Raw genomic sequence first — 144,179 nt, 5'->3', positions numbered from 1 at the left:
ATTGCCTAATGCATGTGACAGGGAAAGGGAAGCAAAAGCACAACCAGAGATGGTTTGATAGGGGATGCTCCCTGGCTCAGAGAAAGCTTAGAGCTGCCCTTAAACAGAACATACTACAAGCAAGAAGTAAGGCGCCATAAGTTAGCTCTTCAAACTGAAACGTGGAAAGATCTACGTGAGGCTGCAGAAAAACGTGATCTCACAAGGTTCTGGCAAATAATTAATAAACGTTGTTTTCAAGATGGGAATAGCCCCAGCATTGCAACAAATGTACTCCCAGCACAATGGGTGGAACATTTTAGTGCCCTATACAACAAAGGGACCATGCTGGAAGATGAGCAAGATGAACATAGGGATATCGTAGCTGAGAGGATCGAATTTACCCTAAAAGAGATCGAGGGGGGCATAAAGGGCCTTACACGAAATAAAGCCCATGGTCCCCATGGGATCCCACCAGACCTTTTCCTAAGCAACATAGAACTATGGGGCCCGGTAGTTACAAGAGTTATTAATGAGGCCAAAGTATCGGGTCTACCCCACTCATGGTCAACAGCGACCATAGTACCAATTTTTAAGAAGGGTAGCAGAGATAGCCCTAAATGCTATAGACCCATTTCTCTAATTTATGTAACAGCTAAAGTAATGGGTAGGGCTATCCTGAACCGCTTAATGGAATGGGAAGAAGAAAACAGTATCCTTACAGAAGTCCAGTATGGCTTCCGGGCCGGTAGGTCCACGACAGACCAGTGTCTGAACTTATATTTACTGGTCACGAAATATACAGTTGCTAGACAGGAGAAAGTTTACTTAGCCTTTATGGATCTGGCAGCAGCTTACAATTGCGTAAATCGATCAAAGTTGTGGGGAATACTATCTGTTCTGGGGGTTGATGCTGGCCTTATTTCTATTCTGAGGAACCTTCACCAGAATACATTCCCATCAGTGAGGTATAATCTGGAGGGTGACCAGACAGACCCTTTTAAATGTACTACCGGGGTGAGGCAAGGGTGCATACTTGCACCCTTCTTATTTTCCATTTACATTAATGGGCTAGAACGTTTTTTATTAAATCTGAAAGCAGACACGCCCAGAATAGGAAGCAGATCCGTTCCAGTTCTGCTTTATGCGGACGACGCGGTCCTGCTGGCCCGAACGCCAGTAGGACTGCAACATCTGATTGACGGATTTGTGGAGTTCATGTCTAGCCTTGACCTATCTGCCAATCTGACAAAATCATATACAATGGAGCTAGGCCCAAAACATATAGGCAAACATTTTAATTATAAAATTGGTGCCACAAGTCTGGTAAAAGTGCAGACTTTTTTATATTTGGGCATTTTATTTGATAGAAATCTGAATTTTAAACCGCTGATCGATGAACATGGCAGTAAGCTGGCAGCGAGCTCAGGAACGGTTATGAATTTTGGTCGTGGACTGGGCCGCTGGGCTCCCGAACAAATGCTGACCATGTACAATTCGATCACTGTTGCAAATGTTGTGTATGGGGCAGAGTTATGGGGATTGGGTAATGCAACCAGCCTACAGACCAAGGAAAACAAATATTTAAGGATGTAGCTCAAAGTACCCCAATCAGTACCATCATATATAGTACATGAGGAACTTGGTTGTAAGCACCTGGAGGACAGGGTGAGGAACAGACCCCTCATGGCCTGGCTAAAATTATGGGTCAATCAGGATGCCAATCTGTCGCGGTTGATTATTACAGATTGCTTGGGGAGTGAGAAAGGTATGTCTATTCCCTGGTTAAAATATGTGAAAAGGGTTTTGGAAAGCATTGGATTCGGTATTTTTTTTTCAAACCCACAGTGCATTACGAAACAAGACCAAGCAAGGGTAATTGAGAAGCTCTCCAAACTTACCACTCGGTCGCGAGAAATGAGGGAAAGTAGCAAGCATACTGTACAGGCCTATATGACAGTGAAACCCTCTAGGGGGTTGGAGCCCTATCTCTCCCTTGTATACAACCCCCATGACAGGTTTTTATAAACGCGTTTTAGACTCAACTTGCTCCATCATCTTTTATCTGAACCTGCGGGATTCACTAATGCGGTTGAGTCAAAGGGTCCCTGTGGCTGCGATCATCGATCTTCACAGGACACTCTTCATTTTGTATTATTATGCCCATTTTATAAAGCACCTAGACGCTGTTTTTTAAAACATATTTAAAAAAAAGCTAATTTAAGATCAGCAAGAGATGTCCTTGTTTTTTTTAAAGGAGTCAAAAGATCCCCTGACATTATTCTGTGTGATTAACTTCTTGAGGGTTGCAGAAAGATTAAGGTCCACTAAATGAATTTGACTTTTGATATTGCTAGTGGAGGAAATGCGGATGTGGCCGAATACTGTATATTTGATTCGTTTATTCCTGCTTCTTTCTTAATGAAATGTTTTTATAGTGTGAATTATGTACTTTTATGGTGCTGTTCAAATACCGAATAAAGAATTTGGATTTCTGATTTCTACTGAAATCAACCCTGGGGAGAAGACAAGTCTGCAAAGTTATATGTAACAGATACCACCCCTCTCCTCCATCACCCGCATCTCCTGGAAGGTGTTTTGTCACATAAGATCTGGGGATCGTGAAGACCTATCAGACACGGTTGTGTGGCCAATTGAAAATTGCAAACACGTGGCAGTGTGGTCTTTTGAATACTTCCATATGAGCAGCCGTCTTTGGTGTTGGGATGGTTCCTCTGTTTCTTTTGCATCCTTGGCCTGTTTGCTGTCCGGGTACCCTATTTTGTATGTTCTTTTCTTGTATCGACCAGCCCAGTAGGTCAGCCAATGTGCGTGAGGTGACAGGAGATAGTTCAGTGGGTTGAACTCAATGTTTGTATTGTTTTTTAGGGTAATAAAATGAGTGTAATTATTCTGAGTAATAATACCAAAGCCTATTTTTTGCACAGCAAGAGACAAGTATTCCACGCTGTTATTAAATTGCTGTTATTGTTCTAAAATGGTCTGCATGGAAAGAAACCATGTGCAGGGGGCCTTGTACCGAGAGGTAAGAATAGGTAGTCCTAAAACCTGCCAACTTGAACAAAAATCTCACTGTATGAGACCGGACGGGGCCTTGGAGGGGGCAGGGCCTTGTGCCAAGAAGTACCTCAGAGGCACTTCTCCCCCCCCCCACTCTGCCACCAAAGCTTGAAGAGGTTGGTGCCTATGGCCCAGGATGTTCTCACACCCCTTAATGGAGGCCTCAAAAAAAGAGATGGAAATCCACTATATACAGTGGTTTCAGCTCTTTTTCAATGCCAGGGTGCGATATCGGCTCCTCGCCGGGTAACTGTGTGATAAGAGCTAATATCAAGGGCAGGGTCGGCTCTACGGCGGTGCGACGGGTGCAACCATACTGGGTGCTGACTTTGGGTAGGGGCGCCTAACAATATGGTTTTAAAAGCACCTGCTGCAGCGTTCTTTGCCTCCAGCAATTTTCAGCCAACAATAAAAATGTCAGAATAACTGGTGATTAACTGTTATGAAAGAACTGCATGAAAACTGCAAGGTATTGGCTGAAGCTTTACGCTTTTTCTCAAGCCTTTCATTATCCTAATGTTACAAAATGTGTTTATTTGGGTAGAAATCAATTCTTATTATTAAAGTGAACCCCCAACCAAGGTGTTCCATTTTCAATTCTGAGTTTGTGCTTCTCCAGACCAAATACTAAAACTATACTGTCGACTACAACACCTTGTAGTCCTCTGTCCTATGTAACGTTTTCTATAAACTGATTTACACATGTATGATTGATTGTCTCTGGGTAATGTGTGTGATGTAAAGTGCTCTGATAATCTACACTGGTATGTGTGGCACTATAAAACTAATAAATGCATCTGAGAGAGAGTAGTTTTGGAGACTTGAGGGGCACTGTTAAAGGGTGGTGTTGAGGGAATCCGTGGCAGAGGTGGTCATGGGGGGGGGGGCATCAACAAACATTGTCGCACCTGGCGCCAACAGCTCTAAAGCCGGCTCTGGAGGTGAGGGTGGTGTTAAAATCTAGTTTGCGACATCAACATTATCGGCGCCATCTTGTCCCTTTTCAGGCTCATATGTGTGCGTAAGTAGCAGCCATTTTGAAGGCCATGGCTTCTCTGCCCACTGCCGATAGCCAGCGCGTCTCTCTCTCTCCCTCTAACCTCGCAAGCATCCCCCCGCACGCTGACAGCCACCGCTCTCACATGCTTGGGCCTTAAACCTCCCCTTCGGCGCAACCCTGCCTCGGAGCCACATCCCGTTCCCAGCTAAACATCTCCCTCCATCCCTTTCATGATCTTGTATCCTTTGATAAACTCCACTTTCCTCTGTGCCCGATTGTCCTGCTCGTTCCCAGGCTGCCACCTGGCCCTGCGGATGCAGTTTATTGCCCCCATACAGTAGGAAGCTTCTCTCATCAAAGGATACACAACCGATCAAAGCCCCCACCCCATGAGATCCGATCAGCCGCACACATTCCGGGAGTCGACGGAATGTCCAGCTGCGCGACAGTCATCAACTGTTGAGACCGGGGTGGGGACCTTTACTGTAAATGTGTGTGGGAATGGGCATGAAGCGGGGATTTCGAGGATGTCTTTCCGGACATCAAAGTATTTGCAAGAATGTGCCACATGTAATAAACTGCAACGAAGACCATAAACCTGTGTATAAGAGGCTAGGCCTCAGAGATGCGGTTAGAGCACCTCGAGAAGATACCTTGTAATCTGATTTGATGTGTTCTGCTCCGTTGGAATAAACTCCTGTTTCCTGCCTTCCAGTCTCCAGCGCCTGCCTCTTTGTTTGATAGATTCGAATGGTATGAGAGGCGGTTAACGCCGGGCAATACTTAAAGGTTCTTGGTCGACATCGGCTTTACCTTTTTCTACAATTGGCATCCCAAACGTGGGGCCCATCAGCGACACGTGGATCCAGTGGGAGAGGTCCTGACGACAGAGTGAACGACTGCAACGATCGGGAGAGCTCCTGCCCGATAGACCCTCGTCTGGCAGCCGATCATCCGAACTTCACCGGTTCCGAGCAGACCTCTCTCGAGTGATCTACGGTCCTGACTGGGAACCATCAGGAGTGCCGCGACAGTCACGGAGAATAGAGGACGATCGGGCGCTGGATGTGGAAGACGAGAAACTGTCCATGCGGTCCGGGTAAGGTCGTGTAACACGACAAATTGCGAAACGATTGTTTGATTGTTTGGAAAATACTAGTATTACTCTTCGATTGTTTGTTCTTTTGAGATATTCTTTGCCTACAAACGGGGAAGAATAGAAATATTCTCTCTTCCTTTGCAGACAGTGAAGGGTAGGTAACGCGGACTTTTGTCCCCCGTTGTAATCTGTCGTACCTATTTTTCTCCCTACTGATTGATTGATTGTCCGAACATTGATTGTTCGAAGTTGGTTCTTTTGAGATATTCTCTGTTTGCAAATAACGTAGAATAGAAATATTCTGTCTAGTCTTTGCAAATAGTGAAGGATAGGTAGTGCGGACCTTTTTCCCCCGTTGTAATCTGTCATGCCTATCTTCTCCCCACTGATTGGTAGTTGGTTCAGCCCGGACCGCTTATTAGAGATGAACCATCCAGCTCCACTGGAAGGCACCCCTAATAAGGACATGTTCATGAAGCATGGATTTATCGCTATAGCCTATAGCAAGCTATGGCACAAGTATACAAGAAAGGATCAGGGAAGTCAGTGGCCACTGATAGGATCCTTCGATGAAGATAAAATAAACGCGCTGGAAACAGCTCTTCGTAACAATAAGACAACGCCCACTATGCTTGATAGTCTCGGCATGTGGCGCAAAGAAACAGAACAACGTAAAAAGAGAAACAAAGTCAGATTAGAGAAAGAACTGCGAAAAACAGCTCACCTAGCTGCCAGAAAATTAGAGGAAGAGATAAAGGAGAGAGAGGAAACCAAACAGAAGCAAGAGTCCGAAACATCGAGTCAGTGTCCTGTCAGAACACCCTCTATACTTTACCCCGAGCTACTCATGAAACAGCAAGCAAACGATGATCTTTTGCTAGGTCCTCCGATCATCTACATGCCCCCTCCATATGCCCCTTCCCGACCCCTAGTACAACACCCGCCACACCCAAGCGCAGATGAGAATAGTACCAGAGCCTCGGTCCTCATGGCCTCCGCGCCAGCCGAACCCCTTGTACTCGATACAGCAGAAGCAGCAGTATTAGACGACCCTGAGACCCGAAGGAAAGATTCCACTAGAATAAACAGGTTGAGCAAGGATGAGCGAGCAGGGATCGACAAGATAGTAAAGACACTAGTGGAACGGAAGGAGAGTGAGGAGTACGTAATGGATATGTACAACTCATATGCTGAGAGCCACAGACGGCACTTTGTTGTGCGATTTTGTTACCATACCCTAAATGCTTATGAAGACCGATACCGAAACAAAGGTCCCGAGAGCCTAACGACTCTATATAGGAAGGTGGACATCGGGGATGAGGGCGAGTGTGACGTGACGGACCTCCTCACGCGTACGCTTGAAGTTTTCCGCCACCTCACTGAACATGGGTTGGAAGCTAAATCTACGACTCCTGTAACGACCGAACCTTGAATAGAACAAGCTAGCGCCATGATGCCTATAAGGGAGGCCGCTCCCTACTGGGTTCCCCCACGAGGCCTGGGAACGCACGATGATGTTAACCATCAAGATGCGAAAGGGAGGGTAGTTTATAACTGGGTCTACCAACCATGGGATCGGCAAATATTTTGACGTTCCGAAAATCTCTGCCCGATTTACGAAAAAACCCCACCGCCTTTTATACTGAATTAGGTACAGCCTTAGGTTCAACGATTATGACCCTAGCTGACATTGATTTGTTTTTCGGGTTATGTCTGCCAGCTGATGTGTGGAAGCAAATCCGGAAAGTCGACCACCTTGAGCTGTTCGGACATACCTGGTCACAACTCGATGGCGTGGACAGACAACGAGAGCCTGGACAGAAACCTTTGAAGCCCATTTTAGAACTCCCAGACAAAATCGTGCAGAAACTGAAAACCCTGATCCTAGAAAAGAAGGTGGACTGGTCGATAGTAACGGCCTGCCACCAGAAACCCCAGGAAGACGTATCAGAATACTTCTCCCGGTTCGAAACTGTGTTTTCCGATTACAGCGGTCAGGACATGACCACTGCAACCGGACATCATCTGTTTGTCCAGAACTATGTTAAAGGTCTGTCACAGGAGGTCTCTCAGAAACTGCAGGCTAGCGAAAGTAGTTGGGCAGCCTCCAAACCTGCGGCTATCCTTCAGATGGCCCAGTATTACGAGCATCAGAAGAATGAAATGATAGGGCGACCGAGAAAAAGAAAAAGGACTTGAAGGAGAGGGTGATGATTGCACAGTTGCAAGGGGTGACTATAGGACGAGAGTCGAATGCTCCTAGAAATCCACCCCCTAAAGACCGTACACCCACAACCTATGTTGGACGAAAAGATATTGATGAGAACCAGTGTGCATTTTGCAAAGGATTCGGCCATTGGAAATCTCGGTGTCCGGTCCTATCAGAAATGAATAAGAATAGGGATACAAGAGATATAGCGGGTGGGCCAAGAAATAGAGGACAGGGACGAGGGTCCACAAACGACACCAGCAATGACAGGCCAGGCAGACCAAACACATTTGACCGTCCCCGACAGAACCAGTACCAGAAGTCTAACTACGACTACGCCCATGACTTCGCATAGGACTGCCAAGGGCAAGGGAGGGATCCAGTCGAGCTCTATGTTGACCAGCAAGGTCCTTATGTCACCGCTAAGGTCCTGGGTACGAAGTCTCCATTTTTGGTAGACACTGGCGCAACACGTAGTGCGTTATCTAAACGACTGATTCCAAGGGCACCCTTGTCTGGCTCACTTGTAACATCGATAGGTTTCGATGGAACGCCCTCCACCAATCCCTTGTCCACACCGAACCCCGTTTTTGCTCTCATCCAACACCCCTGATGCCATTATGGGACTTGACTTACTGAAGCATTTCCGAGCTACTATTAGGTGTTCGCAAGATGGAGTTCGAGTCTTTCTGTACGATAACCCGACCCTGCTCAGACTTTGTCCCTCCCGACGCATGTTCTCCATCTCTGACGCTGACCCGTCCCTACTCCACACTCTGCCTCCATATCTGTGGGCTAAGACTGGGTCAGACGTAGGACACATGATGATCGATCCAGTGCACATAACTGTTCGACAGGACGCAATACTACCAAAACTTCCACAATATCGGATATCGCCCGAGGGCGAGAAGGCATTGGTAAAGATTATCCAGTCCCTGATAGATGCAGGAGTGGTAGAGGAAGTAGTTAGTAATGTTTGCAACAGCCCTATCCTACCCATTATAAAGAAGCAAGGTGAAGGAGATGAGAAAGCGTACCGCTTCATCATCGACCTACGAGAGGTTAACAAAGTAGTTGTACCTCAGTACCCCGTAGTCTCAGATATCACCACTATTCTGACTCTGATTCCTTCCACTGCTACCACCTTCACTGTCATTGACCTCAAGAACGCTTTCTTCTCTATCCCCATCCACCCAGACAGCCGATACCTCTTCGGCTTCACCCTAAAAGCCCGCTCGTATAGATTCTGTCTAGCACCCCAAGGCTATACTGAAAGTCCCAGCATCTACAGCCAGGCCCTCAAGAGACAACTGGACGCAGTCCAGTTACCAGATGGAGTGGTGTTGATACAGTACGTTGATGATATCCTTTTGGCGGCCGACACCACTCCACTTGCAGTCACAGCCACCATCCAACTCCTGCACTTCCTTGAGGAGAATGGCCACAATGTCTCCAAGAAGAAGTTGCAATTCTGCCAACCCCAGGTCACCTACCTAGGTCACCTCTTGTCCAAAGACGGGAGAAAGCTTACCCCGACCGGATTCAGACCATTCTAGAGACCCCTGTCCCTAAAACTCAGAAACAAGTCCGCTTCCTGCTAGGCCTCACCTCTTTCTGCCGACAGTGGTTGCCAAATTTCAGCCTCATTGTGAAACCACTGCTTTCCCTGCTGGCTAAAGATGTCCCCTTCCCACTCCCTTGGACCCCTGAGTGTCAATCCTCCTTCATAGAACTACGAGACGCCCTTTGCTCAGCCCCTGTCCTAGGAACCCCTGATTACACGAAAACCTTCTCCCTCTACACCCACGAAAGGGAGGGATGCGCTTTGTCTGTCTTGACCCAGTCCATTGGCCCTAAACAACGCCCCTGTGCCTACTTCTCTGCCACTCTTGACCCCGTAGCCAGAGCTTTGCCTGCCTGCCTTCGAGCTGTAGCTGCCGCTGCTATCTCTATCCTACAGAGTGAGGGGATCGTACTCTCGAACTCCCTCACGGTGTTAGTACCCCATGCGGTTGACACCCTCCTGAACCAGACTAAGATGCAACATCTGACTAGTGCACGACTGACTGGGTACGAGCTGACTCTACTTTCCCCCCACATCACCCTGAAAAGATGCACCACACTGAATCCGGCAACTTTGTTGCCCCTACCTGAGAACGACCCCAATGTGTCCCCTGTACACGACTGTGTGACCCTCACGGATGAACAGACTAGGAGTAGGGTTGACCTCAGAGACACCGCCTTCCCAGACCCTGACGGGGAGCTATGGGTGGATGGCTCTTGCATCAAACTCCCCGACGGCACCACCTCTGCTGCCTATGCAGTTACCACAGCCCGAACTGTAGTAGAGACAGCCCCCCTCACACAACGATCTGCACAGGCAGCAGAACTGATTGCTCTCACACGAGCATGTATCCTAGCAGCAGGAACCACAGCAAACATTTACACCGACAGCCAGTATGCCTTCGGGGTGGTTCATCATTTTGGGCTCCTATGGAAGGAGAGGGGATTCCTGACCTCGCACGGCACACCCATCTTACATGGAGATCTGGTCTCTGCTCTGACTGAAGCGGTCCTCCTTCCTAAGCAACTTGCAGTAATCAAATGCCAGGCACACAAAAAGGTGACAGACATCATTTGGCAGGGAAATGCACTGGCCGACATCACTGCCCGAACCACAGCTGAAAATAGGACAACGACGCTCATGTATGTGACCCGGTCACAAGCAGGAAAATGGACAGACGCTAGGGAGACTATTAGAGACATCCAAATGGCCAGCTCATCACACGAATTGACTGAATGGGCACGGGTGGGACTGAAAGACGATGAAGGCTGCTGGCGGACAAAAGACACGAACAAATGGTTGCTACCCAATTCATACCTGATCCCCATACTGACCATGGCACACTCTCCTGCGCACATAGGATCTGCCCCTATGACCGAACTTGTCTCCAAAGTTTGGCACAACGACAAGATCGCAGACTCTGCTAAACGTCTGGTCCAACAATGTCTGATATGCCTGCAGCACAACCCTGGGAAAGGAACTGTAGTACCCCGGGGAGGGTTTGGGTTTCCAAATCATCCATTTGAAGTCCTGCAGATGGACTACATCTAACTAGAAAGATGCCAAGGTCTGAAGTATGTGCTTGTTGTCGTGTGCGCATTTAGCAAGTGGGTGGAAGCCTATCCAACTCGCGACAACACTGCCATTGCAACTGCAAAGGTACTACTGAAAGAATTCTTCCCTCGCTACGGCCTTTGACAAATTTTGTGGAGCGACAATGGCCCCCACTTCGTAGCCGAAGTTATCCAACTCATCATGAAGGGGTTGGGTGTAAAACAAACATTTCATGCAGTCTTCCACCCCCAATCTGCTGGACTAGTTGAGCGACACAATGCCACACTGAAGCTCAAACTAGCTAAGATAGTGGCTACCACAGGACTGAAATGGCCAGATGCTCTCCCACTGGCATTGCTATCAATGCGTTCCACCCCCACCAAACACCATTTGACCCCTTACGAAGTTATTTTCGGCCGACTCATGAGTATTAGGTCTGCACCAAAACCGACATCCATTCACGACGTCCCGGACGTCCTAATGTCTGACTATTTGTACAATCTGACTAAGACACTGTCTGTTATCCTTCAACAGGTGTTGCATGCCATTCCTGATGCTTCCAGGGGCCCCGGACACGACATCCAACCCGGTGATTTCATCTTGGTCTGGAATTTCCAGCGTGCAAAGAGTCTGGAACCTCGGTGGACGGGCCCCTGGCAAGTTTTGATCACCACCCGTACAGCTCTTCGAGTGGAAGGCAAGCGGAACTGGGTACATGCACACCACTGTAAAAAGATCTCCTCAACTCTGACGACAACCGAAGACGTGGCCACCCAAGAAGAGCTGCTGAACAAAGATTGACCACCCCTGAGCTGTTACCCTGATGAAGAAACACTTGAACTGACAGAATTTCCCGATCCCACTGTGCCATCCAGAGAAGGGTATAACCTGCGACGAAAGGAGGGAGCTTCGACTAAGCAGACCACTGACTAAGTTACAATTCTCAGAGCGGTGGCCTAACACTACTAAGGCTACCAGGAGATAAGCCAAACGAAGTTTGTGGTTCTGCCCGCTACCGAGCCCCTTGAAGATGATGGAAGCGCCCGACATGAAGATGATGGAAGCCCCCGGCACGAAGATGGTGAAAGCAACCGAACATCCGAAGATTCACTACAGAAACCCAAAGACTGACAAAATCCACAGCTCAAAGACTATTGCTCTCTTTATCGCTCTTCTCTTTTGCCTCCTCCTCATGACCACCCTCTGGATCGTGGAAGAGAGCACACCAGCTCATAAGACATTTCTGACCACTGCACAGCCTACCACAATGAAAGAACATTACCTGGTCTCTCTTTCACCTCAACTCCGAGAAAGACGTAAGGAGTTTTGGAACAACTCCTTCGTGCAATTGCTGCACCAGCACAGTCTTGCCACCAATGCCACCAACTGCTGGATATGTGGGTTGTTACCCCACGCCACTGGACATTCCATCCCCTTCATCCCTTCACCTTTCTCCGTTCACGGCTCCTGCCTTGCTTGGCTGATCCTCTTGCAAGAAAGCTACAAGGATAATGCCACTTCCAGCAGAACAATGACACATTTCTTTCATGGGGTCGGGCAGAACAAAACAGGGAGAACTGCTGCACACTTTTGCCCTCTGACATCAAACGACTCTGTTCATATGGACATCCCTGTCAAAGAACGGATTGAAATGCAGGTGTTCAACAACCCAACCAGACCCACCTTCTCCTACCTCCCGAAACGAACAGCTGCCACCCTGACTGTGGCCCTATCTGTCGTCAATGTCTGAGGCCTTATGTGCTTCGAAGGGCTGGGGACACCGCTGGTAGGCCACAGCACTTGCCGCATCACCAGAACTTTGGACTCAACAGATCCACCCTCTTTTGTCACTTCTCCTAATATGTACTTTGTTTGTGGTACAAAAGCTTACACCTGGCTCCCCAAAGGCTGGGGGGTACCTGCTACATTGCCTTCATCCTTCCTCCGACCTATGTGGCTCCAGCAAACCATCACGACAAAGGCGAGCAAAAGACATTGAGCAAGCCGACTCCACCGGTGCACAGTTCCTGGACGCAATGAAGGAACTTGTTCCACTCTGGGGTCCGATGGCGAACAGCCGTGCCATCCGACATTTGACCCAGGCAGTTGAAACGACAATGAACATTACAGCTGGCATCCTCACGAACAATACAGCCGAGCTTCAGGCGGTTCGCATGTGGCTCTTCAGAACCGCCTTGTTCTAGATGTGGTTCTAGCGTGCCGCATTATTGGGTCCAGCTGTTGCACCTACGTACCAGACAATTCACCCTCAGTGTACAAAGCCATTGAACACCTCCACAGACTTTCCTCAGAAGTTCATCAGGAACAAGAAGAATGGTCCATTGGGGGTTGGTTCTGGAGTACCCTGAAGAACTGGGGGTGGAGGTTATTTATGATTATACTGGTACCAATTGTCATAATATGTGGATTCTGCCTGGGTATTCAATGCTTTCCGCCCCTGTGTTCACTATGTGCAAACCGTATCTGCCCTAAGACTCTGGACTTCGAAAAAGAACGCATGAAAGCATTGTACGATGTCGAGGTTAGGAATATAATGGGGATAGACGTGGACTGACAAGCTGGCTAGATATGTTGAAAAGGGAGGACTGTTAAAATCTAGTTTGCGACATCAACATTATCGGCGCCATCTTGTCCCTTTTCAGGCTCATATGTGCGCGTAAGTAGCAGAAGGTCATGGTCATGGCTTCTCTGCCCACTGACGATAGCCAGTGCGTCTCTCTCTCTCCCTCTAACCTCGCAAGCATCCCCCCGCACGCTGACAGCCCCCGCTCTCACATGCTTGGGCCATAAACCTCCCCTTCAGCGCAACCCTGCCTCGGAGCCACATCCCGTTCCCAGCTAAACACTCCCCTCCATCCCTTTCATTATCTTGTATCCTTTGATAAACCCCACTTTCCTCTGTGCCCGATTGTCCTGCTCCTTCCCAGGCCGCCACCTGGCCCTGCGGATGCAGTTTATTGCCCCCATACAGTAGGAAGCTTCTCTCATCAAAGGATCCTCAACCGATCAAAGCCCCCACCCCATGGGATCCGATCAGCCGCACACATTCCGGGAATCGACGGAATGTCCAGCTGCGCGACAGTCATTACCTGTTGAGACCGGGGTGGGGACTTCTACTGTGAATATGTGTGGGAATGGGCATGAAGCGGGGATTCCGAGGATGTCTTTCCGTACATCAAAGTATTTGCAAGAATGTGCCACATGTAATAAACTGCAACAAAGACCATAAACCTGTGTATAAGAGGCCAGGCCTCAGAGATGTGGTTAGAGCACCTCGAGAAGATACCTTGTAATCTGATTTGATGTGTTCTGCTCCGTCGGAATAAACTCCTGTTTCCTGCCTTCCAGTCTCCAGCGCCTGCCTCTTTGCTTGATAGATTCGAATGGTATGAGAGGCGGTTAACGCCGGGCAATACTTAAAGGTTCTTGGTCGACATCGGCTCTACCTTTTTTCTACAGTGGTAAATAGAAAGGTAATGAATGGATAGAAGGGGACAAGCAAAGAAAGACACATAGTGATAGATTTGCAAGTAATTGGAAGGGAGGAATGCAGGTTGAGGAGAGGGCGGAGAGACACAGAAAGGGATGGAAGCGAAGGGGGAGAAAGAAATAAAGAGAAAGAAACACACAAGGAAAAAAAAAAATTAAACAAAATGTGATAAACAAAAGAAGGATGATCAGTAAGCTGAGAAAGAAAAGAAGCCTATAAAAGAAGGCGTGTATCAGAAACTCTACGGGGTGAGGAATGTGGCCAAACTCTTAAGGGTGCGAAGGCGATAAAGAGGCCAGCCAAGCTTGGGAGAGAGTCCAGGTAAGACGCTACAGGTTTCATGCGGGCGTATGGACATATATGGCTGGTTATTCATTGCTATCCATTTATTTATATGTTGTAGAATTAGGCAACAATGTAAGTCTGCGATAAATGAGCAGGCAAAGCCCTCTGCAGTGAACTCTATAAACCTCAACCGCACTCGTCTTCCGTAGCATTTTTACATTTCTGTGAGGTGGGAACCTCGTGAATCTCGGAAAAGACTCGCTGCTTCTTGGGTGACTTGAACACAGCCTTCTTCATGAGACCCTCAATGGGCACTGAGGTGGTAAATGTTTGCAGCTTTTTGACGAGGAATATTTTCTTGCCCACAAGTTTTGATGCAAATCGTATAGAACATATCCAGCCTTGTGTATCTCTGTATTGCTCAGAAAAGAAACTGTCACATATCAATACATTTGAGGTTGTTCTTTTCCATGCACTGTATAGTGAGTGACAAAGCCACCCTGAATGATGCACACAACATTGCACCTTTGTAAAGCTGTGAAAGTGTGTGAGGGCTTTGACTGCGACTATTACAAACTGCATTTTTAATTTTGGCACCATTTTCATGGCACGCATTGCTCTTTTTTTTCCTGAAAACTCTGTGGTTTTAGATGTGAAATATATAACTTAGTGCAATAAATAATGGTTTCAACAAATTAGCATTGAAGGGGAATCTTTCTCTCATATAAAATCGGGTATAGGCTGGATATATGATGCTGTATGTAGTACTACCTGGAACTCCTTCAACCCCTATTTTTTTGCTAGATTGACAGTCACATTAAATCAGCTAGAGACATTGCCCATGAAAATATACAATTCCACAGCCATGGCTTTTACCTCATTAATATGGATTTGCTGCACTTGCCACATAATCCGTATATGCATAATTTTAAAGATTTTAACAAAAAATGTTTCTAGATCAGATGGATAAACAGTCATGAAATTGACACACATGGGCCTAGCACTTTGTAAAATGTAACAAATCATTGTTCAGCTGCTGACTTGTAATGGCGTTTAACGAGGTGAGAATGTTGCTCGGATTCTGTGTCATGCCCCTGCGTGACAGGGCTGTTATGGATGTCCCGTCCACTGTTCCCCTAACAATGAGACACCTGATTACTGCTCCAACCCCTGTCTGCTGAGTCAGGAGGGTTTATGAGTCACTGTGAAAAAACAACTCTTTAGCAGAACACGTGAGCGCGGCAGGGGCAGTACACTGTGTTCACATTTGAAAACACATGAAATACGCTCAATAAAAGAGAGCGATACGCGGCCACAGGGAGACGGGGGAAAGAACCATAAATGCCTGAAAAGTAAATCAGCTCAGAGATATAAAAGGGCATATCCCTTAGTAGGATAACATTCAGTCAACTTATGTCAGGGCTATTGATTCCTCAGGAGCAGTACCCTCAATAGGCCCACCTTCTGGCAGCACCAATTCTGTGTTCGTTAGTAACAAGAAAATCGGAGAGGCCAGAGAGGGAGAAGGGTTTGGGGAGGGTACTTCAGGGAGGGAGACCTGTGGAGAAATATGGTTAAGTCACACAGTATAAGCAATCAATGAGATCTAGTATGTAAATCATTCAAATACTTTGTGAATGTATCCAATATGTTTGCACACATTGTTACACTTCTTCAACTGGAAATTTATTATGGGAAAGTTCTAATCTCTTCTTACCATGTCTCACTCAGTAATGTGTTTCACCCTTACACACTGTGCAGCTAAGGTGCCCTTTACAATACCAATGCATAGCAAAGTGTTAATAGTCAAATGGTTTTCTTGATTAAGACAATCACTATAATTACATTCAATACTTTGCTCTGCCAGTTTGTTTCTGTAAGATTGCTTATACTAGACATGATTAACACTCTGGTTATCACTAATCAGTGCTAAAGTGCTTGCGCTCTTTCCTTTAAACATGGTAAAATTGGCTTACACCGCATTGGAAAATTTAATTTACTTGTAAGTCCCTAGAACCGTGGTTCTACATGTACCCAGAGACTGCAAATTAAATGCTGCTACTGGGCCTGCAACATTTATTGTGCCACACACTTAAGTAGCCTATTTAAACATGTGTAAAGGCCAAGGCCTGCCGTTGCAGTCCACTTGTGCAGTTGTAAAACTGCCATTTTGACCTGGCAAAGGAACCTTTTGCCAGACCTAAAAATGTTCCCTTTTACTATATATGTCACCAGGATGTCACCACTAGCACAAGCCCTTTCCATAAGGCAGGGTGCAGTATGCAGAGTGCATTGTATTTAAATGGTTTGGCATATGCTTTTAAGTTTTATATGTCCCAGAATAGGCGAGGCTCAATTGCTACCCTTGTTCTTTGTGTGATTCTTGAATATTTCACAATCCCATGAGTTTACTTTAGTAATGTACAGGCAACATTGATGGCAGCACCCACACACTGAAAAGTGTTCCAGTGCCACTGGCCTGGGTGCCTTTGTGTGAATGTTTCATTCTTTCTGGCCAGGGTGCCATGTGTGACATTTCCATGCTTAATAGCCTGGGTGCTTATGTGTGACGTTTCCATGCTTTCTGGCCTGGTGTGACCAGGCCTGGGTGTGACATTTCCATAGTTTCTGGCCTCCGTGCCCTAGGTGTTAGTTATCAGATGCTTATGTGTGACATTTTCACTGTTTCTGTCCTCAGTGCCTAGGTGCTTATGCGTGACATTTCCACAGTTTCTGGCCTCAGTGGCATGTTTGCTCATGTGTATTTTTGGTGCTCTCTGAAAGATTGTCTATGGGTACATTTGACTGGGTGGGTAATCTGGTGTTCTTTAAGGTCATCATCTACTGTTTACTGGGCTTTGAAAGTTGATACAATTGAATATGTAATTAAAAATGTGCTGTAAAATTCACCATGTTGGTCTGTCTTTTTCCAAAATTTTCTTGGGGGGGAAACCCCCCCCCAACCACCTTAGTAGTGGTCGGGCTCTTGAGCTGCGCTCACTCGCTACGCTCCAGACAGGGGCTAGTCTGCTAAAATGTGCCAGGGCTGCTTTCAGCTCCCAGTCTGGCCCTGTACTCTCTCTCTCGGCACAGATAGAGACAGCCGTTGTTCGCTACTAGATCGGCACGCTTTTGAAAAGAGCTTCCTACTTCCAAAAAGGTATGTTTAATAATTAATAGTGAGTTGGCAACCAGTGACCCTGCAGATATTATACGTGTATTCAGGACACGTGCATTATCACCAGATTTGCATATCATCTTAAGCAACAGCATTGAGTTGTTTTGAAAACTTTTTCAGAGTGCACGTATTTTACTGAAATAGTTGTATGCATTTCAGTTGTCAGGACCTCCATCTGACCAACAAACATAAATGAGCAGCTCCGCTTGAACAGGATGTTTTGTTTGTGCTGAACATGTTCCTTTATTTTAAGGATTCGAGCAATTGCGCTCCGGGGTCTCTTTTGCTAGAGGTGCAAAAATTGCTCCGATGGAACCTACATTAATCAATCACAAAAAGGGCTTTGCAATGTGAGTGCAGTATTTGATTGAATGGCATTTTTGGATGGCAGGACCTCGATCTGTTTGTTTGCATGTGAATGAAAGGGTCAGGGACCAATAGAAATTTAAATGAGCAGCTCCGTCTATACAGGATGCGTTGTTTGTGCAGAGCATGTTCCTTTATTTTGACAAATGGAGTAATTGTGCTCTGGGGTCTCCTTTGCTGCAATCAGTTGTCAAGCAGGGGAGTATTGGCACTGCGGGCACTCGGGCATGGGCCGAAGGGCCGGTGTCTCAGTGCACCTTGTGGGCCGTTTTTTTCCCTCTTTGCCAGTCCACAGAGAACACTGACCGGGAGTGGAAAGCAGCTTCGCTGTGCGGCCGGCCGTTCAGCGATGATCAGTTGTGGCCTCTTCTTGCCATCAGCATGATTGCTTGGCAGGGCAGGGTGACCCCCTAGCCTGCCAATCAATCATGCTGATGGTGAGCTTGGAGGGGTGATTGTGTGCCCAGAAACAGTGCTTGCATTAATCCTCGCCCACAGCCCTTCTCATTCAGGGCACAGTGGGTGAGGAAGAATGGGTCTCACTATGGGGGCCAGGTGATGTGGGGAACTCGCACCATCTTTACCTTAGCCTCCCCCCACCCCCCATGGATGGACCAGAAGCTGTGTTTTTGCTTTAGCCCCTCTCCTGCCACGTATTGCCCTGAGGCAGTGAAGGGCTGGGGAGGTCTGAGTAATTTACAAATAGCTGTGGCCTTGTTGTTTTTTAGGTGCCCCTGAACTGCATGGCTGTGTAATATTTTGGAGAGCTGAGGACTAATTTGGTAATAGAAAGGGGCCTGGATGTTTTTCAGGTGCTCAGCTTGTAGGACATTGTCACCTTGGCCCTGTGTCCTTCCCAAGAACAGTATCCTCCCACTTACATTCCTTGTGTGTTTCAAAAGCTCTCCCTGGTGAGGGGAACTGGGGCTGCGAGCTGCAGACGAATTTTACCAATGTGATCCTTTGAATTGTGATTTTAAGAATAGCGATTGTTGCACTTGGAGCGTTTTTTATTCATTTTAAAAACCGCCTTATTTTATCTTTGGGGACTGTCAGTACAAGGGGAATTGAATTGCTAGGTACTCTGACACCTCTATCATCTTTCATTCTTCTCCTTCAGCCCAGCCGCTTCTCAGCCGATACTCGGCGGCGGTGGGCGCCATCTTGAGTGAGGCAGGTGGGGACAGCGCTCTAGTCGCGCCGTCCTCCCGCCCTCTTGGTGTACTTAACTGAGCCCATTTGCAGCGCTCGGTGCCTTTCAGAAGCTCTCCCTGGTGAGGGGAACTGGGGCTGCGAGCTGCAGACGAATTTTACCAATGTGATCCTTTGAATTGTGATTTTAAGAATAGCGATTGTTGCACTTGGAGCGTTTTTCATTCATTTTAAAAACCGCGTTATTTTATCTTTGGGGACTGTCAGTACAAGGGGAATTGAATTGCTAGGTACTCTGACACCTCTATCACCTTTCATTCTTCTCCTTCAGCCCAGCCGCTTCTCAGCCGATACTCGGCGGCGGTGGGCGCCATCTTGAGTGAGGCAGGCAGGGACAGCGCTCTAGTCGCGCCGTCCTCCCACCCTCTTATCTCCCTATAAAATGTGCAAGGCGGCCAGACGGCGCAGCGGGCTGGCGCAGCGGGCGCGCCGGATGCGCGCCGAAGCCGCGCCTAAGCCAAGCCCGTCTGCGCCCGTCCGCGCCAGGACCGCGCCGGGCGCAGGGCATGCTGACCAAATCCTCCCCACTATCAGGTATGACCCTTATGAATTACGTTCATTGCGCCACGTTACGGGAGCCCACCACTGCAAGGGTCGCCCCCTCAGCAATTTTCTCTGGGGTCCTTTCTCGTGTCGTCACTGTAGGTGGACGTCCCTGGGATCCGCTGGCGGAGTACCCAAACCGCCCCCCCACATCTAAGCAAAAGTTGAATACTTTTAAGGGAGGGCTCATTAATGCCAGGTCCCTAGCGTGTCATGGTCAAGACATTCATGACCTTATACAATACCACAACTTAGATGCTCTCTTTATTACTGAAACCTGGCTTAATGATTCATCGAATCCTGATCTTGCAACCGCCCTACCCCCAGATTTTACCATCTTTAGGCGGGATAGACCCATTGGGCGGGGAGGGGGCGTAGCCTTGGCCATCAAGAAATCCTTCACGTGCCATACTTTCGATCTAGGCTACCTCAAGGACAGTGAGGGCATAGGCTTTGCGATTAAAATCAATGCTTCCACCTCCTTCTCAGGGGGACTTATCTACCGCCCCCCTGGGAATGCCACCCCCTTCCTGGACTCTCTTGACGATACACTTGGGTCACTCCTGACACATTACCCCACCTTCACTCTCCTAGGCGACATGAACTTGCACCTGGAATTAGACACAGACCCTCACACCATCAGCTTCCAACAATCTCTCAGCATTTTTGGTCTCTCCCAACTTGTTACTTCCCCGACACACAGGGCTGGACATACGTTAGATGGCATTTGTTCTAATTTGGCAACCATGATTACATCCCCCCCGATCAAGCAAATATGGACCGACCACTGCCTTATCCCCTTTGCCATCAAGGTAAACACCTCCATGCCATCAAGGGCCAAGCGCCTCCTTACTCCCTCTTCGACCAATTGGAAGAAGGTGGCTGAACGCATCAAGTCAGACTCCCAGCCTCTGGCTCCGCCCCCCATATTAGTTGGAGATGTAACGTCCGACTCTTGCAACTTCCACATTTGGATTGACAAAATCGTCTCTGATAACTCCAGTCCAAATCGCCGCCACCCAGACCGCTGTAAAAGAAAGCCCAATGCCCCCTGGTACACCCAGTCCCTCACTGAAAGCCACCTCCAATGTAGGATCCTTGAAAGGAAATGGAGAAAAACTTACGACGAAGCCTCTAGACTACTCTACATCCTACAGAGGAAACTTTATCTCTCTGGCATTAAAGCGGCCAAAAAGGAGTACTTTACCAAAGCCATAGAGGAAGCCCAGCAAAAACAACAAACAGTCTTCTCCATAGTTAAGTCCTTCACTCATCCCAAAGCCCTCCTACCCGAAATTCCTCCATCCCAAACCTTATGCAATCAAATTGCTGATTTCTTTATAGATAAAATCGCCAACATTCAGAAGGATTTCCCTCAACCCCTTACCACCACCCATGACGCCGTCACAATTCCCTCCACTCTCGGCAGTTTCTCTCCAGTCTCTCTTCAACAAACTCATAAGGCTATCTTGGCCTGCAAATCGGGAGCCCCCACGGACTCATGCCCCCCTAGAATTCTTCACCATCTCATCGAGGCTGTAAATCCTACGATTAACGCCATCATCAACGAATCCCTCGAATCAGGCATCGTTCCCGATGACTGGAAAAAGGCCATAGTGAAGCCTCTAATGAAGAAGCAAAACAAATCCCCCACTGACCTCACTAACATGCGCCCAATTTCTCTACTACCCGCACTAGGCAAAATCACAGAGCAGCTAGTATACGGCGAGTTAAAAACCTTTGTAGAGAGCAATCACATTCTGCACCCCCAACAATCAGGGTTCCGGTCCGGCCACTCCACTGAAACCGCCTTGATTGAATTATCTGATTCTATCAAGTTCCTGCAGGATGAGGGGAGACAGGCTGTACTCATCCTGCTCGACTTAACAGCAGCGTTCGACACCATCTCGCATGCCATTCTTATCAATAGAATGCGCGAGATTGGTGTGTCAGATACTGTGCTGACATGGATTACATCATTCCTGTCCAATAGATCCCAAACGGTTTCACTAGGCCCCTACCTCTCCAGAGAAAGACCAATCACATCAGGAGTCCCCCAGGGGTCCATACTTAGCCCTCTTTTTTTTAACATTTACATGGCCCCCCTCCTTGCAGTGATAGAATCCCACGGAATCCTCGTCACATCATATGCTGACGACACTCAGCTTGTCGTCACCATCGATAAAAAATGCACAGATGCAGCCCTTAGATTTAAGAATTGTCTCTCTGAGGTTTTTCTATGGCTGAATAGAAATCACCTCAGATGTAACAGTGCCAAAACTGAGATTATACCCTTAGGGAAAGACTTGTCCTTTTCCCCAAAAGACTGGTGGGCAAAAAACTCAGAAGCCCCTCCGAGTGCTGTTTCCTCGGCACGTAATCTTGGCATCCAATTCGACGCATCCCTCAGCTTTGATGATCATGTCCGCATCACTGCTGGGTGCTGTTTTAGCCTCATCAGAACACTGAAGAAATTCTTTGACTTCCTCCCCATCTCAGCCAGGAAATCAGTCGCGGTTGCTCTAATCCTCTCCCGACTTGATTATTGCAACGGACTAATGGCAGGAGTGAAGAAGTCCACCCTCAGGAAACTGCAAAGCGTTCAACACGCGGCGGCCAGACTCGTTCTTAAACTCCCAAGAAGGTCCTCAGCCTCAGCAGCCCTCAACACCCTCCACTGGCTACCTCTTCACAAAAGAATTTTGTTTAAACTTCTGCTCACTGCATTCAAAGCCACTAGGAAAACAGGCCCCCTGTATTTCACTAAGCGCTTTATGCATTACAATCCCACGCGCTGCCTGAGATCCTCAGGAACCAACCTTGTCGTTATCCCAAGATTTAAGTTAAAAACGCGAGGGGGGAAAACCTTCTCTTTCCTAGCAGCAAGAGCTTGGAACAACCTCCCCGTTAATCTCAGGCTAGCTGATACTGAGAGCCACTTCAGGAAACTCTTGAAAACCTGGGAATTTCAGCAATCCGACTCTTTCTGCACGCTCAGCGCCAAGATGCTCCTTCCGGAGCGATAGCCGCGCTTTACAAAATCCTATAAATATCAAATATCAAATATCATGAAAGGGACATCCGCGAATGTGGGTCACGCCCCGCGAATGTGGGCCACGCCTGCAAATGTGGACCACTTTTTTCATCAGCGCCAGGGCCAAATTGTGATCCCAATCTGACCCTGTTATCAAGTACAAAAAGAGCTTTGGAAAATGAGGCAAGAAATAGTAATATATACATGGTGTATTCAGTATATGATATTATTGTATCGCCCTTTAATTTGCATATCATATTTCAGCACCCGTACATACTTTTAAAAACTATTTAAAAATTGCAAGTACAATAGTTGTATGCATTTTTGGTTGTCAGTATGCACATGTGCCTGTGAACAGTGGAGCCGCAAATGCCAATGGTGACTAAAGGGACGACAACATACACCCTTGCAGATTTCCAAACTCTTCTACCATGACGTCAGTGGCAGAAACTGAGCCACACACAACCCTGAACGGAAACACACATGATCTACTCCACATGTTTTGGAAAGGCTAGAGTGACCACTTGCAATCAGAGACCTGCGTGCGAACACCTGGCACAGTTTAAGTTTCAGCAAAGTCACTGAGTCAGTCATATCAGCTTTCATTCTTCAGTTGTCGATAAAAAATTCTGTCGCATTTGGTAAGAATCATGACATATTATCAATGTTTGAACACAGTGAACTCACCAGGCTGTAATACCTTATATTGAAACAACAGAAAATAATTTTCTCGGATGGTAGAATGAGCCTCACACTCCTTCAGATGGCAGCAACAGCATATTTAGGTACCTGGAAAACCCCATTATGCACTTACAAAATAAATTGTTTAATTGTACTTCCCAACCAGCAGTCAATGGAGACGGTCTAGGCTGCATTATATGTATGCATTGTACTATAACATTTAAATAGGTCTTACCACAACAGGCACTTGCCTATGTGGTATATATGCAACTCCTTGTAGAGTGTGTTGTACTTGGATGGTTGATTTGGAACGCCACCATGCATAATAAGGTTACAACAGTGAAATACAAACTGACGTTTTTGAGAATACAAGCTTGTTTCTGTGGCAAGACAGATGAATGTTATACTATTAGACACGTTCTTGTGAAATGCATGTGAAATATAGCATTCAATGATGTTGCTTTGGCAATTTAAATGCATATTCAGCAGCAAAAGTCAATTCCTAAACTTAAGACCGCTCTATAAGAATTCACTTTCCTGGCCAGATGGCATTCAGAGTGCCACTTTTTGGTCAGCTTTTGTTTGGCAGCTGCATGTGAAAGATACACTTTTGAAAAATTATTTGTGTAGTTTAATGCATCTTTGCACATCCCTGAACATTAAACCACTGCCATTTAAAGGACGACAATCAGGACCGCGATCTGATCACACCGAACAGGGAACAACACAAACATTTATACGCTGCAACGCTCGTACAGGATGTTTTGTTTGTGCTGAACAACTTAATTTGGAAAAGTAACATATATCACGTCTCACTGATACCAATTGCAGCACCAGGTAGGAGGCTTGATAAAACTGCACAAATGCTTGAAAATTTGCATGTAAATAAACCACGTTTTGCTTTTAGGTCTCGCCTGAGCCAGCGTGCATGTGCTGCTCTGCAAGGCTTTTAGTAAGGGCTTTAAACTTGAAACATACGCTTGTGTGTGTGCTTTTTTTTTTCCCTCCCGCTATTGTCCTTTGCATGCGTCTTTCCAAGAAAGACAGCCTGTAATTGGCCCAAGGCAGGTGCATTACCCGCCTTTTCTGTCTCCTGGCCTAAGGAGCTCAGGAGCGAACAGCGGCGCGCATTGTTCCAGCTGCTGCATACCTTCCTTGTCGTGATCTTGGCAGCGTTTTTTTATTGTACCATGCACATGGAGCCTTGCTCTCATTACTTCTCTAACATTGTACAATGTTAATTTCAGTATTTGCACGAGCAAAACCCATTCGTAAGGTAACAATGTTGCGTTTTGTAAAACGCCATATTATATGTCGTTGAATTGTGTATAATTTCAACACGTACTCTGGAGCGCAGCCCTTCAGACGGGCACGGTCACCTTCGAATAGCAAGAGTCCTAAAGGTGAAGGCAACGTGACATTGCTTCACTGTGCGCTGTACGCGAGCATCTCCAGACTCCCAGAATGCCTCAGCATCCCACGTCTGCAAACCCAGATCACCTGCAGATGTATGGAATCAGCAGATAGCAGTGCGATGAATGTCTGCCCCCAAACGACAGCAAAACAGGCCCTGTGGCGCCGATCTGAAACCTTGCATTATTAGTTGCATTAGCTTTTCGTAAACCCTGATCTGGCAGCCACACCCCCCAGTGCCACCCCACAACCGACGCACCACTCAGAGACTTTCCACACGTAACAAACACAGCCATGAATACGTATCACCTTCCTACACACCAGCCTGAAAGGAAAGGGGGGCACAACTGCACGGGCCCATAACCTCTCCTGTGTCCCCCAATCAAATCACTTTATAGCGCAGCAGGTGCCCTGGCACTGAACCCTCACCTCCCAGGAGAATGAAAGTTGGGGCACCCCTGATGGTAAACAATCCCCCCCCCCCGGCCATGGACGCAGTGCCGACTAGTGCCTAACATTCTCTCTCATCTTCCAGATGTGTAAGAATGCCAAGGGACCTGGGAGGCCCCACCCCATCCCAAGGCACAACACTCCCCCCTCTACACTTCCGAATCCGTAGATTCCCCCACCCCCACACCTCACCAAGCACAGCCCCATTCGGTGTACTTTCACACTTCCCTCAGCCACCACTGTCTAAAGGTCTTCCACTTAAACGACTTTGGAGGCCCAGGGAAGTGAAAATATTTTAGGTGCTCTGCTCCGTTGATCATCATTCGCTTCTCCTAGCGCTACGCACCGCAATGCCTGAGCGCGACAAGTCACCAGTACTTTGTACCGGTATCCTTTCCACGCCCCCCCCTCTCAATACCCAAGGTCCCCGGCCCCAACCATCCAGCCATTCCCCGAGGTTACACTATTGCAAAGCCCGCACGTACAAGCCTACGCTGCAGAAATGCAACACATCCTTCACACAGAATGTGCACGAAGGACATCTTACACATTTTTAAATTACAACTGTGCCTGACTTCCCCTGGTGTGATCCTAAACAATCCTTTTCCAGGTACAGGAGAGTGGTACCAAGGACTGAGTATGAACGGATTGTTCCACTTAATGTATGCGTGTCATTAATTTGAGAGCCTTACCCATGCTGTTGCCACAGTTCCATCTGTTAATTGGCTTTTATTTTGTACAAAACGAAGCAGTACTTTCACCGAAGAAAATTTAAAGCAAATTCCAGTACCGATCTGAGGCAAGAGGAAAACCAAGTTTATTTCCATTAACCAGCAATGCAAGAGCAGGTCTTTAGGTGGGCCTTATCTCACCGGGTCAGGTCTGAGGACCAGCAGTTTTTTTAAGGGGGCCTCGAAACGGGCCTCTATTGGTTTCTGTTTTGTACTCTGGCACAGGAGGTCCATTTTTTTCCCCAGACTGCAGTGACAGCAGGCACATCGATGTGCGCGTGGTGAGCATTGTAGGGGAAGGGAAATCCATTAAAGAGAGTCATTTTCTCTCTGGATTTGCCTTCTCTTTTTGAATCTGAGGAGCAGCAACATTGTCGTTGTGTCACCACCAGGGCTTTAAGTGGAAGTGTTTTCAATATTATATACAAGCCATAAATGCTGCTTATTTATCTTATGCAACTAGCAACCATTGACAGAGACAATAGTCCTGACTTGTAGGTATTATGTGACTTGCTGTATCATATAGATGGACGCAATGACGGGAACAGCAACATACAAGTCGGGCGGCACACTGTGCTAAACACAGATTTTAGCATACGTGTTTTTAAGACACGCCCTTAATTACATTGACCATGCTCCTTTGAGAGACCCCCCAGTTTTTTCATTCCACTTAAAGCCCTGCCCTAACCCATGCCCGGCCATGTGTGCCAACCGAGTGCCCGGCGCCGCTGACCTCCAACCTCCCAACCGAACCGGATTGTATCGATGAAAAGAAAAGACAGGTAAGGAGCTGCGCGAGCGCAGGTCCCCACATTTGCTTAAAATCGACCTCAGCTGAGCTATTCATCATTACCTTCATACGGGCTGCATCTCATATGCCCCTTCCCCCATCCCTACGCACATTATCCAGACTACTCGCACCCCAATCGACTGCCCAAACCCTGGCGTCCTGCCGCCTCCCCTAGTTACAGTTCACGTAGCCAAGGTAAGTAGGCCCTGAGGAGCAACATGTTTTCTAAGTAAACTGTCACAGTTGAGATAAAACACAAGGAAGCGCCCCGCCTCCGAGTAGCTCTTCTCATCTCCTAGCAGACCAACATCCATCCACCACTCCCATCACAATGCTCCACTTAAGCACAAATATGCCGGCGCAAACCGCCCCTGCCTGTGTGCCCTCCATTCCAAGCCTCACCGCTCCCTTAGCCCCCCCAGCACACTGTCCCCCTCACCTCATCTAGCAGCATCCCCTCTGCTCGCAGAATTCCCAGGAGAAAGCGACCCCTCTAGGCACCTGCAGTTAAATGCCTTCCACCTGAAGGCCACATTCCTATCAGAAAATGTACAACTGGGCTGAACCAGCCCACTGTCCCCTCCACTGCCCAGTAACTTCCTCGCCTACCTCTCTCCCCCTCTGCCCAGTCCGGCTCCGCTCCAGGGGGGTGGCCTCCACGAATGCCCAGGGTACAGCCATATAAGCCACCCTTTTAAAAGGGGGCGGGGGCCTGAACTAGGGAGCATTTCTTCACTGCTCCCCGGTCATACAACTCCCTGCATTTCAACCAAACCTCCCCTCTCTCATGCCCCCTTCCCCCTCTGATCCATTCATTACCTTTAATCCAGGAGTATGTGGTTTAATGCGAAAGACACCCAAAGGGCCAGCAGTTGTACAGGGAGTAAACGACAGAGCAACTGAACCGGTTTGTCCTCGCAGTGTACTCTTTGCAACTATAGTTCCAGCCCACACTGGGTGCCCATGACACATCGAAGGAAGGGGTCTTCTTCTGTAAGGACTTACCATCAGGATAAATCAAGAAAGACATTAGAAGCTTCCCCGCTCCAACCCAGTTTCAACAACACACGAATGATGTTATTCACCCGAGACCGATGCTGGCTCTCAATGGCAGAAGTACGCCAAGGTGGACTCGTTTACCATCAGCAAGAGGTGCTCAGCTGCTCCTGCAGTCCACACACGTAGCCAATGACTAGAGGAGAAGGGCTGCAACAGTCCAGTTTTCACATTGAGGCCACAGTGCTGGCACGGGGCGAGAACAGACCTGGGCGGCCCTCGGCTATCCGCCTGGTAAGTTGGCCAGGTCCTAAAGAGCAGCCCTACAAAAGGGTTTCGGGAGCCAGGAATCAGCAAGGATTTATTTGATTAAGTAGTTGTTTTAAAAAAAATAAAGTACTAGTTGTTGTCATGTGCTTATTTTGTAGCATGGATACGTCTATATGACTAGAAAGGTAAACCAATGTACAGCAGGCAACAGAGTTGCTAGAGTTCTGCAGGCCGTGTGAAGACCAATTACTGCATCAATGGACTGGTCGGATTTAAACAAATGATTGCGTTTCAAAAACAAGTCCTAAATCGGAAGTACTTGCCCTCAGCTCAGGGTAGGGAGACAAGATATCCCAGTTTGGACCTCAATTGTCCCATGAAGCAGCCATCTTGTGTTTACCAATTGTGTAAGCGGTGGAATCAAGAGCAGTGATATAATGTGGAGCCAGTTGTTAATATTTTTAGCATTTGTTCCAGCAGGCCCTATGGATAATGCATTGTCTTGAATGTGACCTTTCAAGCTACTGGGGGCCAGTGGAGGTCTTTCACATGCCTCTTGGCATGGACTTATCATCAAGTTCAGACACTTCTTGGTGGCTTGGCTCTGGAGTTTTAAAAAGCTATTAATTAGTTTCCTTGTGACTCTTGTTTCCATCGCCTTCCAGTAGTCTAGGTGCCCTATACAAACCATCTTGTTACATCAATCCGATGGGAAGGTGGGAAGGTTGAAAGGGGAGACTTTCTCGCAGCATGAAGAGCAGCAAGTTGACACAATAAAAACGTTTTAAAGTGTTCATTTGGGGGTGAAAGACGGGTCTCTAAGCGACAATGATTACCAGATTGTTGTCTTTCACAGTGGTGAAGTTTACAAGTTCAGGGCTACAGGACCAATTAAAGATAAAGATTTGTGTGCTGTCCTTCCAGGACTTGAATTTTTCTCTCATCCTTTGATGTGTACAGTGTGATGTTTGTAGAAACAAACATTTGCAATGCAATAGGTCTCACATTTGCGCCAGTTTAAGCTATTATTTAACAACAAGGGGTGGTGATGGACAGAGTTTCTGAATTAAGCAGAATACTCTCACCCAGTCAAGAGATCAGGGCTAGAACCAACACCGTTTTTTTAGCTCAATGCACCATCCCATCTCAGAACCTGGCTATATGCAAATTAGTCTGTTCCTGTCCCAGTGCATGATGGGAACAGGGCAAACCAAACTACCAAGCCAATTCTTACACTGGGAAGGAAACAAGCTTCCGGGGACCGGTTTCTGGCATTTCAGCCGTCGTCGGCCCGGCTTGCTTGAATCCTGATGGTGCAATGAGCAAGGGACTCACATCTGAGTATACCCTTCCACGCTTATGGTGGACAAAATATTTAACAACAAGGGGTGGTGATGGACAGAGTTTCTGAATTAAGCAGAATACGGCTGAAATGCCAGAAACCGGTCCCCGGTAGCTTGTCTCCTTCCTGGTGAAGAATTGGCTTGGTAGTTTAGTCTGCCCTGTTCCCATGATGCACTGGGCCAGGGACAGGCTGATTTGCATATAGCCGGGTTCTGAGCTGGGATGGTGCAGTGAGATAAATAACGGTGATGGATCAAGCCCTGATCTTTGGACTGGGTAAGAGTGGTCTGCTTAATTCAGACACTCTGTTCATCACCACCCCCTTTTCTGAATCGTTTTTGGCCACTATAGGTGTGGCAGGGTATACTCAGACATGAGTCCCTTTCTCACTGCACCATCAGGATTCAAGCAAGCCGGGCCGAAGACGGCTGAAATGCCAGAAACCGGTCCCCGGTAGCTTGTCTCCTTCCTGGTGAAGAATTGGCTTGGTAGTTTAGTCTGCCCTGTTCCCATGATGCACTGGGCCAGGGACAGGCTGATTTGCATATAGCCGGGTTCTGAGCTGGGATGGTGCAGTGAGATAAATAACGGTGATGGATCAAGCCCTGATCTTTGGACTGGGTAAGAGTGGTCTGCTTAATTCAGACACTCTGTTCATCACCACCCCCTTTTCTGAATAGTTTAAGCTATTGTCATTGTAAATGACAATCTCCTTCACAAAAAAGGAGCTATAGAGGGAAAAACTGAAGCCAGAACACCCTCCACTCATGAATCATTTAAACAACAAAGATCTGGCTTCTGGGGGGTTGATGATGAATTTATACAAAGGAGCGGTGTTTGTCGGGAATCTAACTCCACCTAACCGCGGATAAATTTTTCAGTCTAGGCCGATCCTAGGGGACACCTTCATTCAAGTTTGGTAAAATAAGGTAAGTCCACCCACCCACTCTCACAAGCATGTATCCTTAAGAAGGGTAGACACAAGAAGCATCAAAAAGTGAGTGAAAGAGTGAGAAAGCACCTCAGGTGCGCTACACCGGGGGAGCTATTGGCAGGTTCTCACCAGCATGCCCACATATATCATCATTGGTTGCTTTCTCACTGAAAAGACAGAATTTGTGTCCAGCGAAGAAACAAGGAAAGAAAATAGACCAGAAATGAAAGTATGTGTCTAAAATAGAGAGACCCTGTGAAGGGAAAAAGGACAATGTGTCCCAGGATTAAAATTTAGTTAGGACTCACATTTGGCTATGCCCTCTTTATTCGAATTTGTGAATTTACTCAACATTAAAAGCACAGCATGTTGCAAACCTTATCAAAGTAGCCCAACATGTTTCATTGCCTTAGCATTCGTCATGGCATATTCGTCAGGGCGAGAGGTTACTGGTCGCCTTGCTGGACAGCTGACTTTATGTGTGGAGTGGCCGGTTGGAGCCATGGGTGCACATACCAGCTTACACCATGCCAAAAGGGTGTATATTCAACACAGCTCCCTTTGTTCTAAAGCACACTCATTTCTTTTAGTATACCACGTTTGTGCCTCCTACGAGCGCTGTCTCGTTCCGGCGTGTGTAAATGACAAAAGCCTTTTATGTGTAGATTTCGCCTGAGCCAGTGCGCATGCGCTGCAAAGCTTTTAGTAAGGGCTTTAAACTCAAAGCACACGCTCGTGCGAGTGCTTTTCTTTTATTATCTCCTGCTATTGGCCTTTGCATGCATCTTTCTAAGAAAGACAGCATGCAATTGGTCCAAGGCAGGTGCATGTCCTGCGTTCTCTGTCTCCTGGCCTAGGGTGCTCGGGACCGAGAAGCAGCGCAGCCGTGTGACATCTGTTTTTAATTATCAGCTACGGCGCGCAGAGTTCCAGAAGGACGGCAGGCTGCATTCCAGTCTCAGGTTAAGTCCACTTTCATAAGCTGCGTTCGAGGCTCATTTTTCATTCACATGCTCACTTAAAATAGCCCCATGACTCCATGCACGGCGGGCATTGCAGGCATCCGCTTTTATAACCCTGCGTTCGAGGCTCCTATTTCGATCGCCTTCATTTGATCAAGTGTTCACGTGCTCACTTAAAATAGCCCCATGACTCCATGCACGGCAGGCATTGCAGGCTTTAAAAGGGGTACACAGAGCGGAAGTGGTCTTCAGTAACTCAGACTATGTTGCAGGGCCAGGAGTTTGGGGATGTGTTTTAGGCTACCGATGGAGTGCCGCCTCGCTCAAGACAGCTACGGAGCGCTACACGGATATTTTTATTGTTGTACAACGAACTGATAGCGGAGATGCTGCATGCAGTGCTGTCTTTAGTTTTTTGGGATAAGACTCGTTTACAGAAACTAGGAAGTGATTCGAATGAGTGTGTAGAATTATAGCAGTGATAGTTGTAGGAAGCAAAATGTACAGTTTATTTTCCCCATAATTTTGCTTTTCATATTTATAATTTAAAGCAAATGGACATTTGGCGAGTTGCCCAGAATCGCACAATATTTCCAGGTGAAGAACTGACGCCAGGATTAGAACCCACAATCAGCCACTAGACCCCATCCTCGTTGGTATTTCGAGACTGTAATTAAAGTAAAAGTACAACATATTTAATGGAAAATGCAATATTAAACGTGCTTTAATATTTAACAAGGTAGAGAAAGACTTAGTCACTTTTTGTGCTGAGTGGTTAGTATTTTTGTTCTTCTGCGACCATGTTTTCTGAAGTGAAGCATATTGTTTGGTTGATTATCAAAGACTCTGTGACATATTATCCGTTTTGCCACAGGCCCTCCTCTTGTCTTCAAATACCTCTGGCACGCTGAGACTCCACCATTCCTCCAGTCTCTCTCCCCCTCTCTCTCTCTTTCTGTCCTAGATGCTCTCAAGCACTCTGTGACCCCACTTGTCCACCACCCATTGTCTCTCTCGCCCTGTCTCCCCGTCCCCTCTCCCTGTGTGTGTGCCCCTCTGTTTCCCCTTTGACTGTGTCCCTCTTCTCTCACATTGTCCTCTTTTCAATAGCCCCCCGTTCTCTGACTCTTATTTCTCCAACTGATCCTTTGCCCTGTGGTCTGTCTGTGACCCATAGTCACAGCGTTTCCTGCATTTTCTCACTATGGATATCATCTCGTCAAAACACACACACACTTTTATTGTGAACTCTCTTTCTCCCTTCAGCTCAATGTCTTTACCCTTCTTTCTCTGTCTTTCCTGTACTTATAAATCAAATGAATTTCGTTGCGTGCACTGCATCGCATTTGTGGATGCAGTTCGTGCACCGAAATCCGTTTGATTTATTTATGTTTACTTACCTGTAATCCTCAGTAATCCATAGATTACTATCCCCACCCTACCCCTCCCCCTCCGCACGCCACCACCTGGCAGCTACTCCCACAACCGACCGCTACTGGTTGCCGACTTAGATGCTTTGGGTACTTTGCCACTGCTGATCGGTGTCAAAGTGCAAGTGCTTCTTGTATAAAGTGTTATGGTAATTGGTTGTCCATAATTGGTATGTTTGCCTTACTATTAAAGTCTCAAGTAAAGTGCACTATGTGTGCCAGGGCTGGTAATGCAAATGCTACTAGTGGGCCTGCAGCACTAATTGTGCCACCCACACAAGTAGCCCTAAGAAGAAATCTCAGACCTGCCACTGCAGTGCCTGCACACAGTTTTTGAACTGCCTTGTTGTCCTAGCATGTTCACCCACTTGCCAGGCCTTACCTTCCCTTTTTATTCACATCAGACACCCCTATAGTAGTCTCAAGGTACCCCCCTGGGCAGAGTGTAGTGTGCGTGACAGGTAGGACATGTACTGAGGTGTGTACTATGTCCTAACAGTGAAATACTGCCAAAATCATGTTTCACTGTTGCAGGGCCATCTTGCCCATAGGACAGAATGGGGAATGCAGTGTCCAATGTTTCCAGCATATCTTCCCATAGGCATAAGATGGAGATATGGAGTTTAGTGTGCCTGAACTCAGAATGTAATAACACATCTTTCTGTGAAGATAGTTTTTGAATTGTGTGTTTAGAAATCACGCTTTTAGAAGTGGCTGGTTTCTTGTCTTAAACCATTAGATTAGATTAGATTAGATTAGATTTAGATTTATAGAGCGCATGGCTGCCCTGGAGCGTCCCAGCGCTGAAAATGACCTGAACATAGTGAACTCAAGAGGGGACGGAATTTAGGGGGTGGTAGGGAAGAGAAAGGTTTTGAGAGCTTTTCTAAATTTAAGGTGAACGGGTTCCATCCGGAGATCTCTAGGAAGGGCGTTCCATTTGTTTGATGCGTTCAGCGAGAACCGGCGGCCTCCAGTACGCGCCTTCCTCGCTCTTGGTATGATGGCCAAATTTTCCCTGTCTGAGCGGAGGGCCCTGGCCGACTTGTAGGGGCGAATCAGTCCTCTCAGGGCCGGAGGGCCTTTGCCCTGTAGCGTTTTATGGGCAATACATAGTGATTTAAAAGTGATCTGCTCTTGAATAGGGAGCCAGTGAAGGGCCTTTAACAATGGCTTGGCTGATGCCCGTCTAGGCGCCCCCATGAGCAGCCTGGCTGCCGCGTTCTGGGCTCGCTGGAGAGTATTGATAGTGGCAAGGGGGGCAGCCAGGAGGAGGGCATTGCCATAGTCCAATTTGGACAGGATCAGGCCCTGGATTAGCACCTTTCTGGATTGAAAAGGAAGGAGGGGGTAGGACCTTCCGGGCTGCTCGTAACAGACCGAAGCAGCCTCCTGCAACCTTCTGCGCGTGGGTCTTAAAGGTGAGTTGGGGTTCAAACCAGATCCCCAGGCTTTTAATTTGCTCCTTGGGGGGAGGAAGGTCTCCCATGCAGGGGGGCCACAACTCAGGGGGCAGGGAGGTGATTTGATTGCCCAGAAACATGATCTCGGTCTTAGTTCCATTCAACTTAAGTTTTGAGCTAGACATCCAGGAGGAAATGGCCGTAAGGCATTTCGGGAGGTCATTCGGGCGGCCCCCTTGTTGTGACAGCGAGACGACAAGCTGAGTGTCGTCTGCGTAGCTGATAGATTTGATCCCAAATGTGGCTACTACCTTCTCTAATGGGGCCATATAGACATTAAACAGTGTGGGGCTGAGGGAGGAGCCCTGCAGCACCCCACACTGGAGGGGGGTGGGATTGGACATAGAGCCATTTTCCCATATCCTGAAGGATCGATTGTCCAAGAAGGACTGCAGCCATCTAAGGGCTGACCCTGTGATGCCCAGCTTGGCAAGGCGTTGGGCCAGAACTGCATGGTCTACGGTATCGAATGCAGCGCTTAGATCCAGGAGGATCAGGGCTACTGATCCCCCTGAATCCAAGATGCATCTTACCTCTTCAGTCACCGCTAGGAGGGCGGTGTCTGTGCCCTGCCCAGGGCGAAAGCCTGTTTGGGAGTCACTTAGGAGGTGGTTAGACTCCAGGAACTCTGAGATCTGCCTATTCACTACCTTTTCGGCCACTTTGCTCAATCCAGGTAAAAGGGAGATTGGGCGAAAGTTGGACAGATCGGAGGTGTCTAGTCCCGGTTTCTTTAAGAGCGTTTTGACTCTGGCCTGCTTCCAGCTCGGGGGCACTATGCCCGTAGATAGGGACGCGTTAAGTAGCTCGGTGGCTACTGGGGCAATAGTACTCATGATTTGTTTTAGAATATGCATCGGTACTGGGTCAGATGGAGAACCACTTTTTATATTAGATAAGATGTTACAGAAGTCTTCCCTGGAAATACAGCTGAATGCCTCAAACTGAGGGCAAGAAGGGCCAGAGGGAGGAGCTTCGATGGGTTCTGTAACAGAGGATTGAGGGAGGCTATCAAGGATTTTTCGTATTTTTGCATCGAAAAATTCTGCCAGCTGGTTGCATTTTCGTACTGGGTCGTTATGTATCACGGTTTGAGCCGGAACTTTGAGGAGCTGATTAACAATTTTAAATGTTTCTCTGGCGGAGTTGGCCGACAGCCTGATTTTTTCCTCAAAGAAAACTGCTTTACATTTATGCCGTGCCGATTTGTAGAGTCTTAGGGCAGCTTTATATGCGGTTTTGTTAGTAGGTGCCCAGTCTTTCCGCCATATGCGCTCCGCTCTCTTACACTCTTTTCTGAGTTCTCTTAGTTCGGGAGAAAACCAAGGGGATTTAAAAGTATTGCTCTTTTTAGTGCTAGGTTTAAGGGGCAGAACCGAGTCCAAGGACTTAGTAAGCCAGTGTGTGAAAATTTATATCTGCTTGTAGGACATCGGATTCTGCAGGGGGTACCGATTGTTCGAGAGCAATTGTCAGGTTCTCTACTGATAGCCTCGGCCACGGCCTTTGAAGTATACAGGGACCGGATGCCTTGGTTTTTTCAGTATAGAATTCCCATGAAAAAGGCACTACAAAATGGTCTGACCATAGGAGGGGCAGAGGGGGTTTGGCTACTAGCTGGGGGATGTTGGAAAAGATCGGGTCCAACAGGTGGCCCTTGTTATGGGTGGCTTCCTTGCTTGCCAACTCAAGGTCAAAGGAGTTAAGGTTAGTGATCAAATCCATGGCTAGGTTGTCCTTGGGGTCGTCAAAATGTAGATTCAGGTCTCCCAGGATCAGGAAATTAGGGACCAGTGCAGCTGCTGCTAAGCTGGTTTCTAGTAGGGAGTCAGAGAAGTGTTTTAGGTTCCCCGGCGGTCTATAGATAAGAAGACCTGACAGCGAGTGAGTAGGGGAAAGCTGAATGTGTGCCTCTGCCTGGTTGTATATTGTCTGCCTGGGTTTGGATGAGACAGGGCCTTGAAGTGTCCTGACCCCAGGGAGGAGTAGGGGAGACAGCAATAGGCTGGCCTGCATTGATGTGGGGGGAGGAGTAGCCCCTTGGTTGTGAAGAGGGCTGTGTTGCTGCCACCAAAGGATGGCTCCACCTCCTGCTGAGCGTCTGGGACCCAGACCCTGACTATCAAAGAAGGAGGGGTGCACTGGCAGAAAGACACCCAGGTCTGGTTTGGACCGGGGTCAGAGCCCCCTGAACACAAAGACTTCAAAGGCATTTAGGGGTATAAACGTTAGAGCTGAAACCCCTGAACTCAAGACTGAAATCCGTACTAAAAATGGATGGAAGCTACTCCGTGTTCAAGAGGAACCAAAGAAGAACAGCTGAAGAGACTGAAGAGATGGACAGTCCTTGGGGCTGGCCTGCCGTTGGCTGATTTCACTAAGGAGAGGACAAGGGACTTTGCTGTGTGCCTTGTCCCCCTGCTTGGGAGGATTTTGCTGTGTGTTGTGTCCTTAAGTAACTTGTCTCCAAGAGCATGAGGAGAGCTGGTCCCCTTTTGTCGAAACTCAGGAACATAAAAGTTTCCAAGTGTGTCTCAGCGACGCTGTGTGTGTGTGCTTTTTGCATGCCTGAGACTGCTGTGTGGTCAGGGGTGCTGTTTACTAGGTTCCCCGTGACCGCATTGCCCCCGCAGCGTGAAACATCGTCCATGCTGCTGCATTGCTGTTTGTGGCCCGAGCCGTCATCATAACTGAGGCTGTGAGTAAACACAGCCGCCGCCGGCTCGAGCCGCTAAAGGATTGCTTGAAGCTAAGGAAACTACAAAGTGAAAGGGATCGTGATCATTGTTCGTCCAAAGGAATCTGCCCAAGATCATTAACTAATGAGAAGGCAGCGCCATAACCCGTCTCCCTACAGTGTCACCTAGCAACAGAGCCGCAACAAGACCGAGATCGCCCAGCAGGACGTCTGACGAGCGGAGAGAGAGAGCAAGGCAGTCCACCGCCCCAGGTAAGGTTTGGACTCTGGTCGGGAACTGCAAGCGTGTGTGGCCTGGTGAGGTGTGAAGGAGGCATACAGGAGTGCTCCAATCTCTCTCCCGCTGCACCGCGTTGGACACGTTGAGTCCCAGGGCAGCCCGTACCTGCCCAGCAGCACCGGGGCTGCCCCTTTAGGCTTATGAGCGTTGTCTCTGCTGTTGGGGCCTAGTGGTGCCCGAGTTGCCGCGCATATTGGCTTACTGCATTATTATTCCATTACAAACTGCCTGATTCTTGCGTTGCGCACTGCATTATTATTGCACTAGGAACTGCCTGATTCTTGCATTACGAATTGCATTCTTATTGCTTTACGAACTACCTGATTCTTTCTTTGCGAACCACATTATTATTGCATCACGAAGTGCCTGATTCTTGCATTACAAACTGCATTATTCGTTCATTACAAACTGCCTGATACTTGCAATAAGGACTGTCTTATTATTCTCCACAGGCTCCCACGTCGCCTTTGACCACACCGCCGAACTGCACAGGACCGAACACCGCTGCATTCATTTCACCTTCAAGAAACCAACCACGCACCACCGCACCCAACAGCTGCCTAGCCGCTGCTGGAGCAAAGTCACCGAAGACCAGCTGATCACCTCCCTCTCCAAGAACCCACCCACCGACCCCACCAACCCAGACGCCGCAGCCCGAAACCTCACAGTGGATCGATCACTGCGCAAACACATTCGCCCCGCTCAAGAAACCCTCTAACACCCACGCCAACAAGAGAGACACCTGGTACGTCGACGAGCTCCAGACCTCTAAACGCGCATGCCGGAAACTGGAGAAGACATGGCTCCACGAACGCACACCGGACAACCACGCAGCCCACAAGGACGCCACCCGCAGACACCACCACCTCATCAGATTAGCCAAGAGATTCTCCCTCAAAGATCGCTTGGATAACAATGCACACAATAGTAAAGAGCTCTTCAGCATCGTAAAGGAACTCTCCAACCACAGCGCCAACACCAATGACATCCTGCCCTCACAAGAACTGTGCCACTCACTAGCCATCTTCTTCCACCGCAAGATCGCTGACATCCACGACAGTTTCAACACCACGATGGCCCCGACTACGACAGACTCCACCTCCCCTGTGAACACCACCATCGCCAACCGCCTGACCTCCTGGTCCAACATCAACGACGACGAGACACACAAGGTCATGAACTCCATTCACTCAGGATCTCTGTCTGACCCGTGCCCACACCACGTATTCAACAAAGCAGAGGCAGCCATCGCACCCCAACTACAGAAGGTCATCAACATCTCCTTCGAAATAGCGACATTCCAGGAAAGCTGGAAGCACGCCGAAATCAACGCCCTCCTCAAGAAGCCCAAAGCAAACCCCAAGGACCTCAAGAACTTCCGGCCCATCTCCCTGCTCCCGTTCCTGGCAAAGGTCATTGAGAAAATCGTAAACATGCAACTGGACTGCCAACAACATCTTAGGCCCGTCGCAGTCTGGATTTAGACGAAACCTTAGGACCGAGACAGCCCTCATCGCCGACACAGACGACATCAGGCGCCAACTAGACAACGGCGAAACATCAGCTCTCATCCTCCTGGACCTGTCAGCCGCCTTCGACACGGTCTGCCATGGCACTCTAAAGACACGCCTCCTAGAAGGCGGAATCCAAGAGAAGGCTCTTCACTGGAACACCTCCTTCCTCTCCGGCAGAACCCAGAGCGTCCGCCTCCCACCCTTCTGATCCGAAGCCAACGACATCATCTGCGGCGTCCCCCAGGGCTCATCCCTCAGCCCAATGCTGTTCAACGTCTATATGGCCCCCCTCGCACAAGTGGCCCGCCATCACAACCTCAACATCATCTCCTACGCTGACGACACCCAGCTCATCCTCTCCCTCACCAAGGACCCACACACCGCCAAAACTAACCTCCACGACGGAATGAAGGCCTTCACTGATTGGATGAGCAGCAGCCGTGTGAAGCTGATTTCGGACAAGACGGAGGTCCTCATCCTCGGACCCACCCCCTCAGCCTGGGATGACTCCTGGTGGCCGACCACACTGGGAACAGCACCAACACCCACCGACCATGCACGCAATCTAGGATTCATCCTCGACTCCTCCCTCTCCATGTCTAAGCAGGTCAACGCTGTCTCCTCCTCCTGCTACAACACCCTCCGCATGCTCCGCAGGATCTACAAGTGGATCCAGACCGAAACAAGAAGAACGGTGACACAGGCCCTCGTCAGTAGCAGACTGGACTACGGCAACGCACTCTACACAGGAATCCCAGCCAAACACCTATGACAACTAAAACACATCCAAAACGCCTCCGCCCGACTGATCGTCAATGTCCCCCGCCACAGCCACATCACCCCCCACCTGAGAGACCTACACTTGCTCCCCATTGACAAGAGGATCACCTTTAAGCTCCTCACCCACGCACACAAAGCACTCCGCAACGCCGGACCAGCCTACCTGAACAACAGACTCAGCTTCCACACCCCCACTTGCCAGCTCCGCTTCACCAGCCTTGCCCTCGCCGTTGTCCCCCACTTCCAACGAATGAACTCCGGTGGCAGATCCTTCCCCTACCTCGCCGCCAAGACCTGGAACACCCTCCCTACCCACATACGGCAGACCCAAGACCTACTCGCCTTCAGAAAACTCCTCAAGTCCTGGCTTTTCGAGCAGTAGCAGCACCCCCCTCCCCTCAGCGCCTTGGGACCCTCACGGGTAAGTAGTGCCCTTTACAAGTACTTTGATTGATTGATTGATTGATTGATTGATTACCACATTACGAACTGCATAGCATTGCGTTAGGACTGCTGTAGAGATCGTGAATTGCTTATTGATACATCAAGAACCTACAAGTGATTGCTGGTCTAATAACCGGCCATGTGAAATGTAACGAATACGCATATGATGGATTTCTATCGTTTGGTCTCATCGTATTTATTTTTATAAAGATACCGCTATTTTTATGAAACCAGTGTGTTGTCCATTTATGGTATTATCACTGTGTTACTAGGAGTGTGGTTGCAAGTACTTTACACATTGCCTTGGAGATAAGCCTGGCTGCTCGGGCCAAGCTACAGGGGGTGAGCAGGGGTTATCTCAGAGTGTGCCCCTCCTTACCCTGACCAGAAGCAATTGATTAATTAACCTTCTTGCTTTCTAAAATTAGCTTGAAAATGCATCCTTTGCCCACTCTTTTTTAAAACATTTCCCAGGGGGAGAACCCCACCCAGGCCTCCTTAAGGCAGTCAGGCTCTGTTGCATCATTCGCTGTCAACATGGCACTCCTCATGAACCTTTACGCCGCACCACTTTCAGATGTCTCCAGCCACCACTAATAAAGATAGCCTTGGGTGTTGCATTGCACTGTTATTGGTGTTGTGATTATGTATTCGGGTTCGGGCAAACAGTGCAGATAACCTGCAGTAGGTCTTCAACGTTTCACACATGTCCATTGTACAGCAACTGGGAGACAGAGTTCATGCACTTTCGGGATGTGTTTTTTTTTAAGTTATTCAAAAACAAAGTGGAGGTGATGAGTAAAATGTAAGAGACACTCATTACACATGGTAACATCAGGGCCAACATCATTGTTCAATGGGAACTAAATTCTCATTATATTCCTCATATGCTTACCCCATCTATTTGGAGCTAACTAGTGTTGGAAAATACCATATATATATATATTGTGGGACAGATAAAAGGTGCAGTTGTGAAAAAATGCATTCTCCCTTTCCAGCTCAATATTTATCCACTGCACTGCGAATATATAACACTCCCAGGCGTCACCAACAAACAGAGACCAACATTACAAACATCATCACATTCTCAACACTCTACATAAAGCAAATACAGCTGATGCATACATAGACACATCACGTCACTGTATGATCCCTGTTCCTCACACAACTCAAACCAGGCTTGCCATGTTACTAATCACCACACATTAGACACAATTGGGGCATACAAGTGTAGCTTTCTGTAATTGGGACCACAGGTTGTGGTGTTGCGAAGCGTATGCCAGTACCTGCTAGAGTGAAGTTTGGAAAGAGGTGGTAGGATGTTTTTTGATGTTATGAACATGTGGGGTTTTTGTGATGTGTGAGGTTTTATTGTGACCCTGAATAGGATAACTTTGGAAATTGATGAGGGATTTAGCAGTTTTAAATTAAAGTTTAGGGCAGATTTTCTAATGTTAAGGGATTGGAATTTGATTGCCCCAGCTGTGATGGAATTTAATCTTCATTACCCCATGGTAGAAGAAGAAATTACACAATAAAGTGGTTTTGGGTTGGATAAAGAAAAAGCAAGGGCAAATTATGTGTCATCACCGCACTGGGGCTGAGGGAAGCTGAAACTTTATCATGGCACCATGGAAGGTTGTACAGAGTTAGAAGAGTAAGAGAGCCAGCATGGCACTTTGGTTGATGCCAACTGGTGCAAGAATGGACAAAGAATATGAAAAGCACCAGAAAATGTAGAATGGGCATTTCGAAAGCTAAATGGTGACCCAATTGAGTGTTTTACATGCATTGGCTAGTAAGGTAAGAAGGCTGGAGTTGTTGTATGATCACTAGTGTCAAATGTCAGCGAGAGGTCAAAATAATGAGTTGGAGAAGGAATAACTCCTACTTGAAAAAGTACAGTCTATGTTGAGTGTAGGACCTGGACTATCATCTTTTCCTCAGATCACCATTTCTCTCCAACGATAAATTGTGGGATTTGTTTTCACTGATTCTAATTGTAATTGTAACCACACACTTGTGTCCCTCTTTTTCCCCTACGGTGCCAGCACCCCTGCCCCTCTCCAACCATTTTGTATATTCTGTACTCTAAGTCTTTTTGTTTGTTCACCTCTGTAAACCGTGTAAAGCACTCTGATACTCTCACGGGTCAAGTTGGCGCTCGATAAAACACTAAAATAAATATTAAATATTGTATCTGAAATTTGGGGACAAGGTGGGTCCTCCGTTTCTACCAACATTGCGGCTTCCACAAATTTTAGGATCGATTGTCACACTTGGGCATGGTATAATCCTCATAAAGCCTTTCGGGCTGCTAATTTCAAAAGGATGCCCTTTTTTCCAAAGTGGATGCTGTATTACAGTCCGCACCGAATGCAAAAGATATCCTTTGCCTTCTCAGCAGCATGCTTCAGAAGTGGCAATGTTAATGGCGACTGGTTATATGCAGGTTTTACGTATTGGACTCTTTATCATTTTGGGATCGCTTATTTTAATTAATTAGTCAAAAGCTTCAGGTCACTCTACGGCCAGACCCTTATGGATCTGTGTTCAGAACGATCCTGCAATCTAGACATATTACTGTGCAGCAACATACATTTGTGTTTATCGCCTTCCTGATCGCCAGGTCATCAATCCTACAAAAGCGGTCCAATTGAGGTGCCTACTTTTAGTCAAAGGTTAAATAAGACGAAATGGGTGAAGCATTTTGAGAGCCTGTATGCTGTAAGAATTGGGTCTATGAAAAAAATGTGGGGAATTGGGCGAGCCCTGTCTTAATGAGTAGTGACAACATGATGTAATGAATTCAGCTGTAGTAAATTCGTGGTTTCCTTTTTATCTTGTTGATGCCTTAACATTTTATTTTCAATTAAGATTGATATATGAAATGGGTATTTTCTACTTGAAACAATAACATTTCAAACGTTGTTGAAGTCATGCCAAAGACCTTTTTTTCCAATCTGTTCTCTTCACAGTTCCAGATGTTCCAGATATTGTGCAGTGACGAGTCATACAGCCATCAACTTTCGATTCACCTCCCTACTGTATCAAGTACTTGACCAATACTCCCTCCTGGTATTAAAGAATATCCTTCTCATACACCTTTCTGGAATCCCATCAATCAAGGGCTTCCTCTTGAACAAGAGCCTAGTTCTAACCCCTAGTGAAGTCCAGCACAACCCATACCTCCACACTTTAGCCTGGCCAGCACTTTCAAGCTCAGGGCTCTTCAGCGCTTGCTTTGTTTGTATGTTCAACTTACAAGACCTGTTCTTCACAGTACAGTTTTCTTTTCTCTCCTGTGTTCTCTCCATTGTACACAACGTCCCCGAGTTCGTTATTAAGGTGCACCAATTACTCAGGACAAATATTCATCTAATGTAAATGCCTAGTTTAAGTACTTTCTTTTCTTTTTCTTTATGTACAAATTTCCTTTGAGAATCATTTGGTTCAGGAACTTTAAATTATTTATTTTGGATGCTGTTTCTGTACACATTTGTTTAGTAAATGATTTGATTCAGAGACTGTGAATAATTTATGTCGCGTTTGCTTTAGGAACAGTTTGTGTAAATAATTAATTATGTAAAAAATAATTCTTTGGCTTGCATATACGGGAATAAGGGAGTGTTGTTGGTCCAGGTGGCAATGGTATGCAGGGATGGCCCGGGATGGCTGGTAATCAGGCCGGAAGCTGAGGAAAAGTTAGCTGTGGTGCTCATGAAACCATGACCTTTTAGCTCCCATCACTTCGCGTTCGAGTCCATCTAGTCCTGCAACTGTAATCCGGAAGTAGAACTACATGAACCGGAATAAAACAGTTCAAACTGAGAGGAGAAGCAACATAAAATCTTAGTTAGCTCGAAGCATATACTATGAACAATCACAGCTGGACACAGAGACCTTGGTTAGCCATTCTTAGTATCACATTTCCCGAAGCTTTTGGTTAAATAACCAGTTTTAGCTCAAAGATCACTTTCACCTACCCACCCCCTGAAGACTGACATGACACCACCTTCATCACCCGTGGCCTTTCAGTTTCAGTATGGGCCCTGCTGGCTGGATAAGCTAAGCATCATTCGTGAACATGAACCTCACCATTTAGCGTTGTACCCTGATTGTCCCCTATGAAACTGGGTTTAACAGGACAGGTGACATTCAACAAACCAGACTCCTCTGGTTATTCCTAATTTTTTGCCATATATCCGTCTGGGTTTTTAACTGTTTTGAGCAGCCAGGGTCCGCAGGGGAACTCTCTGGACTTCGGTTCTCCACAATAGTCTTAAAGTGACCAAATTACAAATTAATTGACTTGTATATATTGTCATGCAAGTAAACAATTGGGGAAATGTTTTGGGAATCCCTCCATGATGCTTGTGAAATTGAAAAAATAAGGATACTTAGGAGTTATATTTTTGTCCCACTATAATAGTCAAAGGGCAATTCAGAACCAAACATCCTCCTAGAATAAATATATATATATATATAAGTTATATTTATCTATTTTTTTCCAAAAATATTTCAGTTCTCCATGTCACCAGGGCAGGGATCTGTCATTTGTGTTCGACTTCACAATATCACCATTTTAGCGAAAATAAATAAGGCTAAAATGATTCAAGGTTCCAATGATGGCGTGCCACCAGTGCTTTAAATGGGCCAGTACTCACCAGTACTGAGTACCAGCACTTCCAAATTTTCTAGCCGTCAGTACCGGCACTTTTTTTTAAATCCGGGACAGTACCGGTACCCTGATTGATGGCATGACAGACTAAGATTTGCTATCGCCTCGAATGCAGGACAAATGCCACTCTGCATCACCCAGCCGCACTGAGCCTCTGAAGTAGACTTTTGCAGGGACGCTGCCAACGTCCAGTAGCGCATATTAGAATTTCCCCAGAAGGGCTTGCATCACGCTGTGATTAACAGGACATGGTCTAGGCAGACCCTGCACTGTTGATTAGGCGTTAAACAACCATTCTGCTGCAAGCTCCCACCTCGTCTCCCTTTTCAGTCAAGTGCGTGAAATGTCCAGGCCTGGGGCTGCCGGTCAGTAATCACGTCCATTGAAGGTATTGCACTGGCCATAGAAAGCGAGGTGCAGCCGTTTTTCTTATGTCTGTTTTTTTCAGCACATGAGCTGCTGTCCTTTGTGTGCCCCACCAACACTAATCGCTGCATTTATATAACAGCGAGGGATCCATGGGTGTGAAGGTAGCCCTGCCCAAAGAGGAATGAATAGCAGGGAATGCTGCAGCACTCCAGGAACTGGATCTGGTTGGGGAAAACGACATGACCGTAGAAGGAAAGGGTTGGGAGGAATGTAAACAAGCATTTACAATGCAATAGGTCTCGGGTTAATTAAGTTTGAGCTATTGGCACTGCTAAATATTGCAACACCAACAGCAAAAAAAGTCTATAAATTGCGACCTGGGGAAGCCAGCGTAAATGGAATAAAATCTGGGCACCTTGAAATACTTTCAGGGGAGATATATGGGAATTGCTGCCAGAGGACGACATGGATAGTTCAGATGACGAAGATGGAGAGATCTAGCGATGCAATGCATAGATGGACCTGAACAGTCAGTTGAGAAGTGTAATATATGACTAATGTCTTGAGAATTGTTCGACTGCCTAAGTTTTGCAGATTAAAAGCGATATTGATATATGATTATTCTCATAACTGCCACTGTTTTATTCAATAAAAACATTTTTTTAAAAAGTCTATAAATTGTAGGCCAAAAAAATGTGTCATTATTTTTGTAGCAATGGTGGCATTCTGCGCTTTAGATGGATATGTTTAAAAGTAAAGTTTTTTAATTTTGGTTCACAAACCACGTCGGCCTCACTTTTTTTGCGACACACGCTTTTTTGAAGCATGCTATTCACTAAAAACACGTTATGCACAAAGCATGAAACCGGCACATATGAATGTTAGACTGTATACCTATTATCAGCGTGTTACATGGGATATCTCAATTATTTTTGTTTGTAGTGCTCCTGGATAAAGGGCTATTAAGCCCGAAATGCATTTGAGCGTTGAAAAATAAATTGTGAATGTAAAGGAGAAAATATGTAAATAAGGACAAAATGGATATGAATTGAATATCTATCAAATATGATGAAATAAAGGAACATCAAACATCAACCGCTTATGGAGTCTACATGCTAGAACCAACGGTGTGCCCAAAAACAGGGATGCGCTCACAGTGACAGTGCGCACAACTTTTTTGTTTATGAATTGACATTGCAGGACGGCTCTGTTACCTATCGGAGCACCCAACCTCACATGAATATTGCGTATCTAATAGAAAGACAAGGAAGAATATTTACTCTCGAGGCTGTGCAGCTCTCCCACAATTACAAAGTAAAAGTAAAGTGTGCCATACTGTGATTGCTACAATACTTAATTGTGGATGCTTTAACAATTGATGTGTGCACTGATGGCTGGTGGTGTGTGTGTGCACCTGGTGGAAGTGTGCACTGCCGGCTGGTGGTGGTGTGTGCCTGGTGAAAGCGTGCACTGACGGCTGGTCGTGTGTGTGCCTGGTGAAAGCATGCACTGACGTCTAGTGGTGTGTGCCTGGTAAAAGTGTGCAATGAAGGCTGGTGGTGTTTGTGCCCAGTGAAACTGTACACTGACGACTGTGTGTGTGGTTGTGTGGCTGTGTGTGTGTGATTGTCTGTGTCTGGCTATTTCTGTGTATGGCTCTGTGGCTGTGTGTGGCTGTCTGTGTGTGGCTGTGTCTGTGTGTGGCTGTCTGTGTGTAACCCAGAATACAGCCAATCAGAGTCTCCAAACTTACATAAATCCAATGATAGAAACCGGCCTAGAGCCTAAGGGGCTGAGCCAGAGCACCAGATGAAACCCACAAGCAGGCCAACCAGCAACACAGGAAAACTCCCAGTAAGTAAACCAAGTCCTTCAAATCCCAGACAAGAGTGTTAAGTAACCCGCTCTTGTTAAAATAAGACACAAGAACCAAAGATATATCCTAATTCTTCCCCCAAGCTAGCGGCAAACCCAGAATGCAATTTACAGTAAGTCCCGACAGAGCACAACTGCCTCCCATGGACCGGCCCCTAGAGACCGTTCGTATTTACGGAGGCCTACACATACAAAACCGGTGTTGGCTCCTCCAAGGAGCCAGAATCAAGCCAACCGCTGCTGATGCTCCATGTTTCCAACAGTGCCAATGCAAACTTGCTTCTGCCGGGGCCTGTGCCCCCAAAAGCCAAAGCTTATGCCGAGCGTTCTCCCTCACCACCCAGAGGAGGGCAGTCTTACCACGCCCCAGGCGTGCCGAGAAAGCGCTGCAACAGCAGCACTCGGCAACTAGTACAGCACCAACTATTTAACAGAAATTACATGTATTGGGAGGACGTTAACACCCCAAACAATCCACCCACCCTCCGCCCCCACCCCCCGAAGCTATGCCCTTGGCTGAACTAAGTAATGCCAACATCTATGCTCCAGGTGGGGTTGTGGTGTGGCTGTCTGTGTGTGGCTGTCTGTGTGTGGGTGTGTCTGTGTGTGGCTATGTCTGTGTGTGGCTATGTCTGTGTGTGGCTGTGTCTGTGTGTGGCTGTGTCTGTCTGTGGCTGTGTCTGTCTGTGGCTGTGTCTGTCTGTGTGTAACCCAGAATACAGCCAATCAGAGTCTCCCAACTTACATAAAACCAATGATAGAAACCGGCCTAGAGCCTAAGGGGCTGAGCCAGAGCACCAGATGAAACCCACAAGCAGGTCAACCAGCAACACCGGAAAACTCCCAGTAAGTAAACCAAGTCATTCAAATCCCAGACAAGAGTGTTAAGCAACACGCTCTTGTTAAAATAAGCCACAAGAACCAAAGATATATCCTAATTCTTCCCCCAAGCTAGCGGCAAACCCAGAATGCAATTTACTGTAAGTCCCGAAAGAGCACAACTGCCTCCCGTGGACCGGCCCCTAGAAACCAGTCGTATTTACGGAGGCCTACACATACAAAACCGGTGTTGGCTCCTCCAAGGAGCCAGAATCAAGCCAACCGCCACTGATGCTCCATGTTTCCAACAGAGCCAATGCAAACTCGCTTCTGCCGGGGCCTGCGCCCCCAAAAGCCAAAGCCTATGCCGAGCGTTCTCCCTCACCACCCAGAGGAGGGCCGTCTTACCACGCCCCAGGCGTGCTGAGAAAGCGCTGCAACAGCATCACTCGGCAACTAGTACAGCGCCAACTATTTAACAGAAATTACATGTATAGGGGGACGTTAACACCCCAAACAATCTACCCACCCTCCGCCCCACCCCCCGAAGCTATGCCCTTGGCTGAACTAAGTAATGCCAACATATATGCTCCAGGTGGGGTTGTGTACATAGAACGTTGTACCTTATCGTGTAGAACATTAACCGCCCAATTGCATTGTAACTCCCTGCGTTTCGACGGCGGATTCCGATTTCTGCAACCCCTGAGTCCCCGCCGCTCTGTAAGGTCGAGGTGGTGCCCTTGAAGGACCTCTGAACTTCTCCCCATATGCGCTTCTATTGTTATCCAGGCGACACAAAGAACTTTCCAGGCAGCAGAAACTAAAATAATACAAGTCAAAACGAAACCTAAGAGCCGCGTGCGTGAGCTTCTACCGTAGACAGCTCACGTTGCGCGGCTCTTAGGTTTCGGTTTCCAAGGCGCATGGCAAAGTCAGATTCCGACGTGCGCGACCCAATCCCAAGGCGTGCGTCAGAATCAGACTCTGCCATGCTTCTTAATGGTGTGCACGGCCACCTCTTGTCTCCACTCGTCTCGGCTAGAAGCTGAAACAATCACTATAGTTCTCTGGCGAGAACGCGCTTCTAGCCAAGACCTAAAAAGTGAGGTGACAGCTTAAGTTAGAATTGCCACTTTTTTCAGATAAAATACCAGATATTTGTTCAGTTTTGAAATGGGTCCTTAGGAATTGTATTTTAACACTAATTTGTGTAAAGTTAAAAATCTGCTGTATTTATTGAGGTGTTGGCTATAGCTATTGATGAACCACATGCAATTACAATTGAATCACCTCTTTCAATGCCAGGAATCAGTCTGATAAAGGGAGATGAACTAACCATCAGCCTGAAATTTAGTTTAAAAAGCTACCTTGCAGAATTTAAAGGGCGTGACAGAGTATGTGCGCACACACTCAAACACAGTCACACACACATGCACTCAGACACACATACACTCACACACGCACCCACACACACACACAAACTTTCGCAGCTTGGAAATAGTTTTGTACTTTTGAAGTGAAAAAATTATTTATGCTTTTATTTACTGGGAAAAATATCAATCCTGATTTAGTAAGTGTTTTTTTTTGCAAGTCTTTATTTAAAACTACAGGCCTCAACCGTACGTATGCTCTATCAACAGAAATAATGAAATATAAGGCAACAAATTACTGCCCAGGTGGCAAATGTAGGATATGGGTACCTCATGGAGGAGAGAAGATGAGGCAAGTGGAGGAAAAAACAGTGGCTAAATGAAGAGACTTTGTGGAGAAAGTAAGCTAGTGGTGGCAGTAAGAGGGTCAGAACCAGGGAGAGAAGGTTGGAGGCTGGGTAGAAATGAGAGGTGAATCGAGAACGGAGAACGGAGAAGAGGTGTAGATGTAAAGATAATGAACCAGCAAAAGACAAGAAGAGCCTGGCAGTAGGGAAAAGGGCAGAGGCAGTCCTTTGGGACGGTACTCACAGGTACTGAGTACTGGCACTTCTTATTTTTATCACTGTTAATACCGGCACTTTGTTACTGCCTAGCAGAGTACCAGTACTCATGAAAAGTAAGCTAATTGGCTGCTAGTGCTGGTGAGCACTAGGCTGTCCGAGAAGAAGGTGCCTCTGACAGCCAAGGCGTTTCAGTAATCCTTAGCTCAGCAGCTTTTGTGTACAAATCTGCTTGTTTCTTTGTGTGTGTGCATGCATGATGATATACAGCATTGTGCCAAACAACAAATGACGGTATGACATTAAGAAGTTGCAAATATTACAAAACAGGGACATTTTTAGCAAGTTATGCTGTTTGGCGTTCATTTCGTGTAATGATGTAACCGGTTTTGGTAACATAATGCATTTCCGATGTGTTTTGATATGTGCTGCAACTGGTATAGAAGTTATTATGCATCATCATATCTTGGCCTTAGCCCCGCCCATTGCCCCCCCCCACTTGCCACACCCCTAATTCACTTTAATGAGTACCTGCACTTATTTGTTCCCATTTAAAGCACTGCGTGCCACCAATACGGATAAAGCCAAACGAGATAGGAGGTCAACCCACCAAGAACAATGTAAATGTAATTGTATGTTTATTTCTAGGTGGGGCCTGGTGGCTGAGTGGACTAATGCCCCCACTGTAGGTGTCTGTGTTTGAACACATGGTCGCAGGCTCAAATCCCGGTGGGTTCACTTGGCCTTTCATACTTCTGAGGTTGATAAAATGAATTCCATTGACTTGGGTAACAATAAAAATCTGTTATTTAGCAGGATACCCTTCGTAAACCTGCTCTTCACAAACACATGTTATGTTATTTATATAGCATAGTTTGTCCTGGCTCAATCCGAGCATACCTACGTGTGTGCGCCTGGCAACCTACCGTGCTGTACAGACAGCAAGGGTAGGGTGACCATGCGTCCCAGATTTTCACCAGCCGTCCCGGCAGATTTCAGAAAATGTAACTCATGTCCCGCTTTTTAGAGAGGGTCTTCTGAAAACAATGGAAGGTACCTTTTTGATGTTTTGCAAAGCTGGAATAGTCAGCAGCTGCTATAAGAAAGCAATGTAAATAACAGGCATGCTACGAGTTGCGCTACGAGGCATGCTACGAGTGGCGCAGCAATGGAGGAGGCAAGGGCCAAGGGGGCGGTGCGCCCTGGGCGGGGGCCCCCCCCCACACCTCCACACCCCCCTCCCGCTCTTCAGGGCAGAGAGCCTTCGCGCAAGAAATCACTGTCCACACTTCTTCAAGGAGCAAGAAAGGCCACTTTAATTTAAGACAGGTGCATAATACATTTCTTGAACACATTCATTATTTATTTATTTCATGACATTTCAATCTACACAGTATGCCTAAACTCCCTACCTAACAGAACCCGAAACTAACTCTTGCCTAATACCCCCAGGATTACCCAACGAGCTACCCTTCAGGATGGCCAACCCGCTCCAGGCTGCCCACCCCACTAGCAAAACCGCCTCCTACAAGAACAGACACACCTGCCTTAACAGTGGCAAAGCCAGAAGACCAGAGCAGCGCCTAGAGCGCCACAAGTAAAGCCTAACTAAAGGAGGGTGGGTGGGGCAAAAAGGAAACCTCCCTTCCCCTCCCTCGCTACGCACTTCCCTAATCAGCCGCCTGCCTTCCCTTTATGCCCTCCCCTAATCACCCCCACCTGCTCCCAGATCCCTCGCGCGAACGCACCCAGGGAAAGACCAGCTCGCGCCTGGCTCTCCCTGGGTCCCCCCTCGCGCAAGAAATCACTGTTCACACTTCTTCAAGGAGCAAGAAAGGCCACTTTAATTTAAGACAGGTGCATAATACATTTCTTGAACACATTCATTATTTATTTATTTCATGACATTTCAATCTACACAGTATGCCTAAACTCCCTACCTAACAGAACCCGAAACTAACTCTTGCCTAATACCCCCAGGATTACCCAACGAGCTACCCTTCAGGATGGCCAACCCGCTCCAGGCTGCCCACCCCACTAGCAAAACCGCCACCCAGGAAAACCTTTAGCGTTTTCCTGCCCCACCCAAAGGAGGAAGGGAAGGAGCACACCATAACTGCACCTGAAGAACTTTAGCAATCAAATCTCTGAGCTCCAGAAGGTAAAAAGAAATCCCTAAAGTAGACAGATGGACCCCGTCCTCACAGAATAAATGAGTCTCTGAAACTTTCAAACGATGATGAGCCAAATTGTATATACATAAATGATTACAAAAGAGTCTCATTGTTCTATTCACTTTGCGTCTTGCCTTCTCCACGGCTGAATAGCTCCTCGCCCCATTCCATTGTAATCGAGGAACGAACTCAGTCCATATCACCATGGTGCTCACCCATGTGGTCTTGATGACTTCCAGGTCTTGTTTCATTAATTTTAACAGGGTCAAACCAGAGAGAGAAACTAAGTCGTTTTCCCCAAGATGCAACACCAATAGATGCGGAGGGCCCCCCGAACCCTTAGAAATTAGGGAAGCCAAGGCGGGAAAGAGACCGCCCCAGCGCATGCCCCCTGTGCCATGCCAGGAGACTTCGTGCGTCAGACTGCTTAAACCAAGGGATCTCCCACAAAGCTGATGTGCAGCGGCCACAGCGGCCCGTTTAACAAAAGAGTGCCCCAGGATCCACACCCTCCGTTTGCATCCGGCGACTGAGGGCCAAGGACCTAGGAGAAAAAGAAATGTTAGGCAAAGCAAAGGAGGACTACTTTCTTACATATTTCTCACAACATCTGGAGCGCCAGCGCCCAATGCGACGAATCTGGGACCAATCCCACCCCAACCTGGCGGCCTCTGTCGCCGCCCCAATCCGGAAGGAATGAGTGCCGAACTGAGAAGGATCCCTCTCCAGGCCCAACAACACCTTACGGAGGACAGCTAACAACTGAGAAACAAGGATGGGGCTTCCATCAGCATGACAAAAAATGCGGAGAAGACACAAAAACCTCCCATTCCCCTACAGGGCAGCAAGCAGACACTCCACTCCTACCCAGAAAACCCACTTACCCCTCCCCATCTGATCAGTTTTGGACATCCTTAGCCACAAACGCACCCTGTCATGCTCCACCACCACCTCGCTACTGGTCATACCCACTCTACCCCTCAAACTCAGCAGTTCAGAGGCCCGGAATGCACCAAAGAATAACCACACAAAACACAAACGAAATTTGTGGCACTCAAAAGCATCATAGCAGCACACCTCCAACTGCGATACAAGCAGCTGAAGCAAATCAAAGGTCACCGGCTGCCGTAACTTTTGACCACCGGCTTGTAGCCTACCCAACCCTTTCAGAACCTTATGAACCAACACCCCCCCAACAGGATCCCTCCCCCACCAAAGCTGACCATAGAAAGACACCCCGGCTAACTTGCCCGAGATGGTCGTGTGAGAGAGGCCTCTGTCCGCTAAATGCAAAACAAACTGCAATAGGAATTGTTCATCAGATAACCCAGCCCGGACCGTACCCCCCATCTCCTCACCAAACTGCAAAAACTCATGCCAGGCCTTCAAATAGCTCCGCCGTGTAGAGACAGCCACTGAATGTTCAACCAACTGTTGTACCCTCAATCCCCCAAGTCCCATACGTACTGTGGGATCGCCGTCGGTTCCAGGTCCGCCCCAGGAGCCAATTTGCGGAATTCGGACCACTGAAAGCGAGATAAAGAATCAGCGATGCAATTAGTGGCCCCAGGAACATGCCTAGCCTTAAAGACAATATTCAGTTGTAGACACCTCAACATGAAGGCGCGCAGGAGCCTCAATACACGCAAATCGCGGGCCCTCTGTCTATTAACCAAGTCCACTACTGCCATGTTGTCCACATGGAACAATACGGAGCGATTCTGAAATTCCTGTCCCCAGATAAACAGAGCAACCAACAACGGGAAGAGTTCCAAAAACGCAATACTGCGACCCTGATCTTTCCAATGCTTTGGCCAGCCGGCCGCGCACCAACGACCTTCCCAAAAAATGCCGAAGCCGTGCGCTCCCGATGCATCCGTGGAAAGCTGCACCTGCCACACAATGTCCTCATCCGCAAAAAACAAGGACACGCCATTGAAATCTTGCAGGAAACTCAACCAGATAGTCAAATCAGCACGGACAGCCGTTGTAATGCGCACCCGATGATGGGGCAGGCTGGCGCCGGACATCGAGAGGCCCAGACGTCGACAAAACGTCCGACCCGCCCGTACAACCCGACAAGCAAAATTGAGGTACCCCAAAAGCTTCTGGACTTTACGCAGTTCTAATTTGCGTTCACCCAACACCCATCTGAGGAAATCAGACATCTCCCGCACTTTAGCAGCAGGCAACCGCGCCATCATAGATGTAGTATCAATTTCAATCCCTAGGAAAGTCAGGGATGTACAAGGACCTTCTGTTTTATCCGGCGCCAAAGGGACGCCCAATTCCGAAGTCATAGCCTGAAAAATTGTCAAAGCCGACTGACACTGCCCAGAATGACCCTCACCAATGAAAAGAAAGTCATCAAGGTAATGGCAGACCAGAACATGGCCGCTGATAAAAGTGAATCGCCACTGCAGGAATGTACTGAAGGTCTCAAAGAGGGAACATGAGACCAAGCAGCCCATGGGTAACACTTTATCGACATAAAAACAGCCACCAAAATGCATGCCCAAGAGACCAAAATCCCAAGGATGAATGGGCAGGAGCCGGAAAGCTGACTGAATGTCACTCTTTGCCAGCAAAGCCCCAACTCCCGCCGTGCGAACGAGCCGCAAGGCGTCATCCACGGAAGCATATGTCACGGTTGAGTCAGCTGGGTCAATGAAATCGTTGATGGATGCACCCTCAGGCCAAGACAGATGGTGTATAAGGCGAAATTCCCCAACTTCCTTTTTCGGTACCACACCCAGCGGGGAGACGATCAAATCAGGGAGGGGGCAACCCAGAAAAGGACCAGCAATCCGACCCGCTGCAAGCTCAGCATCCAGCTTCTTCTGCACAACCTGAGGGCACTCCTTCGCAGACTTCAGATTGTCAGACCACCGGCCCACCCGAGGACCCTGGTACCCAATCCGGAACCCAACTCTGAAACCCCAGGACAGAGTCTTAGCAGCCTCAACGTCAGGGTAGTCCTCCAACCACAAATCCAAAACGTCCTGCTTAATAGGAGTAGGAGCCCTTATGTACAAATTGCTGAGGTTGTCCCCTGCCCCCTGAACCCCTCTCCTGGTCTCCAAAACGCTGTCCGGGAAAACACTGCCTGAGAGCATGCCGGCCTCCGCACTGTGAACACTCATGTTTATATCTGCATGCTGGCCGGTTACACGAACCCCTGTTAAAATGCCAGCACGCTCCATAGGAGGAGGACTGCTCTCTGCCCCAACCCCCTGCCCCAGGGAGAGCGGGGCGAAACTGAAAGGGCCGATAATGCACCGGCTGCCCACTAGCCGTGTGGGTCGTAGCAGGCGGTTGAGCAGACGCCATCCACTGTAGCCACAACTCCGCGTCGACCTCACCCCAGGAACGCTCTGGGAACACACTCATACGAGCCCGGAACTCCTCGTCGTACGACAACCATGCAAAGCCCCCAAAATAACCATGGGCCTTACGGATGACGTCCGCATATTTGAACATGTCCACTGCCTTACTCGGATGACGCTGGCTATACACGCTGGTATAAATTAAAAAGGCCGAAGTCCAATTTTCAATAGACCTCGGAACTCGAGGCCTCCGAGCCAACTCCAACTCCTCCTTTTTCGACCCCTCCTTAGCTTGTACATCTCTATGGAGAAGCCGAAAAACATCCACAAATTCACCATTCCATATGCGAGTTTTGGTTTTTTCAGACAAATGAGACCCCAAAGGCATCCCCACTCCAGAATAAGGCAACTTCTTTGGCAGGATACTATCCTCCGTAACTGGCTTGGGAACAGCCACCCCATCCCCATCCTTAGAAACTTCCCCCGTAACTTGCACATCAGAAACATTCAGACTCACCGGCCGCTCAAGCCTCGGTGCCAGAGCGACTCGCTCATGAACAACCCCATCACCCGTACCTATTGATCTGGTACGCTTCGCGGGAGACTCTCCCCTGGTTGCCACACGGCCGACCAACTATCCTTACCTCTTGGCAATGGTGCCGAATTCTGCTGAACTTCAACATGAGCCCCTCGAGAAGGTCGACTCCTTGCTGTCTCCCGTACCGCTGCATGGCCCGCACATGACTCCTGCAAAATACGAGAAACAGAGAGTTGCCCCGTCCCACCCCTCTGGGCCCGTGCTGCCAAAAGCCCAACCTCCTTGTCACGCAATTCCCCTTCTTCCAAATCATCATCTTGTACATTCTTATGTGAAACATCCCCAGAAAATGAAACTTCTGCACTGCCACTTGGCAGCGTCCCATCACCAATTCCCCCATCATAAAACTGCCAGTCAATGTCATGAAAGCTCCGCGCGCGCAACGCTGCAGAAGAGAGATCCGCTCCAGATGACTCTCCCGTGATCCCGCTACTGGAAACAGCCGTAGGGACAGTTCCCGAGCCCGCAGAACCGGCCAACAGCCGCCCAGCTGGAGACGCAACATGAAAACTGCGGCCGCTCAAGCCAGATTGTGAAGAACCTGCCAACCTGCCACTCCCCAGGGAGCCAAGTGAAACCGTCCCCAAAGAACCAGCCACCGACGCAAACCCGGGGGCACCACCTAAGCCGGAGGCCAAGCTAACTAGTGGAGCACTGGGCATCTCTCGAGAACCCGGGTACAGCACCTGGCTGGGAGCAGTGGACACCCCCCACCTGTCCGAATCCTTCCCACCAGACACCTGGGACAGCTGCGGGTCATGGCGGGGGCCAGCAAGACCGGGAGTCGTGGACCCATGGGACCGGGGGGTTGGAGGGGGAAGCACATCATTGAGCAGTACAGCCCCGGGGTCCTCAGGAGCCCCCCGGGAGGGGGCACTGTCGGGCGGAACAGCATGGGGCTCCCCAACAGCAGGGCAACCTAAAACCCCACCACTAGGCAAAGGGGGTTGGGCCAGCCCCAACTCAGCAGGAGCAGGGGACAGCAAATAGCATTGGCCGTTCACCCATAAACAGGGGGAGGCCCCCTCAATTAACCCAGAACCCGGGGTGGGAGAGCCCCCAAACACCTCAGCCTGAGCATAGACCCGGGGGAGGCTCCTAGGTTCGAGACTCCTCCCCCGTCGGGTACCAGGCCCCACTGAAGGCTTCCTAGCCTTCCCCGGGGGGGCCCCGCCCAAGCGCTGATTTTGCCGGCCCACGGAGCGCCCCCGCCTCCCCCCGGGCGCCCCACGCAAGCCAGCACACTGCAAAGTCGGGAGACATACCTGCTGGTGGGCGCCCGGGTCAGCGGGCGGGGGCTCCAACACTGCGGGGGCCAGGGCTGGCATGGGCTGCGCCGCCGGCATGGCAGCGTCTCCGTCGTCGTCCTTGTCTGCCTCCGGGCCGGGTGACTGACAAGCAGTCACCGCCCGCGACACGCCCAGCGAAGCCTTGCGAGGCGGGGGGCGGGACAACCCTACCCACGCCTCCGCCGGCACCCCCGGTCACAGCAGGTCCTCTCGTCCCGCCGCACACAGGGTCTGGACAGCCCTTCGGACCTCCGCCGCCTCCTCCATGTCCCCCTCAGGTAACGCGACGCCAGCAAAGGAGCAAAAAGGAAACCTCCCTTCCCCTGCCTCGCTACGCACTTCCCTAATCAGCCGCCTGCCTTCCCTTTATGCCCTCCCCTAATCACCCCCACCTGCTCCCAGATCCCTCGTGCGAACGCACCCAGGGAAAGACCAGCTCGCGCCTGGCTCTCCCTGGGTCCCCCCATCTACGCGCCTGCATGCTACTGCTTTAAAAATGGCATTTTATTTTTGTTCTTACTGCCTCTTGTGTACGTCTCTGCCGAGGAGCGCTGTCATTCTGTGCTCTCGCTTGAAGTAAAATTGTAGTCCTTCTTCTATTTTCGTGGAAATGTTTCTGGTTTTTTGTTTGAAATTCTGGTCCCCCCTAGGGCAAGGGGCCTAGTTAGTGAGACGAACATAAGAAAATATATTTATTATACGCTCAATAGACAAATAGGGGCCATCACTTAAAGTGTTTTAGCAATGGCGGTGCAATTATTTGCTAACAGAACACCAATTCCTGGACAGTGTTGGTTCTGTTGCTGTTTCCCAAATCGGAGTTGGACTCCCGAATTAGCAGCGCATATTTACAACATACCTTCAGAAAAAATGATTTGGGAGGCAGGGGCCAATTACCCAGTCCTCTCGCTTTCCTTTTTAGTGTGCTTACACTGCGCGTCTGCGCTTTTTTGCTTCACCTTTGCTGCGTCTCCTTTAATTTGCCCAGGGGTTAAGGCACATTTTTCGTTTCTACCTTCAGTTCTCCTTTTATTTATTCATGCAGTATTTTTCCATTTTGACACCAGCTCCCCTTCTTGAGTTCTGATTCTGTGACTACACCGCAAATTTTTAGGATAAAACATGTTTCTTTGGAATAAATAAATGGCCTTCCGCTCAGCTGCTGCTGCTGCAGTGCAAGAAAACAAGCGTTTCACCTCCGCCAATGACGGTCATCAATCACACGCCGGCTTCATAGTGAAGCAGGAGGCGTGGAGGGAGTCATAAAAAAATATGTTTAAGAGAAAAGCAGGCACTAAATAAGAAACACTCGAGTACTCAGACCTCGATCGAGTGCTCTAGAAAAACAAGCCTTGGCTAGTTCACATGCTGCATGTCTGACAACACCTTTTACAAGGCACTTTATACAATTGACAGGCTTCCTATGTGCTCTCCTTGCTAGAATGGGTATTGATTGGGATTATCGTGATGGTCTTCTCTGGCGCAAAGCCGAGCGCCTGTTGTATGCACCAGCAGGACGTAAAGTGAATTCATTTAACCCGATATTTCCTCAAGTTAGTGCTCTATTTTCGGACAATACAGCTTGGAAACAGCGAACATAGGTTGTCTCTTTCTGTTTCTGAGCTGTACCCCATTGTAGAGACAGAAGGGAAGGTGAAATGCAAGACCAGGTTTTAAGGTTAAGAAGCATTCTGGATTCTCTGTAGTTTCCAAATCACATGGAGTGATTTTCCAAGGTTTGGACAAATGGCACAGACTAGACAGAGGAGTACTAGGTTCATGGTTGAACACGAGAGAAGGGAAAACTTGATGAAGGCATCACATTAAGGCCCTCATTAGGATGTTGGTGGGACTACCCCCGACAGGCCATCGGTGGCTGTCCCACCAACATCCAGTATAGCTGTCTTACCGCCGCATTACTATGCGGTCAGTTGGACCGCACCAGTTGTAGGGACAGACCGACACCCCTGACAGGCTCCTGGCTGGTACTCCCTCTTTCTGGTTGTTCAATATTTTCCCCGTTTACCTGCCTTTATCTCGTTGGGGGGCTCCCTTCTTTATAGTAATTTCTCACCGACCACCATAGAAAGGATGTTGGAGAGGGACTTTGGGCCTCTGCTATGTGGCCAGGGGGGCACATATGGTGCAGCCCCAAACATCCATGTACGGTTTGCCTTGGACACATTGCATAGTTGTTTAAAAATATCCCTTTTTCTATTGTGGCCTGTGCTGCGGCCCTTTTCCGGGCCGCAGTACTGGCCCAATAGAAAAAGGGTTGTTTCCAACTGCCTACCCGGTGGTCGATCATAATCTGGCAGGTAGAACCACCAACTACATGTCAAGCAGTCTCCATCCTGCAGAAATGGTGGTCCAACACTCACTTGACTGCCATCATAATAAAGCCCTAAGGGCCAGATGTAGGTGTCCAAATACCGGTCGGAAACGGCCCAAAATACCGATTTTCAGCCGTTTCCGACCGGTATTTGGACATTGGCATGTAGGGGTTGCAAAATCATACAGATTCGGTAATTTTACTGAATCGGTAATTTTACAGATTCGGTAAATTAACTGAATCTGTAATTTCTTATGTAGGTAGCACTTTAAACAGTGTTACAGGGCCTTTAGAATTCGTTATTTACCACCTAATACCATTGGGTGGTAAATAACAAATTCCTGTGAACATGCACATCTGTGCATGCACACCTGTGATTGATTCAGATGCTCCGTCCATCACCACCCCCTTTTGTACTACCCTGTCCCTCTTGGCAATTCGGTATTTTTACCGATTCGGTAATTACCGAATCGGTATTTGCTATTGTGTCACATGGCACACAAGCCAGAAACAGGGGTGTAACAGGGTATCAAAGTGACACCCTGTTACACCCCTGTGTGGCAGGGTATACTCTGACGTGAGTCCCCTGCTCACTTTGCCACTGGATTCAAGCAAGCCGGGCTGAAGACAGCTGGAATGCCAGAAACCGGTCCTCAGAAGCTTGTTTCCGGTCCAGGGAAGACATGGCTTGGCAGTTCAGGCTGGACTGTTCCCATGAGGCACAGGGTCAGACTGATTTGCATATAGCCATGTCTGAACTGGGGTGGCAGAGTGGGCTAAAGAACGGTGATGGATTAAACCCAGATCTTTTGACTGGGTGAGAGTGTTTGATTGATTCAGATGCTTCGTCCATCACCACCCCCTTTTGTACTGCTTTTGGCCGCCATAAGTGTGGCAGGGTATACTCAGACGTGAGTCCCTTGCTCACTTTGCCCCTGGATTCAAGCAAGCCGGGCTGAAGACGGCTGGAATGCCAGAAACCAGTCCTCGGAAGCTTGTTTCCGGTCCAGGGAAGACATGGCTTGGCAGTTCGGGCTGGACTGTTCCCATGAGGCACAGGGTCAGATTGATTTGCATATAGCCATGTCTGAACTGGGGTGGCAGAGTGGGCTAAAGAACGGCGATGGATTAAACCCAGATCTTTTGACTGGGTGAGAGTGTTTGATTGATTCAGATGCTCCGTCCATCACCACCCCCTTTTGTACTGCTTTTGGCCGCCATAAGTGTGGCAGGGTATACTCAGACGTGAGTCCCTTGCTCACTTTGCCACTGGATTGAAGCAAGCCGGGCTGAAGACGGCTGGAATGCCAGAAACCGGTCCTCGGAAGCTTGTTTCCGGTCCAGGGAAGACATGGCTTGCCAGTTCGGGCTAGACTGTTCCCATGAGGCACAGGGTCAGACTGATTTGCATATAGCCATGTCTGAACTGGGGTGGCAGAGTGGGCTAAAGAACGGTGATGGATTAAACCCAGATCTTTTGACTGGGTGAGAGCGTTTGATTGATTCAGATGCTCCGTCCATCACCACCCCCTTTTGTACTACCCTGTCCCTCTTGGCAATTCGGTATTTTTACCGATTCGGTAATTACCGAATCGGTATTTGCTATTTATTCCTATGGGCTTCAAGGCCCATAGGAATCAATATCAAATACCGATTCGGTAATTACTGAATTGGTAAATACCGAATCCTACCGATTCGGTATGAATTACCCAATTTTTACCTACATCCTATTTACCGATTCATAAATTCCGAATCGGTAAAATTCGGTATTTATGAATCGGTAAATAAGATTTACCTACATCTAGCCCTTTGTAACTTGAATCACTTTAGGAATCAGGGAGAGGTTTGCATCCATAATCATGCCTGGATTTCTTCCGATAGGTGATGGGTTAGTAGTTGATCCCTACTTACTAGCCAGATCCTGGATTGTAGTGCATTTATCAGGTCATTCATTAACATACAATGATTAGTGGATGGGGCATGTTGGCCAAGGGCAAAGTACCAAGAACAGAAGGATGCTCAAGTTTTATTATACTTTACATCTCATTAGTGTAACTGTAGCAGTTGGGGTTGAAAGAGGAGAAGACCTCAGTCATGGGTCAAATAAGTTGTTGAAGAGAAGGCAGACAAGAGTGCTTCCTTGAGGAAGTTTGACTATGAATGCAAATGAGAAAGAGTTTTATGAGAAGGCGGTAGCACGATCATTGCCCAACTTTGAGAGATCTGTAAGATAGTAGTTTGCAAATAATGAATTCCCCAAGAGGTTTCGTTTTTTCCACACTGGTCAAGCATAACACTGAAGTGCTTTCCTACAAAACAGCTTGTGAAAAGTAAGAACCAGAATTTAAAAAGTTTATCAAGACCCTATGGCCATTACACAGGCCACAAATAATGTCAGTGCTTTCAATGTTTGCCCATTAAAGAACGGGCTTAAGCCAACTGTGCCCTCGTGTGAAGTGGGTTCATTGTGGTGTGTATGTTCTGGTCTTTTGATTACTTTTACCATACAGCTTTTGTTTATGGCCAATATTGGTGGGCTCAAGACGCTTACTTTTGATTCCTAGGGCTTGATTAGGAGTTTGACATTGTGGCGCTGGGTCTAACCCGCTGCCGTACCACCAAACCTATGGTCAGGCCTCCAGCCATATTCTGAGTAATTCTTGTGTCTGGTGGCCTTTTATTTTGATGTTCCCACGGCGGTGCCCTGAAAATGGGCACTGCAATGGGAATGTTAAAAACAGATCCTGCATGGCATGGACTGTTAAGTTCATGCTGTGCAGGAACTGGAATGCATGCATACAGTTGGGCATATATTGTACCCCCTGCATGCATCCACATGGCATTGAGGCACCATGGGGCTCTGTGGGGCCCCCTTGTGGAAAAGGTAGGGCCGATGTTGACCAAGAACCTTTAAGTATTGCCCGGCGTTAACCGCCTCTCATACCACTCGAATCTATCAAACAAAGAGGCAGGCTCTGGAGACTGGAAGGCAGGAAACAGGAGTTTATTCCGACGGAGCAGAACACATCAAATCAGACAACAGGGTATCTTCTCGAGGTGCTCTAACCGCATCTCTGAGGCCTGGCCTCTTATACACAGGTTTATGGCTTTATTACATGAAACACATCTTTGTCAACACTTTGATGTACGGAAAGACATCCTCGGAATCCCCGCTTCAAGCCCGTTCCCACACACATTTACAGTAGAAGTCCGCATCCCGGTCTCAGCAGGTGATGACTGTCGCGCAGCTGGACATTCCGCCAATTCCCGGAATGTGTGTGGCTGATCAGATCTCATGGGGTGGGGGCTTTGATCAGTGGTAGATCCTTTGATGAGAGAAGCTTCCTACTGTATGGGGGCAATAAACTGCATCCGTAGGGCCAGGTGGCAACCTGGGAACGAGCAGGACAATCGGGCACAGAGGAAAGGGGGTTCATCAAAAGGATGCACGATCATGAAAGGGATGGAGGGAGGTGTTCAGCTGGGAACGGGATGTGGTTCCGAGGCAGGGTTGTGCTGAAGGGGAGGTTTATGGCCCAAGCATGTGGGAGCGGGGGCTGTCAGCGTGCGGGGGGGATGCTTGCGAGGTTAGAGGGAGAGAGAGAGAGACGCGCTGGCTATCGGCAGTGGGTAGAGAGCCCATGGCATTCAAAATGGCTGCTACTTACGCGCACATACGAGCCTGAAAAGGGACAAGATGGTGCCGATAATGTTGATGTCGCAAACTAGATTTTAACAGTCCTCCCTTTTCAACATATCTAGCCAGCTTGTCAATCTATGTCTATCCCCTTTATATTCCTAGCCTCGACATCGTACAATGCTTTCATGCGTTCTTTTTCAAAGTCCAGAGTCTTAGGGCAGATACAGTTTGCACAGAGTGAGCACAGGGGCGGCAAGCATTGAATACCCAGGCAGAATCCACATATTACGACAATCCGTATCAGTATGATCATAAATAACCTCCACCCCCAGTTATTCACAGTGCTCCAGAACCAACTCCCAAGCGACCATTCTTCTTGTTCCTGGTGAACTTCTGAGGAAAGTCTGTGGAGGTGTTCAATGGCTTTGTAATCTGAGGGTGAATTGTCCGGTATGTAGGTGCAACAGCTGGACCCAATAATACGGCATGCTCCTCCACGATCCGCTAAAACCACATCTAGAACAAGGCGGTTCTGAAGAGCCACCAGGCGGACCGCCTGAAGCTCGGCTGTATTGTTTGTGAGGATGCCAGCTGCAATGTTCATTGTCGTTTCAACTGCCTGGGTCAAATGTCGGATGGCACGGCTGTTTGCCATCGGACCCCAGAGTGGTACAAGTCCCTTCAAGCCATCCAGGAATTGTGCTCCGGTGGAGTTGGCTTGCTCAATGTCTTTTGCTCGCCATTGTCGGTGATGGTTTGCTGGAGCCACATAGGTCGGAGGAAGAATGAAAGCAATGTAACAGGTACCCACCCAGCCTTTGGGGAGCCAGGTGTAAGCTTTTGTACCACAAACAAAGTACATATTAGGAGAAGTGACAAAAGAGGGTGGATCTGTTGAGTCCAAAGTTCTGGTGATGCTGCAAGCACTGTGGCCTACCAGCTGTGTCCCAAGCCCTTCGATGCACATGAGGTCTGAGACATTGACGACAGATAGGGCCACAGTCAGGGTGGCAGCTGCTCGTTTCCTGAGGTAGGAGAAGATGGGTCTTGTTGGGTTGTTGAACACCTGCATTTCGATTCGTTCTTTGGCAGGGATGTCCATATGAACAGAGTCGTTGGATGTCAGAGGGCAGAAGTGTGCAGCAGTTCTCCATGTTTTGTTCTGCCCGACCCCATGAAAGAAATGTGCCATAGTTCTGCTGGAAGTGGCATTATCCCTGTAGCTTTCTTGCAAGAGGATCAGCCAAGCAAGGCAGGAACCGTGAACTGAGAAAGGTGAAGGGATGAAGGGGATGGAATATCCAGTGGCGTGGGGTAACAGCCCACAGATCCAGCGGTTGGTGGTATTGGTGGCAAGATTGTGCTGGTGCAGCAATTGCACGAAGGAGTTGTTCCAAAACTCCTTACGTCTTTCTCTGAGTTGAGGTGAAAGAGAGACCAGGTAATGTTCTTTCATTGTAGTAGGCTGTGCAGTGGTTAGAAATGTCTTATGAGCTGGTGTGCTCTCTTCCACGATCCAGAGGGTGGTCATGAGGAGGAGACAAAAGAGAAGGGCGATAAAGAGAGCAATAGTCTTTGAGCTGTGAATTTTGTCAGTCTTTGGGTTTCGGTAGTGAGTCTTCGGATGTCCGGTTGCTTCCATCATCTTCGTGTCGGGGGCTTCCATCATCTTCAAGGGGCTCGGTATTGGGCAGAACCACAAACTTTGTTTGGCTTCTCTCCTGGCAGCCTTAGTAGTGTTAGGCCACCGCTCTGAGAATTGTAACTTAGTCAGTGGTCTGCTTAGCCGAAGCTCCCTCCTTTCGTCGCAGGTTATACCCTTCTCTGGATGGCACAGTGGGATCAGGAAATTCTGTCAGTTCAAGCGTCTCTTTATCAGGGTAACAGCTCAGGGATGGTCGATCTTTGTTCAGGCGCTCTTCTTGGGTGGCCACGTCTTCAGTCGTCGTCAGGGTTGAGGAGATCTTTTTGCAGTGGTGTGCGTGTAGCCAATTCCGTTTGCCTTCCACTCGAAGAGCTGTACGGGTGGTGATAAAAACTTGCCAGGGGCCCGTCCACTGAGGTTCCAGACTCTTTGCACGCTGAAAGTTCTTGACTAATACATAGTCACCGGGTTGGATATCGTGTCCGGGGCCCCTGGAAGCATCAGGAATGGCATGCAACACCTGTTGATGGATAACAGACAGTGTCTCAGTCAGGTTGTACAAATAATCAAAGTGTGGCAGACCTATTGCGTCATAGGTCTCTCACCCGCGGCACTGCTGTGGGGGCTGAATCACATTCAGCAAAAAATTCACGTGAATAATTTCCTTAGTCCAATTCACATTTTAATTCATATTTCAGTTTCATGATTTTAATCCATATGCGCTCTCATCACGCTTTCTATTCCTTGTTTAAACAATTCCAATTTCAAATAATCCAATGCATTTCGGTGCATCCAGCACCTTCATCAGGGCAAAATCTAGAACAAACAAATAAACAAACTTCAGTATAAAAAGAAAAACAATTGTGGCCACTTTCAATGTTACAATGTTGCAATCATGTTACACTCATATCCATACTTGTACAAATAATCAGAAATTAGGACGTCCGGGACGTCTTGAATGGAAGTTGGTTTTGGTGCAGACCAGACGCTCATGGGCCGGCCGAAAACGACCTCGTAAGGTGTCAAATGGTGTTTGGTGGGGGTGGAACGTATTGATAGCAATGCTAGTGGGAGAGCGTCTGGCCATTTCACTCCTGTGGTAGCCACTATCTTAGCTAGTTTGAGTTTCAGTGTGGCATTATGTCGCTTAACTAGTCCAGCAGATTGGGGGTGGAAGACTGCATGAAATTTTTGTTTTACACCCAACCCCTTCAAGATGAGTTGGATAACTTCAGCTATGAAGTTGGGCCATTGTCGCTCCACAAAATTCGACGAAGGCCGTAACGAGGGAAGAATTCTTTCAGTAGTACCTTTGCAGTGGCTATGGCAGTGTTGTCGCGAGTTGGATAGGCTTCCACCCAATTGCTAAATGCGCACACGACAACAAGTACGTATTTCAGGCCTTGGCATCTTTCTAGTTGGATGTAGTCCATCTGCAGGACTTCAAATGGGTGATTGGGAACCCCAAACCCTCCCCGGGGTACTACAGTTCCTTTCCCAGGGTTGTGTTGCAGGCATATCAGACATTGTTGGACCAGACGTTTAGCAGAGTCTGCAATCTTGTCATTGTGCCAAACTTTGGAGACAAGTTCGGTCATAGGGGCAGATCCTATGTGTGCAGGAAAGTGTGCCATGGTTAGTATGGGGATCAGGTACGAATTGGGTAGCAACCATTTGTTCGTGTCTTTTGTCCGCCAGCAGCCTTCATCATCTTTCAGTCCCACCCGTGCCCATTCAGTCAATTCGTGTGGTGAGCTGGCCATCTGGATGTCTCTAATAGTCTCCCTAGCGTCCGTCCATTTTTCTGCTTGTGACCTGGTCACATACATGCGTGTCGTTGTCCTATTCTCAGCCGTGGTTCGGGCAGTGATGTCGGCCAGTGCATTCCCTTGCCCAATGATATCGGTCACCTTTTTGTGTGCCTGACATTTGATTACTGCAAGTTGCTTGGGAAGGAGGACCGCTTCAGTCAGAGCGGAGACTAGATCTCCGTGTAAGATGGGTGTGCCGTGTGAGGTCAGGAATCCCCTCTCCTTCCATAGGAGCCCAAAATGATGAACCACCCCGAAGGCATACTGGCTGTCGGTGTAAATGTTTTCTGTGGTTCCTGCTGCTAGGATACATGCTCGTGTGAGGGCAATCAGTTCTGCTGCCTGTGCAGATCGTTGTGTGATGCGGGCTGACTCTACTACAGTTCGGGCTGTGGTAACTGCATAAGCAGCTGAGGTGGTGCCATCGGGGAGTTTGATGCAAGAGCCGTCCACCCACAGCTCTCCGTCAGGGTCTGGGAAGGCTGTGTCTCGGAGGTCAACCCTACTCCTAGTCTGTTCATCCGTGAGGGTCACACAGTCATGTATAGGGGTACATTGGGGTCGTTCTCAGGTAGGGGCAACAGAGTGGCCGGTTCAGCGTGGTGCATCTTTTCAGGGTGATGTGGGGTGCAAGCAGAGTCAGTTCGTACCCAGTCAGTCGTGCACTAGTCAGATGTTGCGTCTTAGTCTGGTTCAGGAGGGTGTCAACTGCATGGGATACTAACACCGTGAGAGAGTTCGAAAGTACGATCCCCTCACTTTGTCGGATAGAGATAGCAGTGACAGCTACTGCTCGAAGGCAGGCAGGCAAAGCTCTGGCTACGGGGTCAAGAGTGGCAGAGAAGTAGGCACATGGTCATTGCTTTGGGCCAATGGACTGGGTCAAGACAGACAAAGCGCATCCCTCCCTTTCGTGAGTGTAGAGGGAGAAAGGCTTCGTGTAATCGGGGGTTCCTAGGACGGGGGATGAGCAGAGGGCATCTCGGAGTTCTATGAAGGAGGATTGGCACTCGGGGGTCCAAGGGAGCGGGAAGGGGACATCTTTAGCCAGCAGTGAAAGCAGTGGTTTCACAATGAGGCTGAAGTTTGGCAACCACTGTCGGCAGAAGGAAGTGAGGCCTAGCAGGGAGCGGACTTGTTTCTGGGTTTTAGGGACAGGAGTTTCTAGAATGGTCTGATTTTGATCGGGTGTAAGCTTTCTCCCATCTTTGGACAAGAGGTGGCCTAGGTAAGTGACCTGGGGTTGGCAGAATTGCAACTTCTTCTTGGAGACCTTGTGGCCATTTTCTGCAAGGAAGTGCAGGAGTTGGATGGTGGCCATGACTGCAAGTGGAGTGGTGTCGGCCGCCAAAAGGATATCATCGACGTACTGTATCAACACCACTCCATCGGGTAACTGGACTGCGTCCAGTTGTCTCTTGAGGGCCTGGCTATAGATGCTGGGACTTTCAGTGTAGCCTTGGGGTGCTCGACAGAATCTATACGAGCAGGCTTTTAGGGTGAAGCCGAAGAGGTATCGGCTGTCTGGGTGGATGGGGATAGAGAAGAAAGCGTTCTTGAGGTCAATGACAGTGAAGGTGGTAGCAGTGGAACCTTGCTTCTTTATAATGGGTAGGATAGGGCTGTTGCAAACATTACTAACTACTTCCTCTACCACTCCTGCATCTATCAGGGACTGGATAATCTTTACCAATGCCTTCTCGCCCTCGGGCGATATCCGATATTGTGGAAGTTTTGGGAGTATAGCGTCCTGTCGAACAGTTATGTGCACTGGGTCGATCATCATGCGTCCTACGCCTGAGTCAGTCTTGGCCCACAGATATGGAGGTAGAGTGTCAAGTAGGGACGATTCAGCGTCAGAGATGAAAAACATGCGTCGGGAGGGGCAAAGTCTGAGCAGAGTCGGGTTATCGTACAGAAAGACTCGAACTCCATCTTGCGAACACCTAATAGTAGCTCGGAAATGCTTCAGTAAGTCAAGTCCCATAATGGCATCAGGGGTGTTGGATGAGAGTAAAAACGTTGTGTCAGTGGTGTTATTTTCTAAGTTAAAGGGGATCGGTGTGCACAAGGGATTAGTGGAGGGCGTTCCATCGAAACCGATGATATTGGTTTCCACTCCACTGGAGCACAATTCCTGGATTCCTGGATGTTACAAGTGAGCCAGACAAGGGCGCCCTTGGAATCAGTCATTTAGATAACGCACTACGTGTTGCGCCAGTGTCTACCAGAAATGGAGACTTCGTACCCAGGACCTTAGCGGTGACATAAGGACCTTGCTGGTCAACATAGAGCTCGACTGGATCCCTCCCTTGCTCTTGGCAGTCCTATGCGAAGTCGTGAGTGTCGTCGCAGTCAGACTGTTGGTACTGGTTCTGTCGGGGACGGTCAAATGTGTTCGGTCTGCCTGGCCTGTCGTTATTGGCGTCATTCGTGGACCCTCGTCCCTGTCCTCTATTTCTTGGCCCACCCGCTACATCTCTGGTGTCCCTATTCTTATTCATTTCCAACAGGACCGGACACTGAGATTTCCAATGGCCGAATCCCTTGCAAAATGCACACTGGTTCTCGTCAATGTCTTTTCGCCCAACATAGGGTGTGGGTGTACGGTCTTTAGGGGGTGGGTTTCTAGGAGCATTCAACTGGTAATTTCCCTTGTACTGCTCTCGTCCTATAGTCACCCCCTGCAACTGTGCGATCATCACTCTCTCCTTCAGGTCCTTTTTCTTTTTCTCGGTCGCCCTATTGTTTTCAATTTTCAGATGCTCATAATATTGGGCCATCTGGAGGATAGCCGCAGGTTTGGAGGCCGCCCAACTACTCTCGCTAGCCTGTAGTTTCTGAGAGACCTCCTGTGACAGACCTTTAACATAGTTCTAGACAAAAAGATGATGTCCTGTTGCAGTGGTCATGTCCTGGCCGCTGTAATCAGAAAACACCGTTTCAAATCGGGAAAAGTATTCTGACACGTCTTCCTGGAGTTTCTGTTGGCAGGCCGTCACTATCGACCAGTCCACCTTCTTTCCTGGGATCAGGGTTTTTAGTTTCTGCACGATTTTGTCTGGGAGTTCTAGAATGGATTTCAAAGGTTTCTGTCCAGGCTCTCGTTGTCTGTCTATGCCATCGAGTTGCGACCAGGTATGTCCAAACAGCTCAAGGTGGTCGGCTTTCCGGATTTGCTTCCACACATCAGCTGGTAGACATAACCCGAAAAACAAATCGATGTCAGCTAGGGTCATAATCGTTGAACCTAAGGCTGTACCTAATTCAGTATAAAAGGCAGTGGTGTTTTTCCGTAAATCGGGCAGGGATTTTTGGAACGTCAGAATATCTTGCCGATCCCATGGTTGGTAGACCCAGTTATAAACTACCCTCCCTTTCGCATCTTGATGGTTAACATCATCGTGCGTTCCCAGACCTCGTGGGGGAACCCAGTAGGGAGCGGCCTCCCTTACAGGCATCATGGCGCTAGTTTGTTCTATTTGAGGTTCGGTCGCTACCGGAGCCGTAGTTTTAGCTTCCAACCCCTGTTCAGTGAGGTGGCGGAAAACCTCAAGCCTACGCTTGAGGAGGTCCGTCACATCACACTCGCCCTCATCCCCAATGTCAACCTTTCTATATAAAGTCGTTAGGCTCTCAGGACCTTTGTCTCGATATCGGTCCTCATAAGCATTTAGGGTATGGTAACAAAATCGCACAACAAAGTGTCGTCTGTGGCTCTCAGCATATGAATTGTATATATCCATTACGTACTCCTCACTCTCCTTCCGTTCCACTATTGACTTTACTATCTTGTCGATCCCTGCTCGCTCATCCTAGCTCAACCTGTTTATTCTAGTGGAATCTTTCTTTCGGGCCTCAGGGTTGTCTAATACTGCTGCTTGCGCTGCATCGAGTACAAGGGGTTCGGCCGGCACGGAGGCCATGAGGACGGAGGCCCTGGTATTATTCTCATCTGTGCTTGGGGGTTGCGGATGCTGTACTAAAGGTCAGGAAGGGGCATATGGAGGGGGCATGTAGATGATTGGAGGACCTAGTAATAGATCATCGTTCGCTAATTGCTTTGAGGGTAACTCGGGGTAGAGCATAGAGGGAGTTCTGACAGGACACTGACTCGATGTTTCGGACTCTTGTTTCTGTTTGGCTTCCTCTCCTTTATCTCTTCCTCTAACTTTCTGGCAGCTAGGTGAGCGCCTTTTCGTAGTTCTTTCTCTAATCTGACTTCGTTTCTGTTTTTACGTTGTTCTGTTTCTTTGCACCACATGCCGAGACTATCAAGCATAGTGGGTGTTGTTTTATTGTTACGAAGGGCTGTTTCCATCGCGTTCATTTTATCGTCATCGAAGGATCCTATCAGTGGCCACTAACTTTCCTGATCCTTTCTTGTATATTTGTGCCATAGCTTGCTATAGGCTATAGTGACTAGTCCATATTTCGTGAACATGTCCTTATTAGGGGTGCCTTCCAGTGGAGCTGAATGGTTCACCTCTAATAAGCGGTCCGGGCTGAACCAACTACCAATCAGTGGGGAGAAGATAGGCATGACAGATTACTACGGGGGACAAAGGTCCGCACTACCTATCCTTCACTACTTGCAAAGAATAGACAGAATATTTCTATTCTACGTTATTTGCAAACAGAGAATATCTCAAAGAATCAACTTCGAACAATCAATGTTCGGATAATCAATCAATCAGTGGGGAGAAAAATAGGCACAACAGATTTTAACGGGGGACAAAAGTCTGCGTTACCTACCCTTCACTATCTGCAAAGGAAGAGAGAATATTTGTATTCTTCCCCGTTTGCAGGCAGAGAATATCTCAAAAGAACAAACAATCGAAGAGTAATACTAGTATTTTCCAAACAATCAAACAATCGTTTCGCAATTTGTCGTGTTACACGACCTTACCCGGACCGCATGGACAGTTTCTCGTCTTCTGCATCCAGCGCCCGATCGTCCTCTATTCTCTGCAACTGTCGCGGCACTCCTGATGGTTCCTAGTCAGGACCGTAGATCACTCGAGAGAGGTCTGCTCGGAACCGGTGAAGTTCGGATGATCGGCTGCCAGACGAGGGTCTATCGGGCAGGAGCTCTCCCGATCATTGCAGTCGTTCACTCTGTCGTCAGGACCTCTCCCACTGGATCCACGTGTCGCTGATCGGCCCCACGTTTGGGTCGCCAATTGTGGAAAAGGTAGGGCCGATGTCGACCTAGAACCTTTAAGTATTGCCCGGCATTAACCGCCTCTCATACCACTCGAATCTATCAAACAAAGAGGAAGGCGCTGGAGACTGGAAGGCAGGAAACAGGAGTTTATTCCAACGGAGCAGAACACATCAAATCAGACAAAAGGGTATCTTCTCGAGGTGCCTTAACCGCATTTCTGAGGCCTGGCTTCTTATACACAGGTTTATGGCTTTATTACATGAAACACATCTTTGTCAACACTTTGATGTATGGAAAGACATCCTCGGAATCCCCGCTTCAAGCCCGTTCCCACACACATTTACAGTAGAAGTCCCCACCCCGGTCTCAGCAGGTGATGACTGTCGGGCAGCTGGACATTCCGCCGATTCCCGTGATGTGTGTGGCTGATCGGATCTCATGGGGTGGGGCTTTGATCAGTGGTAGATCCTATGATGAGAGAAGCTTCCTACTGAATGGGGGCAATACACTGCATCCGTAGGGCCAGGTGACGGCCCGGGAACGAGCAGGACAATTGGGCACAGAGGAAAGGGGGTTCATCAAAAGGATGCACGATCATGAAAGGAATGGAGGGAGGTGTTCAGCTGGGAACGGGATGTGGTTCCGAGGCAGGGTTGCGCTGAAGGGGAGGTTTATGGCCCAAGCATGTGGGAGCGGGGGCTGACAGCGTGTGGGGGGGAATGCTTGTGAGGTTAGAGGGAGTGGGAGAGAGACACGCTGGCTATCGGCAGTGGGCAGAGAGGCCATGGCATTCAAAATGGCTGCTACTTACGCGCACATACAAGCCTGAAAAGGGACAAGATGGCGCCAATAATGTTGATGTCGCAAACTAGATTTTAACACCTTTTGTTTCCTATCTGCCACGGTTTTCATGGTGGTTCCACCACCATGAAAGCCATGGCAGAGAGGAAATTTGTATTATGCTTGGCTGGACTGCGGCAGTCCCGCCAAACACGTTGCGGCCTTCTAACCGCCGCAACACTGTCAAGGAACAGCGGTTCCCTGGCAGCTGCGGTGGGGAAATTGTGGTCCGACTGCCCTAATTGTAATAGCGCAGTCGGGAGACCACCTCTGCCGTGCCCCACAAGGCAGACAGATTGATAATTAAGCCCGTAATGGGTTGTGGATTTTTTGAATGAGTGGGGTTAACCACTTTATAAATAGAAATTTTTAGTCTACATAAGATGGCCACACAGCTCAAATTTGTCAGCACTCCTGATGGGTTACTAAGAAAGTCTTTCAACTCTGCTACTTATTAAGTCCTGACACATTCCCAGCCAGTGGAATGACCCCATGCTTCTCCCTGTGTGAAATGTTGATGAGACCACTGTTTCAAACGCATGCCTCTTCTCTTTCATTCGTTTTTACCAATTTTCACCATATACATCTCTCCACTTTCTTTGTCTTTCGTCCCTGTCACAAGATATTCTTCGCATCCATCACAACTTTGTCTATCTGCAGGCTCTTTAGTTTTTATGTACTTCGTCTTCCCTACAAGTTTTTCGTTCTTCATTCCATCATATTTGATCTCCTCCTTTCAATAACTTTTTCTCTTTTCTGTACCTCCTCTTTTTCAAAATTTCTCCCCAGTACTCATGTCCTTCTGCAAGCCTTCTACGTTCTACTTTTCATCCTGGTTCTAAGCTATGAGTGATGTTTTGAGTGCGGAGTAGCCAGCAGTCCGTGCTATTGAATGCGCTGCTGTCCTTTCAGCACCCTCTCGCAGTCCCGTCTCCGCTCCCTCCCGCGCATTCCCCTGGCAGGCAACACGTGGAGCCTTGAAGAAACGACGCCATTACAAATACAACTGTACATGAAGGCACGGAGGCCAGAAAGGAAAACGGAGGCGCGTCCCTCCACCATAAGCCTGATGAGGGCTCTGCCCCAGGGCGTCCAAACAGAAGGGTCTAGACCCCATCCTGGTGAGAGTGCTCTGACACGCCCAAGCAATGTGCGCTGCTGCCCTCAGTGCCCTGACGCATTCATCTTCCTGTTCTAAACCCACATGTCATTAGAGCCTGGCATCAAGGCCAACGTGCCAGGGGAGAGGGTCATGCTGCCACCATGGCCCTGACATGGTCCTTCATGAGATCTCTTCAACCTCCGAGCCAAGGAAGCCCATAAAAGAGGTCACTATAGGCTGCAGCTGCAACGCATGGCGTGCCTTTTGTGACGCCTGGTTTTGTCATTGCGACCCATGGCCTTAGACAAGCCAAAATCAGTGCTAGGAACACATGGGCAGCTCTCCCCAATGGGTGTAAGTTCCAGGCACCTTGTTTTCTGCCAAATTTGTGTTACACTAATAGAGAATAATGTTATATCGTTCACAATTAGTGTGAAAAAAAAGGATTACAATTAGCTAGGATTGGACTTTTCCTAGAAGCTGAGGTAAGAATTTTTTTTAATGCATTTTGCGGATAAGAGTATGTTGATTTGAGAGAGAGAGCGTGTGTATGTATGAATGAATGTGTATGTATAAGCATGTGTGTGTGAGTGAAAGTGAGTGAGAGTCAGAGACAAGTAGAAAGTGATAATGTGTGAGAGTGAATGTTAGTGAGGATGAGTGGGTTGGAGTGAGAGGGACTGAGTGAAAGTAAGAGTGACTGCAAGTGAGAGAGAATGCATGAGGGTGAGGGAGTGTAGGAGTGAGAATCACTGTTAGTAGAATGAGCAAGTAGATAAGAAAATAGAGTTTGAGTAAGAGTCAGTGCAAGAGAGTGTGAGTGATAAAGTATGAGCGAGTCAAAGTAAGAGTGGATTTGAGTGAGTGTGGGCACGTGACAAAATATTGACAGACTGAAGATAACTTTTAGCATTGTCATAAAATGCTGGTACTGGCATCCCCGAAGCAATTTGTACGGGTAGCATACGGGAAGCAGCTGTTAGGATAATGGTAAAATACTAGCATTGGTATACTAGAGGTAATACTTGATATTTAGGTGCACCCATTGAGAAATACTGGTGCTCGTACACTCAATAAAATTCTTGGCATAAGGTATCCGTTGCAAAATTCTGGCACTAGCACATTGGATGCAAATATTGTGATGGAGGTCTACTCTGGCATATTAGATGGGGCACTGTTGTACCTCCTGCTCAGCCAGTGTGAGTGTGTTTTGAAGTGCTGGTGTGGATTTTGCTGTGGAATGTTGAGTGAGTGAGTTTGCGAGTTGGGAGGATGGAATGAGCAGCAGAAGGACTCCACACTCCATCCATGTCTGTGGATGTCGGCGCGAGCCTTGTCTTCTCCATGCGCAGTGTCTTGCAGCTTTCACGCTGAGCTGCACGAACGTGCGGTGAGCCACTCGGGCTTACGCCAATCAGCGTGCCGCCATTTTGAATCCAACAAGAGTGAATGCGGACAGTGGCGGGTGCCTTTCGCCAGCGTTTGGAGTGACTTCTGAAGACTTGCATCGCTGTGTTCCTTCCGTGGAGTTCTGGAGTCTGGGTTTTTATGTGTGGAAGCATCAGTTTGGATCAACGGTGAACTCTGGTGCAAACATTTATTGTGACATTTAAGCCTTAAGTATGTTGAAGAGTTTGTTGTCGGCGGCATTTGTTCACCATCCTTGTTGTTGTGTCAACATACTCTGTCTTCATTTTTGGTTGGTAACCGCTTCAATGCAGGTGATGTAGGTCATTGCACCCTGGGAACTCTCACACTTTCCTGACTTTGCTCTGTATCCCAGGCTTATTGCTTGGGTTTGGAATTAATTTTTTCTGGCAAAAGTTGTTTTGTTTTAACTGTCCTTTGAGAAGTCACTCTGGGTTATGCCAACATGTTTTAAATTCAGGGAAGGGGTTCATCTTGGCACAGTGTGTGTGATCTCTTTCATTTTTTAGTCACTCTTGGTTATCACCCTGTGTGGTTGTGGGAGACTCTGTTTCACCTCCTAATTAGTGTATGTGTGTGAGGTTACTTTTGCACGATTTCCCTCTGTTTTTCCCCTGGTCGTTGTAGTGGTAGTATATAACCTCTCACTTTGGGGGTGTGTATGTGAGAAGGCTCGTGGTCACTACTTTTGTGGTTGCTGGAGACATTGGTGTGTCACCTTTGTGGGCAATGTTTTGTTGTTATCCCTATGTGGTGTCTTGCCTTCCACTATTTTTGTAGTTGTGGGGGACATTGGTGTGTCACCTTTGTGGGCAATGTGTTGTAGGTTACACCTTGTGGTTGTTGTGAGAGTGTGTGCACCTATCACGGATGTATGACGTTACAATGCATACTTTTACCACGCATGCCTTTACAACGCGGTTTTTACAACGCATGCCTTTACAACGCATAGTGCTTTGGGGCACTGGATAGTGAATAGTTTAATTTACTATTCCAACTCCAGTCCCCGTGGATAGTAGGGAAGGTGTTGGATAGTAAATTAAACCTATTCCCTATCCTAGAGCGCCCCCCAGCGCAATGTGTTATAATGGTTTGCGTTGTAAAAGTTGCGTCGTAAAGGCACTGCGTGGTAAAAGTTGTGTTGTAAAGGATGTTTCCCACCTATCACTGTTGGGGGTGTGTATGTGAGAAGGTTGTATGTTGTGGCGCCTCTCTGGCCTACCACTATTTGTGTGGTTGTGTGTTGGCTTAGGTTTGTCACCCTTATGGACCTTGGTTGGAGTTGACTATGTTTTTGGTTTCTCATGTCTATCACTTTTGTGTGGTTGGTTGGTGAAATTCTCTTCACCTATAGCTTTGCGTTTTCGCTGAGCATTTCCTGTGTGCTTGTCCTCTTTTTCCTCCCTCCCGTTAAGCTTGTGCGTTTTTGTCCTGGTTGAGCTTGTGTGTCCTGTGGTGTGCTTTCTTCTGCACCGTTGTGGTTTGTTCCCTTGGTTTTAACGTTCTTGTTCAGCCTGGCCAGCTGATATGTTTGCGTCTCAGTGGTTGGTTGGTTGTGCGTGGTGTAGAATTTTGAAGGTTTGTATGGTTTTGTGTGGTAAGGTGGGAGTTTTGTGTGGAAAGGGAGTGGATGTGTGTAAAGGTTGTCTTTCTGCCTTAAGATTGATTTGCCTGTCCAGTTTGTTTTTCTTCTTTGGAGGTACATGTATGGACATTGACATTATACTGTTGCTTTGCCTTTTGTTGACATTCATGCACATTTCTTTTTCTTCTGTGTTTTCTTGTATTTTTAGATGTTAACTTGCAAGCCCACTGTACTGTGTTTTACTTACTTTCCATTGTTTCTGGTTTGCCCTCAACCATTCTCAGGTCTTTACAATGGTACCTTTTTCAGATTTATGTGCATGTTATTTTTTCTTTGCTGTCTTTTTCGCTTGTATCATTGCATTGTATTTTTGTTTAATATGAGGAAGGGAGAAGTGTTGTACCTGCTGCTCAGCCAGTGCGAGTGTGGTTTGGAATGTTGGGTGAGTGAGTTTGTCAGTTGGGAGAATTGTCTGAGCAGCAGAAGGCGGATCCTGGTGGGGTTCACTGTAACTTTATCTTGAACTTACTATCTTATTAAATACCATCTTGAGTTTACCATGGAACTGGACCCCGTCTTGATTACAAAAGGCACCCATAACAAAATCCGGGCCCTGACATACTAAGAGAGTTTTTGCAATATAGGGGCACCCATAGCATATTTGGAAAAATGGGGTTAACTCCTAAGGTGCCATTGTATTGACACATCATGAAAGGACTTGGATATTTAACACCTTGGCTGCTAGCAGTTTTCCCGTCCTGTGCTGGATATTCATATCTTACATTATTCATGACGAGCTCAGCTCGTCATCAGCACAGCTCAACCGTGCATCATGACGAGCTGAGCTCGTCATCAGCATCGAAAGGGTTAAGGAGTGCCCTTTCAGAGCTTATGGTTTTTTAATGTGAAAGTTGTGCTTTGAAATGCAGTAGTCAAAGCACATTTTTTTTTTACTGGGGCAGGACCTTTAGAACACTCTTTAGAAAAGATGTGACTCACTTGCTTTTCTCACTTGCTACAATTCAGGGTTAGTAGAGTTACACCTCAGAACTTTCAAAGATCATGTCACCACCCCAATAGGTGGGATCTAAAATAGATACATGGCCATGTTGTGTTGCTATATTAAGCTTACAGCTTCTATGATACATCAGCGATGTCACTTATTGAGATATCATCAGGGTTAAGGTCATGTTACCTGAACTTCTGTGAAAATTCAGGATTTAAGGTCATATAACACTACCAGCTGTGCTGTTTAGGTCAAAGGGTATGTGATGTAACTTCTATTACCCATGGCATTTTGGCAAATTGATGTTCATGCTTCCAGCAGCTGGGACAAAATGTGTCCAAGAAGAAAGCTCTACAACCAGTGGTCGCTGGCACAGATCGGGTGTGGGGGGCAGGAGAGGGAATGCAGAAAGGAAAAGCAGGTGTAAAAAAAAAGAAAAAACGTACCTTCTCGCCGCTTCCTTGTTGCGTCTCTCCTCCGTAGTCCCTCGCTCTGGCCGGAAAAGGAGGCACACCCAGACTCTCCATAACCAATCACAATGCATTTGTCTGATGCCCTGATTCGATGCTCAGACACTGACTGAGACCCTGGGCATGTTTTCGAGGTAGGCTGTAATGCAGCCTGCATGGTGAACATGCAAAGTGTGCATGAATGTTTGGACAGACCGAGACGGCGGGCAAAACCTTCATGCGCACTTACACAGTGTGCTCACCACTCCCTCTGTTCCTGTTGTCAGAGCAGCCCTGCCCTGCAAAGCTGCACCAGCAGTACAAATTTAAATGATAACAATTGGAGTGATTTTCATTTGAATTTTCCTTAGTTTTACTGCTAAAAAGCAGCGGGGTCGACACTCCTCCGCTTTAGCGGAGGAGCCACCATTGACCACAGCCACTGTTGCCTCAAGGCCATCACATGCCAAAGGGAGGTACTACTGCCTCTAGAGCAGTGACATTGCCACTCTCACTCAACACTATGATCCTGACATGGCTAAGAAGCACCCACACTGTTGGGTTAGCACCTCGTCACAATAATGCTAGTGGGAGCCCATACACCCTAATGGCAACAGATCCATAATGCAACGATGGCGCCAAAAAGTAAACCTAGCACCTACGAGTGGTAACAGGTCCTTAAAGAGTACTAGTGCAAATGTGCAGTCCTGATGGAAAAGCGCTTGAATACTCAAGGAAAAAATTCACTCCCCCCACACTGGTAGGTAGGCCCTGACCTATAAAAAAGATGTGTCCCTACATCTACACAGCAGCGAAAGAGCTTTCATGTTTCCCGGTTCCATGTGAGTGGTCATCCAGTTGAGTTTTTTGCTGCAACCTGGGGATTGTAGTCCTGTGGACCCCATTATAAAATTAGGGCCATAAGTTCAAAAATGCAAAGAGAAAATCTTTTATAGTGAGGTATTCACACATGGACCTGGGAAGCTTGAGAGCTTTGCAGACAGGCGTTCGCTCTCCAAGGAGGATTTCTGAAATCCACTTCAGCATCTGAACCTGGAAAGGGACTAGGGGTCCCCGCACGCACTTGGTTCACTGACATGCCCCCCACTTCCAGGCTCTTACCATCGCCCTTGTATGCCAAATGCATTTAGATCCTCCCTCCTGGCATCAGTACCCTGACGACTCCAAGGAGCCACACATGCCTGGCATCAGAGGCAGTAAGGGACCAACTAAACTCATAACGTTTTTATCTTTTCTGCGCCTCGGTTTTACTCTCCAGCGAGGACTGAGGCCTGTGTCCCCTCCTCGTGGTTCATATCCTTCTGTAAATGTGTGCGGTTTATCAACCCGCCACAGTACACGCTGGTAAAATGAGCAGTGGCTGAGGCTGTTCAGCCTAATATTTGGAACATAGGGATAGAACATTTAATGAGTGTTCAGTTTCATTCTGTTACAGGTAGGTGACCTGACAGCCTCGAGCAGCATTGTGCTACTTTAAAAGCACATGGATTGTAAACTCCATTAGTTCCTGCCCGTTGCACTGTTCTGCATGTGTACAGAGCCTTGCCATTATGTTTTAACACTGGATAACTACAAATAAATGTTCCATTAATATAACCTTAGGGTAGCTCAGATCAACATGAACATACAAAGTAGTGTGTCATTTTTAATCACACCTCTACTTGTGGCGTTTTTTGACGAGGTACATCTTATTTATATTTCTGCCTTAGATTAAAATAGAACCTTCATTTTTGTCAACTGTAATACATATTGGCATATGTAGGTTTCGTCAGTATGAAGATATCCATTTAGAAATTGGCCGTCTGAGAAGGGTTCAGAGGTTGTTATCACCATGTACCAGCGCTACCTAGACCTTTAGCATTTAATGATTCTAGTGGTAAATCCGCTGCCCTGGAAGGGATTAGGGTTGCCCTCTTGTCTCACTGCGCTGCTGTAAATGACCTGCAGGTGACGTGCAGGTCTAATAAAATGCTGAGCCAACACAACCAGGTAGAAAACTCTGTTGAGAGATGTATTTTCACCACGTGACTGGACCTCATGGTGAAACTAACAGTGGTCTTCAGGTTCTAGAAGGAAAGCTCTGTGTGTGTGTGTGTGTGTGTGAGTATATATATATGTATATCTCTGGCTCTTTATGTGGCATAACAATAATTTGTCATAACGTGTAAAGAGTGAAGGGGTTCCCTTACTAGTGGACAGGGACTTGCTCTGCAATCACAAAGTGCTCTATTTGAGGGTAGTGTGGTCAAGTTGCTCATGCAGCGATGCCCTCACATATATCAATCAATCAATCAGGAGTTTGTTAAAGCGCGACTACTCACCCGTGAGGGTCTCAAGGCGCTAGGGGTGGGGGGGAGGGGGGTGCAGGTTCCATTCCATCAAGGAGGGGGTCTGTAGAAGAGCCAGGTTTTGAGGTTTCTTGCGAAGATGGGGAGCGATGTTGTCTGTCTGAGGTGGAGCAGAAGGGCGTTCCATGCTTTGGCCACGAGGAAGGAGAAGGAGCGGCCTCCCGATCTGGTCTTTCTGGTGCGGGGGACCACGGCGTAGGAAAGCTGGGCTGATCGTAGGGTCCTTTGGGGTGCGTGGAATTTGAGTCGGCTGTTCAGGTATGCTGGTCCGGTGCCGTGGAGGGCCTTGTGTGCGTGGGTGAGCATCTTAAAGGTGATTCTCACCTCAACGGGGAGCCAGTGGAGTGTGCGCAGGTGCTGGGAGATGTGGCAGTGTTTTGGCAGGTTGAGGACCAGTCTTGCGGCGGCGTTCTGGATGTTCTGTAGCTTGCGGATGAGGTTTTTGTTTATTCCGGCGTAGAGTGCGTTGCCGTAGTCGAGTCTGCTGGTGACCAGGGCATGAGTGACTGTCTTTCGGTGTTCGAGGGGGATCCATTTGAAGGTCTTACGAAGGAGGCGGAGGGTGTGGAAGCAGGAAGATGAGACAGAGTTGATCTGGCGGTCCATTTTGAGCTCGGAGTCCAGGATGATTCCCAGGTTGCGTGCGTGGTTTGTGGGGGTTGGCGGGTTTCCGAGGGCGGTGGGCCACCAGGTGTCGCTCCAGGCGTTGGGGTTTGGGCCCATGATGAGTACTTCTGTTTTATTGGTGTTTAGTTGTAGGCAGCTGTTTTTCATCCATTTGGCGATGGCTTCCATACCTTCTCGAAAGTTGCGTCTGGCGGTGTTGGGATCGTTGGATAGGGAGAGGATGAGCTGGGTGTCATCTGCGTATGACACGATGTTGAGTCCGTAGGTTCTGACGATGGGGGCAAGTGGAGCCATGTAGACGTTGAAGAGAGTCGGGCTGAGGGAGGAGCCTTGGGGGACTCCGCAGGTGGTAGGTGTGGGGTCCGAGAGGAAAGGGGGGAGTCTGACCCGCTGCGTCCTGCCGGAGAGGAAGGAGCAGATCCAGTCGAGGGCCTTGTCCTGGATTCCTGCATCGTAGAGTCTGCGTATTAGGATGCGGTGGGAGACTGTGTCAAACGCCGCTGATAGGTCGAAGAGGATGAGGGCTACTCTTTCTCCTTTGTCCAGTAAGGTGCGGATGTCGTCTGTTGCGGCGAGGAGGGCGGTTTCCGTACTGTGGTTTTTTCTGAAGCCGGATTGGGAGGAGTCGAGGATGTTGTGTTCTTCAATGAATGTGGCGAGTTAGCTGTTGATGGCTTTCTCAATGACTTTCGCTGGGAACGGGAGCAGGGAGATGGGTTTGTAGTTTTTGAGGTCGGTGGGGTCCGCTGAGGGTTTCTCCAGGAGGGGGTTGACCTCAGCGTGTTTCCAGTCGTCTGGGAACGAGGCGGTCGCCAGGGAGCGGTTGATGATGTGGCAGAGCATGGGTGCGATGGTGTTGAAGATGTGGTGGGGGCAGGGGTCTGTAGGGGCCCCTGAGTGGATTGACTTCATTGTCTTCAGTGTGTCTTCGGTGGTGAGGGCTATCAAGTCATCAATCGCTGGTTTCCGGGTGTCTGGGGTGGTTGGTGAGGGTTCAGTGTGTTGGTTGTCTTTGTCTAAGTTGTCGTAGATGCTCTTGATTTTGTGGTGGAAAAAGATGCTGAGTTTGTCGCAGAGGTCTTGTGAGGGAGGGATGTCGGTAGACTCGCTGGTGGGTTGGGCGAACACCTTGATGATGCTGAAGAGTTCCTTGCTGTTGTGTGCGTGGGTGGAGATTCTGTCTTCAATCGCTTTTTTCCTCGTTTCACTGATGAGTTGATGGTGGGCGTTGGTGGCGGCTCTGAAGTTGTTGTGGGCTTCTGTGGATTTGGTGTTTCTCCAGGTCTTTTCGAGGCGGCGGCATGTGCGCCTGGACTCTCGAAGTTCGGTGGTAAACCATCTGGCTTTCTTGGCACGGGTATTGTTGTTTTTCTTGAGGGGGGCTATGGTGTTGGTGCTGTCCGAGATCCATCTATGCAGTGTTCGTGCTGCGGTGTTAGGGGTCGTCGTTTTCCGTGATGGTTGGGGTGGAGTTGTTGAGTGAGGAGGTGAGCTGGTCATCGGTGATTTTGGTCCAGTTTCTTTGTGGAAGCAGGTGCTGGTGTCTGTGGATGGTGGGTGTTCTGAAGGTGAAGTGGACGCAATGATGGTCGGTCCATGGGAGTTCGGTGGTATGGCTGAAGGTGATGGAGTTTCCTGTAGTGAAGAGGGGGTCGAGGGTGTGTCCTGCTGAGTGCGTGGGCTCGGTCATGATCTGGCGGAGTCCAATGTTGTGGAGGTTGTCCAGGAGGCATGTGGTGTTGGGGTCCAGTTGATTGTCGAGGTGGAAGTTGAGGTCTCCCAGCAGGGTGTAGTTGGTGGATGCGATGGCCTGCGGGGAGATAATGTCCGTGATGGAGTTGGCGAAGGGTCTGCGGGGTCCAGGGGGTCGGTAGATGAGGGTTCCTCGGAGGGCGGCGGTGGGGCTGGCCAGTATCTTGAAGTGAAGGTGTTCCATCAGTTTTGTGGACTCGTCAGGGAGTGTGCTCAGGCGGAGGCTGGATTTGTGGACGATGGCGATTCCTCCTCCTGGGTGGGTGGGGCAGTCCTTCCTGGAGATCTTGTATCCTTGGGGGATGACGATGGCGATGTCCGGTCCCGAGGTGGTGTTGGTCCAGGTTTCGGTGAAGAATGCTACATCTGGTGTGGTGCTTTCGAGGAGGTCCCAGATTTCTGTGGCGTGTTTGTGGAGGGATCGGACGTTGAGGAGGATGCATTGCAGGGTCTTCGGTTCAGTTGTGTTCTTGTGGACGGGATGTGCTGGTTCCGTGTTCTTGGCGGTGCTGCAGGTGTGCCGGCAGCGGTGACAGCTGAAGGGTCCATGGGTGTCGGCTGGTGATGCTAGCTTGCAGTTGTTGTTGTAGCCTGGGTTGAGTGCGTGGAGTGCTGCTGGGTCGTAGTGTTGGCGGGGCGGAGGTCGAGGGTTCCTGGTGCTGGTCGCGGACGGGTCGCAGGCGGGCGTAGACGTGCTTGCCTTACACGCGGCCTCGGTGCCCCAGCGGCGCGCCCGCAGCCCGTGGCCGCTGCGCGGCCACGCAGTGGCGGCCATTAAGTAGGGGTCGGGAAGGGCTGGATAGCTGGGAGGCGGGAGCGGGGAAGGGAGCTGGATTGGGCCGGTCGCGCTGGGGGGGGATGGGCCGCGGGGGCAATAGCGGTGGGGAAAGGTAAAGGGAGGAAAGAAGGGATCAAGAAAAAAGGGAAAATAAGCAGAAATAAGGCACAAAAGAGCAGAGATGCAGAAAAGAGCAGAAAGGTAAAAGATAGAAAGGGTAGAAAAACGAGTGAAAACGAGTGAAGGAGCAGAGGGAGAGAAAGGGAAAATGGGCAGAAATAAGGCACAAAAGAGCAGAGGTGCAAAAAGGTGAAAGATAGTAAGGGGAGAAAAACGAGTGAAAACGAGTGAAGGAGCAGAGGGAGAGAAAGGGAAAATGGGCAGAAATAAGGCGCAAAAGAGCAGAGGTGCAGAAAGGTGAAAGATAGAAAGGGGAGAAAAACGAGTGAAGTAGCAGAAAGAAAGAAAGGAGACAGAGGTCCACTGGACCACCAGGGATGAGGCTCAGGGAAACCTGCGGGTGGAGGAGGGCCTCGATCACCAACACTCAAGAGTGCAGGGGCAGGGGCACCTCACTTAATGGTGGAGCTGCGAGGGTGGGAGAGCAATTTCACTGACAGTGTTAGGCACCCTGCCTTGGGGCTATCAGACCTGCTGTAAGGGTGACTTAAAAATATCATATGTAGTGGTAGGGGACATGGAACTCAGGGATGGGTGACATGTTGTGTTTTCACTTTTGTCTGCACCAAGACACAAAGCCTACAATGGCAGCCGTGCATATGCCTTGGAAGGGGTCCCTTAGGGTAGCACATTTAATGCTGCAGCCCTTAGCGACCTTCTTTAGCACCTCAGGCCCTAGGGACCAGGGTACCATTTAACAGGGACTTACATAGGGCGCTATACAGATTTGGGAAATAGCTCTGGTACTGGGGACCTGGTTAGGAAACCAGTTCACTGTCAGTTGAAATCACATTATTATTATTATTATTACTGAGTTTTATATCGCGCCTGGTTACCCTTGGGCATCCCCGTGCTCTTCCAGAGAGAAGCACCATAACAAAAGACAGAGGCATTAGGCAGGGAACAGGTGGGTCTTTAAAAGTTTACGGAAACGTAAAGTACTCGTTTCAGAGCGTAGGAATAACGGAAGGGAGTTCCACAAAGTTGCAACGTTTATGGAAAATCTTCTGCCGCCAGCCCTGGCCTTCCTTACTCTCGCAACTTGCAGCAGATGTTGGTGGTCCGAGCGCAAGGTGCGAGGGGCCTTGTAGGGTTGAACCATCTCCCGTAGGATAGGTGGCCCTTTCCCCTGCAGGATTTTGTGGGCCATGCAGAGTGCTTTAAAATTCACCCTCTCTCTGACAGGAAGCCAGTGAAGCGCCTTAAGCGCCGGGCGGGCAGATTGACGCCTGGGAAGATCCGTCAAGAGCCTAGCAGCAGCATTTTGTACTTGCTGCAGTTTGTTTAGGGTTGTTTCTGGGGCCCCCAGAAACAGCGCGTTGCTGAAATCCAGCCGTGAGATGATGAGTCCCTGGATTAGTAGCCTCCTCGAAGCCACCGGGAGAAGAGGTAAGATCTTCCGGGCAGACCGGAGCAGACCAAAGCACACGCCTGCTGTCTTTTTAGCGTGTGTCCTAAAGGAAAGGTCCTGCTCCAGCCACACCCCCAAGCTCTTAATCTCCTGTTTGGGGGTGGGTGCCACTCCCAGGCAGCTGGGCCAGCTGCTAGGTGAGAGGGAGGGAGGGGAGTTCCCCAGCATCATCAATTCGGTTTTCGAACCGTTAAGTTTGAGTGCTGAGCTGCACATCCACGTAAAGATCTGAGATAAGCAGGTGTGCAGCCGGTCGGGTTGGTTTGCCGACTGGGGGAACCCTACCACCAGCTGGGTATCATCAGCATAGCTGATGATCTTGATACCCAGTGGCAGCACCACACTCTCCAGTGGGGCCATATAAATGTTGAACAATGTAGGGCTCAACGATGAGCCCTGTGGCACACCACACTGGAGAGGGACAGATGTTGATTTCTCCTGGCCTTCCCAAACCTCAAACGTCCGGCCTTCCAGAAATGACGCAAACCATTTCAGGGCCATCCCGGAGACCCCCACCCCCTGAATCCAAAATGCTCCTGGCATTCTCCACGACTGCGAGCAGGGCAGTATCCGTCCCCTGACCAGGGCGACAACCCGTTTGGGAATCACCCAGGAGGGAATTGGATTCCAAAAAACCCGATAGGCGCCTGTTCATGAACCAGGCAAAAAGTGAGGGTGACCATGTCAAAAAGGTGTGTGTGTGTGTTCACACGTGTGTGTCTGTGTGTGGGGGCTCTGTGGACCTTGTGCCTCCTACAAGAATTCTTCTTCAGAAGATACTTCCTCCTGCTGCTTCTGCTGTCCTGATGCCATTTAGTTTGAATTATTTTTTAAAACACCAAAAAAACAAGCAAAAAGGGTTCTTGTAGGACAAGAGATGTCTCTCTAAAGATGCTCCAACAAGAATGATTAAAATGGGTGGGGTCTTTCAATAGTTACAGTGGAAAATGTTATGAACCAAATAAATCTTTTTTTTTAGGTCACATGGGATCCGCGCACTCCGCGCTCACGAAGGACGCACCCGACGTGACTTCCCAAAAATATATTTAAAAATAATATGTTTATTATAAGTACAAATATATTATTTTATGAATATCTTAGATGATCTCTTGCCCTAATATGTATATTAAAGACACATACATATCATTTTAGAACATAACAAAAAATTGCAGGAGTCGCGCACCCAGCCCGCCCCAGCCTATATGACATCACGCGGGACCTGCCACCGCGCAAGTGTCGCGTACCGTAATGCGCATGTGTCGCGAATGCACAGGAGCAGGAGTGGCAGACTGGTCGCATACTAATTAGGCACATCACGTAATATTAAATGTATATGATGTAACTGAAAAACATGCAGCCGTCGCACATCGTACGTGGATCCTTAACGACTTTTCTAAAATGGCAGCTAGAATCTGTGCACCCACCGTGATGTGTACACTTTGGGTGCGCGCGACAGAAAAAAATTCTGGAAAATAAATTGAATGGGAAAATCTATACTAATATAATAAAGAGAGAGCCCAAACCTTTGAGGCAGGTAATCTCAGGAACCACAGCACCAATCACAACACCCAATACAGCGTTGGAAAGGGCAGTTGCAGCAGAAGGACATAGGCTATGCAGATGCCCAACATATACATTTAAAAGGCAAAAGAACTGTGCCATTAAAGTAGTCCCTTGTGGGCGTGTCTGCGTTATGCTGTGGGCATGTGCTCGGGGCGTGAAAAACATGGGGGCGTGTGGTACGTTCCGCCCTTCATGCCATGCCTCATATCATGTGCAGCGGGCTTGTGCTGGGGGTGTGGGTGTGTGCGGGGCTCGAGATTACGGGAAAAAAAAGCGCGCGTTGTGCCCAATATTTCATTGTTTTGTCTTACCAGGTTCTGTACATTCCAGCTCCGGGTGTGCTTGCCCCGTGCTCCCAGTGACGTGCACCTGCTTTACTGTATGGAGGTCAGGCATGGCCCTATTCCCAAGGGCCGGAAGGAGCACAAACAGGGGCCATTGTGCAGGAAATGTAATCTCGCCTTAACTTCCGGTGACGCCTGAAGCGCACACTGGAGATATTCCACTTCTGATGCGCACAGGCCTCGCGCCACGCACATCCAGACACAAGGTCTGCCTCCCCGGAAATAGCAAGAAAGGGACTATCCCTCCCCCGGATGATATTCCGCAAACCAACCTCCCGCATACCATCACTCCGCAATTTTTATAACGCGGGACTATTACTCGGCAAAGACATCATTTCTAAAACTTTTACAACGCATATGACTTTATCACGCATGCCATTATAACGCAAATATATATATATATATATATATATATATGAAGCTCCAAAATTCCTTCGTTTTCTACAGAAGAAAGCCGTACTCGTGGGGTAACGTTTAAGGCAAACGTTATTCTCTTACTCTTGCCAAGCAAACAGACGCGTTTCGGCGTCTAGCCTTCTTTGGTATATATATGCACATTTTTTTTAATTTAATTAAAACATTTATTCTTTTAAATTGCATTATTTATAGTATTTTCATTTATTATTTTATTTTATTACCTTTTACACCCTAAAAACTAATCCCACCCTTCTCCCTTTCAATACCCCTGCATCCCATAATCATAACCCACCCTTACTCCTTAGAATACCCCAAAACCCTTAAACACTAACCATCTTAACCCTATAAATATACTCTGTACCCCAAAACCCAAACCTACCCCTGAACCCTAAAAATACCCCTGTACCCCAAAACCCAAACCTAGCCCTGAACCCTAAAAATACCACTGTACCCCAAAACCCAAACCTACCCCTGAACCCTAAAATACCTCTGTACCCCAAAACCCAAACCTAGCCCTGAACCCTTAAAATACCCCTGTACCCCAAAACCCAAACCTAGCCCTGAACCCTAAAAATACCCCTGTACCCCAAATCCCAACCTAGCCCTGAACCCTTAAAATACCTCTGTACCCCAAAACCCAAACCTACCCCTGAACCCTAAAAATACCCCTATACCCCAAAACCCAAACCTACCCCTAAACCCTAAAAATACCCCTATACCCCAAAACCCATACATATCCCTAAACCCTAAAACTACCCCTGTACCCCATAACCCAAAACTATATCTGAACCCTTAAAATACCCAAACACCCCAAAACATATACCTCAGTACCCCAAAACATATACCCTATACCCACACTTACCTTATCCAAACATTAAAAAAACACTGCTTTTACCATTCATGCATTAACAACGAATTTCGTTGTAAATGTATGCGTGGTAAAAGCCTATAAAATTTAATGCCATGCGTTATAATGGCATTGCGGAGTCATGGTACTTTCATAATGAAAGTATGCGGAGTGATGGTATGCAGAAAGAAAGTTGCGGAATAACAGGTGTTTACCCTCCCCCGGTAAGTACATTGGTGGCACGGCGGTCCACATCTCCAGCAACATACTCATATTTTTTCACCACCCATTTGAAAAATGCACAGGTCTCTCTCATTGATGGCCAGCACGACATACACTTTTAGACACACCTCCCGCCACAAGTTCTAGAATTGCGAACTTTAGAGCTGGGGAGCTATGTTCGAATCTCGGCATCAGCTCAACATCCTGTGATTCCAGGCAAATCGCTTTGTCTCCCCGTGCCTGAATGTGTTCTTCTGTACTGTAAATTGTGCTCATGCCATGTTGTCGAGTTCGCGCTATATTAATTAATTAATATAATATTGCAAGGAAAAATAAAGTAGGGAAACTCAAGTTCACACACTACTGAACGCGCACTCTTAAGTGCATCAGGAGTGCACTGTAAATCGGAGCGTTTCACAGGCCTGTCATGGATAAGAAATGCTATCAAAACAAAATATTACAAAACAATATACTACTGGCCGGCAGCAATTCATACCCGGACAACGTTGGGACGGGCTGCTAGTAATATATAAATATATTAAAAGAAAAAAAAATAACAATATTTCAGTTTGATTTAAAAAAAATTGTTTTTGTAATTTTCGGAAAAATATATCATGATCTTTAATGAATAAAATATTTATAAATAAACAGTTAAAAAACTGTAGAAAACCAGTACAAAAAAATAGGTATACCTACTATTAATCTGAAAAATAGGCATTTAAAAAACCTTAGAAATTCACAGAAAAAACCTTAGGTTTTAGGGGTGTTATAATTAGCTGGACATTTAACTCGTACAAAATCGTAGAAATTCCTCCGTTATAATTATTTCTGCTAACTATAACTTGTGCGCCTGCACTGCACTGCAGATGATGTCACATATTACATCATTCATGACATGGTCAGTGACATTACTGATGACATCACTGATGATATCTCAAATGACATCAAGGTTTGACATCATCCACATGACAATCTGATACACCTCATCATACACAAGTATAACCTTTCATCACTCACTGTAAAATACAGATAGCCATATTTGAAACCATTGACACACCAATAGCAGTTACTACCTACCCACTCATTGATTCCTAAGTCTACACACACAACTACCCAGTCAACAACAGAATCAGTTATACCTGCCGTAACTAATTAATAGAACGTATACACTTATACACATATATAGACATTGACACATCAGCAGTCATCTTAGTCGGTTATGCAGTCATCCTACTCATTCATGAGAAAAATGAATCACACTTACATTTAGTCACTTACACAATTATACACACAACCTCATTTATTCAAACACATAGTAACTCATAGGTAATATGTTAAAAAATCACTATTACAATTATACATTCATTCATATAGTTAATCTCATAATCACTCACTGTTTCATATACTTATTTATATACACCAACACTCACATACAATGCTTTTTATCTTTTTTACTTTGTTGAAGATGTACAACTAAAACATATATTCGCTCACCAACATACAAATAAATACACTCAGTCACCCAAACAACTGTTTCCACATGCACTCCTAATCCTATATACCTAGTCAATCAACCATTCACACACCTATGCATAGAGTTACACACACCCCATCCAACCACACACAAACTCATTGTCCCATACAAATACTCACCCAACTAATCAATAACTAATATACACACTCATGTAGTTAGTCACCAACTAATGCTGCATGTTATACAACAACAGAGACAGTGATACACACATTCACATAGTTTAGTCCATGTATTAAGTGAGACACTTTTAATTACTCACTTTAACAGACAATCAATCAGCTACTAAATCTTCCATCCAGACCGTTATATATCCACTCAATCATCAATACAGATTGGTATATATATAATACATATTTAAATTTCAAACTAAACAACATTTACTGGATAATGTCATAAGTTATATCATTTGAGATGTCATCAGTGATGTCACTGACCATGTCATGAATGATGTAATATGTGACATCATCAGCAGTGCAGTGTGGGCGCGCAAGTTATAGTTTGCAGAACTAATTATAACAGAGGAATTTCTATGGTTTTGTACGAGTGAAATGTCCAGCTAACTATAACACCTCTGAAACCTATGTTTTTTCTGTAAATGTATATATATATATATATATATATATATATATGTATATATATATATATATATATATATATATACATACATATATATATATATATATATTATATATATATATATATATATATATATATATATATATATATATATATCCGATTCAAACTCCTGCTACGCCTCCCTTTAGGATATGTATTCCGAAGAAGAGAATACACAGGTACAGACCACTCCACAGCGCTGCGAGTAGAATTAAAAGGTTGTTTATTGACCCCTTGATATATATAACTCGAACACCAGTCCAACCTTTTTACTTCAAAAAGAAGGGCTGACTCCGTGGATACTTCAAAGTAAGATTAGCTTTATTCCACAATTGTCTGCTCAGACGTGTTTCGGTGGACAGAACCACCTTGCTGACTACATCTGATCTCAAAGCAGATCAACTAATATAGATCCAAAGCTGACATGCTAGAACTGGTTTGGTCATCATGGCAACCATATGACACCATTCTAAACAACATAGAAGAGTTTTTGACTTTTCACTCTCTGAAACTTTTGGGATGTTGATATCTTTAACATTATATACAAGCCTGTACCTAGATTACATGTAATCTGTAATATTATTCTCTAGTACATTTCCAAATTGCGGAAAAGAAAAACACATTGTGACATATAAATGCAATTCGTGAATGTTTACAATGACTATTTACAAACATAATAAAACCAAAATTGCTGAGTCTGTTCCTTATGTGAGCCAGCTGCTTGGTCAAATCTTGCGTGTTGCTGTGTAAACCTGTGGCTATTTGTCAAATGGCAGGCAACCCCAGCTGATTAATGTCATTATATGTAAAGTACACTCTCGTGTCAACTCCTTGGTTATGGCGGAAGTTTGTGTGTGTGTGAAGCTTGAATATGGCTATGTGAGGCCAGAAGTTTTCCTTTTAACATCCGCAATGTTCTCTCTCTGTGTACTGTCAAAGCTAGTGCCTGAAGATATTGCCCGCTTATGTACCTATGCCATATATCCCTATATGGATAGAACCTATTAGGCTGATACAACGCAAGTGGGTGGAGGTTTTGAAACTCGTTTAAAACTCATTGGGATGCCTGACACCTGTTGCTCCTTGATTAACTGGAGTCTAAGTATGACATATATGTGCTCTGTCACAGGTGTTCACAATGTGCAAACAAACTGTGATGTGCAAAGAAAACTTAAGTTTTCCTAGTGTCAAACTTTATTAAACTAAATTATATGATCATGAGTGAGATCTAGATGTTTTACAGGGGGGTTAGAGTATGCAGGTCAAGCAGCAGAGGGCTAGAGGTGCACATTAAGCGCCTCGTCCCTATTCAACCCGTTGGGGATTTTTGAGTCGAGTAGAATAATTTATCTCGACTCGAGTCTTCTGAGTGCCAAAAGTTGATTTCCTCCCCTGATGTTCTTAGGGATGCTATCTATTATGAAAAATGTGAGATCTTTGGCATTTCCTGCGTGTTGAGAATTGATGTGTCTCGCCACAGGGTACGTCTGGTCATTATTGCCAATTGCCCTGAGGTGTTATAATACCCTTACGTGTGCCTGATGTATCGTGCTGCCAACGTACCTGCTTCCACATGTGCATTCAAGTACATATACAGCGTACTCAGTTTTGCATGAGTAGCTGCCTCTGACGGTGTAAGGTGTGTGCCTGAAAGGAAGCCTGACTGACTGTGTATTTACGCCATGTCTACAGGCTTTGCATTTAAAACATCTGTAGCAACCATGCTGAGCTTGCAACCATGTCGTGCTTTTGAGATTGATCTGCGCATTGCACATTAATTCGCTTCTCATATATATATATAAATTTAAGCAATAGAGAATACTTTTGATACTTTTGCAGACTTTTTTGGTACCAACTTCACTGTTAGCCATTTCAATCTGAGAGAACATTTACCAAGATAATATGTTTCTTCTTCCCCAGCAAAAGGGAGGCAGTTGGAAAGCCAAATCCTCATGAATAGCATAGGTATCCACAGAAGAGGTTGACTAAACAGCTTTTGAATTGGTTCTTTACACTGGCCTTGGAAGCCTGATTCCCATTGGTCCTAATAATGTGGGATTAATTGATATTTAGACTACCGGTTAGACTGACGGTTGCATGCATGGCCAGTGGAAAGAAAGATGTATGTTTGATACAGACTGCATCAAGGCAAAAAAAGACCCAAAGAAAGACCGTGTGCAACACAATCAGGAAGCTTACTGCCACAATTTTATGAAAAATACAAATAATGATAATCTCTAGTTTAAAAGGACGGGGACTATAAAGGTACAAAGGAAATGCAGGGCAGTAGAACCGGGAATCTGTCAAGACTAGTGTAGGGCAGATGGTTTGACTATCTGACCTCTTTGTGTGCTGGGCCTGCTGCTGAAAATCTGCTGCCTGTGTCTGTTTTGACTGTGTAGCTGCCCTTAACTGTAATAGAGTAATGGAACATCATTTAATATTTAAAAGATCAGAGTGCTCTGGGTGACATTTTTCAGCCCACATTTTGAAGTTTGACAAACTTCAGTCACATTGACGTTCTTTTTTTTTAGAATTTATCATCTGTATAGCGAATGGCTTATCTAACAACCTATAGCTGGGGACTACCTTTGTTCCTGAAGATGGAAATTGTGGTTTAGAGGCTCCGTAATCTTTCTGTTTTATCTCACTTCTTATAACTAAAATGTATGGAAAATTGGTGCAAGAACTTTTTTCCCCGTGGTCATCCCAATTTGTTGGTTTTCAGACTGCACGCTGAGGCACAGCTTTCGTGTGCCTTGTGAATGTGATCTGACCCCTAAAAAGTATAAATTGGCAGATCTCTGATTGGAGAATGTAACTTTACTCGAAGTCCATTGTATATGGTGCGGAAATACACCCAAAAGTTACATTTCGCTTGCATACTGCAGCACTTATTGTGCCATACACTAGTGGGAATGGAAAACCTAGCTGCTGCAATGTAAAACCAGCTGTATGACTTGTTAAAATAACCCTTTTAGACAGGTACAAGGACCAACATGTACAGCTGGCCCATCCTTGCCAAGATGATAAAATAAGAACTTTTAATTTGGATAATATAACACCTGTGCTCAGAAGAGCCAGAAAGGGGCCCTGTCGAGCTTTACAAACCTGTACACAAATAAATACACAAGTAAATTAAGCCCGGAGAGGTAATTTAGATTGTGTTGTGTGATGAAGAAATTGTAAATCGTATCATTATAAAGCACTGCCCCCTGGCGGGGAAACTGATACATCTCCCTTCGGATTCACCCCCACCCAGCCCTTCAGATCAGCACTGCCCCCCAGAGGCGACTCCCACCGCCTCACCTTCTGACGGAAGATAGAAAGATGAAGGAACGGCTTCAACGCCTACATGCCGCTCTCTGCTTCGTGTGGGAAGAATCCCCTGTAGCCCGGCCTAATGGAACGGACATATTTCATTAGGCCCAGCCTCCACCATCTGTTCTGCCCTAATTATGTATGCGGTGGGAGCGGGAGAGGGAGGGGGGAGCCATCTCGGATGTGTGCAGCTCTGCAGTCTACTGCCAAGACCCAAACTCGCAGACACAGCAGCCGCAGGCCTTGGGAGGAAGCTTAGATGCCGCCAGCCCCGCCTGCTCCAGACACGTGCTCTCATATGTATATATACAGCCTGTATAAACATGTGGGCAGTATAATGTCATAATAATGATCACATGTGAGCAAGAAAGGCGGTTTCTCACTCAGCAACATCAGATCCCAAAACAGCAACAGGCCATGGGTGAGAGTATTACCACAGCCAGCCCTCCTGTTTCTGGCATACTCTTTCCATGTAAATACTCGTATCCACATTTAAAGGATCTTCATGCACCTGTGAACAGTTCAATGTCACATGCATGTGAGTAAGAAAAAAGCATTCTCACTCTGCTGTGTCAGATCTTGGACATGAGAATAAACATTGTCAATGCATGTTCCAGGCATGCTGTTTCCATTTACACGTACACAATGCATGTATCTGTGGACAGTGAATACCACGCTATCTGGCAAAGATTATAAGTAGATTTCACAGCATGATCAAGATCGGGTTATGATAAAGATCGCGCCGATCTCCCGCCTCCCAGCTGTGAGTGCCTCCCCCTTTCCCTGCTTAATGGCAGCTGCGCCTATCCCCAACCACGACCAGCACCAGGGACCCTGGATCGTCGGCCATCCAGCACTACAACCCAGCTACCATCCTCACATTCAACCACGTTAGAAACATAACCTGCCAGCTGTCGTCTCCGAACACCACCCACGGCCAATTCTCCTGCCAACACAACCGACACTCTTTCACCATCTACAACACCCCTTCAACCTCCACACCCATGCCGGACGCCAGCACTAATGAAGCTCTGAATTGCATGCTCCTCAATGTGCGCTCCCTGCACAGACACGCCATAGAGATCTGGGACCTCCTCGAAACCCTCTCGCCTCACCGGAACCTGGACTAACACCGCCTCTGCGCCGACATCTCTATCACCATCCCCAACGGCTACAAGATCCAGAGAAAAGACGGCCTCCACCACCCTGGAGGAGGACTCGCCATCGGAAACAAAAGCTATGCAGGACTTGGCCTTTTTTGCAGGGTCATCCCAGAACTTTTTGCCTTCCTCCTGTATTTTTTCTGACCTGTTGGTGGTTTTTTGACTCTGGGCACTTTACCACTGCTGATCAGTGCTAAAGTGCATATGTTCTCTTTGTAAATTGATGTTATGGATTAGTGATTCCATGATTGGAATATTTGATTTATTTGTCAGACCCTAGTACAGTGCACTATGTGCGCCCAGGGCCTGTAAATTAAATGCTGCTGGTGGGCTTGCAGCACTGATTGTGCCACCCACAGAAGCAGCTTGTAAAATGTGACTCAGGCCTGCCATTGCAGAGCCTGTGTGCAGTATGGGACTGCCATGTCAACGTGGCAAATGCATACACTTGCCAGTTCCTAAACCTACCCTTTTCTACATATTAGAATCTGCTAAGGTAGGCCCAAGGTACCTCAGAGGACAGGGTACATTATATGAGAAGGTAGGAAATGCCCTGATGTGTGTGGCTTGTCCTGATAGTGAAATACTGCCAATTTCTTTTTTCATTATTGCAAGGTAGAGAAATTAAGTTTAGTATGCCTGAACTCAGAATGTTAAAATGCATTTCTTTGCCTAACCATCCAGTGTGCCTCTGCTAGGTTTGTGTATTGCATGTTTGGCTTTTGGATGACAGGGGTTGGAGAGGGGCAGTGGCTCCAGAAGTCTGATGAGTCAGGGCTGGGCTGCATAGGCCTGGTCTGCATTTGGAGTGGTGGGAGGAGTAGCACCTTCACCTGAATAGAGATGTTCCTGCCTTCCACGATAACGGCTATGCCTCCCTGTGGTGTGTCTGGAGCCAGGGCTCACACTGACAATGGAGGTTGTTGTGCACTTGCTAAGTGCCCCACAGAACAGGTTTTGGCTGGGTACAGACACTCTCTGCCTTCATAGAACAAAGGATTTTTGGGTAAAAAAGAGGAGCCCAGACTTTTAGATCACTTCTGGGAAATCAAGAGGAACCTGTGCCAAGGAGAAGAGCTGGAGAAGCCGATGAGGAATACTACACCTGTGCTGTTTGCTGTCTGGGGTTGGCCTGCAGTGGCTGCTTGCTGCCAAGGAAAGGAGAAAAAGGACTTTGCTGTTTTGCTTTGCCACCTGCTTGAAGAAAAGGTCTCCAAGGGCTTGAAATTAAGCCTGCCTCTTGTTCTGAAGTCTCAGGAACACAAAAACTTCACCCCTTCCGTCTCCCTGCACCTGGAACTGCTGTTTCAGCTGCTACAGAAGGAAATTGCAACAACGATGCCTGCAAGCGACACCGTAATCTGTGCTGAAGCCGTGAGCGCTGCTTCGTCCTGCGACATAGGCTCAAAGCCTGCTGCTGTGCCGCATCGACTCCGAAGCCGACTTCATAATCGCGGAGCTGATCCTCAACGTGGGTGATCCCTGAATCCATCGCCATCGCACCATCGCGCCATCATAAGGAATTGAGGCTTTGGCGCCATTGTGACATCACCTCCCCGAGGCAGTAAGGAAGAGTTGTCTCGCCTCCCCTGCGCTGCAGTAAGGAACAGAGGCTTTACCTCCCCTGGGGTCTTAAGGAACCGACTCTGCATGGCACCATCAAATCATCACCTCCCCAACACTATGAACTGTCTTTGTTTTCATCATTTCCAAGGTACTGTTCCTTGTGGGCCAGACGCCTCGCACCTCGCGGTCGGCGCAGTACTTTGGGATTTTCACCAGTCACGACGTCGTCATAACTCCACGAGGAGATATTTGTTGCTACAAGCTTTATTTGAGTGAAAAAACAATTTTTAAGGATATCTTGAGAACTGTGTTGTGGATTGTTGTCGTTTGATTTTGTTTTGTTTAGATACAGATTATTTATTTTTCTAAACTAGTGTGGTATCCATTTGTAGTGTTTTCACTGTATTACTGTATGTGTTCACAAATGCTTTATACACAGGCTCTGAGATAAGTCTGTCTGCTTGTGCCAAGCTACCAAAGTGGTGAGCAGGGGTTATTTTAGGAGTGTATCCCCCTAACCCTGACTAGAGCAAGGGTCTCTATTTGGTCAAAGGTGCCAAACATTGCCAACTATAGACTCCCATTTCTAACACCCTCTGACTCTCCACCTCTAGCATGAGCGACTCCTCCTCTACCATCGAACACCTTCACTTCCAGATCCGGACCAATCCCGGAACCATGCTCTGCGGCACCCTTGTCTATAGGCCCCTCGGGCCCTGCGCTCCTTTCACCACCACCATTGTCAACCTCATTGCACCCCACATCATAGCCATAGCCACAGCCAAATACCTCAACGAAAGAATCTCTATGGACTACATACTCATCAGAGACCTGAACTTCCACCTCGACAAACGCAATGACCTGGACTCCACCGCCCTCCTGGACAGCCTCACCAATATCGTACTGAAGCAGCTTGTCACCACCGCCACCGACAAGGCTGAACACATCCTCAACCCCATCTTCACACTAGGAACTAACATCCACTTCAGCCACACCTCACAGCCCCTCAGGACTGACAACTACTGCGTACATTTCTCTTTCAGCACCTCCACTGCACACAAACCCGCCACCAAGGAACTGGTGCAAGGTCACAGACAAGGACCTCAATTCTACCCTCATCCACAACCCTCCCTCCACGACTGGCGCCAACTCTGCAGCCACAAAACTACACTGCTAGATCTCCAGCTGCTCAGACAAGCTTGCCCCCCTCCACCGCCCGACAGACAATGCCCTCTGAAGGCCACCTGGTTTACCAACGACCTCCAAGGAGCTAGAGAAATGATGGAGAAACAGCAAAACAAACAAAGACCAGTTCACCTACAAGCACGCCGCTACAGAATACCACCAACTCATCAAAAGAACCACCAAAAGGACCTTCATCAGGAACAAAATCCTCACCAACGCCAAGAACTCAAAGGAACTCTTCAACATCATCCAGCAGTTCACCAAACCCCCCAGCAAAGTACAGACATCACACCTTCCCAGGACTACTACAACAAACTCTGCTCCTTCTTTCACCTAAAGATCAAGACCCTCTACGTAAACTTCAACAAACAGAATCCAAAAACCACTTGCCTCTCCAGCACTGACAGCCAGCCCACCATCACCACCTAGACACCAGTCGCCACAGAAAACACCACAGTAACCATGAGAAGCAAACACTCAGGAGCCCCATCGGACCCGTGCCCGCCTCACATCTTCCACAAAGCCACCATCGCGCCCTAACTACGCCACACCATCAACGCCACTTTCAAATCCAGCATCTTCCCCGACAACTAGAAGCGGGCTGAGGTCAAGCCCCTCCTCAAGAAACCCTTGGCTGACCCAACAGACTTGAAAACTACCTGCCCATCTCTCTCCTTCCCTTTTCATCCAATTTCACAGAGAAATTCGTCAACACACAACTGACCACCTTCATCGTAGAGAACACCTTTCTCAACTCCTCCCAGTCCGGATTCTGCTGCAACCACAGCACTGAGACCGCCCTCCTCGCTGCCAATGACGACATCCTCATGCTACTCGACCAAGGACACACCGGTGCCCTCATCTTGCTAGTCCTCTCTGCCGCCTTCGAAAATGTCTCCCACCGCAACCTTGCAACCAGAATCCACAGCGCCGGCACCCAATGACTCGCCCTAGATTGGATCCGTTCCTTCCTCACCAGCAGAACCCAATGGATCAGACTCCCACCCTTCCTCTCCGAACCCACAGAGATCAAATGCAGAGTACCCCAAGGATCATTGCTCAGCCCCACGCTCTTCAACATCTACATGGCCCCCCTTGCTGCCATTGTCAAACAGCATGGGCTCAGCATAGTATCATACGCTGATGACACCCAGCTCATCCTCTCCCTCACGAAGAACCTCAAAGACACCATACTCAGCTTCCAAGAAGGAATGAAAGATTTTGCAGCATAGATGAGCGACAGCTGCCTAAAACTGAACTCAGAGAAGAGAGAGGTCCTCATTCCTGGACCCTCTCCCTCAGTGCGGGACAGCACCTGGTGGCCTGCTGCCCTTGGAAGTCCACCCACCACGAAAGACCACGCCAGGGATCCTCAGCATCATTCTGGACTCCTCCCTCACCATGATTCACCAGGTCAATGCTGTCCCCTCCACCTGCTTCAACTCCCTCCCCATTCCTCCACAAGACCTTCAAGTGGATCCCACCCGAAGCCCAAACAAATGTCACACAAGCACTCATCAAAAGCAGACTGGACTATGGATATACCCTCCATGCAGGAATCAACAAATCCCTCCTACAGAAACTCCCGACCATCCAGAACACTGCAGCCAGACTCATCCTCGGCATCCCACGACACAAGGACAATACCCAACACCTGCGAGACCTACACTGGCTCCCCATCGAGAAGAGAGTACCTTCAAACTACTCACCCACTCCTACAAATCCCTCCATGATATCGGACCCAAATACCTCAACGAAAGAATCTCTTTCCACGCACATTAGACACCCCCCCACCCTGCACACCTTCAGGAATAACCTGAAGGCCTGGCTTTTCAGCTGACCCAGAGCTGCACCCTTCTGCCCCCGCCAGCATCTTGAGACCCTCACGGGTGAGTAGCATGCTTTAAACCCTCCAGATTGATTGATTGATTGATTGATTTTCTTCATTGTGAAATTGTAATGTTTTTTTTATGTTATATAACTTTAGTCAAAGCGCCGTGGTTCATCTGTTAAGTCACTAGGGAGAACTACAGAGCTCTTTGAGGCTTGAATATCTGCAGGGATCACAGATTGTGGGCAGTTCCCTCCCCAGATATATACAAACTCCACAGATGCCCTCTCTTTGGATCTTTCAGGCTCTCAGAGGTATAGTGAATGGTGTGCTGCGAGCCCCTGCGGCTACATCGAAAACCTATGAAGACGCAAAGACCCACAGCCATGGAGCACACTGTAGCATCACAAAAAGCGTAACCGGACCAGGCTCCCTCTACCTCAGATTAAAGCGACAGTGTCCCCTCTTTAAACATGATGGTGGCCCACTGAGGGGGAGTGTTGCAATCATACCCCCTCTGTGGCTAAGGGCAAGATCTGCAGTCACCATATTACTAATGCTCTTTTGTTTTGAGGATTTTCCTGCCAGATGAAAAGCATATCCGAGAACCAAAACATTTCAGAGATGGGTGGGTGAGGATGACTGAAAGAGAATGGCCCCCACCTCTGAATGCTATGTTAGAATTTATCATGGGGCTTATTTTAAGCCACAGGAAAATGGAGGGATGCATGCAACCCTTGAAGAAAGGTGCTACAATCACTGCCATGAGAAAGAATGTTCAGAGTCAGTGCTGTGGAATAAGCGCCTTATGTATGCTGAAGTGCTTGACTCTGTCAATGCTTTAACAGACATGATACAACTGGTTGGTAATATGATTCTATAGTTCAGAATCTACAGAGAGGCATGTCTATTTTCCTGCCTAGGATAAATCCGACAATAGTGCCATTACTTTTATTCTCTTTACCTTACTGAGATGGAGTACATGGCTAGTGGTAGACAATATTAACATGGAGCGATGTTATGTGGACTGTGCATAATTTGACTATTATTATTGCAAGTAAAGTTTAGGAAAATCACATAAAATGATGACAGTTGACTAAATGATTTTGGCCAATATATCATGTGACTTTTCTTGTGAGTGCATAGCTACAGAAGTTACGCACAATTGTGTACCGCAAAATTCAGGAATTATGTGTTATTAAGCCAGCACAAAAAATTACACACAAGCTTAAATGAAATCATTATAAGGGTCTGCGACGTTGTCAATATCTCCTCCTGCTATGGTTTGCATCCAGTGTGAAGAATTGCAAACGTTACAAGATTTTATTTTCAGGTAAACATCCTGTTTTAAGTTAATTTTATCAGGAAAATAAAATCCCACCAAGTCCAACTTTAACAGGAATTCGTTTTAAAAAGTCACTTTCTGTCCAAAATTGCTCTTCAGTTGTTTTGAATAAAAACTAATGAGCTTTTGTTAAATTCAAAAGGTTCGGATTTCACACAGACTACAAAGGCTTCTTAATTTCACTAACTTTCACCTGCGATGAACATTTTAACACAATGGGCTTTTCAAAACAAGTTTTCCTCAAGAATATGTTTTACAAGAGAACTCTCCTGCCATAATCAGGGTTTTGAAGCAAATTTGTCCTAGAACCTATTTTGTGAGTTTTGTTCCTGTAAATACAATTTGGAAACCTGACTAATGTTTACAAAGGTTGCAGAGTTGGTGTTAGACCTGGCTTTTACAGCGGGGTTGTCCCCGGACTTTTTTCTATTTGTCTTCCTCTGTTGGACCCTGTTTTTGTTGGTTTTATTATGCTGGGCACTTTACCACTGCTGATCAGTGTTAAAGTGCATATGCTCTCCCTGAAATTGTGTTTATGAATTGGTGATTCCATGATTGGCATATTTGATTTACTTGTAAGTTCCTAATACAATGCACTGTGTGTGCCCAGGGCCTGTAAATCAAAGGCTGCTATTGGGCCTGCAGCAATGATTGTGCCACCCACATGAGCAGCCAGTTAATATAACTCAGAAATGGTACTGTGGTGTCTGTGCGCAGTTAGGTACTGCCATGTCGACCTGAAAAGTGAACCCACTTGCCAGGCCCTAACCTTCCCTTTTCTTACATGTGAAACACCCCTAAGGTAGGCCCAAGGTAGCCCCAAGAGCAGGGTGCAGTGTATGTGAAAGTTAGGACATGTACTGAGGTGTGTTACATGTACTGATAGTGAAATACAGTGTCTTTTGTTTTTCTGTATTGAGAGGCTATCTGTCCCATAGGATAGAATGGGAGTTTATTTATAACATCTTATAAATTTAACTTCCCATTTGTACAAGTTTGGAAGGTAAAGCTTAGTATGCCTGAACTCAGAATATACAGATTAATCTTTTATTAAGTATGATTTTTTCATTCTGTATTTGAAAATACCACTTTTAGAAAGTAGGTATTTTCTTGCTTAGCCACTCTGTGTGCCTCAGCTGATTTGTGTTATTGACTGTCTGGGTTTGGAGTGATGGGGGCTGGAGATGTGCAATCTCTCAGATAGACACCGGGGTGTGAGGGGTGGGGATTAGGTGTGGCCTGCCTTTCCTGAATGAGCCAGGGCTGGGCTGAATATAGCTAGGCAGCATTTAGAGTAGGGGGAGGATATTTCTTTCACATCTTAAAGGGCCTGGTCTGCCTGAGACAATGCTTTCTCCACCTCCTGCTGGGTAGTCGCACCAGAAAGGACAGAACTGGTTTTGGCTGGGCAAAGAGCGTCTCTGCCACCAGAGAACAAAGGAATTTGCTGTATAAATATTGGGGCCCAGACCACTGTATGTTAGATTATTGCTGAACTAAGGAACCTGCCAGGAAGAAGAAACAGGAAAGCAGGAGGAGGAGTACTGTCCCTCTGCTGTGTGCTGTTGGGGTTGGCCTGCAGTGGTTACTTCTGTTGTGGGCAGGGAAAGGAATGTCCTGTGATTTCATCATCCTGCTGTTAGAGTTTTCTCCAAAGGCTTGAAGTAGAGCTTGCCTCCTGTTGGAAGTCTCAGGGATAGAAAATACTTCATAGATTACTTCTGGAATTCAAGTGGAACCTTTACCAAGGAGAAGAGCTGGAGAAACGGAGGAGAAGTTCTGCCCCTTTGTTGTGTGCTGTCTGGGGTTGGCCTGCAGGTACTGTTTCTGCCAAGGAAAGGACAAAGACTTTGCTGTGTTCTGTATCCCCGGCTTGAGGAAGGTCTCCAAGGGCTGGAAGTAGAGCTTGCCTCTAGTTTTTGTAAGTCTCAGGGATACAAAGACTTTACCCCTAGCTCCCCTGAACTCCTTGCTTTGAGTAATGTCCTGCCAGGAGGTGTCTGCTGCTGTTCTGTGCCTCTGAAGGTTGTTCCTGCTGTAGGGAGCTGGAAAAGCAACTCAAATAAGAGATGCGCGACACATCCGTACCTGTTTCTGATGCATCACCAAAGACACCAATGCAGCGCCTGCCCGCAGCTTTAGAAATCACTGCACACCGCATCGAGTGCACTGATCTACGAGGTCCAAGATCACCACACTGATTCCAACACAGGCTCGGCTGTGCGGCTGTCAGAACCAACGCATAGTAGGATCACGGCTGAATAAACCGATGCATCCCCGATCCTCACGCATCGCATCTGGGCACACGCCTACAAGAATGCCGGGGCCACAGTAAGAAACCAATGCATCAACTCCCCTTCAGTAAAAAAACGGACGCATCACCGCCCTTGCGTGGCAGTAATGCACCAACGCATCATCACCTTCCCTGGCCATTAGAAACCGATGCATCACCTTCCCTGCAACAGTTTTTGTTTGTGCGCTTAAAGCATCCAAGGTACTTTGGGGCATATTACCAAGGGCCATTATCGCCGCATTAGCGGGACTTTTTCCAGCTAATGCGGCAATAATTTCATCGTCCTATTACCAAGCTGTCGCTAACACCAGTTAGCAACAGCTTGTAGGTGATAGTGGGTATTTAGATGCCCACTTTGCATGTCAGTGATAATTATCGCTAATGACATGCAAAGTGGGCGTGCCAAGATGTTAGCGACTGAAAACGGTCGCTAACATCGCTATCTCCAATTACCAACTTTTGGAAATATTCGCCCTAAGCGCGAATATCTCCAAAAGCTAACACCTGCCCTGAGCAGTTCTTAGCCATGTTATCCAATGGTAGGTGGCTAACATGGCTAAGAGCATTAGCTCGGTAATGCATGCATATCGCTGACTTTTCAGAGATATTCATGCATTTCGGTCGATTTTTATCGCTTAGGAGATAAACCTTGATAATAGCAAGGCTCCTAAGCGCTAGAAATTGGCGAAGCACGGCGATAAAATTATTGCCGCTAACCAAGCATAGCGATAATTAACGCTTATGCTTGGTAATATGCCCCTTTGTGTGAAAAGTGATGCATCTGCAATTTTCTTTGAACAGAACTGTTTCTACCTTTTGAAAGACATATCTTTATTACTGTATGGTAGATTTTTGTCCTTTTGGTCTTGCGTGGTTTGGATAAAGATTATATATTTTTCTAAACTGGTGTAGTGTCTATTTGTAGTGTTTTCACTGTATTACTGTACGTGTGTACATATGCTTTACACATTGACTCTGAGATAAGCCTGTCTGCTAATGCCAAATTACCAAGGGGTGAGCAGGGGTTATTTTAGAAGTGTATCCCCCTTACTCTGACTAGGAAGAAGGGTCCCTACTTGGACAACGGTGCAAATGATTGCCAACTAGAGACCCCCATTTCTAACAGTTGGGAAAAATCTTTTCAAAGTCTGTGGAACGAAAATGTTGAAACTTTGCACTTTGCTGCCATCAAGTACCTGTTTAGATGTCCATAGCAAAAAGTCAAAATGCTGTCACTAACCATAGTATCACAAATATAAAACTACCCTAAGTAGCTTATTGAAAAGTGTATATGTTGAAAGCATGCTTAACAGAAATAACAATAAATCTTAACACTAACAGCTCAGTGACAACAAATTAAAGAAGACATAGAATTGCAATTGCCATTTAAAGAAAAAGAAGCACTTTCAAAACCAACATTACTGCCATTCGGTTGCCAACACTTTTCCTTTTTCATTGCTTGTTTAGTTTTGTAATGGTTTATGTAAAATGTTATCTTGAGGTTGGGAGGAGGCACTCGACCCTTGCCACAATTTTAAAAAACACATTGCTAAAATAAGAACATTTTTTGGCCTCAGAATGCACACATTGCCCATTGTAGTCCTTGATATTTAAGGGAACAATTGTGAGAAAGTCATTCTTGTTGCCCTATTCACCCCTATTGTCTGACTGCTATTGATGGTAAATGACTCTTACTGTTCCCGGGGTTCTGCTAAGCAAGCTTAAGGCCAGTGCGCTGATGAAGAGGTATATATTAGTTGGTATGGTAGTATCAGGTGTCATTTTTAAAGATAGCCTTGCCTAACAGATTTTCTTTAAAAGTAAATTACATTTTAAATTAAATTATAAGCAAATTGGACTTTGGAATTAAAGGTACTTCAAAAGAGAAAATCTACCTTATTGTTATATATAATTCACCCCTAAGATATCCACTAGGTGCCCCAGGGGTAGGGTGCCTTGTAACTAAGCATGGGCGAATTTTGCGAATCTCGCGTTCGCGAATTTGCGGATTTGCGAACTCGCAATCCGCAAAATCCGCGAATTCTTGCGAATTTGCGGATTTTTTTTTTTTTTTGTGTTCGCAAGGATTTCTGCCAGTTCGCGAGGGTTTCGTACCAGTTCGCAATTGCGAACTTACATTTCGTCGCGCAACGGTCGCGAATTATGTTGTTTCTACGTCTGGTTCATCATCACAGGTTCCCAGCACCCTCTGTTTCACCACTGCAACCCTCTGTTACATCAATGCCACCCTCTGGTTCATCATTACTGTAGATTATGGGGGGGAAAAGCAAGCACACCAGCCCTGCTTCAACTGAGATGAATTAATTTGGGGTTAGTTTATTAATGTGTCACTGTCTGGCACCTGCTTCCTTATCTGTAATTTTGCTTTCTGTTGCAGTGCATTTTTTTTCCCCAGGACCTTCTTTGTGGCCTACTTGTAGCTATTGTATGAGCCTGCTGTGAGGGTCAGAGCAGGGTCATACAATTGTTGCAACTAGCAACTGAATTCTGGAGGGGCCCCAGTCAGGAAGCACTACCGGGAATTGTTACTAATGATGAGTTTGAAATCTTGCCCCTGCCGAGTGCTTTCACTTTTGAAAAACTCGTTTTTCTGCAATTTCGCGGGGTTCTCGGGGTGCGAACACTCGCAAGATCGGATTCGGAAGCCGCAAATTCGTGCGAATATGCTATTTGTTTTTTTTGCGGCGTGTTAGTTGGCAAGGTTTTGTGCGTTTTTGCGAGCCGCTCGTAGCGCAAGACGCGAAGTTACCCTCGCGGTCGTTCAAGGGCGCAGCCATCTTGTTTGCCTGACGTATTTCCGTTTCCGGGCGCGAAGTGTAATCTCGCAAAGTTTGCGGCTTGCCAGTACAGTCTCGCGCGTGTTCGCAAGGAAAATCTCGCGCGAACTTACCCGCGCGGTCGTGAACGGGCGCGGCCATCTTGTTTCTCATTCATTGCTATGGTTCTGGGCATGGTCTTTGTATCCTCTGTCAATCTCTGCCATCCTTTGCTTGTTTGAAGTTTTTTTTTATCTATTTTACTTATTATCTATCCCTCTATTTTTCTAGCCCTATATTTTTGTGTTTACTGCTACTTTTGGTTAATTTTAAACTACTTTTGTAAACTCTTTTCTTTTCTTCTCTTCCCTATTCTATTTTCTTTATTCCTTTCCGCCCAGACCATGGTGAAGGGAGCCGGGAAGCATCCCGAGAAGGGGAAGGGTCCCGCACCCCGTGTCCGGCTCCCGTGCGGGCGTTTGAGGGGGGAGCTAGTGATGCCACGGGAGATCTTTACCCCGGAGGAGGTGGCCCAACTCATTTTTTATGTTCAGCGCCGCCTCCCCAGGACCATCATGGGAGGCGGCAAGATCAGTGCCGGGTACGGGGCCCGGGAGCGCCGGAAGCGGTGGGAGAAGGTGTGCCAGGCCATTTACCACCACTCTCGGGTCTGGCGCACCTACAACCAGGCCACCCACCGCTGGACGGATGTCCTGACCCGTGAGCGAGATCTGCTCGACCTCCTTGGCCTTGAGATCCCCGGGCTTGGTGAGTAGTAGTAGCTATGTCTTTACTACTATGTTTTCTCCTGCTGTGTTATTATATTGCAAATTTTTGTTTTTTACCAAGAGCAATAATGCTGCTCATTACATTGTAGGTACATTTTATTTCAAAATCTTCTGTGCATTTCAGGTACACTGCTCTCCTTCTCAGTAGTGTTGCTACTATGCCTATTTGTTTTAGATTTTGTGTTCATTTCATTGGCCTGTGAAATTATGTATGAGTGTAGTTGAAAGAACTGCGCAATGCTACACACTAAGGTTCAGATTTTTAATTACCGGCGCATCCCTGCAAAGTTGCAGGGATGCGCCAGTAATTGTGCGTCACGCCACCATCACCCATGGTGCGCCGTATTTACAATGCGGCGCGCCATGGGCCCAAAACGTCACCAAAGCGTTACGCATCTGTGCCGTAAAGGTGGCGCATTGCTGGAGTTGCGTCGCAACGATGGTGCAGCTCCATCAATTCTCTGGGGTGCCCTATCTCCCCAATGCTGCGTCAAGCCGTACGTCTGCTTCAAGCAGGCGCAGGGTTTGAGTCACGCATCATTGTCCTCAAAGTGACTGATTGAAATCTTGTAGATTTCCCTCAGCCACTTTTAGGATGCGTTCCTGCGCAGGAACGCCCTCCCTTGCGCCGGAACACCCCTATTGGCGCAGGGCTTTACAACGTGATGCATCTCCCAGATGCGTCACGTTGTTAATATACGCCGCACCATTGCGCCTCTTTTGTGCTGTCGCTGCGTCACAAAAGTCACGCAACAATGGAGCAAAAGAGCCGCAAGGGCCTTATAAATCAGCCCCTACAGACTCAAGTCCAGTCCTTCCTTTGTACACATGGCGATAAGAAGAAATAGTGGTGGTGGATTAATAGTTTGAGTATTTTAATGACTGGTGAATGTAGTAGGAAACTTTAGTGTTGTCGCTGATCTTCAATCACGATGGACTTTGGCTGTCACTTTGCGTGCTGCGGACTGCTGCCTGCCAATCCTAGGCAAACCTTTTTAGTACTTTGTTTAGTGAGTTACATAGGGTAGTTTCCAATTCGACGGTCCGCAAATCAAGCAATACTAAAGTAATGACGTAGTCGACCACATGAGATTGGTCAATAATATATCCCGTGGAGTCGTTCCCTATTTGCTATTTCGCAAAAATATTTTGTTACTTTGTTAGTTCTTTTTTAAATGTTTGATTTGGTTGAGAAATATCATCCATGTTTTCTGTTTTTCTTTCTTTCATGTTGTACATCAGCTTCCCCCAGGGGCAAGAGGAGGACACAGGAGGAGGAGGAGGAGGGTGCTGTTGTCGATGCAGGCCAGGACCGGGCAGTCGAGGGCTCCTTTGCTGGCCCCAGTAAGTTTTAATTTTAATATAGAGTACTTATTTTTTCCTAGCGTTCCTCATTCGATTTTTTCTAAATCGTCTTTGATCTTCTTGTAGACAGGATCTAAATTCTTATCCTGCCTCGACTATGACTCCGTGTGGTATTACTAGATTATTCTTATTAGTCTGTCTGTGTAGCTAACTAAGATTGCACATTTGGCATTTCCATTGGACTCCCATTCTAGTCAGCAATAGCTCTATGCACTGAGTGTAGTCCTCTGGGATTGTCCATAATGTCTTTTCAAGTATTCTAAATGTTTATGCTTTGACCATTGCCAACAATAAAAAGGTGAATGACCACCACCAAGAAATAATAAGATACTACTTTACTTTTGGTTTGGATAGGAGGACAATCCATTCGACTACTGTTGCAGGGACAAATCTGCACAAACAGAACTATGGACACTAAATAATGCATCGCTTAGCTTATCAATTATAATAGGTGCTGTAACTGTTAGACTTTCCACATACCTCAGTGATAACAGACTTTGTAGTTGAACCCCCAATCTCCTTACTGACTAGATAGTGTGGCAGAGTCATTTAGCTCCCAAAGTCACCGATGGCAGAGTCACGGACTCATGCTTGCAAAAATTCGAAAACCTTTAGCTCATCCACTCTAGTCTGGAGGACCAAAAACCACAGAGTCTATTTAAGTTTAAAAGCTTTATTAAAAGTAAACACATTTATTAAATTCAAGTTTGTCATAAAAGTGAACGTGTAACTGAAAATGGAAAAGTGCTTAGTGCTGACGATTAATTGGACACATTTCTTGTGGTCGAGCCGAGCTCTCACCTGGTTTGAACTTGATCCTGCTCGTGTTCTTAGAAGTCAAGGTTCTGTCTGTTAGGAGAAAAAGTGGTGCGTGTTAAAAAGTAAAAAGCAAACATTCATCAGTTGTGCCAAAAAGTGCAGCAAGACAACAGCCTTCCCTGGAAAAAGGGACATTTTTACTCTAGAGTACACAGTCAAAAATTATTAAATTGTACACTTTTTTTCACATTTCTTTCTTCCTCCTAGACCAAATATTATATAGTAGTGAGTGGTGTATTCTAACATTATTAAATGTACTTTGTAGGTGGAACATCTGGAGACGGGGCCAGCGCGGAGGTGGTGGCATTGGACGAGGAGGACAACTCTGGGGAGGAGGCGGTGCAAGTGCCGGAAAAGGACATGCCTGTGAGGGTTCAAACGGTGGTGGCGGGCAGAGGTAAGCTATACATTCCTTAGTCATTGAGATTGAAGACTGCAGAGTGTGCTTTCTGCACGGGTGTATTATAAAAAAAGCAGGTAGTAGCCTCCTCTAAATGTACTTCGACTTAGCTGTGAAGTTTTTGGCGAGAAGAATCCCAATCAGATCTGAGGTGAACTTGATGGATGGGATGAACGAAAAGCGAAAGAAGGGTGTAAGTAAGTGTGGAAGCACGAGAAATGTAATGATGACTGGCAAAGAAGAATGATATGTGTTTGCTTGGTCCCGAGGTGGCTGGGAAGGTAAGAAAATGGTATGGTGCATGGCTGGGTGAATGATGAAGCAAGGATGGGTGGAAGGAGAACAGCCTGGGTGGGTGAGACAGAAACTGTATGTGTGCAATATACTTTGAATGGATGGATGCCTGGATCATTCATGGTACTATCTGACTCTTAGATAGCATATGTGAATCTAGAGAGAGTAGACGGTCACTGGATGAACTAAGTGTTACTTTGAAGAGCATGTAACACCGCACCCGCACGTCCGTTCCAGTGTAGGAAAGGCAAGGAAAAGAAGTTGTAACGTTGTCCAAAGACTACCATGAATAGTAGCAGTAGTTTGTATTGCAACTGCAAGCACAGCATATATCCAGTTATTACGGTGGACACTCCCTACCTCCCTTAATAACTTTAGTTTAGTAGTAGTACGTCATTCATGTGTGGGGGTATCACTGTTCACTCAATAATAAGCAAAGCACCTAAAGTCATCCCATATGTCATCAAATACATCCCATGTGAAGTGATAGATAATCAGATAATTTAGCTTCTTCATTTTCCTTTTCTAATACTCATTTGCACTGTAGGGTGAAAGCTAAATTAATTAAGCAGTAGCCCTTTTAACAGAGTATTCTCAGTGCCAACCGTAATAGAAAAGTAAGAGCTTCACCACCTGCATGTACTGGACCGGTACAGTAACGCAAGTCTGTCTCACTCACCATGGTGTGCGTCTGTTTTTCTCGGGTGCAAGTTCACTGCGCTGGCATTATGCCGGCTTGCATAAGATAACGTACCAATTTTCCTAAACAAGAGAGAAGAAGAAGAATAAGAGTGGTGTACTGTCATAGTCGACTGTAATAGAAGTCCATAGTGCTCGTAGAATTTGTTCCTTAAACTCCCACTAATGTTAGAGCAAGGATGAAGAAGTCGGAGGTTACATAGATACTGTCCTCAATAGTTATGCACTGTGCTTTCAATTTGCTACTTGTACTGTGACAACTTTCTGCTCAATCATTTTGTGTTAATCTTAAGGAGCATTGGTTACAGACTATGTCTTTCTTTTTTCATGTAGTTGCTCCTTCCAAATCCAAGACACCATCAAGGAGGAAGGAGCTGGCTCGAATGGCCCGGCAACGGAGGCTGGATGCCACTGTTGCTGAATATCGGCGGCTGGTGGCCCTGGAGGAGGAGGAGACACAGTCTGGAACAACAACAACGTCCACTGGGACAGCTGCATCCTCCTCCGTGCGGGCTGCCAGCCAGCGCAGTGCTCCAGCGGTACGGAGCCGGGCTACCAAAGCCAAACACCACCGCCCAGCAGCAAAGAAAGCAGCTGCCCCTCACAGGATTTGCAAGGCACACCGGCGCCGCTTATCCCTCAGACTGTCCTACCTGGAGCAGGAGGTCCATAATTATAAGAACGTGGTGGAGGGCCTCCGCTTCGAACTTGCCACCCTCCGCAAGGAGCATGATGCCCTGGCTGCTAATTCCAACAGCACCCTGCCATAGTGTCCCTTGCCCCTTTTTTAGAGACTTTTGGGGGGTGGGAATTGGGAGTTGTGATTTTTGGGGACTTTTGAAGGACAATCGTTGGGGTTAGGGAGGGTCTTGCGGGAGATTCTTTTGTTAGGGTTATAAAGATATACTTTTTGAAACTTTATCTGACCATACCTGTTTTTTACTGCTTTTGAGTCTGGTGGGTGGGGGTTTAACATAACAGTAAGTTTGTTTTCCTGAATAGTCCTAGGACTTTAGTAGTACTACCGTCAATCAAATCTCTCGTCTCTCCTAATACTCCATTATACTACCTCCAACCAAACGCCTATCTTACCTGTAATTTCTGTTTGCAAGTAGGGCTAGGCCCAGGGCTGGCTCCACGGGAAACAGCAAATAAGGTTGGCAATCCTGGGCGGATAAAATTTCCTCATAGCGGTGGTACTAGAGGTGTGACACAGTGGCAGTTGCTTGCCTATGAAAAAAAAGAAAATGAAATCTGGTTTGTCCTCCTGAGCAATACAAAGGTACAATACAGAATATAGCAGGTGACAGAAGTACACTAGAACAGTGCCACGTTGTAGCCTAACAAATGTTAAAGTATAACTAATTCGGTTGAAGTTCTTTGACATTAGCCATGGGTCTTTGTCAAGCAGAGTAAGAATATATCCTCGGATTTCTTCACCAGCCTGTTGCTATCACCTTATCCTCCCCAGCAAGTGTGTGGATTTATTGCTGTAATTTAGTCACACATCAATCAAAACCACACAGCCCGGGGGAAGAGGGTTAGGGTTTGAAAAATGGATGGGTACGGGGGTTTTTGGGAAAGGTTTTGGGAGACAAGAAAAAGTAGCACAGCATGGACGAACAATTGTGAACATAAACAAATCTTTGGGTACAAACCTATCCATCAATCTTTGAAAGTGCATACACTACTGCATGCATGTCAGTTAAAAGTAAGTAGTACTTTCGACAACTGTGGAAGAAAGAATGCGACAGTACAGGGCGTGGGTGGAAATATTGATAACTATATTCAACATAAGGTCTCTGTAGCCAGATACCCGAGAGCCTTGCTGGTCACTATAAATCCATTCACAACAACACTCAATGGGGTTGGTCTGGAAGGTGTCAGGTTTACTCCCCGTGATCCAGTCGATGCAAATATGGTTCCACCTCCAAATGTCACCAACACCCAGAAGTGTAAACACAGGGTGTTCGAGGCATTAGGCGGGGGAGAAAAATAACAAACTAAAATAAAAAATGTGGGATGGGTAAAGGTAGGGTCAGCAGGGAAAGGATACCTGTAACAGAAGACAAGACAGGCATCAGTGAAGTGCTGTCCTAACATACAAGGGTACTCTCATATAGTCTCACTAAATAGTCTGCAAGTCTCCCGCCTACTCATGGGAAATGTAGTTTCATAGTACGGTAGGCGCTTAGGGGCTGCGTAACCTGACAGAAGGTATAGTAGATAGAAAAGGAGAAATTGCTTTTTTTCTAGGTGTCCCCTCACTCACCAGGGTTGCCCCTTGGTGACATGCTTCATCATTGGGGCCATCCCAGTCCTCTACGGGCTGGGGCGTGCTGCGACTTGCGAATTACGTAGGAGCACTTACAAATGACTATGTGTGGTGCAGATGTGATAGTGGAGTGGACTAAGTGATGTGTTAAGGGATCAATGTAGAAGCCGAGAGAGAGGCAAGAAATGCAGTCACAGTCAGAGAAAAAGGCAAGGGATACTGTATCTATGTGGTTGTAGTGGTCCTGTTGGAAGTGGTAAGTAAGTTGCCCGCAGAAAAAAAATCCTCCTATTAGCGGCACTCCTCCATTGCAGCCGACGCTTCGTCCATCGATGTTGGTCACCAGAAGACACCCTGTCCACTGCCTGCCTGATGCTGAATTGTGGCTCGCTACTGTGAAGCCTGACTCCATCCTTTTTTCCCCATTGCAGAGACTGAAACCCGGCCTGTAATTATTCAACGAAAAACAGGAAGTGATATAATATTACAACACCACTGATAAATAAATATAAGGTATGTAGGCTGTGGAGTGCAAAAAGTCACAATTTGTTTTTCCTAGTAGACAGTACAATGTTTTTGAAAGTGCGTACTCTGAGTCACCTTTTGAAGGATAAATAAGTATGGGCAAATTAATGTAGCGGATCTTGCCCCTCAAGCTAGGTGTACTGTAAACTGTGTTTTAGAACAAAATTAGATCTTCCTAGCAGTGCTCCCACCCAGACCCTTACTAAAGCCAGTCGCAAAAATGTAGAAGACCCCCAATCAAATCTCAAAAAACGAGGCCTAGCAGAAAACTGGTGACAAAACTTACTTTGAAAGTAAAAGTAGGCCGAAGTACCCTAATTACCCATTACCCACCGTGGATTGCATTCAAACCACTTGCAAGCAACCAAGCAAAAGTAGCCATAGCCAGCATCGCTCCAAGACTCGAAATCCCCCCCACTCAAACACATGCAATAGAAATACTGCTAACCCTAACGAACCCTAAGTTAAGAATAGTGGCAAAGGCTTTCTTTAACTATGCCAAATCCCCCCTTTCCCACCATGGATTTTCTTCAAATGACTTGCAACCAAAATTACACATTCTCACGAGTGCTCTAAGACCCCAGAACTCAGTTTGAAAAATCTAGAACACCCCGAAACACATGCAATCCTGCTGCTAGGGCTAACCCTAACGAACCCTAAGTTACAAAAAGTGCCAAAACTAAAGGCTTTTCCGCGCGGATTTTGTCCCAACCACTTCTACCCGGTATTAGACCTTCCCAGGAATGCCCCAAGACCCGGCAACCCACCCGCCAAGAAGCGTAACACCCCCAAACAGGCCAAAAGCAAAATCTCATACTTGCAATATTTCTGGGCCTTCGGTCCAAACGCGCTGCGTAGCTAGGCCATAAGTCGGGGTTGGCACGACGGATTTCCTGAAAAGCAAATGCAATCATGATTAGAGTGTCCCAGCAGTGCTCCCAGACCACGAAACTCACCCGCAAACACCAGGAAGCCCCCCAAACAGGCCCCCGAAAACGCTACATAGAGCAAAATGTCAGAAATAGCCAAAAAAAAAATCGGCCTGGATTTTGTCCCAACCACTTCTACCCGGTATTAGACCTTCCCAGGAATGCCCCAAGACCCGTCAACCCACCCGCCAAGAAGCATAACACCCCCAAACAGGCCAAAAGCAAAATCTCATACTTGCAATATTTCTGGGCCTTCGGTCCAAACGCGCTGCGTAGCTAGGCCATAAGTCGGGGTTGGCACGACGGATTTCCTGAAAAGCAAATGCAATCAAGATTAGAGTGTCCCAGCAGTGCTCCCAGACCACGAAACTCACCCGCAAACACCAGGAAGCCCCCCTAAGAGCACCTCAAAGGCAAGCAAGTCATCAAAAACACAAAAAAAATTCCGCCTGGGATTTGGTCCAAAACACTTTTATCCGGTATTAGAGCTTCCCAGCAATGGCCCCAGAGCCGTCAACCCAGGAGAAGACGAGTAGAAGACCCCCAAACAGCCAAAGAGCAAAAGTACAAAAATGGGGACTTAGTCAATTTTTCACAAATTTCCCAAATCACTCCGCGCGCGCTCTGCAGCTAGGCCCTAAGTCCCCTCTGCCACCATGGATTTGCTTCAAACCTCTTGCAAAGTAAAGTATATATAGCCAGCAGTGCTCCCAGACCACGAAACTCACCCACAAACACCAGGAAGCCCCCCAAACAGGCCCCCGAAAACGCTACATAGAGCAAAATGTCAGAAATAGCCAAAAAAAAAATCGGCCTGGATTTTGTCCCAACCACTTCTACCCGGTATTAGACCTTCCCAGGAATGCCCCAAGACCCGTCAACCCACCCGCCAAGAAGCATAACACCCCCAAACAGGCCAAAAGCAAAATCTCATACTTGCAACATTTCTGGGCCTTCGGTCCAAACGCGCTGCGTAGCTAGGCCATAAGTCGGGGTTGGCATGACGGATTTCCTGAAAAGCAAATGCAATCAAGATTAGAGTGTCCCAGCAGTGCTCCCAGACCACGAAACTCACCCGCAAACACCAGGAAGCCCCCCAAACAGGCCCCCGAAAACGCTACATAGAGCAAAATGTCAGAAATAGCCAAAAAAAAAATCGGCCTGGATTTTGTCCCAACCACTTCTACCCGGTATTAGACCTTCCCAGGAATGCCCCAAGACCCGTCAACCCACCCGCCAAGAAGCATAACACCCCCAAACAGGCCAAAAGCAAAATCTCATACTTGCAACATTTCTGGGCCTTCGGTCCAAACGCGCTGCGTAGCTAGGCCATAAGTCGGGGTTGGCACGACGGATTTCCTGAAAAGCAAATGCAATCAAGATTAGAGTGTCCCAGCAGTGCTCCCAGACCACGAAACTCACCCGCAAACACCAGGAAGCCCCCCAAACAGGCCCCCGAAAACGCTACATAGAGCAAAATGTCAGAAATAGCCAAAAAAAAAATCGGCCTGGATTTTGTCCCAACCACTTCTACCCGGTATTAGACCTTCCCAGGAATGCCCCAAGACCCGTCAACCCACCCGCCAAGAAGCATAACACCCCCAAACAGGCCAAAAGCAAAATCTCATACTTGCAACATTTCTGGGCCTTCGGTCCAAACGCGCTGCGTAGCTAGGCCATAAGTCGGGGTTGGCACGACGGATTTCCTGAAAAGCAAATGCAATCAAGATTAGAGTGTCCCAGCAATGCTCTCAGACCACGAAACGCACCCACAAACAGACGAAACCCCCCCTAAGAGCACCTCAAAGGCAAGCAAGTCATCAAAAACACAAAAAAATTTCCGCCTCGGATTTGGCACAAACCACTTTTAGTGCTTCCCAGCAATGGCCCCAGACCCGTCAACTCACCTGCAAAGAGGTAGAACAACACCCCCACAAGTGCTGAGTCTTTCTTCATTGGGCGTAAACCAGCCCTCTGCTTTGATGGAAATAGGAGTCTGGAGGAGGAGGATAGAGGAGCATGTTCTTCTGAACTTGTGAACCTGAGGAATGCAGACTGCGGCACCTTCAAATAAATTAGCAAACAAGTGAAGACAGTTCTGCTGATGGGCTTGTTTTTGTGATTATCTGATTAAAGTTTGAATTATATTAACTGTGCACAACAAAGAAAGACAGACACACAGGAATAAAAGTGAATAAGGATGAAAAAGAAAGTTATTGATTCGTTGTCTCATTTTCAGGGCTCGAAGTCGGTATCACGGTCCAGGAATAAGAATAAGGCTTCGTCATCATACTCTGCGAATTCAGCCAGGGTGAGGTCAGTGCCACCTGACAGAGTAGAAATTCCCTCATCTATGGTGCTGGCCACCTCCTCTTCATCCGGCACGCTCTCTCGTACTCTTATATCTGGTGGTATGAGGTGCTGATTCATCTTGATCATTGTTAACCTCTCCACATTTTTGGGCGAGAGGCGGCTCCGTTTGGGAGTTACAATCCCACCAGCCGCACTGAAAACCCGTTCAGAAGACACACTTGCGAGTGGGCAAGACAAGTAGTTTAAAGCCAGGTTGGTGAGCTGTGGCCACAATTCTTTTTTCCCATGCCAATACGCCAATGGGTCAGAATTAACATAGACCTCTGTGGAGTCATTCAGATAGTCCTTCACCATCGACTCAAGGTCCTCCTCCAAGGTTCCTCCACTTTGCGTAGCTCTTGCTGTGCCTCTGACCTTTTGAGAACCAAACCCACGCAGAGCTAGCCAATCCTCTTCAGCCTCCAATGTTTCTGTTGTCTTTCGTGCAGATGATCCGGTTGCCGGTGTCTTTAACGGCTGAGAGGTCACTTGTGCCACAGCCACAGGTGCAGAAGTGGATTGTTTTGACTGGGGATGGCCTGCTGATGTACTGCCATTTCCTTCAATTTCCAGCCGTTCTGTTTCAAACTTCTTGGCTGACAAGGCTAGCCAACGTTTGTACTTTGTAACATCTTCATCACCAAAAGGAAAGAATGCTCTGCCTGCCAGCGCCTTTTTGTAGCGTGGATCCAGAATAGTAGCACAAATGTAATGCTGTTCTGAGTGGATCTTTTTAAGACGTTCATCACCTTGTAGGAGCTCTAATAATTGCTCAGCCAGAAGCAAAGAGTCTTTCTTTTTGTCATCTTTTCCAAACACAGAACACACCTCCTTCAGTTGGTCCTCCAGCATGTACAACAATGGGATAGCTTTTCCCAAATTAGAGTCCTCCTTGCTGACTGCACGCGTGAAGACCTCAAAAGGACGAAGCATGCGTGTTAGGCTTTCAACTATGTTCCATTGCGGCCCACCCATCCTCAGCTCCTCTATACCCTCTTTCAAGAAATATTGATCGAGTTGCGTATACTGCTCATACAGACGCTCAAGCATGTAGAAGGTTGAGTTCCAACGTGTTACCACCTCCTGGATGAGTGCTTTCACTGGCATTTGACATTAATATAGCATGCTCCTCAGCTGCTTGCGGGCCTTAAAAGAATGCCTGAAATGCTTGCAAATTTTTCGGCAGTTCTCCAATACACTGTACGCTGCACTGCGTTTATTACCCAAGAATTTTTGGACAACCAGGTTTATACAGTGCGCCAAACACGGCACTCTGAAATAGTAACCGTCCCTCATGGCCTTAACTATATTGGAGCCATTGTCCGTGGAAACATAACCAACCTTGCGTTTTAGTGGGGACAGACAGTTAAGGACCTTTGTGTTAAAGACATCCAAAATGTTTTCTGCTGTGTGACGTTTCTCCAAACCAAACATGGCTAGTGTTGCATGTTTCCGAGCACCTTTAAAAACAATGTTAGTGTCAACACCTGAGTTTAGCTTTGCTTTAGCCCCTGAAAAAGAGACCCAGTGTGCAGTGATGCACATGTAATCAGCGCCTGCGCCACTGGTCCACATGTCTGTTGTCAGATGTATAGTGTGAACAGCACTCTTCTGCAAAGCTGCCCCAATCACCTTCAGAACATCTTCATGTAGTGCTGGAACCGCAACTCGGGCAAAATAGAACCGGCTAGGAACCTTCCATTTAGGGCAGAGCGCTGTCACTAATTCTAGAAAACCAACCCCTTCTACAAAAGAAAAAGGGAGAAGGTCCAGAGCTAGCATTTTAGCCAGCTTAGTGTTATACAGACGGGTCATTGGGTGGTTGCGTTCATATTGCGCTTCTGTAAACAACATCTTTTTAATGTTGCCCTGGACCAATGATTTACGGGATGATGATGATCTCTTCGACCCAGTTACGCTCGCTGATGAACTTTTCCGCATTGATGTCTCACTCTCTCCCACACTCTTAGTGTGGCTCCCATGGGGTGTGCTGCTGACATGGGAACTGGGTGTAAGTGAAGTGTTTGAATCGTCGAGGGGGGCGGAGCTAGCCGGCGTCAATGGCGGACGCGTAAGCGCGATGCTCCGAGCCAGCGCCACCATCAATCCGGCATTTATCCTCCTCTAGCGGTGCCTCACACTTGAAACCGGCGGACGTCGTCCCCGCGGATACTAGCGGACCTCCGGCTGCAATTCTGGCCGAAATCGGGCTAGGGAAACCCTACTCTGCTTGACTGCCCTGCTGACGCCGGACCAGGCCCGAATCCCCGGCCTTTCCTGCTCGGCGAGGCCGAGCGACGTCACCCGACGTGCGGCGGCGGCGAGTGGCCGGCTGGGCGTCTGAAATCACCTGACGGCGGCTGGCCTCCGGACTGCCCCGCGCTGAGGAACTGCGCACCGGAGGTGCTGGCACACACTTGGGAGCCGGTGGGAGCAGCGGTGCAGACGCCGGTGAGACTGCGGAGCCGGTTGCAGCCCACGTGGTGATTGCGGAGCGCCCTGGAGGTAGGCTCGGCCCGGGCCCCATATACCGACATTCGGCCACACATATAGGGTGAACTGGGCACTGGTCGGGGCGCTAGCAGACTCCTGTGGGCACAGCTCCTCTCCTACGAGTGCGGACTCCCCTTACCGCCCTAGACCATATAGTGGACACTGGAGGCCATCAGGCCCTGGCAGGCTGCACTCCAGCCACAGCCTGCCTAGTTACTCCACGGACGACACTCCCTGCCACAGCGGGCCCCCCCCGACGGAGAGAGCCGCTCCCCCCTCGAACTTTCACCATGGTCAAGGGGGACCGGACCCAAACGAAGCTGGCCTTCGAGCAGCGACGGCAAAAGGAACCGGAAAGACCGGCTGCCCAATCTCCGAATCCGGCTAGCGATCAGAGCCCCTCACTATGTGCTGAGATAAAGGAGATGCTCAACACTATGGAGAAGGGGCTGCAGGAAGGTATGTCAGCCATTGGAAGTAAGATCGACGCACTGGCCTACCGGATGGACCGGATGACAGAAAGAGTGGACAAGCATGCGGAGAGGCTGGACATGGCAGAACGCAGACTCACCGAGGCGGAGGAGGCCCAAACCGAGTGGGATTCGGATCGCAAGCAATTTGGTAGGTTGCTTCAGATCATCCAGGAGAAGTCGGAGGACTTAGAGGCGCGTTCCCGGCGCTCCAACATCCGCGTCACAGGCGTGGCCGAATCGACCCAAACGGGCAAAATGGAGTTGTTTATTGAAAAACTATTGAAGACGATGCTAGGGGACGACACCTTCTCGCCCATGTTTATAGTGGAACGCGCCCACCGCACCCTCGGCCCGAGGCCTCCCCCGGGCGCCAGCCCTAGGCCGATAATAGCGAAATTATTAAATTACAGGGACAGAGACGCTGCCCTCAGAGCAGCCCGGGAAAAGGGCAAGCTACAGTATGAGGGAATGGACATATCGCTGTATCCAGACTTCACCTCAAAGGTCCAGGAAGAAAGAAGGAGATTTGTCCCATACAAACAGCAACTTAGAGAACTGGGCCTGGACTACGCTATGTTATACCCAGCGAGGCTACGCATCAACAGGCAGGGACACTCGCACTTCTTCACGGATCCTAAAGAACTGCAGAAATCCTTGAAGGTCTGGATAAAAGAGGCCCGGGGGAGTCCGAATCCACACACGGCGGACCGGACCTGCACTGGGGACCTCGAGGAACAAGACTGAGTCACGGAGGGCGGTAAGCAGTGCAACCCGTATATCTGAGCGCCTTAGTGCCCCTGCGTCCCCTTGCTGAACTAATGGGAGATGGCTGCCCGGAGCGCACGGCCACAGGCCCTGGACTGCTTCACGCTGAACTGTGGGTGAGATTTGTGTGTTATGTTCTGGGGCCGCAGGGATGCTGCATTCATGCTACTGAAACTGCCCCTGGCGCGATTTGACTCCCAAAAGCGGAACACTGCAATGTGCTGGAGATTCTGGGCGTGGGGGGGTGAGGGGGACGGGATTGCCAACACGTGGTCGAACTATGGAGTAGTGTGGACACTGCTAGACCTGGTTACCGAGGCGCTGGCAAAGGGGCGAGCTGAAGGACACTGTTTGATAGTCCCGGTGGGGAAGAGGACGACAAAAGACTTCACAGGCTACCTCTGCCCCAGCGCGCACTGCGGTTACGGCTCGGATTGAGCCGAAATGGGGAATTGTTGCTTGAGCAGGGATGTGGGGGGGGGGAGGGACACGGGAATTTCGGTCACATCAGGTTGGGGGTTGAGTGACTGTGGGAGGCGGGGGGCTGCGAGAGTTGGGGGATTCTTTTACGCCAGGTTGGGGTTGGCGGACTGTGGTTGGGGGGGGACTTGGGGCCTGTGGGTTCAGAACTGTTTGGGGAGGGGGTCCGAACTGTGCTTTGAACTGTTGTGCTACTTGGAGGGCGTAGGTGCATGCTATGGACGGAGAGGGGCGGTGAATGGCTGGGCCTTGACACCACTTTGCTTCTTTAGGGACTATGGCTGATGCACCACATGCCGACCTGCTTAGTGACTCGGAGACCCTCAAGGCTGTAACGTGGAACGTTAGGGGGTTAAATGATTACCGAAAACTGCGCAAGGTGCTCCAGTACCTACTCCGACACCACATAGATCTGGCGCTGCTGCAGGAAACACACTTGCCCGACACCAGCAAGATGCTCACGCACAGGGGGATTCAGGGAAACGCCACTTACGCGGGCTTCACCACACATGCAAGGGGAGTCCTCACATGGGTAAACCCGAAATCCAAGTTGTCGCTCACACTGCTGAAAGCTGACCCGGAGGGTAGATTTGTATTGAGCAGGTGCGTAGGCAAGGGCCACGACATACTAGTCATGAACATCTATGGCCCTAACTACGATTCCCCTGACTTCTTTGCGGCAGTGGCGAGCCATTGCGCTGAATGCCCCACCGATAGAATGCTCTGGGGGGGGGACTTCAACTTCACATTCAACCCTGAGCTAGATAGGTCAGCGGGCCCCCCCCGGCGCCCGGCGGCGGCCGCTCTGCAGATGCAGGCTGAAATGTTGCGCCTAGGGCTGGTAGACGTTTGGAGAGATAGGCATAGCGGCCAGGGGGGATACACACACTACTCTGCGTACCATAACATTCATACCAGGATAGATCACTGGCTGTCCACGCACACGCTGCTTCCCATGGTTAAGGGCTGCAGTGTGCTCCCCCGCACCCTGTCGGACCACTCCCCAGTAGTGCTAGTGCTGACCACTCCCATGAAGAGGATCCCTCCGTTCACGTGGCGCTTCCCGCCATACTCACTTCTAGATGAGGCATTTAGGGCAGACCTGGGGGAGGATATTGATACCTACTTTGCGACTAACGTAGGCTCAGTTGACAGATTTGGGACAGTCTGGGAGGCATTCAAAGTCTACGTCAGGGGGGTAGCCATGGCGAAACACTCCAGTGTTCTCAAAGCTATTAGGAACAGACTTAAGCTCCTTGAGGGGCAGATTGCGGACTGCGAGCGCCGCCAGCTTCTGGACCCGACACTACTCGGGGATGGGACCTTGCAGGACCTGATGAAAGAGTTCCAGGAGGAAGCGGATAGAGAGGTTAGGCACCTGGGAAAGTATGCGTCAGCGCGCACTTATGGAGAGGGCGAACGGCCTGGAGCACTGCTAGCTAGGATAATGAAGGGCACTAGGCGTAGGCAAACAATCCCGGAAATGCAAACTCCGGGGGGGGAGAGAGTCACCACGGAGGACGACATTCTAGCGGAATTTAGAAGATTCTATGGGGACCTCTACACTACCAAGATCACTGGGGTGGAGGACCAAATTGACCACTATTTAGATTACATTAAGATGCCGTTCCTCGAGGACTGGCAGAGGGAGTTCCTGATGTCCCCTATACTCCGTGAGGAAATATCGGACGCGCTCGATACCATGAGGTCCGAAAGCGCCCCCGGGATAGACGGGCTGTCGGTAGCATTCTATAAGGCGTACAAGGACAAGCTGTTGCCTTACCTCTCCACGCTCTTTGACGAGATTTGCGAGTACGGTGCTATGCCGCCCTCGTTGAGAGAGGCGCTCATCGTCACGATTTTGAAGCCGGGCAAGCCCCCTGATCTCCCAGGTTCCTACCGCCCCCTTTCCCTGCTGAATGTGGACGCTAAGCTTTATGCGAAAGTCCTGGCAACCAGGCTGGCACTGGTGGCCCCGGAATTGGTAGCCCCGGAGCAGGCAGGGTTTATCCCAGCAAGGAACCTCACTTACAACCTCCGCACTGTGCTGGGAGCCATGCAGCACACTAGGCATGATACAAAGGCCATGGCGGTGTTCCTCGACATGGAGAAGGCCTTTGACTCGGTGGAGTGGCCCTTCATGCGCAGGGTTCTGAAAAAGATGGGACTGGGGGAGCTCTTCCTCCAACTCCTGGGCGCGCTTTATCATATGCCCACGGCGAGGATCAGGCTGGGGGACGCAGTCTCGGAGCCGATCGCCATCAGCAGGGGCACAAGACAGGGATGCCCACTCTCCCCTCTGCTATATGCACTGGTGGCGGAGCCACTGGCGTGCGCGATGCGGGAATACCACTCCTATGAGGCCATCAGCTACCCTACATACAAGCTTGGCATATCCACATACGCAGATGACACTCTGCTGTACATTAGAGACCCCGCCAATAACCTGTCGTCGGTCCTACGAGAAGTGGTGAGATTTGGCGCGCTCTCGGGACTAAAGGTCAACTGGCCAAAGTCGGTGGCCTTCCCACTGACCCCTATCACAGAACCATTCGAGATGGATTACCCGCTCCACTGGTCCACGGAACCAGTGAGGTATTTGGGCATCATGCTCCACACAGATCCTGACGTGCTGATGAGGGAAAACTACGGGGTAGCATACAGCAAACTTGTAGATGACGTAGAGGTTTGGATCAAGCTTCCGCTGTCACTGATGGGCAGAATAGCCATGATGAAAATGGTAATTCTCCCTAGATTTCTGTTCCTTTTTAATAACCTCCCGATGGTCCTCTCGAAGGCTTTCTTTGCTACCATGAACAAATTACTGGTGAGATTGGCGTGGGCTGGCAAGCAGCCTAGAGTGCAGTGGAAGGCGCTGCAGTTGCCGTACGAGCAGGGTGGCCTAGCTGCCCCGGACCTGGAGCGTTACTACCGGGTTGCGCAAGCCTCCCATCTGCACACCTGGATTCACGGTAACCGGGACATCCCGCACGTGATCCTGGAGCGGCTGTTTGCGGACCCCACCCCACTCCCGGCTACCATATGCGGACCCAAGGACCGCAGAGTGGGAGTGCTGGACTCCCTTCTGTCCACTAATCATGCCTGGCACTCTATATTGCAGCGCCAAGACAAAGTCCTGATGTACGCATCCAACATGCCGATACAATGGGCGCTATGGCTCCCAACATTGGCGGAACCCGGTGTCTACAAGGCCCTCAACGAATTAGGCGTACGCACCATGGGTGACCTCTTTGCGCAAGGGAAGGTGAGGACGTGGGACCAACTCGCACACGAGGGGGTGCGTGCCTCGGTGCTCCAGCGCTTCCAGTATCATAGAGTGAGGAGTGCACTGCTGGATCTGTTGGGCCCCGACCTTGAGGAACCCCCTGACGTCCCGGAACTAGTATACGTCATAGGTACCGAGAACCCGAAGAAACTGATTTCTAGGCTTTACACGATAGGTCATGAGCACACGGCACTGCACTACACTAGGGCGCGGTTAGCTTGGCAGACTGACCTAGGGACTCCAGTTGATGACAACATGTGGGGGTACTGCTGCGCGGCATCCAGGCGCATTTCCCTAAACGGGCGGCACCGTTTGATCCACTTTAAATTCCTGCAGCGGGTGTATCACACGCCGGAACGCTTGCATAGATACGGCCTACGTGACTCGCCCCGCTGTGAGAGATGTCATGCGCAGGTGGCGGACTTCCTGCATTTAGCCTGGTGGTGCCCTGGAGTTCAGAAGTTCTGGGCGAGCGTATTCGCAGAACTTAGTATTATAGTGGAGCTGGACTTGACCCTTAGCCCGGCCCTCGCACTGATGGGTTACACGAAGGAGATACCTGTCGCGGTAAGGAGGCTGGTGAGCATGGGCATGCTCCTTGCGAAAAGGGTGGTGGCACTGTGCTGGCTGCGGGGGCCCCTCCCCACACTGAAGAGGTGGACTTGCGACATGAAATACTGCAACACGCAAACAGACACATACAGCGAGCTCCTCCCGCCCCGAAGCCGCCCTAAGAACTTCTGGGGGCTGTACCAGAGTTACCTAACCTCCAGAATAGAAGGGGATGCCTCCACGGAGGGAGAGGGGGAAGACCTAGACGGCGAACTGCACACGGAGCCTGGATAGTCTTTTACACTGCACTGTAACACGTCACGGGGGAGAAAGGACACCACTCCCCTGCCTGTATGGGATATTAGAGAGCCTCTGCTGGGATGCTGGGAAGCTGTGAGTGACACGAGCCGTACACGCCACTGGGATGCACACTACCGCACACGAGAAGCACACACACGGGACCGGGTGTGGGAGGGGGGGGTTCATGGGTTGGGAAGTTAGTTGGGAGAAAATGATAAAAATGTACAGTTTTTGTTTAAGATACGCGCAATGCACACCGCAACGCAGTAAGGAATAGCGAGCGGGGGTTGCCCCGCTTGATCCGTATTGCCACTGAGACCTAAGCTCTGATCTACTGGTCCTTCTGCTTGCTAAATGTAAGTGTCATGACTATGGCGAGGCAGTCCACCGCCGGCCTGTGAAGGGTTGTAGGCGAAGGGCTCCTCGCACATTGTACTGTGCTGTTATCTTTGCATAATAAACGGATAAAAAAAAAAAAAAAAAAAAAAAGTGTTTGAATCGTCTTCTTCTACCTCCTCGTCATCAGCAGATGACAAATCAACGTTTTCATTACGTGCAATTCCGGCTTTCTTGACCGCCTCTAGGTGCGGAAACCATTCGACAGCGTGCCTTCTCTCAAGATGACCTCTCTGGCCTCCGGTACCATAGTTAGAACCAAGCTTACCACGACTAAATCGAAGCTTACAAAGGCTACAAATGGCTACGTTTTCCTTTTTTGGGCAAACACTAAAGAAGTCCCAAACTGGAGACTTGAAATGTCTTCGGGGGCCGGAGGAGGCGGCGATACTGGTGGTGGTGGTCCTGCTGCTAATGACAGATGAAGTGGAGGATGTGGATTGCCGAACTTCAGTACGTTTTGCACTTTCACCACCACGAATTGAGGTCGAGGACGAGGTGGGTACCTTCTTGCGAAGAAATATGGAAGCGGTAGGTTTTGGTGTACTACTTAACTCCAAATCTAATAATTCCATTTCCATTGCCTCCTCGCCGACATCATCATCACGCTCAGCAGCTTCTCGGGATAGGGTCAAAATGTCTCTTTGCTGCATGCCCGGTGGGGCTGCAGTGACCTTTGTGATGACTGGCTCGTCGTCATCGTGAGAGGCTTCATCACCAGCAGTATCTGTCACTTCTTGTTGAGCCTCATCACACTCCATAGGTTTGAGTTTTTGGACGACCTTCCTTTTACGCTTAGGTTCCGGTGTCAGATCATGGTGTGCCTCACTGTCAGACCGCAGTTGTGGTTCCCAAGCTGGATCGTTATCATCAGAAGGAGGTGGGCTTGAAGAAGATGTAGACACCCCCCTTGATCTTTTCCTTGCTAGGGATGTGGAAGACAATGAATGATCATCAGGAGGAGTGGCTTCCAATGATACCTCGGCTTCATTGTCGATTTCCTGATGTGCCCCTACTTTGGGAGGAACAACTATTGTGGGCACTTGTGAACCTCCATGCACCTTTGCTTGCGCATCTCCTTTTGCTGCCTCTCCTTCCACATGTACTTGGGCGTGTACTTGCACATGGTGTTGTTGTTGCGGCTGTGTGAATTCAGGGACATTGCTGCTACTTTCTTGCGATGAGCCAACATCACTGGTCGATGGTGATTGGAGAAGTACACTGACTGCCTCTGAAGCACTCAAGGGCTTTGACTTAAGTTGGCGTGGTGGTGGAGGCACTGAACCCAATGGAGCAGGGGTGCTGCTCCCAGCTTGGTCCCCAGCAGAACCTGCTGCAGCAGGCGTACTTTTTTTTTTGCTCCCAAAAAACGTGGCGGGTGGCACACCAGCCTCCTTGGTACCTTGCTTCTTCTGCTCCTTACTAGCAACTTTCTTGCTAGAGGAGCTACGGAGAACTTTCTTTGGGGGCGGGGCCATCTTCTTCAGAGCAGGTCAGAGAGCAGGCCGCAGTTGCACGAATTGTAGAGTTGTCTGAGGCCAGACGTGACGTCGCGTGACGTTATGCTGCACACACACACCGCTGCAGGACTTCTTCCTGGCACTGGTGGTTCTCTTGAGTCTTGTGCACCTAAAAAAAATGGAAGACAGAGGAACATCAGTTCAGTTATAGAGCACAAAAAAAAATCGAAAAACACTGCAAAATCATCACAATCCCAATCCATCCATGCCCTCCATAATGTTTAAATTCAAGACAACCCACAGAAAGACTAGGCCCATGCAAGACTCACTAGTACCCCTGGGCATAAATAAAGGTTGAAAAGTAGGCAAAATGGTTGGAGGCCTAACAACAAAGCCTGCATTCAAAATGGCCACTTGCCTGCCAGCACATGGCCAGTGCCTGTAGCTGCACTCAAAATGGCCACCAGCCACATGGCATGTCCCTCCCCATGAACACACCCAAAAATCGAAAAACACTGCAAAATCAGCACAATCCCATTCAATCCATGGCCTCCATGATGTTTAAATTCAAGACAGCCCACAGAAAGACTAGGCCCATGCTAGACTCAAATACCCCTGGTGAAAAGGCCACAAGTACAGGCCCAAAAATCGAAAAACACTGCAAAATCAGCACAATCCCATTCCATCCATGGCCTCCATGATGTTTAAATTCAAGACAGCCCCCAGAAAGACTAGGCCCATGCTAGACTCAAATACCCCTGGTGAAAAGGCCACAAGTACAGGCCCAAAAATCGAAAAACACTGCAAAATCAGCACAATCCCATTCCATCCATGGCCTCCATGATGTTTAAATTCAAGACAGCCCACAGAAAGACTAGGCCCATGCTAGACTCAAATACCCCTGGTGAAAAGGCCACAAGTACAGGCCCAAAAATCGAAAAACACTGCAAAATCAGCACAATCCCATTCCATCCATGGCCTCCATGATGTTTAAATTCAAGACAGCCCACAGAAAGACTAGGCCCATGCTAGACTCAAATACCCCTGGTGAAAAGGCCACAAGTACAGGCCCAAAAATCGAAAAACACTGCAAAATCAGCACAATCCCATTCCATCCATGGCCTCCATGATGTTTAAATTCAAGACAGCCCACAGAAAGACTAGGCCCATGCTAGACTCAAATACCCCTGGTGAAAAGGCCACAAGTACAGGCCCAAAAATCGAAAAACACTGCAAAATCAGCACAATCCCATTCCATCCATGGCCTCCATGATGTTTAAATTCAAGACAGCCCACAGAAAGACTAGGCCCATGCTAGACTCAAATACCCCTGGTGAAAAGGCCACAAGTACAGGCCCAAAAATCGAAAAACACTGCAAAATCAGCACAATCCCATTCAATCCATGGCCTCCATGATGTTTAAATTCAAGACAACCCACAGAAATACTAGGCCCATGCAAGACTCACTACCCCTGGGCATAAATAAAGGTTGAAAAGTAGGCAAAATGGTTGGAGGCCTAACAACAAAGCCTGCATTCAAAATGGCCACTTGCCTGCCAGCACATGGCCAGTGCCTGTAGCTGCACTCAAAATGGCCACCAGCCACATGGCATGTCCCTCCCCATGAACACACCCAAAAATCGAAAAACACTGCAAAATCAGCACAATCCCATTCAATCCATGGCCTCCATGATGTTTAAATTCAAGACAGCCCACAGAAAGACTAGGCCCATGCTAGACTCAAATACCCCTGGTGAAAAGGCCACACGTACAGGCCCAAAAATCGAAAAACACTGCAAAATCAGCACAATCCCATTCCATCCATGGCCTCCATGATGTTTAAATTCAAGACAGCCCACAGAAAGACTAGGCCCACGCTAGACTCAAATACCCCTGGTGAAAAGGCCACAAGTACAGGCCCAAAAATCGAAAAACACTGCAAAATCAGCACAATCCCATTCCATCCATGGCCTCCATGATGTTTAAATTCAAGACAGCCCACAGAAAGACTAGGCCCATGCTAGACTCAAATACCCCTGGTGAAAAGGCCACAAGTACAGGCCCAAAAATCGAAAAACACTGCAAAATCAGCACAATCCCATTCAATCCATGGCCTCCATGATGTTTAAATTCAAGACAACCCACAGAAATACTAGGCCCATGCAAGACTCACTACCCCTGGGCATAAATAAAGGTTGAAAAGTAGGCAAAATGGTTGGAGGCCTAACAACAAAGCCTGCATTCAAAATGGCCACTTGCCTGCCAGCACATGGCCAGTGCCTGTAGCTGCACTCAAAATGGCCACCAGCCACATGGCATGTCCCTCCCCATGAACACCCCCAAAAATCGAAAAACACTGCAAAATCAGCACAATCCCATTCCATCCATGGCCTCCATGATGTTTAAATTCAAGACAGCCCACAGAAAGACTAGGCCCATGCTAGACTCAAATACCCCTGGTGAAAAGGCCACAAGTACAGGCCCAAAAATCGAAAAACACTGCAAAATCAGCACAATCCCATTCCATCCATGGCCTCCATGATGTTTAAATTCAAGACAGCCCACAGAAAGACTAGGCCCATGCACCACTCACTACCCCTGGTCAAGGCCCCAACAACAGGTCAAAAATCGAAAAACACAAAATTTTACAACAAAAAAAAAATCGAAAAACACAGAAAAATCAGCACAATCCCAATTCATCTATGGCCTCCATGATGTTTAAGTTCAAGACAACCCACAGAAAGAATCAGTTCACCCACCACTGGGCAAAAGGCCCCAAAACAGCCCAAAAATCGAAAATCCCAAAATTTTAGTTGCAGCAACTGTAATGCCCCAAACAAACTTACTTGTAAAATTTCTAATCCAACAGTGATCCAAAGAAAGTCAAAAAGGCCTCAAATCCAAAGATCCAGCAGCATCCACAAAAAGTAATCCTTCCAGGTCCACATCCAAATGAAAAGTGACCAGGAGATGGACAAAGCACTGGGAGGAGCCTGCTGAACAGGAACAGGAAGTTGAAGACTATGGGGCACTTCCTTCCTCCCACCCCCTTGCCCCCCTCCCCAAAATGGACTCCTCGCTAAAAAAGTGCAGGCAAATGTCAAACTAAGGAGTTATTCACATAAAAATCATCATTTCTAGAAGGTTTATGCTGCTTGCTGGTGGATTTCTTGCGCAGAATTGCAAATTTATATTTTCGCTCGCCGCATCTCAAATCTCGCAATTGCGAAGTACCGCGAGACGTGATCTCGCCGTACTCGCGTTGACAAGCTATCGCTGGCAAGCCGCGATGACGTAATCGCGCTCGCCAATTCCCGCGGGATCACACAGCAAGATCCAAAATGGCGCAGCACTCGCAAACTATCGAAAAAAACAACTCGGCAAACGATGATAAACGCCGCGCGCCGCAAAAATTGTATCACCAACGCCGCGCGCCGCCAAAAAAATCCGCTGCGTGCGAATTTGCGGATTTTGCGGGAAATCCGCAAATCTCGCGGATTGCGGATTTCCCGAAAATCCGCAAAATCCGCGAGCGGAACGGATTTTCCGCCCACGCTTACTTGTAACCATAAGCAGGGAAATTATAAAATATGTTTTATATACCCTTGTGAAGGAAAAACTGTCAGTTCTTTTTCCCCATTGTGGAATATTAGCTCAATAGGCTAACATTGGAATATCTTACTTAAGAAAATATAGCTAGTAAGGGGATAAAAATGTAATTCAAGGACTTAAAAGATTGGTGATAAAAAATCCAACAAATTGCCACTGTTGAGTTTTTCATAACAACGCGGGCTCACCTTCTGGTCGGTACTCCTGACGTCCTTCTGGGCTGTCTCGGGGAGGTACCGACCCGAGGAAAACTCATGCACTTGAACGCATTGTTTGTGCTACGTGAGTGGCGTCCTGTATGTCATTATTATGCGCAAGTCCGTGGGCACTTGGGAAATGTAGTTCACATCCCACTCCGTTCAGAGACACAGTCTAAGTTTCTGCTCAGTAAAAACTTCTATATTTGCACCTAAACGTCTCCCATTTTTCAAATACTGGGATAATAAAAGACGTTCAGAAGAAAAACACCATTACGAGGCAGATTTCGTGTGTACTCTTAGTTATCGCTGATCAAGTCGCGGCACATCTTTGTCAGCCCTCCCTAAGGTACTTGGGAGTTATGGTTTATACTGGATTTTTTTTGCCCTCATTACTTTGTAGTAATAAAGTTGAGACAAACGAAAAAACAAGGAAACATGTTTTTCGAGCCCAACTTAGTAAGGAGCCTCAGTTTGCACGTATAGTATTTAATAGGGCAATACCCCGGAGAAGGACATGTTTTGATGTATCTCAGTTTATAAAAACACAAATGACGTTTGTGTGTACCATTAGTTACCACTGATTAAGCCGCGGCATACGCCCTATCTCGGTCAACCCTCACTAGGGTACTTGGGAGTTGTGGTTTTTACTGGCTGTTTTTTTGATAGAAAGGCAAAGTATTGAGGTTCCGTGACAATTGTAAGTGATGTTTTCGACTCGCACGAATATGGTCGAGTCTGGTATCTATGAACCGCAAATGACGAGTTTAGTAAGTGTGCGCAGTTTCGCTGTGCTAACTTAAACCGTTCGTTTGTTATGTGGGTTTTTCATCTGTACCCACGGGTTCCATCTTAGATACGGCATTCATTTTGTCTCTTGCCCTCAAGTAGCCAGCGAACGGACGTTGTCCGCTTCGCGACCCTGGGACTCCCAAGATATTTGCGGAAGACACATGTCCTTTGTAAGTGTCTTTATGATGAGGGGGATGATACTGTAAGGCAGATGGCCCCGCTCGAGGCTCATCTTGCCGTGCCGGTTTATTGTCTCAGCCGTGCATCTCATTAGGCACGTCCCTTTGATGCCTGTATCTCGTGTTTCCCGATACCTCCCCTTTTACACCCTTTCCGATCTCCCCACTGTCTCCATCTTCCTCTGCACCTGTCTTTGTTCCTATTTCGATCTGTTTTACTGCCGATTGGAATGCACTAATGTTGGGAAGATGGGTTTTTACAGTTGGGAACCGCCAAATGTTTCCGCACTTATGTTCCGGACCTTGTGTGTATCAAAGTGACCAAAGCGACCCCTCTGGGGGATGATTGTGGGAACCGGGTTGTAAACCTTTGTCTGCTATGCGAACCTATGGGAAAATCGTGTATAAAAGGAGCGATCCACAGAACCAATTTGAAGCAGTCTCCCCAAGTTGCACGTGTTGTACTTGTCGTGACTTCTGTGTTCCCTGCAGTAAATAAACCTTGAATCTTTGACGCCGAAGGAAGTGCCCCGTGTCTCTGTCATTCGTACGCCGGAGCAGGTTACCCACGAAGGTTTCAGGTGTTGTGCCCTGGCACCGCTGGGTCTTAAAGAACCCAGTCCTTCAGTTGGCGCCCAATGTGGGGCTGCATCAGTGGTACCGGTCCAAGCCCGACGATCGTGAGGAACTTCGTGTGAAATCTCCGAGGGAAGGTGCACTCCGCTTCATCGATCCTGTTGTCGAAATAAGTGGCCCGAAGACTTTTCCCGCGAAGATTCCCGCCTCCTGACGGCTGCGACGGACTGCTGCCCTGACTGTAGACCTGTTTTGGCGCCTGGCGTAGACCTTGGTATAGCGAGACGATTGACGGGCCTTCCTGGTGACGCCATCGATCTTTGAGTTAAGTATTTGTGGGTCGCTCCCAGAGTCCTTGGTTGTTGACACTTTAGCGAGTGTTTTTGTTGTTGACGCTGTGTGAGTGTTTTTGTCGGTGACACTTTGCTAGCGTACTTTGTTGTGTTATTTGACGACTGCAGCCGCCAAAAACCGAGGGTTTTTGCTCTTTGCTGGGACTTGGTAAATCCCGTAACCCTTGAAGTTTGTGAAACTCGGCTAGTGTGCAAGATGCCTGGTCGTAGTACTTTGTTCAGTTGTTTCAGACCTTGTGGTGCGGATTCCCGACTGGAGGATTCGTGTCCGATACCTCCGGTTGGAACTCCGACTTATGAACTGTACAGTAAACATGGGCTAGGCCCGATTACTTTTAATGATTATTGGATTCGTTATACAAAGAAGGACGGTGTCCTTAGTTGGCCACCTCATGGTAGCTTTGAGACCCCGATCCTAGATAACCTAGAGGCTAAATTGTTCGAGAAAAAGTCAAGGCCGGCCATGTTTGATGCCTTTCGGTTGTGGCGTAAAGAAGCCCGACAGAAAGAAATCAGACAGACTAAACGAAATCAGAGAGATAATGTTGCTACTATTGTAAAGAAAGCAGAGCAATTTCAGCATGATAAGGAGGTTAAGGAGAAGGAAGTGTTTGATAGATTACAGCGTATGACTATAGATAAATGCTATCCTACTTTGCCTACGGAGTCGGAAAAGAAGGAAGAGGCAATTGAGGATCCTTTAATGTCCTATCTTATGAAGTCGCCACCTCCGTATGTACAGGGTACCACAGCCCCTGTGATTCCCCCTGTACCTGTTCCTGCACCTATTCTTCCTTTGCCTGTTCCTCAACCTGCACCCGTTCTTCCAACTGTTCCTGCTCCTTTGGCTGTTGCTATCCCTACTGCTCCTCCGCTTCCACATACTCCTGCTCCTGCTCTGTTAACTCCTGCTGTTGCTTCTGTTTCTACTCCTTCACTTGTTAGTCCTGTGTCCTATACTTCTCCCTCTACTCGTAGTCGTAATTCTCCTCTTGCGGCTAGTTTCTTTCATTCGCTCGGACCTGTTCTTGAGTCTGCTGGTTCAGATGGTCCTCAGAGACGTAGTCAGCTTCCTGGTAACAGGGAACGCGCTTCGCTATATAATATGGCGATGGGTTGGATGACGCATCCCCTTAGAAATCCACCACGTATTGTACTCGATACGTTTTGTCAATTCAATATACCAACCCAAAGATTTGTGTTCGAGGAAATGTGTAAGGTCCTTCGTGATCAGATATCGGCCGACGCACCTGACGAGGTGCTGACCGCTTTGTCTGATTTACAACTTCAGTTTTCGGCTGGACTGATAGTGGATACCAATGTTCGACGTGCTGTCGAACGGTTGCTATCTTTCCGTCTCACTCCCATACCTCAAGCCTTGTTTGTTGAGGATATTGAAAGACAGCCAGATGAGTCTGGTCAATTTCCTATGCGCGAAGTTCCACCAGTGTGGATGCCAGGTAATCCTAACGCTGCTCCTCCGATCTTGCCGTTCTTCCAGAGAGTATGGATACATCTCCCATGGAAAAGATCAGAAGTGTTGCAGGTGAAGCAATCTTTGCCTGACCCTCGCAAAAATCCTGCAGGGTATTATAAGGAATTATCACAGCTCGTAGATGCTACGGTAATGAATCTTGCCGATATTGACATGCTGTTTGGCAATGTCGTACCGCAACCGGTATGGGCTAAGATTCGTCAGGAAAATCATCCGAATGAATTAGGTGGTGCTTGGGCTGCCATAGTAGCGGCGGATGCCCGACAGACTGGTGGTGCTAAACCCGATCAGCTGGTTGCTGATCTTCCTCATAGAATAATAACGTTAATGAAAACTCTTATGCCAGCTATGAGGGTAAATTGGGACAAATTGTCAGCTTGTAAACAGAAAAAGGACGAGAGTGTCTCCGACTTCTTTACGAGGTTTGAGGAGGCATTCATTGATCATAGTGGTCAGGATATGAGCACTGAGGGTGGTCGAAGGTTGTTCGTGGATAAATTTGTTTCGAACTTATTGCCCGATTTGAGCAATAAATTGAAGAATTCAGAAAGTGCGTGGGCCGTTTCTACTTCAGCTCAGATATTGGCCACGGCACAATATTATGAGAACAGAGAGAAAGAAGAGAACGACCGTGCTGATAAAAAGACGAAAGAGCTTAAAACTAAAGTGTTGTTACAGCAGGCCTATCCTCCGCGTTCGAATCAGAATACTTCGCAACAAAATAGATCACAGCCGCAATCGAACAGATCACAATCTCGTAATGACTCCTCTTCCCAAAGATCCTCGTTAGGGTACAATCAATGTGCCTATTGTAGACAGGAGGGTCATATCAAATTCAATTGTCCTGTTCTGAACGAACGTAATAGTGGTAACTCATCTAGAGGAGGTCGTGGTGGTTCGCAGCAGGCACCACGTGGTAGAGGTCGTGGTGCTCAGAATGATCGTTCAGATAACTCCTCAAATTCCGATAATTGTTTTGATCAACGTGGATCGTCGCAAGGACGATCTGCGCAGTACAATGTAGACGATTATTACGTCGATCAGGGAACTGACGACAGTAATTACTAGGACAGCCGAAGACAAGGAGAGGGAGTAGTATCAGTTCCGGTTGATCAGAGAGGGCCTTACGTCGCAGTTGCTACATCGGGCGTCGTTGAGCCTTTTCTGTTGGACACTGGTGCAGCGAAAAGTTCCATTAAGCATTCGAAACTCCCTGGCGCACCTTTGTCTGGCTTAACAAATGTTTCCGTTGGATTTTCTGGCGCCCCCGTTAGCAATCCAGTTTCGCGCCCTTTGCCCCTTACAAATGGGCCTCGTGAGCTAGAAGGTCCGTTGATTTTAACCACGGGTTGTGGTGAAAATCTTTTGGGCCTGGATTTGCTTAAACGTTTGTATGCAACTTTGTATTGTTCTCCTGCGGGTGTAAAGCTTACGTTGGGAGAGAGGGTTGTCTCTCCTATGTACTTGTCTCTCGATAAGCTTCCACCGGAATTGAGTTCTCTTCCTGCGTCTTTGTGGGCAACAGGTCCCAATGATGTGGGCCTGCTTGATATTTCACCTTATGTTGTTCAGTTGAAATCCAATGTGCGATTGCCACGTATTCCCCAGTATCGTATCTCTCTTGATGGTGAACGAGCGCTGTTAGCGATCATCTATGATTTGATCGAGAAAGACGTTATTGAGGAAACACGGGGAAACGTGTGCAACAGCCCTGTACTGCCCATTCTAAAACGTACTGATCCTTCGAAACCACCTGTTTATCGTTTTGTTATCGATTTACGGGAGGTGAATAAAATTGTGATTCCTCAGTTCCCCGTTGTGCCTGACATCACGGCGCTACTGACTCTGATTCCAGCTTCCGCATCGTGGTTCTCGGTGATTGATTTGAAGAATGCGTTCTTCAGCATTCCCATTGCAGAAGAGAGCAGAGACCTTTTCGGTTTCTCTCTTGGTGGACGCAGCTTCCGGTTTAAACGCGCTCCTCAGGGCTACTGTGAAAGTCCATCGATTTACAGTCAAGCCTTGAAGGGTCAACTGGATGCGTTTAGGTTGCCGGCTGGTGCGGCCTTAATCCAATACGTCGATGACTTATTGATAGCTGCAGATACTCAGGACATTTGCAAAATTGCTACGGTGTCGTTGCTGCAACATCTCTGCGAGTTAAATCACAAGGTGTCGCCCTCTAAACTCCAATATTGTTGTCAAGAAGTAACCTATTTAGGTCACTTATTGTCAAAGGAGGGAAGACGGTTGACCCCAGAGAGAATTGCAGCAATTGCGCGAATGGCTGTGCCAACAACCCAAAGAGATGTGCGTGCCTTTTTAGGTATTACGTCGTACTGCAGGCAATGGATTCCTAATTTTTCATTGCTAGCGAAACCATTAGTGGCTCTTACGTGCAAGGATGTTTCGACTCCTTTACCATGGACAGAAGAATGTCAGAAAAGTTTTTCTGAATTACGTGATTCATTGTGTTCGGCTCCTGTGTTAGGTACTCCTTACTATAGCAAGCCGTTTACATTATATGTTCACGAGCGAGAAGGTTGTGCTTTGAGTGTCTTAACGCAACCTTTTGGTGGTAAGCAACGTCCATGTGCATATTTTTCCTCGACCTCGGACCCGGTAGCTAGAGCATTGCCGAGTTGTTTACGAGCAACGGCGGCAGCCGCGGTCTCCATCCGACAATCAGCAGGATTGGTCATGGATAATATGCTTACGGTGATGGTTCCGCATGCAGTCGACACTCTTTTGAATCGTACGAAAACTCAGCACTTGACGAGTGCGAGGTTGTCTGGGTACGAGTTGACGCTGTTGGCAAGCCACATTCAAATAAAACGTTGTAATGTTCTAAACCCAGCAACTTTGTTACCAATTAGCTCAGAGTCAGATGAAATAACAGAACACGATTGTTATTTGAGGACAGAGGAGGAAACAAAAGGTCGAGTGGACCTTAAAAACACCCCATTGGAAGACCCAGATGGAACGCTGTATGTGGATGGTTCATGTTTCAAGTTGCCGAATGGCGATGTGACTACTGCTTATGCTGTTGTAAAGTTGACTACTGTTGTTGAGACTGCGAGGTTAAATCAGAATTCTGCCCAAGCTGCAGAGCTGATCGCTCTTACTAGAGCGTGTGTGTTAGCGAAAGGGAAACGTGTGAATGTGTTTACCGACAGCCAATATGCCTTTGGCGTCGCACATAGTTTTGGACGGTTGTGGAGAGAGAGAGGTTTTCTAACATCGCATGGTACGAAGATTCAGCATGGCCAGCTTGTGAATGATCTTTTGGATGCACTTACGTTGCCTAAGCAAGTGGCGATTGTCAAATGTAGTGCGCATCGTAAGGTGACGGATGATGTTGGTCGTGGTAATGCTTTTGTGGATGAGACTGCTAAGGAGACCGCCCGAAACCTTAGCACTCGAATGTATGTGACGAGTTCGGTTAGGTGGCCTACAGAATCGAGTATGTGTGAGGACACTATCGAGAGTGTGAAAGCAATTCAGAATGAGGCCACCGAGACTGAAAAGACGAAGTGGAAAGAAAGTACGGGAAAGTTGGATGCGAATGGTTGTTGGATTGATTTATCGGATCAGAAAAGATGGATGTTGCCTGATGCGTATGTGCTGGCTGTTGTGACTATGGCGCATGGGTTAGCACATATTAGTGCGAAAGGTATTTGTAAGTTGCTCTCCCCTGTGTGGAAGAATGATGGTATTACGAAATGTGCTGAACGATTGGTCAAGAATTGTATGGTATGTATGTTGTACAATCCTGGTAAGGGAACCCCAACTCCTCCTGGTAGCTTTGCTCCCCCTTCATGTCCCTTTGAGGTGATCCAATTGGACTTCATCCATATGGAGAGATGTAATAACCTGAAATACGTTTTAGTTGTGGTTTGCGCGTTCTCCCGATGGATTGAAGCCTACCCTCTCAAAGACAATACTGCTTTGTCAACTGCGAAAATCCTACTGAAGGAATACTTTCCTCGGTACGGAATGCCTAGAGTTGTGTGGTCAGATAACGGAAGTGAGTTCGTGGGGAGTGTGATGAAGAGTGTGTGTAAGGGCCTTGGAATTAATCAGAAATTCCATAGTGCCAATCATCCCCAGTCAGCTGGTTTGGTTGAAGGGTACAATGGCACCCTTAAACTAAAACTAGCAAAGATTCAGGCTACGACTGGTCTCTCGTGGCCTGACGCTTTACCTTTAGCATTACTGTCAACAAGGGCAACTGTACACTCCCGAGTAGGGCTCAGTCCCTATGAAATAGTGTTCGGTCGTCCTGCCAATGTTTGGGGGGTCCCTAGACCGGGTGCTTTCTGTGATCTTGAGTATCCAATGTTGATCGATTATCTCCATGACTTGACTGCTAAACTGAGGTTAATTCACCAACAGGTTCACGAAGCATTGCCGACGCAGACGGAGGGTCCAGGCCACCAGCTCCAGCCCGGAGATTGGGTGGTAACGCGAAACTTTTCGCGCAAGAACAATTTGGATCCCAGGTTCACTGGACCCTACCAGGTCCTCCTTGCCACGAGAACTGCAGTTCGTCTTGAGGGACGGAAGAATTGGGTGCACGCCACCCACACCAAAAAGGTCCCTATCCCGTTGCCAGCAGACTCGTGGGTGAGGAAAGGCATTGCATCAACTGAAACCGAAGGATTGCCGGCGTTTGTACCTTTCAGCGACGCACAACCTATCGGAGAATCCTCAGTGCAGCAAAAAGACACTGTTGAACATTTGTCAGCAAAAGACTCAAGACCAGAACATTCAACTGATCAACAGAACGCTGTCCCTTCAACGGATCCTTTGTTTGACGAACAGACACGTCCTGGGAAAACCCGATACTTTTTGCGATCCAGCACTAAAGACTAATAAAAGATCCTGTTCTGTCCCTTGACAATTGCATTATCCCGTTTTCCACGATCAGTTTGAACACTCATATCACTGTAATTATTTTTGTATATATTCATTGAGTTCCATTCCTTACCCTTTTTGCTTCCACAGCTGAGAAACATTGTTTTCGCATATATATATATATTTGTGAAATAAAGACCGTAGGGCCGCGCGCGTACTTCCTTCTGGTTAGTAGGTCTTGACGCTAGGTTAAAGACCGTCGGTTCCTGGGAACTCCTAGGGATTGACTGCTGCTACACAGAACGAAGTGCGTCAAGAAACGTTGCGGACGGTCATAGGGGATGGCATTTTCGAAGCTGACGGACTTGGAAGGAGCTCAAGCGCAAAGATTCAAGCTGCAGCAACTCAGTCGTACCAAATGTTTTATGTTCCAAATATTCGTATTGTTTTTGACTGTTTCTGCATTATTGGCGGGTGGGGTGTATTACATGATGTCTTACTTCTTACCTTCTGCCATACCTACTCCTACCCCTGACCCTAAACTCACCTCCACTGTTTCTCCTCATTCTTTTCATATCTTACCTGAACACGAACAGGCTAGACGTGCAGAATTCCACAACAATTCCTTTATTCAGCTCCTTCATCAGCATCAGTTAGTGGTTAACACTACTAATTGTTGGGTGTGTGGGTTGATGCCACATACTACGGATAAGGGAATTCCATATCTGGTGTTACCGTATAGTTCCCAAGGGTCTGCTCAAGCATTTCAAACAATGTTTCGAAGCGCACTGGGTTTCCACCCCATTCGAGAACCACGTTCCCCCTACTCTGGTCCTACCTCGTACCAGAAACCTTTGTCTATAGCAATTGAAGACTTAGATAGCGATATCTATGATCCCTCGCTTATTCCTGAAGAAGAGGTACAAGCCTATAGGGTCCTAAGTAGAGGCGAGTATAGTGTGTTCACTAGTGAAAAACAGCTTAAAAGCTCGCCTCCGATATGGGTCGTACCCCACATTGGTAATTTTTGTCTAATAGGTCGCGGCCGAAGATGGAAAGCCCGACTTGGAGAGAGTGCTTGCACTGAAAATTACATTCTGCCGATGGTCTCGTCCCCTGTGTTCCTGGCTGCCAAGGGTACATACTTTATCTGTCATGATCGTGCGTATGCATGGTTGCCCTCTGACTTCATGGGCTCATGTTTTATCGCAAACTTGTTGCCTCCGACGTTTACTGTAGATGCAGATTATCACAAGACTAGAGTTGTGAGAGGCGTAATTAGCGAAGAGGATACTGCCGGTCAAGAGGCAGGAGACTTTTTCAAGGGTTTCCTCCCGTTTTGGGGACCTATGGTTAATAGTAGGAACCTAAGACAGTTGACTCGAGTGGTAGAATCGACAGCTAATATTACTGCCAGTGCCCTTGGTAATATCACCACAGAACTTCAGGCGGATAGACTTATGACGTTACAAAACCGTATGGTTTTAGACGTGATCTTAGCAGATCGAGGTGGGGTATAAAAGGTGATCCATTCGAGCTGCTGTATTTTCATTCCTGATAATGCTCCGACTGTCTATCAAGCCATCTCGAAGTTGCATAAGATCTCCGAATCCATACACGTGGATGTAGGGGATTGGACGCTACTTGGATGGTTTTGGGGCCTGATGTCGACTTGGGGTTGGAAGATTCTGATGATCATCGGAGTCGTTGTGGCGTTCCTGTTCACGTGTTGCCTTTGTGTGCAGTGCGGTCCTGCCTTATGTGGCCTCTGTGCTACAACGTGTATGAGACAGCCACCTGTTACCAAGGGGACTCGGTTGGACAGAGCTATGCTACAGCAACATCTCGATGGTCTGATGAATATCGAATATGATTCCGACTAGTGCTTGCCTACATGAGGGCAAAAGGAGCGTCTGAGGTTCCGTGACAATTGTAAGTGATGTTTTCGACTCCCACGAATATGGTCGAGTCTGGTATCTATGAACCGCAAATGACGAGTTTAGTAAGTGTGCGCAGTTTCGCTGTGCTAACTTAAACCGTTCGTTTGTTATGTGGGTTTTTCATCTGTACCCACGGGTTCCATCTTAGATACGGCATCCATTTTGTCTCTTGCCCTCAAGTAGCCAGCGAACGGACGTTGTCCGCTTCGCGACCCTGGGACTCCCAAGATATTTGCGGAAGACACATGTCCTTTGTAAGTGTCTTTATGATGAGGGGGATGATACTGTAAGGCAGATGGCCCCGCTCGAGGCTCATCTTGCCGTGCCGGTTTATTGTCTCAGCCGTGCATCTCATTAGGCACGTCCCTTTGATGCCTGTATCTCGTGTTTCCCGATACCTCCCCTTTTACACCCTTTCCGATCTCCCCACTGTCTCCATCTTCCTCTGCACCTGTCTTTGTTCCTATTTCGATCTGTTTTACTGCCGATTGGAATGCACTAATGTTGGGAAGATGGGTTTTTACAGTTGGGAACCGCCAAATGTTTCCGCACTTATGTTCCGGACCTTGTGTGTATCAAAGCGACCCCTCTGGGGGATGATTGTGGGAACCGGGTTGTAAACCTTTGTCTGCTATGCGAACCTATGGGAAAATCGTGTATAAAAGGAGCGATCCACAGAACCAATTTGAAGCAGTCTCCCCAAGTTGCACGTGTTGTACTTGTCGTGACTTCTGTGTTCCCTGCAGTAAATAAACCTTGAATCTTTGACGCCGAAGGAAGTGCCCCGAGTCTCTGTCATTCGTACGCCGGAGCAGGTTACCCACGAAGGTTTCAGGTGTTGTGCCCTGGCACCGCTGGGTCTTAAAGAACCCAGTCCTTCAGTATGGCTACAATATCTTTAATATTTTGTGATAATAAAGTTAGGAAAAAAAACGCAAAAACAAGAAAACATGTTTTAACGAGCCCAAATCGGTAGGGAACCTCAGTTTATATATATAGTAATCAGTTCAGTTCATAAAACTTTTATTCGGTTATATCATAGCAAAACCATAAAAAGTACAGAGATAAAATATTACAGTACATATAAAAAGTCTCGATATCATAGTACATTTAAAAACTGTTATCATTTAAAACCATTGATAAAAATAGTTCATTAGGATACTGAGCAGGAATCAAGATATCGTGTAAACAGAAGCTCAAAGTTTACGATTTACAGCAAATTTTTAAACATAATTTCAGGAAACAAGCTACGCACTTAGCAGTGTATTGGGAATCCAGAGACTGCAGGGCCAGATAAGCCGGCCGACGTGTTCTCAGGCCCATTTTTCGGAGTAAAGGAGTGATCCAGCGCTTGCGGGGAAGCTCATAATATCTACAGAACAGAGTTACATGCATCGTAGACTGGGATGATGTACCATCGCATGGGCATTTCATTAGAGTATGAGACCAGTCCTGCTCTTTTGGAAAAGTAACTAGGCGAAAAAAAGAATTAAATCGGAACCTAGTCAAACATATTTTTCATGATTAGTTAGGTGAAATGTTAAATATGGTTGGATACCCAAAACAGTCTGGACTGATAGAATCTGTACATTTGAGGGCTTGCTTACTTCTTGGGAAAGACGCAGTTCTCTAAGATGAGTTAGACATAGTTTTTTCAGGTCTTTCCTGGTGGTATCTATCACTGAAGTGGGTTCTGTGAAATAAGTTGTACAGTTCAAGTCCTTAAGAAAATTGTAGACATACAGAAGCCATGGGATTTTACTCCAATTTGCCAAGGCTAAGCAGTCGGTTATCAGTGAGCGGGTTAGATGGCACTGTGTTTTGGTCCAAATACGGTGCCACAACAAGATCGGCTGGCATCTGATATTATCTGTCAGATAGTCAATACCCAGCTCGATGTGGCAACAGTATATTGGGGCACTTTCGGGGAGTGCCAGTAGGTATTTTAAGAACCCGTTCTGAACCGTCTGTAGGGTATCAATGGGAGCATAACCCCATAACCCTGCTCCGTAGGTTGCTACGCTATGGCATTTTGCGTTGTAGATTTTTAGCAACTCTACTGGGGCAGGTTTGCCCAGTTTCCTCGAAAAGGAAACTAGAGCTGAGGTTGCTCTTTGAAAAAGTAGCTTTTTGGTTTTCATGGCTTGTTTCCAGGATAGTCTGTCGTCAATTAAGATTCCTAAGTAGGGATATTCCCTTGTGCGTACCAACCTAACTTGATCAATAAAAACTGGTTTAGGGTTCTTCGCCCTAGGGCCGATGTGCATAACAAAGGTTTAATTTTTGTTCACTTTTAGGCCCAAAGAGAGCATAAATCGACAGTATTTATCTAGTTGTCTTTTTAGCTGGTTTAAAGTTCTGACTAAAATTACGGAATCGTCCGCATATAACAGGGCGGGAATAGGGCGGTGTTTAATAGATGGAAGATCCTGACTCCCTTCAAGCATGGCCGCTTCCAGCCCGTTAGTGTATAAATTGAATAAGAAGGGAGCCAGGACACAGCCCTGTCTAACACCTTTGTTGACGGGAAATGATGGAGATAATTCACAGTCAATCCCGTATCTAACACAAGCAGTAGCATCTGAGTAGAGTTCACGGAGAAATTGTATAAGAGGGGGATCTACCCCCAGTTCACCGAGAATGGACCACAGTCTTGAGTGAATGACACAGGCAAATGCTGCGCTGAGATCGACATAGACTAGATAGAAGTTACCACTTTTGGCCCCCACGTATTTGCCAATCAGAAGGGCTAAGTTCAATGCTTGCTCAACAGTGCCAAGTCCCTCCTGGAAGCCATACTGGAGATCTGTCAAGATGTTATTCGCAGACGCCCAATCCTGGAGGCGTTCCAAGATCAGCCGGCCGGCTACTTTCCCCAGGGAGTCCAGGAGGGATATGGGCCTGTAGCATGCTGGATTGTTACGTTCACCCTTCTTAAAGATTGGAAGTAAGATGGAAGTGGACCAAGAGTCTATTAAGCCTATATATAGTAATTAAAAGGGCAGTACCCCGGAGAAGGACATGTTTCGATGTTCCACAGTTTATAAGAACACATATGATTGGTAACTACAAGTTTTTTCATGTATTATAACGACATCCAAGGGATGTCTTAGTGCAATCCACCTTTTTAATGTATACTCAGGCTGTACCGGCACATGGGATTGGCGACTCTATCAGCATGTAATAGCGACATCCAAGGAATGTATTCGTTCAATCCACTTTTATCTGAATTTAATTTATACACCCATTTCTGCTCTTTTCTAAACATAAATTTATTTACATCTGTTATGTGGGTGGGAATCTATGGCTGTTCGATCACTGTCCATTTTAAGTCGGTGGGCTTGTGTCCCACTTCCAAAAAATGATTAGTTAGCCTAGTAGCCTGCTTCTGACAGCTAATTGAGCTCTTATGTTCAGAAATGCGGATCTTAATTTTTCGCGTTGTCATCCCTACATATTTCATGTTGGCCAGTCTCCCCGCCAAAATGTTGGCATAGATTTTATAGTCGACATTTAGCAGGGAGAT

Source organism: Lissotriton vulgaris, chromosome 7 (genome assembly GCF_964263255.1).
Source record: "Lissotriton vulgaris chromosome 7, aLisVul1.2, whole genome shotgun sequence".
NCBI lineage: Eukaryota > Metazoa > Chordata > Amphibia > Caudata > Salamandridae > Lissotriton > Lissotriton vulgaris.
This window is presented reverse-complemented; position numbering follows the sequence as displayed.